The 122,995-nt window shown below is 41.0% G+C and overlaps 6 protein-coding genes across 7 annotated transcripts; 3 read left to right on the top strand and 3 right to left on the bottom strand.

The window, feature by feature from the left end:
* Positions 1 to 10,185: 10,185 nt before the first annotated feature.
* Positions 10,186 to 35,620, bottom strand: myom2b (myomesin 2b). 2 transcript variants are annotated; one of them, XM_012840343.3, is made up of 37 exons: positions 35,524 to 35,620; positions 35,158 to 35,221; positions 33,771 to 33,876; positions 32,629 to 32,683; positions 32,097 to 32,251; positions 31,374 to 31,460; positions 29,483 to 29,571; positions 29,047 to 29,097; positions 28,599 to 28,763; positions 27,917 to 28,078; positions 27,584 to 27,725; positions 26,992 to 27,191; positions 26,811 to 26,864; positions 25,831 to 25,958; positions 25,430 to 25,613; positions 25,087 to 25,261; positions 24,374 to 24,495; positions 23,049 to 23,236; positions 22,820 to 22,946; positions 22,370 to 22,548; positions 22,100 to 22,214; positions 21,209 to 21,371; positions 20,978 to 21,084; positions 20,697 to 20,741; positions 20,225 to 20,361; positions 19,735 to 19,879; positions 19,549 to 19,611; positions 19,292 to 19,359; positions 18,869 to 18,982; positions 17,998 to 18,085; positions 17,836 to 17,874; positions 15,660 to 15,765; positions 14,066 to 14,229; positions 12,842 to 12,878; positions 12,631 to 12,653; positions 12,369 to 12,424; positions 10,186 to 11,116 (listed from the first exon to the last, which is right to left on the bottom strand). In XM_012840343.3, the coding sequence occupies exons 3-37, from the start codon at positions 33,854 to 33,856 to the stop codon at positions 10,688 to 10,690; spliced, it is 4,248 nt and encodes a 1,415-aa protein (XP_012695797.2). In that variant the 5' UTR covers positions 33,857 to 33,876; positions 35,158 to 35,221; positions 35,524 to 35,620; the 3' UTR covers positions 10,186 to 10,687. The 2 variants fall into 2 exon arrangements, with proteins under 2 accessions (XP_012695797.2, XP_031434542.1); XM_031578682.1 differs by lacking the exons at positions 33,771 to 33,876; positions 35,524 to 35,620 and having other exon boundaries at positions 35,158 to 35,227.
* Positions 35,621 to 36,296: 676 nt separating this feature from the next.
* Positions 36,297 to 42,234, top strand: rnaset2 (ribonuclease T2). The gene is made up of 10 exons (XM_012840426.3): positions 36,297 to 36,444; positions 37,070 to 37,145; positions 37,366 to 37,420; positions 37,786 to 37,835; positions 37,958 to 38,015; positions 38,129 to 38,193; positions 38,468 to 38,581; positions 38,742 to 38,787; positions 39,978 to 40,055; positions 40,353 to 42,234. Exons 2-10 carry the CDS (start codon positions 37,078 to 37,080, stop codon positions 40,551 to 40,553), a joined length of 735 nt encoding a protein of 244 aa, XP_012695880.1. The 5' UTR covers positions 36,297 to 36,444; positions 37,070 to 37,077; the 3' UTR covers positions 40,554 to 42,234.
* A 5,549-nt stretch (positions 42,235 to 47,783) lies between these two features.
* rps6ka2 (ribosomal protein S6 kinase, polypeptide 2) lies at positions 47,784 to 76,352 on the top strand. Its single transcript, XM_012840473.3, has 21 exons — positions 47,784 to 48,564; positions 56,177 to 56,293; positions 56,478 to 56,559; positions 58,765 to 58,845; positions 59,431 to 59,510; positions 63,485 to 63,591; positions 64,949 to 64,986; positions 65,168 to 65,310; positions 66,914 to 66,984; positions 67,219 to 67,307; positions 67,937 to 68,001; positions 68,594 to 68,696; positions 69,621 to 69,751; positions 71,076 to 71,201; positions 71,443 to 71,532; positions 72,244 to 72,402; positions 73,379 to 73,540; positions 73,951 to 74,027; positions 74,722 to 74,839; positions 75,105 to 75,242; positions 76,057 to 76,352. The coding sequence occupies exons 1-21, from the start codon at positions 48,466 to 48,468 to the stop codon at positions 76,180 to 76,182; spliced, it is 2,202 nt and encodes a 733-aa protein (XP_012695927.1). The 5' UTR covers positions 47,784 to 48,465; the 3' UTR covers positions 76,183 to 76,352.
* A 3,406-nt stretch (positions 76,353 to 79,758) lies between these two features.
* mpc1 (mitochondrial pyruvate carrier 1) lies at positions 79,759 to 83,541 on the top strand. Its single transcript, XM_012840382.3, has 5 exons — positions 79,759 to 79,970; positions 80,456 to 80,459; positions 80,636 to 80,732; positions 80,930 to 81,062; positions 83,047 to 83,541. Exons 1-5 carry the CDS (start codon positions 79,900 to 79,902, stop codon positions 83,069 to 83,071), a joined length of 330 nt encoding a protein of 109 aa, XP_012695836.1. The 5' UTR covers positions 79,759 to 79,899; the 3' UTR covers positions 83,072 to 83,541.
* Positions 83,445 to 94,975, bottom strand: chs1 (chitin synthase 1). The gene is made up of 19 exons (XM_031579353.2): positions 94,809 to 94,975; positions 93,443 to 93,578; positions 92,184 to 92,369; positions 90,843 to 91,909; positions 90,629 to 90,724; positions 90,368 to 90,532; positions 90,114 to 90,261; positions 89,896 to 89,961; positions 89,401 to 89,635; positions 89,067 to 89,267; positions 88,516 to 88,800; positions 87,712 to 87,891; positions 86,520 to 87,012; positions 86,245 to 86,366; positions 85,722 to 86,065; positions 85,347 to 85,457; positions 85,039 to 85,259; positions 84,616 to 84,682; positions 83,445 to 84,333 (listed from the first exon to the last, which is right to left on the bottom strand). The coding sequence occupies exons 1-19, from the start codon at positions 94,853 to 94,855 to the stop codon at positions 84,259 to 84,261; spliced, it is 4,245 nt and encodes a 1,414-aa protein (XP_031435213.1). The 5' UTR covers positions 94,856 to 94,975; the 3' UTR covers positions 83,445 to 84,258.
* An 8,641-nt stretch (positions 94,976 to 103,616) lies between these two features.
* LOC105911526 (beta-1,3-galactosyl-O-glycosyl-glycoprotein beta-1,6-N-acetylglucosaminyltransferase 3-like) lies at positions 103,617 to 106,749 on the bottom strand. The gene has a single exon (XM_031579155.2). The coding sequence runs from the start codon at positions 106,480 to 106,482 to the stop codon at positions 105,052 to 105,054; it is 1,431 nt and encodes a 476-aa protein (XP_031435015.1). The 5' UTR covers positions 106,483 to 106,749; the 3' UTR covers positions 103,617 to 105,051.
* Between the last annotated feature and the right edge of the window lie 16,246 nt (positions 106,750 to 122,995).

Here is a 122,995-nt window from a genome sequence, read left to right as displayed (position 1 = left end):
GCCGTCGCCGTTGAGAGTGCTTGTCAGCTGACATTTTCTGTGTGGTCTAACCAGGCCTCACTACAGTGACTGTGATTCACACTTGTAATTTTGTGACCTTTTGCTTTGTTTCATTATCAGTGAGATGAATGTTGTGATTTGGAAGTAAAGCATCACAAGATGCCCTTAAAAGGGCTCATAGCATGTAAATAAACTCACATCCGCACAACCGCAAACAGTTAACAAGCTAGTATTTTCTTCATCAAAATATGAACAGCGTTATAGTGCTTGCATAGAGACATTTTATGGTGCGTTTCCACTATGGAGTAAAACCCCGGTGTCTCAGGAAAAGCCTCCAACCTTTTTTGTTTCCATCTCTGAGGCCGGACTGGCACATGGCCCAAATGGGCCGGGCCGAATCGAGGCTGAACTAGGGACTTTTTGAATGGAATAAAACTTTATACGACAATAAAACTGGAGACATTTAAAAACAGACTGGTAATGTTACTTCAGTTTTTTACATTTAAAAAGCACAGTTTCTAACAATTTCGTGACATGTTTGAATCTAGCGTTGTTGATGTTCTCCGTTTGCGAACGTCCCCAATATCACAAATCCTAATGGAATCCGAAGACCGAGGCTAATCACCAGTGCCCGAGGACTGAGGCTATTCACCAGTGTTTGAGCCTGAAGAATAGCCTCGGTCTGGCCCCAGTCTAACATGGAAGAAGGCCATTATACTGCCCAATAGTGGAGGCTTCATTGGTAAGACTGAGAGGCCAGTGGGTGGGTGAACAGGGACAGGTGTGGCCATACGCATTTTCAAGGTCACACATGATAAATACATCACATGATGCAGACCCTGACTTGCTCTGCTTTGGCTTACATTGCTTTCATTGCTGTCCATTTCTGAGGCCGATTCCTGCAGACCGGACACCTTTCTGAGATGTGGGTGTTGTGTACCAGTGTAAGCACCTTGGTGTAGGAATAATCATGAGAAATATCAACAGGAGCTGAGCCTGGCAGTCAAGGTGGCGCCTGCAGATGGTGCATCTCGGGCACCTGGAGCGGATGCCTTTGTTTCTTCCAGGGCGACACAGTCAGATTGGAAGTGCAGAAACCATGGGAGAGTGTTGATAATGGGCCCCGGGTCAGGCCAGACATGAAGTCAGCACGTCGCTCAGGTCAGCCGCAAGCGCCGCTAGAAATCACCTGAGGTGGCGGCCCCGGACATCAGAGCTGGAGGCGGTGTCAGCTCTGACTGGCTCTCCCCTGAAGGCTCTGCCCGCTCGTTATTCCATCAGATGTTGCCAGCCCGACAGAGGGAAAATCGGCTGTTTACTCTGACGTTGGCAGGGGGCACGTGGAGTGGGGTGACCGTGGCATCGTTGCACTGGAGGTGGATTAAAGTTGTAATCAGTCTTAAGCTGTGCTGGAACCTTTCGATGACATGACATGCATAATGAGTTTGGGGCTGTTGTGCTACTGAAGTTTGATCAAGTGACTTGAATTGTGACCTTTGCACTGCACGGTTTTGCACTTCGATATTTGTTTCTGTTCAACATTCAACATTTACATTGGTATATACATTATTCAGATGTCAGATCAGATAGATTTATCACTCATACTCTCATTTAAGGAGTACATAGAATAGGAATGGGGAATGTTCAGCATATATGTGCACTTGTATGTATTGTATGTATGTCTTGCCTAATGCATTCAGTAGGTAGGCACTGTCTGTAGATGCAGTCATAGACAAACGTTTAAGACCAGTCTTGAGAAAAAGTGATTGCATTAGAAAAGAAATTGAAATAAGTCTTAAACGTTTGCCCACAACTTTATGTTTCAAAGGCATTTGTATTGTGAAAATGTATATGTATGCATGCATGCATTGCTGGATGTGTAAGTAGAACACAAACATGATAAAAAGCGAATTGGGAGTTAATGAGCTTAGTACTGTAAAGTACTGTTACATACTAGATTTAAAGGTTCAATTATCTGCGTGTTGTTGACAGAAATTATTTCAAGACACTAAAAATCCCTTACTGATCCCCTGGTCATTGATGTCATTGTACATTGCCCTTCCTTTTAAATCCTAATGAATACTTCATCCACGCTTTTATATGTCATATGCAGCATTTCTGGAAGGACATTTTCCAGCTCACTCCAACACTCTTTTGTGCATTTCAACTAATACCAACAAAAAGCCATTGCTCAGATCACAACATGGTGCCTCAAATATAATGCCACACACAGAGAAGTTTTCCTCAAATTATGTCAGCCCTGTTTGAAATGTGGCATATTATACAAAGCAGAAGGATTCCAGATGGCGGGACACATTTTGTTTTCCAGGGCTGTGTCTGTGTCTCTCTCTCTCTCTCTCTGTGTGTGTGTGTGTGTGTGTGTGTGTGTGTGTAACGAGATTCAATTTTACACTTACTCTCAGTTCATGAAGTCCTGGACATTCAATGTGCCCTGAAACACTGTCCTTAGCATGTTGGTGTGTAAGTGTTCTCCATGTTGTTATTGTTGAAATCATTCATTCCATACAGCAGACTAATTTACTCTCTTTCCCTTCATCCCACTGGCTCTTCTGTGCTTGATAACTGTACCAGAACCACACGGGGGATCCGATTCCCTGGAACATATAAGAAATTTAAGCCACAGCACCACTGTTGATTCATTTCAACTGGATTTAAATGCAATTTGAAAGCCACCAAGCACTAAACCACAGGAAAAAGAGTAGATATATATACTGAGGTCATCCTCACCGAGCTCAGCTCAGTTAGGTACTTAGAATAAAAAAGGAGGTTTTATGTGGATGGATATTAATAAAGAAAGGAAACTTCAAAAGTTCATGATCAGAAGGTCAGTCGTCTGCTGGTATGAGGAATATTAAAATCAAACTGAGCGGTTGCCTGCATTCCTTTCACATTTCTGTAGTGTAGACCATAGCAACGGCTTTGTGTAAGGGTTTTTTCTTTAGTATTTTGGATACATTTTATGCCATGTGGCTCTGTGGCAGATGTTGAGAACAGCATTTTTTTTATTTAGAGGCACTCTAGCAGATGTCATAAAATTACATTAATACATGTTTAAAATGGCATTACATAAATATTTGATTGCAAAGAGAATTCTGTGTATGTCATTAAGCCTGGGGTGTTGCAATGCCATTTGCATTATTTACAACTTTGGTATAATATCTAGTTTGACATGCATTAGATCTATTTGACTTAAATGCAAATCATGATATACCTCTAAAGAGCTTTGTCTTTCCATGCATTGAGAAAGAGCTATAGTGTATGGCCGGAGGATAAATCAGATTTCATCAGTGTTTCCATTGCTGGGGTCCTCACATGTGAACTTAAAAATGGACTAGATCTTTCAAACCCTCACCCCAAAGTCGTGCATTCGAACCAATCACTTTATCACGTTGTGGCTCACCATGTCATCATGTCATTATGTCATAATGTAGTCACATGAATAGAAGTGTTTTCAAATGAACGCTTTGAAAGAAATTAGTAGGTGTGGAAAAAATACCACACTAGCAGCACAATAGCAATCATGATTGCACATACAACACTATCGTTTTACACCTGTAGGCTTAGAGATTCCTTTTAAAAAGCTAGTCATATGCTGCCATGTGTACTGGGGTCAGGACCAACTATATCTACCTACTCAAATACCTACTCAACAATGCAAAAATGGTGACCTCAAAATGAGTATTAAAAGATTCCAAATAGTAGAGCAGATATCTATTAGACAGCTAATCAATTCAAGGATAAATTGTCAGGATAAACAAAGATAATTTTCGTCTGATGGTGTCAGTATTGTTAGTCTGATGGTATCAGTGTTGTTCAGATATTTTCCCACTAAACAGACTTTATTGCAGCAATGCCACCTTTTGACTAGATGGCCGAGGGGGTCAGTCTCCAACATCAAAACTTTGACGTAACTGATAAAAACCTTTCTTACCATTTTCTAAAATATCCACCAACTAACACTGTTTCTAACTGCTATCTAGTGCGATCCTCTCTTCCTTTCTCCACACAAGTAAAGGGTACACTGTTCATAAGTATGAGCAGTACATTACCAGCAGGGCCCAGACACATGGGCGGGGAGGGAGATCAGCCTCTTGACCCTCCTCTGAGGAAAGTTTGTTTTTCTTTTAGTTTACAGTGAACAGTTTTTAGAAGGTGGTGGAACGAAAGTGTATCTGTCGAACAAACAATGGGGAGTCCAGAGCAGAGTTTTCAAATACAGGTTTACGGACGAGACAGCCACTGTTGTGTCTGAGTTGCCTTGGAAGTGAACTTGACCCTTCACTGAGGAACACTTTCATTCACTTCTTATGTGCCTACTGTTTTTTTTTTTTGCCATCACTCTCAAAATAAATAGGTTAGATTACAGGTTGGGAGGAAAATGGCTTGGTTTTTTTTAAAGAAATGATATGATTTACAGGAGACTGAGTATTTTCAGTCAGGGAATAGTACATTAACAAAACATTTGCCACCTGTTGCTGAGCGTACCGACAGTAGTGATGCTACAGAAGGTATTTTCACAAATGTTTAGTTTCATTGATGAGAAGCTGCAGGTGGTGTTAGATGTAATGATGGACTTCCCCGCTAACCTCTCAGGTACAAACACATGATTTTAGCATTCCATCAAATACAGATACAAATAATAAATTGCACCTCTGATGCATATGTATTATCAGTAATGTATGAAGACACATATGTGACAGTCATGACGTATGCTGCAGAGATGAGACAGTAAGAGTGTGTTAGTGTCTAGTGTTTGTTTATCGCTTCTTGACTTCGTCAAGACAGTACTGCAAAGGGCACTGACATGAAAGTCATTTCATTATGCTGAAAGGAACAACACAAACAATTTTTTAGTCATATAGATTAATATTTGTATTAGTCTCCTCGCAACTGTTTGAGACCTTCTTTCTGCCTAAACACCTTTGTTGGACACAAACATTCAACACCATACTATTACTGCAATGCAATATTAATAGATGCAATATTCTTGGAATTAAAAAGATGTGTGGAATGTGTTTTAGGAAACTCAAAATTCGATTTGATTAGATGTGATGGTTATACACTAAACAGGTCCTGAGACTGCAACTGTGATTATCCAGATAATATTATAATATTGCTTAGGGAAATCCCTTATCAATATCCAATACGATAATAAGGCTTAGGGAAATCCCTTATCAATATATAATATGATGCATGATACAGTATTGACAGAAGTGACCTCCAGTGTTGAGATTAAGTTAAGCTTGACAAGCATAAGATGGGAAAGCAACTTTGCAGGTTTAACCCTAACCCTAACCCACACACACACACACACACACACACACACACACACACACACACACACACACACACACACACACACACACACACACACACACATACACACACACACACACACACACACTCACACACGCATACAGACGGATTGTCATTTGGAGGCTTGCTCCAGAATTATTATAGAAATTAGGTGCAAATCCAATGCAGAAAGTTATTGCACCTCCAAGCTCATACAGAGACCAAAATTTCTGCAAATAGCCAATCACATAAGCAAATAAGGAAAGCAAATGAGAAGATTAGCCTGTTGCTCCCAGCTTAATTGGAGATAGCTGAGATTCCCTCGCTGCAAGGCCTGGTGTGCTGCTGCAAACCCAAATCTCTCTGCCAATGTCCCTCTCCTGCACCATATTGCCATGGCACATGCTACACTACATCAGATGATTAGTCACGTGTGTCCCTGTCCTTAGGTCAAAGTGACTCTTCTGTAGAAGTCTGCGAGTGGAATTGCTGGAGAGCCAATGGCTCGTTAAGCAAAAACTCTTGTAGCTATGAGAGTAAGTAGTTTGCCAGGCTTCCACGCTCCTCACTCACTCTTCTCGTCTCACCTCAGACAAGGCTGCAGACTCAACGTCACACCGGTGATTGTCTCACATCGGCGGATGGATGTGTCACATGGGCTGATAAAGCTAAGCTTCCAATCCAGAGCAGACTTGGTATAATCCAAAATAAACAATGCACTCAATTTACTGCGTTGATGGATGTTTAGTGATCACCAGTAGAGTTCCCCAGAAGTGTCAGCCACAAGATGTTAATTGGATAGTGGACATGAGAGGTTTCATGGGCTTGTGTTTGTTTTGAAAAATTGAAATGAGTTGGGGTCAAAATGAATGTCTCTTCTTTCATTTACATCCTTTCAAAGTTGCTACATCTTATTGTGCAGCCTACAGCACATACATATTGTGGTGATTATTAAGTTGGATGATTAAATTATACAAATGTATGAGGTATCATCCCCGTCAGAGCATTTCGGTGGCCATCATAGTCACTGAAACAATGCTGCCATCTGGGTTGAGTTTGATAACCTACTTAGCATCGATGTGTAAAAGCTACTATAAACATCAACAGAGGTTTAACCATACCATCTGTCTTAGCCTTTATGTAGGGGAGAGAGGGGTAAGGGAAGCCAAGGGAACACAAGACAGGAATAAGACAAATGCATACAACACAAGTTCAGGATGCTTGCCATCAAGTGAAACCTTAACAGTGTGCCTAACTCAAATAGACAACAAAATATGTGGTTCCAAAAAAAGAGTGGTCTTGTGGCTCAACTTGCCCCATGTTAGGGGTGAGTTGATCAAGCTGACAGGGTAAATTGAGCCATCTGAGAAACAGCTTTATTTTTAACAGATTTGAAAATATAATTCTAAATATAATTATTAATAATTGAATCCCCCATTCTTCTGATTTCATTGGTGTTTTTGCTAAATAAATATTACAACTAGTTTGTCTACTGTTCTGAAACCTAAAGATGGTTTGTCAAATCTCTAGGATTAAGAAATAGACATGGAAGCCTTGAATTGAAAAAAACTTGTGGAACATTCACAGACTATTTGTTTTTCCCTTTCAGTGTAGACTCTGAACAGTATGTTTGGCAGAAAAGAAAACTTTTAAAGCATATTTAACGCCAGCATGTCACATAATGCTCTGAATAGCCATATAATTGCAAACTTTGTAGCCAGTGAAAACAAAAACATGTTACATATATGTACAGGAAATGGCAAAATAAGAGTAATGCTACTATGTCATCCACAAGGAGGTAAACAAAAACTAGAGCTACAAGCACATGTTTATGGAACCCCTATATGGTTTTTTTCTGTAATTATGTGGCATGACAGTTTTTATACTACATCTAAAATAAGAAATATAATGTTAGTTATTAATTGTTAGGATGTAACACTTATTTTAACACCAAGTACTGTATTTGACTTAACTTAATGTAAACATCAGGGGGTAAGAATGAACCATGAACTTACCTCCAAGGCTCTGGCTCATTTAGCCCCACAGCCACATCATTTTGGGAAAAGTGCTTCGTCTAGCAACCCAGAGCTACACGGGGCGACAGTGGTACATGAGGTAGAGAAGTCGTTTAGTAATCAGAAGGTTGCTAGTTCGATTCCCTGTCGAAGCGTCCTTGAGCAAGACACTGAACCCCTAATTGCTCCTGATGTGCAGTGTGCCATCAGTGTAAATGTAAAAATGTAAAATGTGTATACATTGTAAGTCGCTTTGGATAAAAGCGTCTGCTAAATGTAAATGTATACTTTTGCTAATTCACTCACATGTTTTTACACACTGCCAATTTTTCAACATATCTGATATAACTTTTTTAGTATATGGTTGCCCAGGCACAGGTGGTGGGTTAACTTGTTCAAGCAATAGCTCATTTTACCCCAGTCTTCCCTACACCTCACTTGCAGTCATCCCCATGTATCACTTAAAAAATTGTGTAGAGACACTTGTTTGTTTATATTTTACTGGAATATACAGATGTGGCATGAATAAATCAAACACATTGCAATAAAATACATTTAATGAAAGGTCAAAGGCTCTACCAAACCAAACTTTTGTCTCCACGTTATGCCATGTTTGTCAGTTGGCTAGCATCCTCTTACACTCTTAATGCATCACAATTAGATTATCTCTTGAGTATCTGCTTCTGAATCTTACATGTGAGATTCTCCTATGAGTGTGTGTTGGCTTTATTCTTTTGTCTGGTTGGAGGGAGAACTCCTGCATCTTCAAAGGGGTATCAGCCCTTCTCATATTATCTCAAAGTGAAGATGCCTTATGCACCCAGCGTTGATAACAATGGAAAAGTTTTTACTTCAAAGTAATCTCCAATTCTGTTTTCCCCCTGCCCTGTCTATGCCCATAAACTGAGCTGAATGGCATGCTCTCTCCGTCTGCATGGCTTTGAAATAAGGTGGGTTTGGGGATGGGTTTGATGGAGACAAATTTGACGTGCAGTTTCCAGATTTTTCCTCACTGTCCTGTTTCAGTTTTATGACAAATTACTGGACTTACATTTGACAAGGACTTGGTTGATTCAGCTCTTACATTTCCATAGCAGCCCAGACATCTTAATGCCATTTGATTCAATACAATGACAAGTGAAATTATACACAGCCACTCATATGGGTGTGAGTGGGCTGTTGTTTATTTATTTATTTTCTTCAATGTGTAGTTTAGTGATTCCCCTTCCCACAGCAAATCAATGCGGGAAAGTAAGACCAATGATTCAGTGTGTTGACTATTTATTCCGTGTGTGGGTGACAATTTCGTCATGAGTCACCAGTGCCACCATGTGGTCAGGGGTGGTACTGAGACTTGGGCCACAAACAGCGTCGCCAACGCTCTTCACTCGCCATCCCGAACATGTGCATCCACACAGCGGAGCAATGCGTTTTAATTGCCTTGATATGGCTGCAATGCAGTTAGGAGACAGAGACACTCACACATTTTGGAATTTCCCAAGGGGAGAAAAGGGTAAAACATTCAACATTTCCTATATAGAGACTTGCCACAGGATTCGTTTCGAGTTGCCATGGAAACAAACTCTGAACAAAATCATTTAGAATGATTAAGTGTGCACTGATTTCATTTGTTACATTTTAATTGATCTAAAATCAAAACGAGCACAGTTTGCTAAATTTAGTGGTGCGCTGCCACTGAAATGTATTACAAGGCATTTCAGAATATTCAACTGAAACATCGAAGGCAGATAGACTTGAGTAGTATCACAGGCAAAATTAGCCATAGGGTAGGCTGCTTTGTATTGTTGTGTTGTTTGTGTAGGAGCCAAAGTATTTTTTGTTGATAAAAATGGAAACGCTTATGAACTTAATGATGATTAAGGAACAAATCAACATTTCTTAAATGTTGTCCTTTAAGTGAAGTTCTTTATTTGACACTCACACACACACACACACACACACACACACACACACACACACACACACACACATACACATACTAGTTTGCATTTGACCTATCCTATACTAGCAGTGAGCACACATACATTAGGAGCAGTGAGGATACACTCAATAGGAGCTGGAGCAGTGGGCAGCAGCAGTGCCACATCCGGGGAACAGTATGGGGTTAGGTGCCTTGGAGGTGAGGGTGTTGTTCATTCGCTCCCACCTTCCGCCAGGGGACTGAACCGCCGAACTTTCGGTTACAAGTCTGCTTCTCTAACTTTTTTGGACCACAGACTAGATAATAGTGCAGCTTCAGATATCTATGTAATTAGCTTATTTTAGGTCTAGAATAATCTTATTTTTATTCTTTTACAAAAAAACACTGACTTTACCTTTAATCACAAAGCAGAAAGACCTTTAGATATAAAGTGTTGTGTGCACAAGTATTTGGTCAATTCACTGCACTGCCAAAATAATGAAGTAATGAGATCATAAAGACAACGCGTTTCCGATGGAAAAGCGACATTGCATTCGTATCAAGCCTTCTGGGGAGATGTAATTACAGCGTATTGACATGCAGCAATGAGGTATGGACCACTGGTCAGATGTTGGCAGCATGCATGGCTCTAGGTGTTCCATATACATGAAATGATTTGTGGACTTCAAAATAAGAGCAGGCAAAGAGGCTGTGAAAAGTGCTGATGCAATTCAGACAGGGCCGTAGCTACTTTAATCGCTTTCATATTTTACACTGCATCACATTTAGAGTCTGTGTGCATTTATGTGTTTATGAGCAAGTGAGGGTTGTGTAAGTACAAGTGTGTGTGTATGTGTATGTGTGTGTGTGTGTGTGGGAAAGAGAGAGAGAGAGAGCCAGCCAACAGTAAACAGCTCAGAGAAGACACAGCCGAAGTGATTTCTACTTCTTTTATTAACACAAAAGCAGGAAACACGGGGCAGCAAGGGTGTAACGAGATTTATCTGGAGTGGCGACGGCGATGGAAGTGCTTGCCACTAGGGGCTAAGTGGGGGTCCGGGCTTATCCATCCGTGGTGAGAGTAAACGCTTCAGAATTCTACCGGCTAATTGAAAGTGCAGCTTTTTAAAAACAGAGATTTAATAAACTGAACATCAAAGCTGGTCATTTTTCACCGGGGCACCTCCGAGAGAAGTGGGAACCAAATTCATCAGAGCCCTGCTCAGCTCTTTTCGAGAAGCCAGATGACAAACTGTTGCTCTCTTCAGTGTGGTGGCAAGCGCACTAAATATAACACGACCCCTCTCTCCCCCTCCTACCCGCTCATTATACAATGACTCACACTACAAATGTATCACCTCTATGCATCAGTATTTCTTTTTATTTCTACATAGTTTGGGATTTTAATTATTTTTATTCTGTGTGTATTCTGTGTTTACTTTCTCCTTGGTGTGCCGCGACCGGGGGTAGGGGACTTGGGGGAGATGGGTGGGGTAGGGGACTTGGCAGAGTGTGGGGGAGGGGTGGGGGTGGGGGCGGCAGGCTTGGCGCTGGGGAGTACGATGGGGAGAATGGGGGGCAGAATCCTCCTGGGCATGGACACTGGCTTGATGTCCGGAATCTTGTCACCGTGCTTGTAGACGCTCACGATGACGTCCACGGTCTCACCGCCGTACTTGTTCTTCACGGTCATGGTGTACTTCCCAGAGTCCTCCATGGACACACCCTTTATGGTGAGGCTGGCGAACTTGCCGGACTCGAGGGAGATGCTGTATTGGTCGTCGGGCTCCACTTCCTGGTCGTTCTTAGACCAGCTGACCTGCGCCTTGGGGTCACCGCACACTAAGCAGGTCAAGCTGAGGGTCTGGAAACAGCAAGAACGAAAGAAATATGAGAATGTAACCTTCCCTAGCCACTCAATTCACCTATTTCAGATTAACAAGAAATGTCACAAAAGTGGAAAATGAAAGAGTGGAAGTGTGGAAAAGTGTGGAACTGTTGCAGTGGCGTAACGTAGTTACGACGGGCCCAGGTGCAGGCTATTATGACGGGCCCTAGTCAGTGGCGTAAGGCAGTGGTTCCCAAACATTTTACAGTCCCGTACCCCATGTTTGTAACCACCGCCACGCCCCCTCCCCCTGCGCAGTGTTATTATTTTGCTGAATATGGGTATACATCAATATATTTGGCAATGCAACTTGGCTATTCAGACTATTTAGACTGACATACATTTGTCTGCGGGCCCCAGCTACGGGCCCCCAAGACCCACGGGCCCAGGTGCAGCCGCACCTGCTGCACCCCCTATAGTTACGCCCCTGAACTGTTGGTCAGAATGGTTCTGATATATGCTTGTACATTGCTAGCATTCTAATCTCGCTTACTCATTCTTCCAACTGTGCAACACAGCACTAAAGCTGATCCTTAATTAGAATGAAATATTACTGTTTCATTTTCTTTTCAGTGTGCATAAATTTAACTCCACTCGTAGCTTCAGAAACGCTGCATAAATCCACAAGGGTAATACTAAAAATGTAATATCTCAAGGCTCTTGGCCATGTGAGTCCTATACACCACTGTGTTCCTAAATCAGCAAGTTGCTGAGATTAAAACTGAATAAGAAATATTGACCTGCTAATGTGGCTTTAATTTAAAAAAAAATGCTGTTCTGACACATAATCACAAATGCCTGCTTAGACATTTGCCTGACAGGTTTCCTATAACAGTCTGACAAAGAGTGTCCAGCTGCTGAATACCCCCCCGCCCCCCTCCCTCCCCACACACACACACACACACACACACACACACACACACACACACACACACACACACACACACACACACAGCAGTGTGATGAGTGACTTGTGCAATTGTGGGGGATGACGACGGCATGATAAAGCCGACCTTGGCTCACTGATAAATCATTGCAGAGCCTGCCTGTTTCCCCTCACCTTGAACCCAGGGTGTTTTTCCTTGTCTTTGAATTATTCACCTTGGTGCCGGCCCCCCCACCCCACCCCAGCCAAGCCCAGCCTGGCCCCAGCAACCACAAATAATTGTGTTGTGGACCAACTGGCTGAAGCCACGTGTCCCTTTCGCGATAAATCAATACATCTCACCTTCTTCTCCATGATGGTGACCACGTCTGGGAGACCACCAATCACCTTACCGCGGTCTGAAATTACAAACACACACACACACACACACACACAAACATAGAGACACACACTTTATTTTTATTTATTTTTATTTTATTTATTTTTTTAGGCCCATTTGTTTCCAGATTGATTCATTAATTTATCTATCTATTTTTGCTTAACTAAGTCTGCGGGAAGCTACTGCTAATAAAGCCAGCTACTGCCGTAAGCCTTTCATACTCACTCTTTTCTGCATACGCCTCGGCTCTGGAAAGCGAGAGAAGAATGGAATTGTTAGTGGAGTCATTAGCACAGAGTAATATTTTACCCACAGTCTGACTAGCTGTGCACATGCTCTGCATTGCAAAAAAAAACCTCAGTGAGGAGCCTCATCAAAGGACTGAGCACTGAGCCGTACACAGTTCACACAACAGAGGAAGAAATGCTGCTCTTACTTGAGTCTCTGGAATTCTGCATAGGCGTTATCATAGACTGCAGAGAGAGAGAAAGAGGGGGAGAGAGAGAGAGAGGGGGAGAGAAACACAGATTAAAGTGAAGTGTTGATGGAAAGGAATAAAATTTGTTTTCTGCTTCGATACTCTGAGCCAGTTCTCCTGGAAGTAACAGGGGTGGGGGCAGAAAAAAATAAAATAAAATTCTCATTATTTTAATGGCATTGTTTTTCTGCCGTTGCCTGGAATAGCACTTCCTCATTACTGTCAACCATCCCACCAATCGCATGACCTGTCAGAGGCCAGCCCTTGATTATGTTTGTCATCAAACAGTCTGTTGACTGACTCCAGCCTGAGCTGGGATGGCCCCTTTGATATGCCCTCGCTGCCTCCGCCTCCACCCTCCACCACCCCCCCAAACCCCCCACCGCTAGTCCATCCCAGGATTTACCTAAATATGCTTCTTCCACGTTGTGTCTGTGTGTGTGTGAGAGAGTGTGTGTGTGTGTGTGTGTGTGTGTGTGTGTGTACGCAGCTGCAGTGATGGCCTTTTCCTTTCACTTACAAAAAGATAGGAGCTAGAGATCGGAACAGAACCCCGGGCCAGGCCGGGCTGGAGGCTACAGCGACGCCAGTGCTGCGGATTTGGCCATGTCACCGTTGATCCAGTCTCAGGGAGGTTCTCATTGGCTCATGGGTGTGTCCACAAAACACCGCTGGATTTTGTGGAATTCAATAAGCCTAAACCTGGGACTGGTACACTATCACTATTGAATAAACATTCCTTTGTGGAGATTTATCTATATTGTGTTGTGTCGTGCAATACTGTTATTTTTTCTATTATGTCTATGACTAAGGGTATTTTCGGGAGAACAGCACAGTAAAGAAGAAATAATCTGGTCTCCTTATGAGACTGCTTATATTAAAAAGTGTCCGTCACACGATAAGGCTAACAGTAAAATGTCTCATAGAAGACTGGACGAGCAAAACAAACGCTTTTCATGGATCACACTCCTTCAGGGATTATTATTCATTAAACAAACATTCATGGGGGGGGGGGATTCTCAAACCACCACCCACACTAACTGCTGTATAAACCACACATATTCCCACACTATGCTATGTTCCATTGTCAGAATTCAGGATAGCATATTTGCACATATGATAGCATATCAATGTAATAATTACCTGTATGTATGCATGTATGTGTATGAATACAGAACTCACCTAGTCCAGAGAAGTCAATGGTGCGAGTGTAGGTCTTCTCAGCGTCCGTAATGTGAAAGTTATAAACACCCTTGTCCTTGTCGACAGGCTCCACAATCTCAATAGTAGCCATGTTTGGGGTGCCACCGATTCTCAGTCTCTCTGAAGCGGTGAGTTTGGTGTCCCTAAAAACAATACATTGGAATATAGGAACAGCTTTAACACTCAGCAGAAACGCGCACACACACACACACACACACACACACACACACACACACACACACACACACACACACACACACACACACACACACACACACACACACACACACACACACACACACACACACACACACCATTTACACTGGGGATCCCACCACTTTTTCCAGTCACCAATGTCTTCCCCACCACTTTTGACAACTGAAAATAAACTCTCACTACAGTGAATAGAAAAAGTGCATAATCACCAGTTAACAGATGGAAATTGAATTGATACACAAAAATGTAAGTAAAGTGTTACAATGTAGCTATTCTTTGACGACCCCCAGTCGGAAGCTATCATCTTCGCTCCAGTGCATTATGCTAGCCGTCCATCTAAAACGCATGCTTTTCTACTGAATTTCAGAAGTGTTACCTTGCCATCAAACATTCAGGTCGTCTATGCTCAGTCTGTAGTCTTAGTAAACTTCAGATTATTCATCCATATTCATAAAAGATTATATAATGTGAATAGCTGTGTGTTATGAGTAAGATAGTTTGAGCTGTTTACCACTCCTCTGGTTATAATTTGTAACAATTGCAGCAGCATATGAATTCAAGCCAGGTATACAGTGGTGCCGTTGTGGCACTGACAACAAGCTCCCTCTGAATGCTTATAAGGAGAGGGAAGACTTGAAGCAGCCACTTCAAAATGAGATTGAAGACCCACGCATGTGTTGACAAAACTGGCTCCCACTTCACGCGGAGATATAAAGAACGGCTCTACTCCGAGACCCAGGGCGAAATGTTTATCCTTCATGCCGGTATTCTGCTGGGTACTAGATCCGCCTTCAGGCATAGCATTAGGTAACCTCGAAATCAGATAAATCTGCATTGTATTGACAGCAGAACATGAAGGGGGAAAACAGAAGCGCACATACATACGCAATCTCCTGTCACCACTATTGTTTTTTTTCATCATGTCTTTCATGCCTCGCACAAAAGGCCCACGGTTTTAGATCGACTCAGAAGTCATGTTTAAAGGCACGGTGGAAGTTGTGCCTTTAGGGACGCAAACCAACCGCCTTGTAGCTTTGTCATTCATCTGGATTTCCATATTTTCATCTCACTGACACACTCTTCGGAGCACAGAATAAAAACAATGTATATCCCAGTATACAGTATATCCCTATATATTTCTGATATTTGTCCATTTACATCTCCTCATCCTGTTCTCGATCAATGACAACACTTTGGCCATGTCTCCCTGGCAAAGGAAAGCTTTTCTTAGTGAGATTTCTTGGATAAATTCCGGTACAAAATGAAGAATAAATAAATAAATCTGAAGTTAAAACCGGATGCTTTTCTCAGTGGAACTTCCTAGACAAATATAGGTGAAACGAAAAAAGACTCGTACTTCTGCAGCCACTGGACTTTCATCTCCTCTGTGTAATACTTCATGTGGCACTGAAGCATGATTCCCTCAGTGGTGCTGTGGACTGCCACCTCGGCCGCAGCAGATCCTGGGGAGACGGGGGGGGAAAAAAACGGGGAGAGACACCCTTTCAAGCTCATCTGGGCTGACAATTAGTCTCTCTGTGTAATGATGTATCAACAGAGGGGGTGGGTGTGTGGGGGGTGGGGAGGCGGTGGAGAAAGGGAGCTTCGTAATGAGACTAACTGGTGATTGCTTTCACGAATAGGTTGCAGCTCCTGGGATGGCCTGTTGTAGATGAGAATCCTCGTCGTGGTGACAGGGACAAATTAGTTACTCACTCAATGGTTCATAAAGGTGACCTGTGTTGTTCCCTTAAGAATGGAATATTCTTTTAATGAGCTGCTCAGCTTCATCTGACCAATTTGTGGTAAAGAAAAGGTTCTCCAGGAAATCTTTACAGAGCAGCGAGAGAGCCAAGCAATAGCCTAATGCTATCTCCTAGGTTTCTGCATATTGTGCATATTCGTGAGGATTACATCACTACATTTGCATAATATGACAGAGGACACTAGTATAGCCTTAGCTTCACATATCATATTGTGCAGCCTAAGATAATAACCCTGCCTCTGTTTGTGTAGTATTTCATGATACTCTTCACATATCATATTGTGCAGCCTAAGATAATAACCCTGCCTCTGTTTGTGTAGTATTTCATGATACAGTGGCATGGAAATGTTTGGGCACAGGGTTCAAATCTGGTCAAAATTGCTGTTACTGTGAATAACTAAGCAAGTAAAAGATGACCCGATTTCCAAAAGTTAAAGATGACACATTTCTTTCATATTTTAGGCAAGATTACTTTTTTTCTTCCATCTTTTACAGCGTCAAAATAACAAAAAAAAGGAAAAGGGCCCGATGCAAACGTTTGACAGTTTTCATTTAATTCTGCACCTCCAAACATTTTACTTTGCTGATTTTTTACTTCATCAGTTCACAGGACTTCCAACATGCATCAGGCTTGTCTAGATGCTCCTGAATTCTGTGGTGAGGAAAGGTTTTCTTCTGATGACTCTTCCATGAAGGTGATATTTGTGCAGGTGTTGCTCCACAGTAGAACAGTGCACCACCACTCCAGAGTCTGCTGAATCATCCGGAAGGCCTTTTGCAGTCAGACAGGGGTTTTGATTTGCCCTCTATCAATCTAACGAGAACGCTTTCTTGGTCTTTCAGACCTCAACTTGACCTCCACAGTTCCTGTTAACTGCCATTTCTTAATTACATTATGAACTGAGAAAAACGGCTACCTGAAAATGCTTTTCTATCTTCTTATCACCTTCTCCTGCTATGAGGGCATCAATTTTATCGCAAGGCAGCTGCCTAGAGGAGCCTATGGCTGATTGTTGGGACAAGTTCAGTCATAATCAGAATATCTATAAAGCTTTGAAAACATGCCATAGCCCTAACAAGCTAATTAAGGTCTGAGACCTTAGTAAAAGTTATCTGAGAGCTCATATCTCTTGGGGTGCCCAAACGTTTGCATGGTGCTCCTTTCCTTTTTTTCCCACTCTAAAATAGTTTAAGACAAAAATAATGTTCAAACGTATGTTTCATCTTTAACTTTATTACTTTTGGTGATGAGTTCATCTTCTATTCACTTAACTATTCAAAGTAACAGATATTTTGACCAGGGATGCCCAAACCTTTGCATGCCACTGTACATTAGGATGTGTTGATATATGACACAGATTTGCTCAGACATACCGACATAAAGAAAATCTAAGGGTTTCATTCTTCATATGTGGCCAGAATCATGTATTGGATTGTTAGGGGGCGGACGCTGGAGGATTTGAGGATTGTCAGGCTTTACACCTCTGGGTACCACTTGAAATATGGCCACAAGTATATGTGCGTCATACTGGTAAACCTGCAATTTTATCATTGTTATTCCCTGCCGTGAGTTGCGAAAGTCAATACACTTTCTAATGGCTACCATGAAAACAAACTCGTCAATCCACACAAGCTGAGTATCAATAATAGTGTCATATAAAATCCTTTTTAAAGGATAAATGTGTCATATTGCAATGTGACGCACTGCATGTATGATGAGTACACATAAGAGACATAAAAAAAACACAATAGCAAACGTAGCACTTACCAGCCAGACGAGTCAGGTCATTGATGATCTTATCAAAAACTGCAAAAAAAAAACACAGATATGGCCAGTTTAAGAGACATCAAAGTTAATTCAAATAGCACACTACTGCACAATGTCCATAAAAAGAGATGCTTAGTTAAATCAAAGGGCATGCAGACTTACCTTCACCGGAGACGTTAATATGGGACTCGTCTTTTCCTCTGTCGTCACTGATGGTGGCCATGTAAACACCAACAGCTTTCTTGGAGAACTACAAAGTCATATTAAAACACACACACACACACACACACACGTTCCAAAATCAGTGATGCCTGTGGTGAAACAGTGAAAGGTAGTAGTTGGCCACCATCACTAAAGCATCGGCGCTCAAGACTGATTTGCTACATCACAACATGGTCTTGTGAGCAAATCTGAGTGATTTGACCAAATGTTTTGGAATTTTATGCACTAGATACGCTACATCAAATATAGGTGCATTATGAAAATTCCACTGGCTGAACAAATGATGCAAACCACTGAATTGAATGCTTTCAGTTGACTGCATAAAAGAGCCTGAGATTGCTTATAACACCATGATCACAAATAACAACAGCTTATTGTCCAGGATGACAAATACAGTGAAATACATGTTTTTTTCAGCTCAACTGAATAGCCCACAGTTCTACCTGTTGCTTTCACAAATGATTTGCTTTTGAACTATCTCGACATTTTTCTCCCAGATGCCATCTGCCAAATATTTGCATGTGTGTTTGGGGTATACAAATGTACACACACACACACGGACATACAGCTGAATGACCATGAAAATTAGGCAGGAATAGTGGAAACGCAAGCGTCGCACTCGATCTCATGGGCACTGACTGTCGCTGTTTGTTTCAGAACTGCAAAGGGGAAACTGACAACCTGGCTGTGTGTGCTATGTGCAAGTTAGAGCACTACACCCCCCAACAACGTTCACTTCCTCTCCCCTCCCCAACCCACAAGTGGGCTCTTCACGCCTCAGAGGCACTCGAGAGAGAGGAGGAACAGTTACCAGGGCAAGGGGGAGCTTGCACACTCCAGATGTTAGGTCCGCTGGCACGTCGGGGACGACTTCGGCGCCGTCCCTAAACCAGTGGAAGACAGACTCCTTCTTCAGATTAGCCACCTGCATAAGGGGACACAGACAGAGGGAGAGGAGGATGAGGAGGAGCCGTGAACCAGAGACAAACGCGCCCGAGCAACGTGGCAACGGCAGCGTCGACACGAACGCCATCTGTCACACTGTTGCTGTGACGGCTCTCTGTGCGGGGAGAACAATGATGATCCCTGTGACGAAGATGAATTGCGCTGAGAGCATTAGTCATTTAGATAGGCATCAGTGATAACTGAGGCCATTATTTTCACTCAGTCTTTCGGCAAATCTAACGGGTGGGGTGGGGGCTTGTGTGGCGGCGGCGGTGAGTGCTTGACTTGCCTTGCAAACAAGGGAGACGGAGCAGTCGTCGCCGACGTGAACAGAGAGGAACTCGCCGAAATGGGGACCTGGGGAGAATTACAGATCACATTCCAGGCCTTTGTTCTGGAGCCAACTAACACCATGAGCACACAGGAAAGCTGGGAAATTAACTTACTGAGGTTGCAGTTTTTCTTTAAAAATAAGCATAAATTACAAAGATTATGTAACTATTACTGCACCGTATTTTCTCACAAATGGTTGAATTTCCATCATACCTTCCTTGACTCTGATGTACTCCCTTCTCTGATAGTCAGCCTCAGCCAAGGCTGCCTTGAAGGCTGGAATCATCAAAAATAACAAGAGGAACACCATCAGTCAGAGTGACACTCCACAGGGCGATATGCCCCATGTTAACATCCCAGATTAGCACTGGGTAACCCTGAAACAGGCGGACATCTCACCATCTCCGATGAGCACCAGGGATGACTGTGCTTTGGCCTTTCCGTCCTGGATAATAACAGTGAAGGTGCCCTCGATTTCCTCCGTGAAGTGGTCCAACACCATCTCAATCATGCCGGTAGAGGCATCATGGCTCATCTTGGTTTGCTGAGAGTGCAGTGAGCAGAAAATGTAACCACCCAGTATTTCATTTTGATTTCATTTTTTATTCTCCTTTTCTAAACTAGAACTAAACTAAATAAATAAAAAACACTTATTGCTCTGGTGAAATACATTTGCTCTTTGGGGACTGCTCCCCTTTCTGTTTTTTATTTTTATTTTTAAATATGTCGCTCCGAGCCTGCTTTCATCTCGTCGTGACAGCTTCAATACACTGTCACTGTAACAATGGAGGGTGTGCTGGGCAAGGCAGATGGACTGTATTTCCAACGTTGACAGCAGAAAATAACGGCCCTATCGCTGTGCGAAAGAAATGCCTTTTCTTATTTTTACCTCACAGTTGGCAAGCTCCTTGTTGTTGGCAAAGAACTTGTAGGTCACGGCGGTGGAGATGCTCTCGGCCTGCACTGAGAAGCGCACGCGACCCCTCTCTAGGATCTTGTATGCCATCTCTACCTTCATAGGAATAACTGACGAGGGGAAAGAGAGAGCAAGGTGACTTGGCTGCACATCACCACGGCTCACTGAAATTTCAATTGAGAAGTCTAAATAAATATTTTGCGAGCCCAGGGGATCAACTGACAAGAGCAGAGAGGTAGTTTGTGCGGAAGATGCCAGAATATTTGAGAGGTTGCATCGCAACATATACCTCTTCTTTCTGTTCAGATGACTGGCTATAATGGCCCCCTGAGCACTATATATATATACATATATATATATATTTTGGGTTTTGAGGAAACTAACCTTTACAGATTAGTGTCATGCACATGCACTGGTATTGGACATCAATATGGAGAGTGCTTACTTGGGTTGCGGATGTCGTAGCTCAGGGCCAGCATTTTCTGCATCTCTGCAATGGAGCATGGCATTAATAAACGATAATAAAATAAACATTTTACTGTGTGTAATAATTTTATGATTATAGTCATTTGCTGTTGCCATCTAGTAAAGCATCTAATATGTGTGTGTGTGTGTGTGTGCTTTCGTGTGTCTGTGAGTGTGTTTCCATGAGACTGCATCAGCCCACACAAAGTATAATAGTATTAATAAATAACAATCTGGTCATAATATATTTACAGGCCTCACCTTCGGTAGATATTTTGTAGCTGGCTGAGGAGCCATCTGTGTGGGTAGCAACGACTGAGAATGTTCCAACATCCTCTTTGTCTGGGTTCTTGAAAAGCAGTGTTGAGCTAGAGAACGAGGGGGGGGGAGGTGTTGCTCAGGTAAATTTGACACAATATCAAAACATGAGTGTAAGTGCTTCTTGGGAATCACACAGGACATGCATAGTCACAGGCGGCGGGCTTTTCTTACGTGCTGCCTTGTGTCTTCACAACGATTCCCTTGGAGAACTCAGTGATCTCCTTGTAGGACTTCTTCCATATAAACTGAGTCTTCTCAGTCATCTGGCAGCTCTCGAATGACAAAGAAATGTCGCCTGTGTTCTCGTCCACACCACACTTAATCTCGTGCGCGCCTTTGAAACGAGAAGGAGACGTGTAAGAGGTTGATTGACGTCTAAGCTAAAAACGACTGAAGGAAAAAAAGATGGAGCACGTTTGTACATAGGGCATTTGCATGTGGTAGATTTGGCTCAGATCTCTTTATTTCAGTTTTGGCACACAGCAACAGCACAACTCCTGGCCTGCTCATGTCTGGTATTGTTTAATTCCCATACACGCTGACAAGTGCCTCACCACGCAACTCTACACTGCACCCTGCTGGCCAAAAGTGTCAGGGACATCACAGCTCCAAAAAACCCATTTGACACCTTCTGATGAGTCAGAGGCTTTTTTCCCTTTTCCCACACCCAAATGTTCCTTATCGACTCCGCCACAGACAACTCCTCCCTGGGACTGTTCAAATCACTCGCTGCTGGTGTGTCTTACCCCTCCACCGCAGCCCAGCTCTCCACACAGAGATTATCCTATTTTCATACTGAGGAAACTCATGAGCTAAATGAATATATATATATATATATATATATATATATATATATATATATATATTCATTTAGCTCAAGTTTCCTCAGTATATATATATATATATATACACACACACACACTCCTCTATATATTTCTCTGAAACACAGAGCGGTGTTTCTGTGTCAGGAGGGATTCTTTCTCTCATCCCTCTCTTGTGCTTTCATGTTCTTTAATATCTACCTGGGCTTGAAATGAGCATCCCGCTGGCACCCAGGCTTACCTGGCAGCGCCTTGGCAATCACTGGGTCGGAGGGGCCTGACGGTGCGCCGAGGCCCTCACCATTCTCTGCACGCACCCTGAACACGTAGGCCTCGCCAGCCTCTAAGCCAGTCACCTGAACAGAAGAAGGCACAGGTAAGCACAGTGTGGACCAGACAGCAGGAAACACACACGGAGCCAGTAGCGAAGGAAGATAATGAGGCTGGTGTCTGCTTTGTCGTCTTCTATTGCAATCGCAGGCTTTTGCACGGATCCTCTGGAGGACGTTACCTTGGTGTAACGGTGATTGACGGCTTTGGTGTTGGCGGCATTCCATGTGCTGGAGCCAGCCTTGGCAAACTCCACAACGTAGCCGGCGACGGCACTGGCACCGGTGTACACCGGAGCCTTCCACTCCACGACCAGAGAGGTGTCCCTGATCTCACAGAAGGTCAGGTCGTAAGCAGGGCCTGTCATTCAAAACAACACTGCACTAAGACCCAAGGAAAAACAGGATGTCACATTCATTTAGCAAACAACGCATAGCTAAGAGACTTTGCCGTATCACTGATCCTTAAGGTGCTTGTTAGGTAGTTGATTGAGAATGCATGTCATGGGCAAGCTTGCCAGTCAACACAATATTTCATTATGCAGAGGGCTTGAGTGCAATCGTGATGACAGAAAAACAACCAAGTAGCTTGGGAATGTTAGCAGCTGAAGGTATTTTGCAATTTGCCTTACCTGGCTCGGGCATCTTCCAGGCCTTACACTGGAAGGTGGCACTGGGTTCGGAGGCCTGGCCAAGTCCAGCAAGACTCAAACCGTAAATCTTGAATTTGTAAGACGCGTCTTCAGACAGATTCTCAACCTATAAAAGGAGCACCAGTGCATTTAAGAGGGATTTATTCATGTGGTACAGTATGCTGCAATAAGTATATAAGGTGGTGTCAGACGTTATGTCCAGGCCTACCTTGTAAATTCTCTCTTTGATAGGGGGGATGTTCACTTCCTTCCAGACGTTCTTGGCCATGTTGCTCTTATCGATGTAGTACTCGCTAACTTTCGAGCCACCCGACTTCAAAGGACGCTTCCAATTCAGAACCATGGAGGTTCCATCACAGCTCAGCAGAGAGATGTCGTAAGGAGCGGATGGTGTTTCTGCGATGGAAAGCGAAATACAATACACTATACGTCCAGGGAAAAGTCAGACAGCTCTGCTCTTGACAAGCCCCTTCTTTTTTGACAATGATTTTTCCATTCTGCTTCACATCAGGATCCACATTTATGACAATCGGAGAGGTTTATCTCCCTCATTACGTGGGAGCCTTTTACCAGTTTTGTTTAGAAGAGGAAAACATCCGTACTATAGTTTACAAATCGATTTTGCAACCTTCCAGCGGCTGACAGATAAAGATTTTATCGGGTTGATCTCCAATTTGTGATCATCCCTATTTAAATTTTCAATAGACTTGTTTGCGCTTTAAGCACCTGACCAAATTGATGGGAGTTTCATTCTTCTTGCACTGCATATTAATACTGATCTAGCTCCCAGTGTTTGCTTTTAATTTATATCCATGGCTGTTTGAACAGTTGTTTAAACACTCAGCATCGAAGCTTGAAAAATGCGTGGTTTGCCAAGTAATGGCCAATCTAATCTATGAGACAGCTTGACTCATGAGTGACGAGTCTTTAATCTTCGTCATGTATAGTAAATTATTCATTTTAGCACAAAGAAAAGTGGGTGGCGTAGGCCTGTGAGGAGCAGTTGGTGTTCCTATCATGGCATTGTGAAATATTATACTGATTTATGAGTTGAGAAGTCAGATTATTACAGGTCACAAATTTAGAGTTTTCTAATATTTTTGGTTGATACATGTTTGGAAATGGCCCTACTAAAAACAATAATAAATATATATATGCTCAAGTATGTGTGTGTGAGTCCATGCGTTTAGGCATATATGTGTGTGCAAGAATGTGTGCATGTGTGTATAAGTGTGCTTGTGTGTATAATATGTGCTTGAGTGTAAGTGCAAGTGTGTATAATATGTGCTTGAGTGTGTGTATCTCTGTGCGTGTGTGTGTGTGTGTGTGTGTGTGTGCGCATGCGTATGTCTATGAGTGTGTGTGGTTGAGTATTGTGGTGGTGCAGCGGCAGCCGATTATTTTCAATTTCCATGTTGGCATCTGCCTCGCCTCTCAGAAAATCAAACATAATTCGACAGCCCGCATTTGCAAACATTGTCTCTAATATACCCCCCCAACATACACACACACACACACACACACAATACTCACTGAGAGCAGCGCGCACAGAGATGGGGGCTGACTCCTGGGATTCATCACTAAGACCCAGCTCATTGATGGCTTGAACACGGAACACATACGTCTCACCGGTAGTCAGGCCGTTAACCACAAACCTAAACAAGCAGAGGGAGGGAGCAGGCATCCACGATGAGAGGGAGGTTATGAGGTCCTTTTTTATCCATGGGAGGAAAGTGTGTGCGTGTGTGTGTGTGTGTGTGTGTGTGTGTTTTGGCAGCTTAGGTCATGTACACAGGCTGGCGTTATGCAGACTTTTAATTGGGAGGTTACATAAAAAGGCCAAACCCCAGAGTATTGCTAAATATCAGCAATTATAGGAAGCATGTTACTTCGGAATAGACACTGTTTCTTTTACTCTTGAACTGTACCGTAAACACCATAATGGATTATCGAACTGCTTAAATTGTTCCGAAAATTTTATTCCTGATTAAACTTGACCTGTAATGTGGAATCAAAGAAAGTATATAAAGTGTGTGTGTGTGTAATGCATGAAAGTCTACTGGAAGGTAATCAGCACAGTCAGGTCAGGATTTTCATCACTAAAGCATTTTATAAAATGATTATGTCCAGTGAAACTGAGAAGGACACATTCTAATATCATGACATTCAGATTGAGGTTTTTAATGAAAGCACACAAATAAAAATGAATAAACAATACAGACAAATAAGAAACAACACGGACATACTTGGTTTTCTTGTTTGGCTTATGATTGGCTGAACCCCAGTCCTTGGATCCCTTGACGCATGAGTCGATGTAATAACCAATGAGATTATTGGGCTCCTTCGGTGGGGCCCACTGAATGACAACAGAGGTGTCAGTTTCCCTGGTGGCGACCACCTGACCCGGAGCGGAGGGCACACCTTTTGGATCAAACCGCCGTGCATTAGAGACAGAGAAAAAATGGGCTCATTGTTTTTAATTAACTACAAAGCCAATGACATCCTGGGCCATGGCGGCCCACCCTTTTTTATTAAAATGAGGTCAGGGAGGATTTTTGGCAGTAATCAATTCAGCCCGTGTCCTCTTACCCTTGAGCTCCTTGGTCTGGATGGGCTTGGTGGGTTCGGAGGCCTCGCTGGTGCCGTACATGTTTGCGGCGAGCACTCGGAACTGGTACTCCTTGCCCTCAGCCAAGTCAAACACGGCATAGCGGGGGGATCTCACTGGCACTTGAGTGTTCACCCTCTGCCAAGCGCCGCTTCCAGCCATAGTCTGAAGAAAAGAAGTTAAAAATAAACCCCAAAATCAAATCACATTGAAATGAATAGGGATTGACATACAGTCACAAAGACCTACAGTTACAAACAAGCCTCTTGATGATAACCGTGACTGTAACTGTTCCCTTGACAAAGATCATGTCATTATTATGCACATACTGCGAAAGATGCAATATGGTGCCCTATACCCCCAGGATGAAGCGAAGACAAACCTTCTCGATGTAGTACCACATGGGTGCACGCTCATGATAGGCAGGTGGACTCCAGCTGAGCACGACATATGTTCGGTCGGCCTCAGAGGGATGGATGTTGGTGGGTACCCCGGGTGCTTTTCCCTTAGCTAGAGATGGAGCACATCAAACCGAATTACTGTCCTCGTCCAAGCCGAGCACGCATCCATGCATTACCTCTAGGAAATGTCAGCGGCAATGTCACAGGTTCGGCACTTCCAAGTTACACTAATGGCATCCGATGGTTACTGCATGCACTGAGGTGTCTGTTTTGTGGCACATGCCGAAAGCTTTGAGGCAGGTTGATGTGTTCATTTTAATTTGGGTAAAAATGGAGGGTGTACCAGGTTTTTCACCATAGTGCATACGGTACATATGGTGACAGTACATGTTTAAATATAGATATTGCATGGAAACCACTTCCCGGATTAGACACATATAGTGTTCCTGTCAAAATACCAGTGAATGGGCTGGTGCTATGGTCTTTGCCAAGAGGCATGGAAATTAACTGAAGAAAATTAATTAAATGTGCCATGCGAACACACAAGTCTTCTGTGTCAAACATGAAATAAAAAAATGAATTTTGAATTGACGACATTTTCCTTTGAACCAGAGCTGAATAAAAAGCAAATATGGCTCAAACACTGAGGCACAAACCAAACTGAAATTAGGGTGAAATGTTACACCTCTGGAAAAAGAGATACCACAGATGGTTGTATGTTTCCTTCCTGATGGAATTCTCATCAAAATCTAATTAGCACCTCTCAGATGAGATCCAATTATAGACTGCATAATTATTGCTAATTATTGAATAGGAAAACATAAACAGAAAAATATGGAAAAGTGACTGTCGCTGAGGCTCAAATTGTAAAATATCTGATGTCGAGTACCTGTACTAATAAAACAGTAATGAGCTTAGACATAGAAACACATGATTCACTAATTTGTGGACAGTATACTACCTTCAAGGTCATCGTGGTAAGTCACAACATCAAGTTTGCCGCCCAACTTTGTGACTGAGGAAAAAAAAACACAAAGAAAAAACATGTTATAAATACTATTAGTTGCTGTAAACAACTTACTGTTGCATAGAGTAAAATGTATGCAAATGTATACAAAAGAAAGGTAATTCTCCTGTATTACCATGAAGTCTGTCAAACTCGGTTGGGTCTAGGGCAGCGATGGGGTCGGACATTCTGCAGGGCCTGCTGACGCCGTGAGAGTTGATGGCCCTGACCCGGAAGTAATACGAGTGTCCCTCGAACAGGCCAGACACTGGGTATTTACAGATCTTGATGGGAGAGTCATTACACTGTGTCCAGTTCTCGGTGCCAACCTCACATCTGCCAGAGGAAGCAGACAGGTCAGTATAAACAAGAGACCATCTGCCAGAGGCTGCCCATGCAACCCAAATGATTAAATTATTTTCCCAGCGATGCACTGAAGAGAGATTTAAAGTCTTGGGAAAGGTGAACTAAACTACATTTGTCACATAGTTTGTCTATTATGTAACCTGTCCACCGTTGATGATGGTGATGCATAGCCTTGTTTATCAGTTATCGCTGTCAGTAGGCTGTGTGTTGTTACATTAATCAGAGTTTAGTCTGCTAGTTGTTTTTGTTTTGATATCCTGTTAGGGGAAAATGTTCAACTCTCCCTAGACCTGAGGAGAAATATCTACAGTCTCCAGTCACTTTTCATATCACACTGAAAGAGGGCTTGTCAGTAGAATCACCGGTCTACAAAGTATCCGATGATGGGGCCTTCAGTGGTGGTGTTCGGAGGCTTCCATGACACAATAACATAATCTCTGTTGGCATCGTGGATCCTGATGTCCATAGGGGCACCAGGTGACTGAGGGACTGGGGGGGGGCCGTCTGAAAGAAGAAGGGGGAAAAAAAAAAAGAGAAGAGGATGCCTCGAGCTGAAAGCGACTGAGGCTCCACAGCAACCCAACCCATGGTGAGCCATTCTGAATTTTTTCCCTGTAATGGCTAGCGGGTAATAGAATTCTAAAAATGACGACAGCGGGGCCACCTAGAGAATCCATTACTCTCTGACAGATTACCTTCCACATAGAGGTAGGCGCTGTGCATGGCGTCGCCCCCCTTTGTCACCATGCGGAGGGTGTACAGGCCCTCATCATCCTTGTAGAGCTCGGGAAGGGTGAGCTTAGCAACACCTCCGCCGAACTCCATTTTCGCCCACTTTGATCCTTTCAAAAGGTGCTCTGGGGAGGGAGAGAAATCACATTTTGAGACTTTAGATAAAGCCGGAGAGTTTTTTTTCTTTCTTTTTTTTCTGAAAACAAGGTGTTCCTCCCGATTAGAAAATGATTTGGAGGCTGCAGCCTTTTTCTCTTTCGGAATATAATTTTTTCTTTCTTCAGAACAGAACAGATAGAGTAGGTGGTACTTGAAGCATCACTAACAGTGCTCTGTATTGTTGCATTTTACACTGAATTGAGCTAAGCCTCAAGGCTTAACTATGATCATAACCATTTGTCTGAATTCCCTACAGATCATGTTAGTTCTTAAATACAAGGAGTGGCTAGTAAGCTCAGAATTTAAGCAATGCCAAAAATCACTTACATCCACGATGTAAAGTATGTAAGCAAAATGTGCAGTATTTCATAAAATATTGTGTTTACTGTGACTCAGTGGCACTTCTTTGGCTGAATAACTGTCAGTATTATACTCACTGTGGACACAAACATTAAAACCAAAGCTGTAATTAAAATATGTCCTTACCATCTCTGTACCACAGTGCTTCAGGTTGGAGGTTGGCAAGATTGGGACTGACAGTCATTTTACAAGACAGGGTGATGCTGTCACCCTCTTTTGTAAAAGTCCCTTTGAAAGTCTCCAAGAAGGTAATGTTAATCTTTGTGTACTTGATCGCAGGCAAAATGGCAACTGTGAAAAGGGGAAAAAAATACTTTTCTTTACTTTCACATAACATTTTCCTCCTGGATACAAAATATGACATGGCATGACATGGACATTTTTACCTTTAGTCATGAATATTAAAGGCAATGTGTTGTATGTTCCATGCAAATGTGTTTTGTTCATTAGTGAGAATTTGAGGGACATCCTTGCGTGTGACAATAAAAAATAAAAAATAAAAATACCCAACCCATGTTGAGGAGAGCCGTGCACACACTGAATGCCAAACACAAGATTTATGTGCACAACTTACACTCGTAGGGCAGCCAGGCATAAGGACAAGATTGTTCCTCTTCCCTGTTTTCTTTAGAAAGCAAAGAGTTACCATAAAAACAAGCCAAAGGATACAGCATTTATTTAGTCATTTTCCACAACACTACTGTACCGCACACTATTTACACTATTCGACAACATCCATTATGATTTGCATTAAATGCTCATTGTTTAAGTTGACTAAGCATTTTGCTGATGAAGTTATCATCTAACCATAAAACATTATGACTATTATTTATGCCATATTAAGTATATAATGCGCTGATTGCAAATGACACGTCATTAGGGAGCTTTTCAAATGTATTACTTTTTAAAGAGGTGATTCAGTGTTATTGTTGTGGGATCTCTGAGAGCGATAATCCACCTCGTTAGACTGTGCTTCAAATGTCATCAAAAGTTTTCAGTGCTGGACTTACTCTTTACAATAATGGAGGCTTGAGTGGAGGCCTGACCATGAGAGTTGGTGGCAACAGCTGTATACATGGCAGTGTCATTAGTTCCACATCTGAGACAAAAAAAAATGCATTTTAATATGGGGCGCCAAGGGTAGAAGACCTTATTTCATTGACAGAACACATTCAAATGTAAATTTGCTTTCACGTAAGCAAAGGCTGCTTGAACTTTCATAAACTTTTAGAACTGACACTGATGCCTACCAAAGTTCAAGCAGCCTTTGCTTTCGTGGACAGAATGCATTCTGCAACCTGCCAACTCATGGAATGCATTGGACCACAGACCTTGCGTGCAAATCATAATTTCAGTAATATGGCCTGTGGAAGTAATTTTTTTTTTACTTTAGCAAAACACTGATGTCTATGAAAGTTCAAGCAGCCTTTGTTTTTGTCGACGAAATTCCCTCTGTAACTTGCTGACTCATCGAATGTGTAGGACCAAAGACCTTTTGTGTACATCATACTTTCCCTACTATTCTAGCAGAACTGTTATGTAGACAACGGCACAGAATTAGCATAGCAAAGTTAGTTGATGGGAGATTAATCTAAAGCTTTACCCAGAATACTGCAGAAAGTTCCGCTGCACATCGGGGTTCTGTTCGTACTGTTGGGATTTATTGTTCAAAAATGACCGGTGGACTATATTATATAAATATATATATAAATAATAATATTATATTATATTATCCCTTACATACTAAACTGTGTGATAGTTAAGTAATATGTATGATACCATATGGTAACACTGCTTGGCAGGAGGCTGTTTCAGTGATATTTGTGCTATTACTGGTCCATTTAAAGTTTTGTGACTTTTTTATTTGAGTTTGAAACTGCTCTTCAAAACAATATCATTACAGCGAGGATATATGGATCGATGAGTGCCCTCTTATCTAACCTTTGCAGAGCTCATTAAATCACACCACAGGTTAGCAGCGAGCAAATGTTTCCAGTCTGAGGGATAATGACATGAGCTCCATTAGGACGTTGCTTATACATTCAAAACATGTTGAACATGGGAACCTCTAAGATGTGAATGGCAACCATCCCAAATCTGTAAGGAGGGAGACGAACGAGAATGGCTGAAATGTGACCTTCAAGCCCACTGTACTATTTTAAAACTTCCTACATTCCGTCCAGACTGCCGTGATGCATAATGCGACAGTTTTCACAGAAAGTGAAAGGGCTTTGGAAACTTTAGGAAATAAACACTCAGTTGGCAGCCTTTTTGCCTGATACCTTTCATTCTCTGACAGGAAAAGGCAGACGCAGTGTGCAGAGCTGACTCTAGGCTGGGCCCGGTGCCGTCATTACTGACATGGTGTCAGCAGAGAGATATAGCTCCACTTTAAGGAGCTGCCGTGTCAAATGACACAGAGCTCAGCGCTTTGGAATGAACAGCTGACAGAACCTTAAGACGTCCTCGGTCCTCCGGTTCGCCTTGGACAAAATTGGAAAAGCTTACGGCGTGATGCCATTCACACAGCTACCTTTTGTGGACCCACACGTGTTATCGGTAAGCCTAGCACTGGTCGGGGTGTACCGCAAAGGATATAAGACACGGTCATTCACAGAGGAAGTTGTGACACTGTGACTTGGAAAGTACTGATCCACATGGTCCGATCAAAGTGGGGTTGTAGCTGCAGTAATAACTGCACAAATAGATTCTGAGCACTTTTTTGTCCTTTTGGAAAACTAGTAAATGCGAAAACTGGGATCAGTTTTTTTTATATAGATTTACAGATGGGGCAATTTACAGTCCACTGTACATGTACATAACATGTCATTCCTGCACTGACCTATAATAATGTTGAGTATGTTAATGCATACACAAAGGGGATTACACCAAATACATTACTTGCTGATCTGCAGGGTCTGAATTCCAGCATTGTTCACCACCACGTATTTTCCTGATGAGTTGTCAAGAAGGACATTGTCTTTAAACCTATCAAAAGGACAATGAACAGTACACAGTGTACATTAGTTTCAGTTTATTTGTTCGATCTACGTGTTACTCACAGTTTACTTCTCCCTGTTGTAGCTCCAATTTTCCAAGACTACATTTGTGAAATGAAATCTGATCTCTAGGTCTATCTCAGAGGTTTGGCCTTTGGAGGCTTGTAATTCAAGCCTGCTTAACAAGGTTCCAATTCATACTCAAACAAGTGATCCAAACCAGACATGCAATATTACCACACAGCAAAATAAAATGATATGGATCCCAGTCAGTTGAATCTTCAACAAGGAGTTTTCTGAGTGATGTTAATGGTTATTCATTAATATTGGTCCCTTCAAAGAATGCTATACCATCATGAGCTTCTTTTTGCATTGTCCGTATGGAAACTTACAATGCCACGGTGACAACAGTTCACCCCAGTGACCTGAGCTTTGTTGACAGGGCATCAATATGTTTCTGTAATGCTAACATAATAAGTAGGACAGAAGTTACAAAACGTTCTTCTTCCCATGATTTGTTTGTAAAATAGAGCAACTCACATCTTGTTCAGTGTTGCACAGTGTTGCACAGCTTTAAAGTGCTTCCAGACAATTCAAGACAATTTAATGTATACCAAACACTCACCATTTGATAATGGGGGTTGGGTATCCCTGCACGGTGCAGAAGAGTTTTATTGGTGTGTTCTCGAACACCGTGTGGGATCTCAACCTAACCAGGAACTTGGGGCCCCTGATCATGGACCCCTCACGTATATGCGTCTCTGGCATCTTCTTGTACAGCTTTTGGAAAACAGAGAGCTGTTATGTTGACAGAAACAGCAACAATAATATTTTTTATCAAAAGGCAGCCCTACTGAGATAAATACACTAAATAAATAAATATGCACAGCTTCTGCTCTAACCTTGGACATAAACATATGAAAATGAAATGAAAACCAGGATTTTATTACCAAATTTGTATTTCCATTTATCTCTCAAACATTATGATGTTTCCAAAAATGTACCCAAGTGCAAAACACCTTCAGGCTGACAAGAAGAGTATTTAAAATGACTATAAGTTTGTATAATCTTGCAATCCTCCTCCACACACAGCCATATACGAACCAACAATGTTTTAACATGCACAACACAGCACAAAAGACAGATTAGGCCTTTACCACGTCCTGTAATTGCTTTGCGAAATGATGCCTGTACTCCACCAAATCTTCAGAGCTATAATCACAGATATACAAGTATGGGTTAAATTATGTATAAAACAGTATAAAAGGCATAACAATAACCTAAAAAAGAACTCCACAAGTCTACAATGATGGTAATAAATTTCACTCAGGAAACATTTAGTACACAAATTTACTTCACATTTGCAATCAAATGGAGCCCCTATCAAATCCAACTAAATTTAATGAGATTAAAGCAACACCATCAACCTAGTGATGCAGAAATCAATGAAGGCTAATACATTCAAATGTGGGATTTCAAACATCCATATTTGCTAATCTTTGCAATTAAATTCACTCTTCTGAAAACATTCGGTCAGGCAGTCAGCAGTAGTGTTATTCTTCATGGACACAACAGTAAGTATAACCTTGACACTAGGTGACCAGTGCATGCATTTCTTTGTGCTGATCTCAAAACACAATACAGCAATGTAAGCATGCTATGAAGCACTACCAACTCTCTCCTACTGTCCGCAGAGGTGGCTTTGTCTTATGAAACAACATCCGCTGTTCCCAAGCAGCACAAAGCCACTGATTGTTATGAGCATGCAAATGTAATTTAAATGATGCTACAGCCTTTTGACGTACACTAGGTTATGGCATTAGTATTATGATTAACCAAAGTGTCATGTTTTGGAAGTATGCAAAGAAGCTTTGACCTGTGATGTAAGTAGGCCTACAGCGTATGGATGGTTAAGGGCATATGAATTAATACAGTGAGAATTTCTTGTGTGTTACTGGCACAGAGTAGTTCACACAGAATATTATGTTATTGATAAGGCAAGATAACTAAGTTGTTTAAGCTTTTGACATAGCAGAGATTATGATTGAGGTACCTTAGACATGGAGGGTTGGAGTGTACGGCTCTAAAACCCATTTGGTCACCATGAGTAAATATTAAGCTATGCAACGCATCTAGTAAAAAGCATAGCATTGAGAAACGAATGCGTCAGTATTATGCTACTATTTGCACTATTCTATGCAATGACACAAGATAAAAGCCATATATTAATTGGCTAAAACAAACTGTCAAAGACAGGTTGTTTAGTGAGGTCTCGAAGACTTCACAGCCATTTTCTTACCTTGAGTACTCTTTGACAACATATTTAGACTGACTACTGCTGTAGCCATGACTCAAGTGCTTGTGGGCAGCAACTTTTGCAGCCATATTTGACAACTTCAAGGGACCTAAGAATCAAATCAGGAATACAAATATGCACCATCTCTGCATTCTAAATTGAAATGTGACTTTTCCGCTTTTTTGAAATAATGGAAAACTTGGCAATGCTTGTGGTAGTTTTGTCCTGCTGTTGTAAACCAGTGATGCATTTAGGACCCTGTGTTCATAGGCTGCAATTTCCAAAAGCCTTAAGGGCTAGAGGGTCTGAATTAATGGTGCGCTACAAGAAATGGCTGTAGATTATATTTGCTAGCCAGAGGGAAAGTAGATTCAGTCTTGGTTTAAAATTAGAGGGTGGGGGTTGGTAGGGGACCAGTTGGTGATGGTGTGTGAGAGGAAAGTGGGGTGGGGGTCAAGAATGGCTTCTGTACCATCTGTACAGGTCTTTCTCGGCTCATATGCTGTACAAAGTACCATTGATAAGCTCCAAAAACAACTCCATCATTTCATTTCTGTGACCGTTATGAGGTTGGGTGTTCCATTCCAGGTTGGTGAAAATAAATAGCTGTAACAGCTTACAACATTGGAAGAATTTATCAGGTATACAACTTTGTATTATATATTAGATTCAGTATTTTGGCATTTACTGTAATTTAATGTGAAAACAACGCACACAACAAGAACATACACATGCACAATGTCCTCAAGAAATAGTCAAAACCAAATTGCATTTCTTAAAGAAAAATCTCTGAAAAGCATTCCACCATAATAAACACAATCACAGTCATCCTCTGTCCCTTCATGTATGTGGGGAAAATACACATTTCATGCATAGGAATCATTTGCCAGTACGTGCTCAGGCACCAGAAATATCAACACCTACATACTTGAACTCATAAAATACACCAGCTTCACTTAGTAGGCTACCATACAGTATGAAGACTTATTGTCATTACACCCACATTCACAAAATGACTCAATCTAATTTGAGTAGGATGCCTACTGTTTCTTTTCAGTAAAATACAATTAAATCATTTTTTTTTATCCATTAAAATAAAGACCTAGCACAGTCCATCTGTGTTCAACTCCAGCCTTTCACTCTTATCATCTGCACATATTATCCTATAAATAATTACAAATAAGGTAAATCTACTTTAAGGTATTTTCATAGTAGGCTAGCTGAATAGGCTATCAATCTACCATGACATAATAGCTTACAGGCCTGCAATGCAAACTATTTGTCCAAACGCAAAACTGAAAGCACCAAAAAGGACGTTATTGTTTTTAAATGCAGTTCTGAATTGCTCTACCAGAAAAAGAAAGCCCAATAACAGGCCAGGCTAACTTACCCTGGGAGATTACAAGACAGCAAAGCAGGGGTGGAACAGCCTCAACCCGCTTGGGAGTCACTCGCTGATGAAAACAAAATATTACCCACAGGGAATGCTGTCGCTGTCGCATCCCATTTAAGGATAGGCATAAGACTATATATAGCATTAACACCAACTTTCCCCCTCATTTTGTTCCTGAAGTGGTAACATTCAGCCATGATCACGGGGCATCAATTACTGATATTAGGCTATATAATTTTTCTCTTTTAATGTGTTTATCAAGTTTAATGTAAAATCAGATCGTTGCCTCGGGGTAACTGTTGCTGTGGCAAGGTGGTTGGACACTGGAGACCACTCAAGTTGAAGCTCGGCCATATCACCCACCTTTTGGAAAACCGATAAGTAGCCTACAGGGTGAAGTGAGGCGCACGTCTGGGGATACAGCAAAATTACAAAAACAATAAAGATTTTGAAACCTTTGTACTATATACAACACACACTTTGCAGAACTTCAACAATCAACAAAATAATTAAATGGTGACAAAACATTCAGTTTTGTTCAGGTAAGGTTCCTTCGAGTCGTAGACTTCTTGAGACAACGCAAATTCTATTTTTAACAGGGGATACAGTGGAGAGTGATATCTTACCCCGCTATACGGTTCTCAAGTTGGGCAGCGACTGCCGTCTTGGGTATATTCCAAGTAGGCCTGGTTTAGTGACAAACCTGGTTAAGATAACTAAGAGTAGGCTAAGTGGTAAACCTCCTTCTAAAGGAGCCTGATGGTTTAATTCTCTTAACAAAGCGAAGCCATTAGCGCTCTTCTTCTGGGGTTTCCCACTTACTCTGAGACAACTTACCCAGGTGTGCTACTAAACCACATAGGCTACCCCTGCTACACAGCCAACATAGCCCTAAGGACCATCACAGGTATGATTCAATAATTTGCCCCTAGATTGAGTGCCTATCTAGAATGCTTTGTATTTTTTGTTATTATTATTCTTGTTAAAAAACAGTTTCCTTCTGTATTCACTCCATAGCAGTCTTATGTAAAGGTATTAAATGTTGAAAGTAGGTAAGTTCTTTGTATAATACATTAAATTCGGGTGGAGCAAATGCAATAATTTTGCTCGTGACGTTTTTAAGTCACATGATGGCTGTCAAGCACGCGCACTCACTTGCAGTATAAACAATCTTGTTCCGACTTGTGGTGTAACTTGAAATTAGAACAAACAGAACGAAGGAACAAACCAGCTGGGGCTGCAAACAACAAGGCTACTCTGAAGCATGCTATCTGGAAAAAACAGGTGGAAAGCAAAATCTATCAGAAACTTTTTAAATTCTCCACTCTGAATCAAACTACAAGTTTAACAGCTGACTAGCAAGCGATTTGTGTACTGTTTCACCTTTAGCTAGGAAAGTCTTGCTCACTCAGTTTTAATCTCGAGGTAGCCTATATGCGGTATGCTAACATTTAGTTTCAGTATTCTGTACAGTTTTGAGCTAAATTATACTTCGCTTCGATACCCTTCGAGTAATTTGCGTAGCGTTGTTTTATTAAATAACAGAATCACGTTCACGCAGATTAGGCTAGCCAGCTAGCATTGTACCCAATGTGTAACTAACGTTAACGTTAAATCATAGCTTCCTTTAAAAGTGAGGTTAATAGTTCACGTTAGTGTCATTTGGTACGGTTATGTAGTTTAGTCTTTCATCATGACACGTTTATATGAATTTAGACAGATCAGCGTTGTGTCATGAGAATCAATTAGCAGTCAGATTGTTCATTTTAACTGTTGCAATAGAGAGGACAATTGTCTTACTGAATGCTGTATTGTTCTCAGACAGAGATACTTTTTAAGATTGAGCATGACGAGAGGTCTGCCACTTAGTATCAAAACGCTAACAATATTTATGTTCAACATTTTACAGGGTTTGAAATGAGAGCGTTTGAACTTGTGACACTTCTGTGCCTTGGTCTGGCGTCGTCCACCTACATCCCTTTGTGGTAAGTGAATTGTCTCAACTGAAGAAAATACTTAAGATATGTGTCACAGACTGTACAACACCCTTCTCTCACACTACAAGTACAGTACACAGACGTGTGACTGATCTGTTGTGTCTGCTGTTTCATTGTTATAAATGTCTCTGAAATAGGTTGACAGCTTCACACATAAGCAGTTCTTCCTATGGTTTACTAAACTGCCCGTTGTGTTTTTCTTTTCCAGGAAGCCATGGACCAAGCTTATTCTGACTCACCACTGGCCAGAAACATTCTGTACTGTACGTAGTTTCCTAATTTGTTTGTTTGTGTCCATTAGGTTTTCTGTTGTTGAGTTTTTTTTTTCTTTTCTTCGAAGTGTCTCAACTGTGACTCTAGTCTTCGTACCCAGATAGCATCTTACTGTGCTTTATAATAATACAATTTTAGATGTCTCATAATGGACTCTGTTATAAGCACTGTCACCTGTCAGGTGCTTAATCACTAACAGCTTACATTTTTAAACCTAAGAACCATGGCTTTGTTGTCCCTGTGTAAGTGGTAGACTTAAAAGTATATGCCAATCAAATTATTTTGGTATTGTCATTTAGTACTTATCTGTATGAATTGGACATGCATGACCAGTTGATAAACACTTAACTTTCAGATGGAACATTGCAAAGAACACTATAAATACTGGACTTTGCATGGCCTGTGGTAAGTAGATAAGCATGGTCACTATGGCTTGGCAATAATAATTATGTGCATTTACTTTACATTTACATTCACATTTGGTAATCCACTTGCTACATGTTTCTCTGTCTCACTTTGATGTAAAGGCCAAACATTGGCATAGCATGCAACTCATCATGGAAGTTCAACATGAGTGAAATACAGGTAATCACAATGACATGTTTTGTCAGTTTTTCTGGAGGGATTTCTTTACATTGCTCAAAGACATTGCTCAACATTTGTTTATCTTTGATTAATGTCCTTAATGACATTTTCAGGACCTAAAGCCAGACATGGATAAATACTGGCCAAATCTTCTACATCCAACTTCAGCTGAGTTTTGGTATGTACATATACATTTATATAATGTCGAAAAAGTTCCATGAACAGAATGAAATGATTAGATAACATTTTAATGATAAGCAGGACATTGGGCCAGATATCAGATGGAAGGCGTAAGGAATAACAGTAAACTGATGCTGATGCACTGCTGTGCACTGCCAATGCTGATGCTGATCAGTTCAGGGCTTCTGTTTTCTATTTCTGTTCATTATGGGTTTCAAACACCTTGAATACACTGTGTCAACAGCTGCTTGTCTCTGTGTATTTTCAATTAGGAAATATGAATGGCATAAACATGGAACATGCGCTGCAACAAGCGAGTCCCTGAACAGTCAGCATAAGTACTTCAGCAAAGCTCTTGAACTGTACAAAATGTTTGACCTCACTGGGTAAGTACACCAAATGAATGGATGAGTTGTGACTACAGAGCATTATTAGAATTGTCCTGCATGATAGAGACGTAGTGGTTTGAGGTACAAAACCAGCTCCAACTGTTTTCCTGTGTTTTGTTGTTTGTTTGTTTGTTTGTTTGTTTGTTTGTTTTCTCAGCGTCCTGACCAAAGCTGGTATTGTGCCCGCAGAGCAGAATTATCAGGTAAATGGTGGCTACAGCATAAGAAATAGCTACATCAAAAACAATCCCAGGATGTTATTACATTAATGTTTAAGTTAGAATCTAAACAAAAGCAAAATGTTGTCTTCCTCATTCAAGTGCTGCTTCGCAGCAAGAACTGTGAAAAAGGTTGAACAAATCAGTCTATTGGGGATCATGATGACTTTAACCGTTGAACGATATTAAAAAGGAAGGGGACTTGACTGTGATCAAGACTTTGGAAGAACCACAGTGTTGTTTTACAAACCGTGACTTCCTGCAGAGCACGAGACCACAGAGCAAAGCCTCGAGTCTTATCTCGCAACTCCAGAGCCATTGCATTGCCACAGTGCCCGTTCTCGTTCCTTTTCAGAAGGGATCAATGACCTGAATTGACTGGTTTGATGAGGGCATTCTGGCTCTCATCCTGCTTAGCAAATCAGAGGTCTAATACTGCTGCTGGATAAAACATGAAATTAAACTGTTGAGCGTGTTTGGTTGGCACATCCTGCACTAAATGTGTGTGTGTGTGTGTGTGTGTGTGTGTGAGAGAGAGTGTGTGTGTGAGTGTTATGGATTATGGAAATCCAGTGTGGATCCAGAGAGTGCTCTTTTTCTAAGGACTTGAAGCTCAATGTGAGCATTGAACATGCACTGTTGAATTTCTGCTTCACATCACCACAGTATCTGTGTTGGCACAACAGATGAAAGCATAGCCATTGAGAGTCTATGAATGGTTCCTCCAACACACAGTTATGAGTAGGCCAAGCCTAAAATCTGTTCTTAGATTCGGCATCCTAAAAGCACAACATAGTCTAGGTGTGCCTTTACATCCAAACCCATTCTAGCTTTCATTTCCTGCCAGTATTGTGGCATAGTTCAAAAGAGATATCTGCATTCTATGTTTTAAATGTGTTTATTTGTTGTGTTCCTGTAGGAGTTTTGTGTTAATGTGTGTGTGTGTGTGTGTGTGTGTGTGTGTGTGTGTGTGTGTGTGTGTGTGTGTGTGTGTGTGTGTGTGTGTGTGTGTGTGTGTGTGTGTGTGTGTGTGTGTGTGTGTGTGTGTGCATGTGTTTGTGTTTGTGTTTTTGAGCAAAGTAGTTGGCTGGTGCAGTTTCCTATCAAAATGTTTTTACTGGAAGTGGAATTGCTGTGTAAATCTGTATTTATATGTGCATGTTGACTCTCTTCAGACGGATGCCATTGAAGCTGCCATCGAAAAGGCTTTTGGTGCGAAACCAAAGATTCAGTGTGTTCATCCATCAGCAAAGGTACTAAGTCCTGAGATTGACTGAACTTTGTTTAATAACAAAATATATGGTCAAAAGCTATTTATCTATGTATTTATTTACTAATTTACCTACTTACTTATTTACTTGTAGAACTTCATTACTGCTTATGGTTAACACAGCCCTTGTGTTAACACACAATCTTAAAGTATACAGTATAAAAAAATGGTCAACATCTTACTCGCTAGCAGGTGTACTCATGTGCTTCATAATGCCACATCAACCTTAAAAATGAATGAATGATTATTATTATTATTATTTTTTTTTTTTTTTTAATAGGCTGAACAGGTTCAGCAATTGGGCCAGATCGAAATCTGCGTGAACAGCGACTTTAAGCCGATCGACTGCGAGAAGTCAGAGGATGACCTGTGGAGCCGAGTCAATGACGTTCTCCTGTATCGCTTCAGAGGGGTCAGGGGTTTCAGCGTCTGCGACCTGAACATGCCAGTGCACTATCCACTGCCAATGGAGAACTTCTAGTTGCAACATTTCCTGTTGTGGGTTTGTTTCCCCCCCCCCCCCCCCAATCAGACATGGTCATGCAAAACATGGTTCTAAAGTTCCTCTTTGAGGGTAAATATCTCAACAATGGTTTAGAGTTTGAGGTATGACTCAGACATGTGACGTACGTCATGAGTGTGACTGGAAATGTTGTTTTGATGGTAAAAACCACATGATTGTTTCCGTTTATGAAAATGCTGTGGTGGTCAGCAATCACAATCAGACTTTTCCCCCACTGTTTTATTCTCCCGTTGTTTCCCTCTCTCTGTCTTTCTCCCCTCCATCTTAACCTTTTCTCCGTTCCAAAACCTCAAACCTGTGTCTGGCAGCATTGAAACTCGTGCCAGTTTTAAACAGTAATGGGCAACTCTGAAAGAGCAGCTTTGTTTCTGCTGGACATCAAACAAATGTATCCTCTCTTCCCTTTTTCCTTTCACACTACCCTTTTTAAAGAAGGAAGAGGGGCACATGGTCACTTCAGGGGAGAAACAGCACTGCCCATATGCTTTGTATGTCTTTTGAGTAAATATGAGTGCGGTATGCAACAAACATCACTTCTCTTTTAACAGGGTTTTAGTTATTTGAGTCACGACAAGTAGGGTCTCTGATTATTGATATTTTTATCATGTGTAATGTTTCTAGGCCAGATACTTTGGCATTAGCCCTAGGGTTAGGCCCTGTTAGTCTGCAAGCCATTTTCACCAAGAAGGTGGTCTAGAAGAGGAATCTCCTACAATCAGAGGCATTATTTCCCATTCTTTGTCATTACCTTCTTATCTTCATGGCGGTAGATTTTTGTATCAGAATAAGAGTTCAACAGCATAGTGTCTTTTGGTCTACAGTTTGTCTCTTCTTCAGGCCTATGGAAGAGAGGGATGAACAGTTCTCTCTGGTCACTAACATTCTGCAGTATAACTCATTATTCCTTCGCCAAGAAACAAACCTTTCATGGGCATTGTGATGATGTTGAGTGGGGTTTTGTAAAAGTGTCTTTTTTGAGGGAACTAATATCTTTTCATTTTTTCTTCTGTTTGTAAATTGCATTCAGACATAACACATTTCCCTACAGAATTGTTTCTATTTTATAGCTTTAGCTAGTACTTAAGTTAATCATGTTGTACTGAGCTGCATTTGGTGAAGTTTTGGTGGCTGTGGTTTGGTTGGCTTGCTTTAGAGTGACAGTAGAATTTGCCAACTAAATGCTGTGATGGAACTCCAAACATGGTCAAGCAGAGTATTTTTTATTTTTTTCTCACCTGTGTTTACTTGTTGTTGCCTTTGTCCATTTAATTTCCCTTTTATTATTACTTTTTTATGAGTTTTATGAAATTCTGTTAATCTAATTTGCACAGCCATTCCTTGATCCTCTTGTCCTGCACATACGTGTTATAACCACAAGGGGGCAGCATTTATTTGCTGGGAGATTCTCTGCTGTAATGAAGAGGAGAGCACACCTGTGTTTGTACTATTGTTTGTATTGTTATGGAAATTGATCTGTAACAGTATTGAAATGGGATGTGGATTTTCATAAATCAACACTTTAAATGTGGGAATCAGGTTTTTGAGATAATTAGTGATACTACTGTTTTTTTGCAATTTTTATTGCAATGTCTTAATTATCATAATGATTTAACAACAAAATAAACATTTAACACCCCTTTCAATGTCCTCTAAATTCAGCAGAGACTGATAATTGTCCCCAACTTGACAGCTGCAGAAATCTACATTTTCCGGTTTTGAGATGTTAGTGTGAGCAACATTAGTCTGCCAATCTCATGGCTGGAGGCTGAAGCAGGAGGTGGCAAAAGGCCCTGATGGTGTATTCTGTGTTACATTTAAAAAGAGAGAGAGAGATAAGGGGGAAAACACTGCTACTGCTACAGCTCAGAATGATTTCCACCCTGCCGCTGTGTCCTTCATTCCTCATATTAACAATCTACCTCGTGCCAAAAAGATTTATGGACAGCTAAATTACATGGAACACTGCTATTTTTAGATTGAGCCATCCAGTGCTCAGTGTACCTAAAGAGTGTTAAGGATTACGTGAATCAATCCAGTACAGCATGGGGGTCATGTTCGTAAAATATAGTGCATGTACGTACTGTGCATTCGGCATATACCATACATATGTGTAGAAACAACAAGCACTGCACGGTTAGCTTCATGGCAGATCATTTGCTGATGGTCTAGTTTTGGTTTGGGTAATACCCCAATACTTATGTGATTTTTTTGCATTTTTTGTCTTGGCTGCAGAAATGACAACATACTGTGTACTGCACATGCTTTAGCAGTGATGTTGATCAGTTTTACATAAACTCTCATCAGAACACCTGCACAAGTAGGTAACAGAGTCCGCAATAAATTCTAATGAGATTATCAAACCACTGCTATGAATGAGGTGCAGTTGGAGTATGTGTGCTTCATGTTTTGTGGACCCACTTAATGCAACGCTATGCAACAATTTGCCACTTTATGACGTATGTCTTTATAAGCAGGTAGTTTTCATATCATGTCCATGTGAATTTTGCTGGTATATGTTCATGTGAAGGGTAGATAAACGTACCTGTCATTCCCACTCGTCATCCAGGATGTGCACTATGTAGTTCTGTGTTCTGGGATGGAACACCCCATGAAAATGTAAGAAAAGCTTTCACTGTACAACATTGCTAGGTACATTGCCAAAATAGACCAGTGCCAATCAGTGCCAACAAGGTTTTTGCATGCTAATTAACGCACTAGTTTTTGACCAAACCTCTTTACTGCTGCTGTAAAGTGCTAACTGAAGCGTTTCTATGGTTATCAAATGTGGGTTGATCTGCACTGACTGTGCGAATGCCCTGACTCTTAGCTATTACGACAGCAGGACAATGGCACTGCTGCCTCACTGCTTCTTAATCAGAGGCATGCTCCACTAGAAATACTCTCCTCTCTCTCTCTCTGTCTCTCTCCCTCTACCCCCCTCTCTCTCTGTCCTTTGCCTTTCTCTATATCCCCCCCCCCCCTCCCTTTTTGATGCCACTAGAATGTCTCATATCCTGAAGACAGGAGGGCCAGTATGGGATCTTTAGCTCCTGTGAAGCCCCGGTGGCCTTGAATCTCTCAATGGATAGTCCTTATTCAGTCGAGACACCGTATCTGCCACAACCTACAGGCTTTTAAAGGACGTGTATTGATGGGAGTAGGTCGTGGAGATAATACTTATGACTTTAGGCTATTGGCGGCTGCCCCTCGTAATTCTTCTCCATATTTGTAGTGGAGATTTAAAGTCCTCGGCTCCCTTTCTTCGCCCTTTGGAGAGGTCGACCATGAGTCAACGGTGTCCTTCGAGAGGGCTGGTGGGGAATGAACGACTTAGTCTGGAGACGGTCTGTGCAGACATGGACACTTTATCTGTGGATAGTGCTTTTGCCTCACTTACTGAAGATGAGAATCTACCCGAAACTGCTCAGGATATCCTTACGTCACCAATGGTAAGTGTGTGTGTGTGTGTGTGTGTGTGTGTGTGTGTGTGTGTTGATCATGAGATTTAGTCTGTAACACAAACAGGAAGTTTTAGCAGACAACACTCACCATGTTAGAACCCCATCTGTGGATGATGGGGGAACTAACAAGAATAAATAACACAACACGCTTCCCATTCAAAGAAGAAACCATCTTCTCAGAAGTGCGAAAAACAGCACTGAGACCTATTTCACTTGACTGCTCTGTTCCTCTGTTTTGTTTATTTTTTTTGTCATTTACTCTGTTCATTGAATTCAATACAGAGTAGTTTTGTAATACATGAATGCAGAATTATGTGTATTCCTGAAATGTGGGCTTTGACAAACCCACAATTGCCCTCAGGGAAATTCACAACCCAGTAAAGAGAGAGTTTCACAATGCGGATTTTAATGACAACTGAAGGGATTCTTCGGTAGTCATACACGCAAAGTTAAAACATTTCTCGAATTCTTCAGCACAACATTTTCTATCCTTAATGAACAAATCAAAGCAATGAATGTGAGCTTGATAGAGAGAGTCCCCACCACCACTCCATGCAGATCATGAGGCATGTGTTTTGATTTGAGTTTGCTAGTGTCATAATCACATGGTTGATGGCCTGCTTCACATCAGACTTCAGAGCAGAGTTAAGATAAGATGAATATGCAGTACGTGATTCTGACACTACAATGTGTTGAGGTTCCTCGAAACCCCAAATCAAAACTACTTTGCAAATCAGTAAGATAACCTTGACGAACTTAATGGCACGGCTAACACAGAGTGAAGAGAGCATACTCTCATAACTGTCTCAGAACTGCACCCTTCAATTTGTTTTCACTCCTAATTGGGCATCTGGAGAACTACAGGCCCATACAGATAAGCGCAGCTTTTTCAGAAGTCAGAAAAGTAATACAGGACGAGGTGTAGCCCTATCCATATCTCTTATGAGGAGGAAAAAACATTCAGCTAAATTATAAAAGTATGTCAAATTTAGTAAGTAAAATATATTCCACTCATGTTTTAGTTAGTGCAAGATACAGTTTATTCACCCGAATGAAGTGAGCTCGTAATTCACTCCTCCTTTATGTAGTGCAGAGAGGCTACATTTTTCAGAACGGGTTGCCTCAGGGCAGAGCAATGAGACCATAGCACTTAATTCATTTCCATTTTAGTGTAAACTTATTTCACCCAGAGGCAGATCTGTATGAATCATTAGGGGAATGATCGATGTGACACAGCACTTGGTATTAACCACTCTTTATATGCAGCAACACACTGGTATTCCATTTAGAGACAACTAGTACGGCCAGTCAATACAGAAGTTCTGTAGCTGGTAAATGGGGTTTGGGGATGGGCTGGCTCCATCAGGAACACTTACATAACGTCAGTCGCTAGATTGCTGTCAGTAGTGTTAATTGTGATAATTGGTTTTGCACTGTATGCAGAGTGCATAGTGCAGGGCCACTGCAGTGCGTTATGTAATAGGTTGCCTTTTGTCTTCGATTAGAAACTTACTTTGAATATTTCCATTTGACTGTAGATGTGGAAGTCACTACTTGTTTATATCAGTGCTCGCAATGAGAGTGGTAGAACACCTACTGTGGGTAATGCACCGAAAGCTTCATAATATGTGAAGATGACCCTGTAGGATTAAGGATTGGACAATAACAATGGGATTAAAGATGGTATTTAACCTTGGCCTTGGCATGTTTTCTGTGTCTAGCAGAAAGAAGTGTGCTGTAGCCTATTTTTTATTTTCATGTTACACTTAGTATTACATAACTATGCAAGCCAATTTTATACATCTCGTCATACGGTATTCATAAAGAAACAAAGAGAATAAACAACACCAAAGCCAAAAGGCAAACTAAACCCCATCTATATTGACCCTATGGAATTGGTGATGAGCTTGTCAGTTTCTAAATATGGTAACTTTTAACATGGTTCTCGGGCAGCTTTCTCTTTTCACTAATGGTACATGAACATCACATATATGTACTTGCTTTGGATGGCTGCCTCTTCCAGCAGCATGTGTCATAATACCAATTCACACTTTCCCACACAAATAGAAATGATTTGTAAATGTAAGTGCAGTATTAATCACAGCAAGTCGTGCTTTTAGTCAGATTTTCTTCATTTAAAAAATCAGTTGTGAACCAAACATTTGTGTTGCAAATATTACCAGAGGTTACAGTTTTGCTTGAGGTTTTTAGCCTGACATGTATCCTCCTGAAAACTGATGCCAAATAAAGTAGATCATAACGTATAGTTCACATTACATAACACAGTTAGTACAATTAGTGTAGTGTTGCATTTCGCCATCTACAGAATACTGAAAAGGCATGCACATATGATACATACAGTATATAATACTTGAGCCTCTGGACTTCCCGGCATGATTCAAGGCTGACTTAGATGGTCAGGCTGGGTCATCCCAGGTCAAGTAGTGCAAAAATGTTGTGTTCTAATATACAGTAACAACATATTAACAACATTTTCTTCCTGAGATTTGAAAACAAAAGGAGGCGATTCCTTTTTTTGGAAAAGATGTTGGCTTTGGTAGGGTAGAAGTTGCTGCGAAGTCATGCTGGTGGAACATAAACTTGATGTAATACCCCACTTTAACCACAGGGTGTCAGTACAAGCATGGAGGTGCCTGTCCCCCTCTCTCCGTGACTACATGCCAGTCTAAATGCTGGAGTCATCCAAGCAATCATCACAGAATGTCACTGGATTTGATACCGGATCTGAATCGATCGCTCTTACTGTGTGCGTGTGTGTGTGTGTGTGTGTGTGTGTGTGTGTGTGTGTGTGTGTGTGTGTGTGTGTGTGATCATGAGATTTAGTCTGTAACACAAACAGGAAGTTGTAGCAGACAACTCTCACCATGTTAGAACCCCATCTGTGGATGATGGGGGAACTAACAAGAATAAATAACACAACACGCTTCCCATTCAAAGGAGAAACCATCTTCTCAGAAGTGCGAAAAACAGCACTGAGACCTATTCCACTTGACTGCTCTGTTCCTCTGTTTTGTTTATTTTTTTTGTCATTTACTCTGTTCACTGATTTGCAAAGTAGTTTTGATTTGGGGTTTTGAGGAACCTCAACACATTGTAGTGTCAGAATCACGTACTGTGTGTGTGTGTGTGTGTGTGTGTGTGTGTGTGTGTGTGTGTGTGTGTGTGTGTTACATTATCATGAGGCAGGTGTGGGAAATAAGTGTTCCTTTTATGAGGGTGGCCTCATAGTAGGCTATCTGAGTGGGGGTGAGGCAATGAAGAACCTTAATTTAAATATTATTATTATATTATATATAGAGTTTTGGACACATGGCTGTTGTGTATTGCGATTCCTGATTAGAATGCAATCAATGGTGTTGCAGCGCCTCATAAAGAACCATTTTTCACGTCATAGCTTAAATATTTTGCTGCGTGGACGTAGGAAGAGAGTAGCGGTGCAGCAATTCCATCACTCAAATGTGGATCGCTCAAAGTGTATTGAGTGCTGAATGAATGAACTACAGTGAAATGTTTTAAGGTCAGTTACGACGACCCTGCAGAACACGTAGCCTACCTTCACATAAACTAAACAGTGTTCCATAGATTACACGCAAAGATGAGAGGTCTGGCCTGCTATGGCCACACGTGGTTGTCTTGGTTTCTTACTATCCTGCCAAACCTAAACCACTAATCACTAATCTCTTTGGACACTTTGCACTGGCACTAATCCGCTGTTTAAATAGCAGGTATTTGTATAGGCAACGGAACAATACGTTTGGTAGGCTACGACCACGTTCCTCAACACGTTATACAACGTTGCGCGCCGTTTCCTGGTGTTGTACATAGATATTACGCTCTATACTGTAATATGATAGAGACGACAGGTGTTCTAGCAGGTATTTTACCACGGTCAAGCCTCGTTGATATCCCCGTGAGTGTCGGGGAGCTGCAGTGGCGTCGCTGATTCGTTTAGGAAATATGTCGTGGTTTACGGTGGGAGTTCTCCACCACAGTTGCGGTGCAGCCCGGGCTTGATTGGATGCTGTCTGGACTCAAGCGTTTGGGAGGGAGTGGAGTGTGCTTTAGCTCACATTGCAACAGCAAGTGAAGCAGAGATCGTGTACGCAAAGGAGTGAGGTAGGTGCTGGGGACAGCGCCTGTCATACGGCTCCAGCGACACAGCAAATGAACGCACCGCTTCGAAGCAAGGACAGGTCAAATCACTCTACGGTCACCCATCTGCATGTTTTGTGTGGCGCATGTTCATCTCCCTCATAATTCAGAATTATGGATTAGAGGGGGGTGACTGAGAAGCAACAGTAAATCCGCCCATTGTTGTGCGCTGATCTGGATTTAGGCGCAGGACCAAGATACATTGCTATTAGAGGCTAGAGGACAGAACTGGGACAATGGACACGAGCATGCGGAAATTTACAGTTAGAAGATGGTTCTCTGTGTATCTTGGCAAGAAGTCGCGATCCAAGAGCTCCAGCCTATGCAAATTAGAGGTTGGTATCACTTTATGATTGTTTTGTTTATGCCACTTCTTGTGTCCAGCACCACCGGCGTTCTCACTCGTGTTTAAGTACGTGTCGTGTGGCCAGTGTTGCTGCACTGGAATAGCTATGCAGTGTGTGAAATCTGCAGGTTTGTGTTAAGTGCACTGTCCAGAGCACAGGCCACTCCATTACTCAGATAAACAACTGACAACGGTGCAAATTATGAGGCTACATTTTAAAACACTGGGGATTGTTTCATCAAAACATCCGTCAGCAAGGTGATGCAGCTGGAACTAGAAGAAGTCATGCATGTATTTTATGATACATAGTAATTGAAGGTTGAAGTGCAATTACTGTCAAGAAGGAATTAGTTGTTCTCATTTTTTTATTTACATTTTATTTCTGTAGATTTTTTGGTTTAAAAGTATCCCAAATACATGCTAAGGCAATCTTTCAATTCCTATCAACTTATGTTGACTATTCATCATTAACCTTCATGGCTTAGGTACTTTCATGTCTCCTTTCCCCTCTCGACCACAAGAGCTGTCAGGTTGATTCGTTTCTGAAGTGCACAGAGATTTTGACATTCACCTCTGTCATCTCTCCTGCTGACTCTGGTCAGCCAGATGTCCACAGGCTAAGATGAGATGGCAGACTTTCAGTGACTGCTACATCATGTATCCATTGTCAGTATTTGACACTCAGTGAGCACCATGAAGCTGTTTGTGTCCAGATGTGAAAGACAAATGATTCTGTCTCTTGTCCAGAGGTCTCAGAAGTATGTGCTGCAATGTACCTAACCACTTTTTGGTTTAATATGGCCCTACAAACACGTGCTTATAAAATAAATGAAAGCTCTCATTGTGGCATGCCCCCCCCCCCATGCTCTCCAGTGTATTCAAGAACAGAGTACTAGCATCATTTATATGGAAATTGGCATAAAATATAACAAGTTGGAGTTGCACCTGTGTAGATGCAGTTGTTCTTGTCGTTTCACTGCCTCTTGTACTTCATCAAAACACCCTAGTGCAGAAACGGAGACAATGGGAAAGTTGTATGCCATTGATCGTTCAATACTTTTTTGTCATTATTTAAATATTCAGAGCACATACGTATGTGAATAGAAACTATACATGGGAATAGAAAGCATTCATGCTGGAGTCTTAGAATGTTTCTCCCCATTGAGTCAGAATTTGGTTTGCCTTCATCTCTTGACTTGTCTCTTTTTAGCCACATATCATTCATGCTTCCAGGGAAAAGAGAATCATAAACATAAAATGCCTGTTGGAAAGGCTTTCCAGCACTGTAAATACATGAATCGTGTAACCTAAGCAAAATTCAGTCACCAAATGTATAGAAAGTGGCCATAGTGCAAGATTGCTGTGAAGTGTATCTATAGCTTAATTGTATTCTCAAAAGGTAGACCAGGGTGCTTGTGACACTGAGGTTATGCACTCCCTAAGAGCACAATCATTGGAACACTACCCACTAACACACTACACTACTTAAATGCAAACACTCCCTCTACTGTGAGTCACTTTGAATAAGTGTCTACTAAATATGTAAATTTGTATGGCACTGAATATCAGTAACCATTAGCACATAATCATGCATTGTCGTTGAAGTACATTAGTGTTTGAAGTCTTGCATTGTGCAGTCTAGGTGTTGTTGTGGCATATCGTTGTGTAAACCAGAGGGTTTTGTGAAGCGGAACCCATTACAGCCTTGGCTGAGATCAATAAGGAAGATAAAAGAGCCACTGTGGTAATTAGTCTGGCTGGTGGTCTATGTAGCCTCCAGAGGGTATGTGTAAATAAATAAATAAAATTAGCACATATCAAACCGGACAAGAAGGGGCTAATTTACTTTCTTCTGAAAATTGGTTCAGATGAAGTTTATAAAAATCAATGGCTTGAAAATGTCAACAGCTCTAAATAAACTCAACAAGGACAGGGCCTGAAGGGATCTTTATAGGTAGAGGAAACCAGTGTGGTTTATCAGCAGATTGTAACATTACTGAGAGAGAGAAAGAGAGAGAGAGAGAGAGAGAGAGAGAGAGAGAGAGAGGATGTGCAGGAGTCATGTCAGACAGATGGGATGAGATGAGGTTTGGTATGTGAGCACTTCACCAGATGTGCAGACCTTTACATTCCTGTCCGTGTTGGTGTGCAGCAGCACTATGTGATGGACACTAATTCCAACTCAACCTGAAGCATAATCACACAACCTGGATATCCAGTCTCTAGGTGGGGGGTCATGTGTCTTGGTGGACTCTGACGGTGCCTGTGTTGGTTCTGGTTCTCCCGTGGTGAGACTATTTACATGTAAAAGGTCTAAAATTACAGATGGGCTGATGATATGACACTGCTCATTTTGCTATTTGCAGTTTGGCCCGGTCCAAGATATCATTTGGAACATTTCTCCCTTTATCCTTAACAGCTGCTGACCTAAATCAAATTTAACACGATCCGAGCCAACATGCTGGTGGAGGGGAAATCATCTGTAGATGAGTGGCTGTATTAACAATGTTTTATCTCCTGTGTGTGTGCGTGTGCGTGTGCGTGTGTGTGTGTGTGTGTGAGTGCGTGTGTGTGTGTCTGTGTGTGCGTGTGTGTGTGTGTCTGTGTGTGTGTGTGTGTGTGTGTCTGTGTGTGCGTGTGTGTGTGTGTGTCTGTGTGTGTGTGTGCGTGTGTGTGTGTGTAGGTGTGTGTGTGTGTGTGTGTGTGTGTGTGTGTGTGTGTGTGTGTGTGTGTGTGTGTGTGTGTGTGTGTGTGTGTGTGTGTGTGTGTGTGTGTGTGTTTGTGCATATTCAGATACTAGAGCACTACAAATACATCTGAGGAAGAAACTGATGCGGAGACAGCGATAGCAAATTCCCCAACAGCCTCAGTCAGCAGGCTTTACTCAAAGCTTTATCTCATTACCATTACACGTACTGTCACCATTTTCCACAGATCCCATACCACAAAAGCTGGCCTATATCCTCTTATGCAATCTTTTCCCAGAAGGCTGGTGCACAGTAGACACGCTGAGGGTTAAATTACATTGTCATTGCACAGCATGTATCTATCACTAGGATACAATACACGTAAATAAATAATGTTTTCCAGAGTTATATTAAACAGGACACTTCACAGTACAGTTAAAAACCGAGGACTATAAAAGTCATGATGACACAAAACAAAAAACAAACAAATAATAACAAAAAACATTTCAGGGGGGAACTTGGGGGAACTTCTAAGTACACATAGATACTCTGATCCATTTGTCAGTGATAATATTTCTTGTTGAAGCATGGTGAAGTGCTGCCTGGAGATGATGGCATCCTCCCTGTCTGTCGCTCCTCCATATGGTTTCTGTCTGTTGCTGCTGTTTGTTCATGCATGCACACGCACATCTCTGCAGAGCTGTTATCTAAAATCATGTCAGTCTGCTGTGCTGTGCTGTGCTGTGCTGTGCTGTGGATGCAGATGTAAAGAAGACTTTAAAAGGCCACAGTGTAAAATCAACTCTGCTTGAGTGAAAACTGTTGAGATACTACTACTACTACCACACAGAGAGTGTTTGTTCCCCATGGTTCATAGCTCTTTGATTCTTTGAGATTCTACAGTTGCATAAAATGTAGTCAACTCAGCTGTCATTTCTCTCCCTTCTCAAAATTGATGACACTTATTGCGCAGGTACAGTACAGATGTTCCCATACACTCTGTTGGTAATGCATATGAGTTTATCTCAACCTAATGGCATTGTATACAATGCATTAAATGTGACGTGTATACTTATAGTCACATATTACATATTACTGATATTGCCTGGAGTGGAATCCCCTCAACCTATCCTCCCAAGATCCCATGTACACATTCTCTAAGAATGAAAGAGAACACACTGTCCTCGTATTCCACCCTCACGTTTCAGAACAACTACGGTACTTTATGACAGTGATGTCATTGGTATATGTCACAATGGGCCATTTGGTTTCAGCTTGGTTCTTTTTTCTGTCTTTCTGATTTTTTATTTTAAAAGTTTTTTCTTCTTCCTTCTCTAGGAAGCTTTGCATTTAGAGTTAAGTGTGTGAATCTGTAGAAAGCGTTGCATGTAGAGTTAAGTGTGTGAAGCTGAAAGCGTTGCATGTAGAGTTAAGTGTGTGAATCTAAAAGCGTTGCATGTATAGATAAGTGTGTGAATCTGATATTGAGGAAACTGTATTGCTGTATGCAGAAGGGTATTGGACGGAATATTGTTTTGAATTTTTGTTCAGGAACAGGCTGTCCAAATAAATAACACATATTTAGCATCATGAACATAGCAGGTTCCCTTTGTGTATGTGCTGTGCTTAGAACTGTGAGCTCAGATGTCAGGAAACAACCAGATTCATCTTTAAGAGCTCTGTGTTTCACTGCTCTGATGCAGACACTATGCAGAAATGCATGCACACAGATGGATGTGAAATTTTCAGGAATCTACATAATCCAGCACATTTTCCAGAATTCTTCCTGAATTTCTCTCCGAACAGTTGTACCACAGCTGAAGTACATAAATCCCAGAAGGTATGTCAATCACGCTGTCTTGGGGTCATGCTGTGACATTGTTGTACTGTGTTTGTGTGTGTGTGTGTGTGTGTGTGTGTGTGTGTGTGTGTGTGTGTGTGTGTGTGTGTGTGTGTGTGTGTGTGTGTGTGTGTGTGTGTGTGTGTGTGTGTGTGTGTGTGTGTGTGTGTGTGTGTGTGTGTGCATATTCAGATACTAGAGCACTACAAATACATCTGAGAAAGAAACTGAGCAAATATTCCCCAATAGTCTCAGTCAGTTAACCTGCTGCAGCAGGTATGAGACTCATGCGATCGCTGATCACTACTCATCGGTTCTGTAGCACTACTATGTCAGTGGTTAGATATACTCCCTCTAGTTGTTTGTTTTTCTTTCACTCCCATCAACCTGTGTTGCCAAGCCAGCAAAACAGCATGCAGCAACGCGTGCTCCTAAATCCCCCCTCTCTGGATTTTAACAGCATCCTCATCATTTTATCCTAAAAAAAAACCCAGCCACAGTGGATGCTCAGGGTTATGTAACGGTGTTGTACATATTTTGATTATTATTATTGAGGCGCGAGATAAGCCGGTTTAAGCGGCCCTTCAGCTGTGTCAGCTCGGCGGGGGCCTGGAGTCAATCGAGAGCGGTCAGCATTTCAGTCACACGCTGCGTCCTGCGTGCTCTCCTCTCTTCTCTCTCTCCCCTCCCGTGAGGCAGTGGTGAGGAAGAACATCAAAGTCATGTCCTGTCCTTTGTGGGGGATTCCAGACATAATCTGGCAACCATTACTCAATCCTAGAGGTGCTGCCTGTACACATGCACTCAGAGGTGGCACCCTGAGGTGAAAAATCTCAGCCTCAAAAATATACACTGCCTGGCATTTTTAGCACCCCTGCGTGCACATACCCAGGGGTCCTCTGACAAATCTCAACCTCACAAATATATACTGTGTATAAATATATACTGCTTATCATGCTATAGTGCCCCTGTGTTTCTGCCCCTGTCACCCTGGCCTCTGTCCAGTGCTGAGCTAATTTAATCTTTCAGGGTTAACCCCCCCCCCCCCCCCCCCCCACACACACACACACACACACACACACACACACACACACATGGCTATACACCCCTGCACATATTTGTATTTTAGGGCATCAGTAAATGTGTCCCAGAGGGCCCTGCCTGGTCTGCAGTGAAGGTCCTCATTCAGATCCAGTGGCTGCTGCAGCTGCACCTTTACTGGAGTGGGGGTTATGTCACAAACCAGTCCAGGGCACCGAGTCCCTTCACCAAAAGATTCACACCATCTTTAGCCAATGTCATCGTCTGAGGCGGAGCAGTTGAAGTGGCTGAAATGGGTGTTATGTCACTTCTTTAAAGATGATGTTGGATACAAATGTGACTGTGCATAAAGGTGCAGGAGGGTCAGGTTGAGTCTTGCTATGTCACCAGGGGAAATCAACAGGGTATGAAAAGGTTTCAAGGAATTTTGGGGTTTGTAGAGTTGTATTTATTTTTGTTGTTGGTTTGGACATAAGCAATGGTGGCGGTTATATTGGTCAGTGTTATTGAAGCCAAATTATAGAGATGAAAATGTGTGATCACATATCTGTGTATATCTTGTAACAGGCGCGTTTGAGGGTAAAGGAGATTTTTCCTTCATATCAGTCCCTCCTGGATTTTCCACAAGTTTAAGTAGGTTGAAGGATTTCCCGCAATTGCAATTGCAGGTTGCAAATTTCTGTTATTACCCCAATATTTCTGCATTATTTATGATTGATGTTATTTCATGGTGCAGTGTGCAGGATTTAGGGGGCTCTATTAGCAGAAATAGAATATAGTATTCATAATTATGTTTTCATTAACTGTAACTAGAAATCGTGTTTTCGTTAGCTTAGAATGAACCCTTCATATCTACATAGGCAGCAGGTCCTCTTTCAAAGAGCCCACCCTGTTGCGCCGTCATGTTTCTGCAATAGCTACCATACTACAGTAGCTGTCATGTTTCTGCGATAGCTACCATACTACAGTAGCTGTAGCCCACCCTGTTGCGCCGTCATGTTTCTGCGATAGCTACCATACTACAGTAGCTGTCATGTTTCTGCGATAGCTACCATACTACAGTAGCTGTAGCCCACCCTGTTGCGCCGTCATGTTTCTGCGATAGCTACCATACTACAGTAGCTGTAGCCCACCCTGTTGCGCCGTCATGTTTCTGCGATAGCTACCATACTACAGTAGCCGTCATGTTTCTGCGATAGCTACCATACTACAGTAGCCGTCACGTTTCTGCAATAGCTACCATACTACAGTAGCTGTCATGTTTCTGCGATAGCTACCATACTACAGTAGCTGTCATGTTTCTGCGATAGCTACCATACTACAGTAGCTGTCATGTTTCTACGATAGCCACCATACTACAGTAGCTGTAATGTTTCTACGATAGCTACCATACTACAGTAGCTGTCATGTTTCTGCGATAGCTACCATACTACAGTAGCTGTCATGTTTCTGCGATAGCTACCATACTACAGTAGCTGTAGCTGTCATGTTTCTGCGATAGCTACCATACTACAGTAGCCGTCATGTTTCTGCGATAGCTACCATACTACAGTAGCCGTCATGTTTCTGCGATAGCTACCATACTACAGTAGCTGTAGCTGTCATGTTTCTGCGATAGCTACCATACTACAGTAGCTGTAGTAGTTCCACACGCTGCACCTTTAACTCAAAATCTCCACCATTCTAACTGCACTTTTTGAGAATTCCCGTAGCAAATTCAGTTACTTTTGGCAATCACAACACACCTTCACAAGATCCCGGTGAGATCACAATTTGTAGGAATTCCCACAGAAAAAAATAAATAAACTCAAAACCACAGCACTTTCTGAGAATTCTTGCAGCTAATTCAGTCCCTTTTGGCCAAAACAATCACAAAAAATACTTGCCAGATCCTGGAGGGACAGTCATATATACATTTATAAGAATGCTTTGAATGTTTTTGACCTGACCTCAAATTGTATCATGTGTGAGTATTTGGTATATGTCTGTGACAATATAGTAATTACCACTGTGTTTATCTGTTTCTCTCGTAGGACGATGGAATCTTGAAAGAGTTTGACATTAGCAATCATGTGAAAGAGGGCTTTGAAAAGGCAGATCCTTCTCAGTTTGAATTGCTCAAGGTTTTGGGTCAAGGCTCTTACGGAAAGGTATATAATATATCAATCCATTTATTTTTACATTTCTATGTGTATGGCACACACAGGAAGCAGATAAAGAAGACCTTGACGTCATAAGGGAATTATTATTGAATATAATTTATGGTACATATTGTATTTTTGCACATTTGAACATGATCTGATGTATGTCAACTGTTATGTTGTCTCTCAACAGGTCTTTCTGGTACGGAAAATTGTAGGTTCAGATAAAGGGCAACTCTACGCCATGAAGGTTTTAAAGAAGGCCACTCTTAAAGGTACATTTAACATCATTTAACATGAAATATATTCAACTACATCTTTGTTGCCGTTTAAGCCTCACCTTAAATCTGTTCTTTTTTTTAAACTACGGTCACAATAGAAACTAAAACAAAAACTAAAAACAATCTCAGTTAATATTTTCAATCTCAGTTATCTCAGCAATCTCATGAATTTATCATTCATTTAATTAAAACTCAAAGCCTGTTCGACAGTTCTCACTCTTACTCATAACATGCAAGAGAAAATAGGGCTGATGGCTGATGGCAGGACTGCTAGCCTATAGACCCAACAGTAATTTTTTGACGAAATTTGATTAGTGAATGCAGATTAGTGAATGCAGATTAGTGAATTTGATTAATGAATGCAGATTAGTGAATTTGATTAATGAATGCTAAAATGCACAATGCAAACACTTTCTATACCTGGTAATTTGCTATGTTCTAAGTAGGAGGGTGAATCTTCCACATAAGACATACATGTGATTCATTCATGTTTTGGTAACACTTCATAATAACCATCATTAATAAACGGTAAATTGAGAGTGTATAATGTATGTATGAGAGCTGTAATATATGTTATTTTATCATTAGACTGTGCAGTATAAAATAATCAGCACATCATGAAATGAATGTTACTTGATGCTTTAGAAACTACTTATTAATCATTAACTAATTATTAAAATCATCAGTTGCAACTTTAAAAAAGCCATCCAAATAAAGTTTATGGACGGTTTAGAAACAAATTATTAGCCATTACGAAAGTGTTACAAATATCCGGTCCATCTACCTATGTAATGTTTTTAGATGTTTAATAAACAATTTCTTAAAGGTTTACAAACCATTTGGTAATCATTAACAAATACTCTATATAGTATATAAAATATTATAATGTGTGCAACAATAAACTAGTTAGCTAATGTAATGAGAATATTGTTATAGTGTTTTATCAGCTATAATAATTTTATAAACTAATACTTGCATATTACACAGAATAATGATAAAATAACAACTTAGTAAACATTATTAATTATCATTGTTAACAGTGAAAGTGTTCCCCTTTTGTCCTCTTCTCTACTCTTCTTTGGTAACACTGCGGTAATTGTCTGTAACTCATAGTGTGGCTGTAGACGAGGTTGATGGGACTGTTCAGATTAATTGTGTCATGGTGTATTTATTCAGCACTGAAAGGTCAGGAAGAGGAACCTGTGTGAGGTCACTTTATTCATTAGACCCATCTTACGGGGGCCAGGCAATGTATGGGGGCTCACAGTAACAAGCTGCAGTTTTTGTTTACAGAGCCTCTCTCTAAGCCGAGAACTGTTGTTTGTGCACAGAGAACAAGGTTTTGTCTCAGTGGCTTCCAAAGATTTGTCTATTATGCTCTGGGCAAATGGCATCGGCAATCAGTTGTTCTACCACAACAGTTCTTGTGAACTTCATGAAGTGTAGTGCCATTTGACCAGAATAACAAAGTTTACGTAATTGGTATATGTATGCAGACTATACTGGCATAAAGATCATTCTACCTCACTTTCTATACCATTCATCCTGTGTAACCATGGTTACTGGCTCGTGGCTTTTTGACACAGGAGATATTCACAGTAATCACCATAGTTCCAGTCCTCCATGCACTAGCAAGTGAAAATAACACCACCCGTGTCTCAGTAGCACCTCAGTCATCTATTCAAAAGAAGAGGAAAAAAAAAAAAAAAAAAAAAAATCTGCCATGCCTCAGCAAAGTGAAACTACTCCATGGGTTACATAAGTGAGACCATACCGCTGAGAATCTGAGAGATCTCTGAGAGTCATGCAGTGCGGATGGCAAACCAGTGCTATGGATTCTGCATTGCAGTGTCTACAGAATGTGGCTCTTTATGGCTGTTTTGCTGCATATGCGGATTAGGTTTGATGTTAGCTGGAATGGCATAAACCCTGTTTTGCTTCAGGTATCACTCATAATCCCACTCTTGGAAAAAATATTTCTGTGTGTGTGTGTGTGTGTTTGTTTGTTTGTGTGCGCATGTGTGCATTCCCTATTAACCCTTATACTCTGGGTACACTTATATACCTATGAAAGAGGTGCTGCCATTTACTCAGCATGAAATGAGAAATCATTTTAGATCATTGCTAAAAGGTTGCCTGGCTGGTCACTGCACTGTAATCCATATCTTGAGCTGATTTATTGCTTCTTCTCTCCCGCAGTGCGAGATCGTGTGCGATCAAAAATGGAGAGGGATATTTTAGCAGAGGTGAATCACCCGTTCATAGTCAAACTCCACTATGGTAAGCTGAATACACCATTCCTGACACGACACAAGAAATGCTTCCATAATGATAAAAAAACGCCAGTAGACACATTCATTTAATTCAATTAAGTTTCTAATTTTCCCAAACATATTCATTCTCTATTGAATAAAGATACTTTTATACCTGCAAGCACCTTCACTTGTCTGGAAGCCTGAACTTGTCTGTCATCTAAGGGAGACAGATGTGCTTGTCACATGCATGGAGTTAGAAACAGGATTGCCAGTCTTTTCAATTTCCCTATAAAATGGAGGTGCGTGTACACCTTCATTAAACTCTGCCGTGCATCATGGGCCTCTCAGGAGGTGGCAGCCTTATCACAGCACACTAGACTGAGATAGGACACGGTTTCATCAAAGTGCTTTTTTAATTGTGTTGTCATCGAGATGAGGAAGGGATGTGCGTTATTTGTCACGTGACCACAGTGGTGTGTCTCCCCTCCTCCACTTTCTTTCTCTGTCTCACTCATGGTCTCTCTCTCTCTCTCTCTCTCTCTCTCTCTCTCTCACTTGTCTCATTATTTCTCTCTCTCTTTCTCTTTCTCTCTCCCTCGCTCTCTTGCAGCCTTTCAAACAGAGGGGAAGCTGTACCTCATTCTTGACTTCCTCAGAGGTGGTGATCTTTTCACTCGGCTGTCCAAGGAGGTCAGAAACTTTCTTTCTTAAAATAAAGGTTCCCCCCTGTATGACGTCATCACATGTCACACCATGTCACCACATCACTTGAAGCCTTTAAAGTACTCGTTAACACATTTGTTTGATTGCAATTAGTGATGAATTAACAAAAATGCAACTCCACATCAAGTCTAATTGCTTGCCATAAATAGAAAGGACATTTATGTTTTAATCACAGGCACAGCTGATAATGAAATGTTATGCATTTCTGACTGATTAGAAGTCTCCATTTAGAAGTGTTAGAGGAATGTGTCATGAAATCCATTAGCAAACAGCTACCATAGTCACATAGTCACTGTTGAACTTACTGAACTTGCTGTGGTACTGATGACCTTTTCATTCACTCATTGGATTAAACAGTGTTTTAAATAAGGTGCTGAAAGCAGCTCTGCCTCATAAGAAAATAAATATGGCAGGAACTATACAGGTAATGGGATGGAGTGGGACAGTACTGGCCTAGAAATGTCCTGGGCATCTTGAAAATGACTTTGATTCAGGTGCAAGGGCAGTGTCACAAGTTATCAGCTAATCTAAAGAGGTGGGAAATACTAATATACTTGTGAAAAATGTTGGCTATAGCCCCACATCATGGGGGAAAATCTGACAATTGTATCTTTAGGTAACAATAATTCATTTAAATGTAGTATGTAATGTTCATACACATCTTACACCAACATACTAGGATCATGATGAATGTCATTTTAACACGTCAGTGCTGGAGAGAGATGTTGCCCTTTGTGGAAATGATACCTGATGGGTTTGTCAAGTTCATTCAGATAGGTCCCAGGTGCCATGAATGAGTAATATGTTTGTGTGACCAGGAGACGAACCTTGAATGCCAATCAGTAAGACACGTTTTGAATTAAATATAGATGTGGATTGCTTTTCTGAATGCTTCGGGAGCATTGGTCAGATAGTTTTGTAGTGTCCATGGTTAAGCAGCTTCTGTGCCGTGCCATGGCAAATGGCAATAGATTGTGTAATTATTCATGAATAAATTACACAATGTTTATTACTTGATTTGGCGTCACCCACCAATACGTACGCAGACATGGCCAGCTGCATGGCACCACCTGCTGATTGAAAATCAAAGACTCTGAATAGACTACACCACATATTCTTTACATTAACTCCAGGTGCATCCAATATGGCCGCCGGCCTGTGTTTAAGTCCCCGGGCTTATCAGGGGTGCATTTTCAAGCCTGCTGATTTATTTTCGAGTCTCTTCCCGCCGACGTTGATTAATGTGAATCATGCCTCGTGCTCGTTCGCTCGACTAAATTGTCCATTCGCTCCAGCGGGCCCAGGCTTGGCAGGGGTGCATCATCCCCCATCAGTCAGGTTGCACAATCTCCTCCTTTGATTAATTGCACTGGAGCCCCCCGCGGTTCCATCACCCCTATAAATACACCTGCATGGCGGGATAAAATCCCTGTCTGAAGGGCGGGAGGCAAATGGACTTTGCGTAATGTTATTTTCCACTCCATTTCTCCTCTAATACGATGGGTAATTTATTATTAGATTTGCGCAAGTGGTGCTTAAGAATGAGAATCTGCAAGATGTTGTGGATATGGAGCGGTGCCCACCAGAAGTCTGTAAGCTGTACTGTTTACTTATGCGTGACACTCGTGAGGTTGTGTGTGTCACGACTGAACTGTACAGTGCTAAATCAAATAAAACTGCAGTGGAATCTGAGAATTGTTTTAAACCTGATTCAATTTTCATAAACTGGACAGTCGCATGCTTGCAATTATGATTTGAATTAATGAACCATATTTAATAAATTAATTTTGCTCTTCAAATCATTCATATGTCGCTTCAGAAGCTTAATTGCTGCCAGAAAAATGTAATATTTCCTTGCCATCCCATTTCTCTGAGTGATTGGTTTGATTTATTTCCAACTGGCCTGTTTGGAAGCTATACGAAGTACACTGTGACTGAATGTGACATGACGCTTTCTCGAAAACTCCAGTTGCTAATAGAGAAAGACAAATAAAAACAACCCTGTGAGATGGATATTTCAACCACAGCATTTTTAGCTGTGCGTCACATGGATTGATGCTCTTGTAGGTGAAATTGGTACCAGCCTCACATGGGAGTACCAGACTATGTAGGTAACTTACCCTGTGAGCAGGAGCCGGGTGAATGTGGGTGCAATTGTGTGTAAATCGTGATACCGTCTTTGCGAGGGCCACCAAGACACACTGGTGCTGTCCTTGCAACAGCAACAATATGTTGGTAATCTCACCCGATTGGACAGGCATCAACCATTCAACACAAAGGCAGATCAATTAAGTTGAACACCTAGGGGGCGCCACACAAAGTGTAGTGTCCTCCACGGTGGTCAAAGTAAAGATAATCCACAAATCAGTCTCGTTAAATATATCAGTCTCATAAAATATATTATACTATCAATTTGGAACTCTGATTAATAATTAAATTAATAACTACAACCAAAGTTACCTCATTAATAGTATGGTTGAAGGTTATTGGAATTCTGAATAGAAGAGGTTGGCAACGTCCATTCTTGTGTAACATTAAATAAACCAGCGTATATAAATCAAAGTATTTATTTACACAATGATAAGACAATAACACACAATATGTAATCTAGCTAAATGTAACTAACCAATGAATTGAAGGAGTGTGGGGATGTGTGTGTGAGCTTGTGAGCTCGGGGTTGCGCTGTTAGGAGCGCGCCAGAAGGAATGTGTGTGTGTTCCTTTGTTTGATCATCGTAGTTCCGCGTGCATGTGTGTGCACGTACGCGAACATACATGTGATGTGAACAAGGGCGAGCCTATATGCAGCGCGAAGTTCGAGTATTCTCTTCGCGTGTGTGTGGCTATGTGAAGGCCAATGTATATGTAATCGTGCGCGATTTAGATGCCATGTTAGGAGAGGGAAATGGTTAGTGATGCATGCAAGACCTGATGTGTCTGATAAGCAATCCTAACGATAACCCAGATGGTGTGGCGAAGCCAACTACCAACTAACAATGAAAATATATAAACAGTTACGTTCAGTAAACGAAACATATGAAACACATGAACAATGGCATGTAAACAGTCTTATGCTTAGCCAGGTTGTGAATAGCTAGGATAGCTAAATGCCCAATCGAAGTTTACCAGTCCTTTGGGAAAAGGGTCGTGCTGGCGAGTCCGATGTTGAAACGGCAGAGAAGAGATGATGCCGTCCGTAAATGGAGAAAGTTGTCCTTGCTGTGATGTCTGTTTCCCTGCAGTTTAGGTCGGAGGATTTGATCGCTCAGAACGTTGCAGTCTGCCTTTTGTTCCCGTTGTGTAGAGTTAGCTAGCAGGTCTATTGTTAGCTGCTTTCCTCTGCAATTTAGCTAGCAGGTCTATTGTTAGCTGCTTTCGCTAAACTTACTTTGTCTCACTTAGCAGTCAGTTGACTGAGAGATCTTAGGCGTGTGTCGGCCGTAAGACAAAAGTGAGTTCTCTTTGTTGCGAGAGAACAAAGAGAGTTGCTCTTCACCGTGTGCAGGCGATGCCTGAGGTGAGAGGAGGTCAAAGAGGCTTGCTCCTCGTGGACGATACCCGGAGGGAGAGAGATGAAGAGGTCCTGGCCAGGTGGGCGCCGACAGAGAGAGGGTCACATCTGGGGAGATGCGGCTATTATCCACGCTCAGGTGGGCGTGGTTAAGAAATGCATCAGGTTACATTTTTATGACAGGTAAAGCTTGACGTAGTTTCCGGGGGAACCCATAGACAAGTTACTGATTGAAGTCAAACACAATGGACCATTCCAGGTGTACCTACACTCTACAATTCGTTTGCTTGTTTGTTTGTTTTATATCATTTGTTTCCTTTTGTTTTGTTTTGGTCTGTGGTTTTCTTTTATGTTATCATTACATCCTTCCAAATCTCACACAGAACCGCTCTCTCTTTCTCTTTCTGTGTCTGTGTCCATCCACCTTGCAGGTGATGTTTACTGAAGAGGATGTGAAGTTTTACCTGGCTGAGCTGGCCTTGGCACTGGACCATCTTCACAGCCTGGGCATCATCTATCGCGACCTCAAGCCCGAAAAGTAAGAGAGCGAGGTGCCCGGGCCTGCCACACCTCCCTGCCCCTCTAAGGGTGAAGCAGTTCAGGGTATCCACAGAAGTACAGGCTGAGTCAGCAGCAGATAGGTGGATGAGTCCCTAATCGCCATCTTCTGCATTACCGATGATCAGCTTACCTGTAACCTGATTCGTCATTATGCAATGCTAATGCGGGAGAGGCTCGTCCATTGCACAAGTTGCCGCATCCTTTTTGCAGTCAGAGACTTGGGAATTCTCAGTTTGGGGAATTAAAGAGCGCCTCTGAATGGGGAAGACATGGCTGAATGGGATTACACAGGTTTCTGTGAAACTCTGCATAATTTTTAGCTCATAATTCAGCAGTTCAGAGGAGGCGACTCAGCCGCAGAGATGCAGAGCTTCACGTTGCATGCACCTGCGAAAACATCCCAAGCCTGTGGTGTGATCAAAGCAGCATCTGTTCTTAGTCTCAGTGTGCACACCCCCATCTGGTTTGGCTTCAAATAGTTATCAGGAGTTTTTTTTCTCTCTCTCTTTCTTTTTCTTTTCATAACTGCTGCTCAAATTCTTTTTATATAACATGTACAGTATGCCCCCCCCCCCCTCAACCACCTCCCCACCTCACAGAATGCTTAAGCTGATATACCGGAGGTTCTCCTTTTTACCTGCTGTGTGTGGTTGCTAACAAAAGATGAAGGCTGAACCTACCAATATACCAAATTAACCCTCAGGGAGCCCCCTATGAGAAATAATGACGAGTTACTCAATGCGTTTACCAGTAGAGCTCTCTGGTGGCTTGTTCCTCCTCTCCTTGAAAGGGTAAATCGACATGAGGGTTTAGCCGGTGTGATGGTCTCAGTGGAGGGTTGTGTGTCTGGTGGCAGGCAGGCTATTCTGAGCTGTGTGGCGAATAATTAATGGCCGAGACTGGAGCGCGAGCTGGGGGCCGGGGGTTTGGCTCGGTGAGGGGCTTTGTTTATTATAAACAAACATTTGGGTGACACCCTGAGCCTCACCACACAATGCTGGGAGAGCTCGATTACAATGATTGGTTTTGCTGACGTATAATTCTGACTCCCATAGGGGATGGGAATGGGGTGTTTGCCATCTACTGTTAAAATATTTAAAATGAATAAGGTGCCAATCACATTCTTTAAAGTCATTTGTCTGATATTTGTCTGTGTGTTTCAAACTGCTATTTCAATCTGATTCCTGTCCAATAGCTACAAAAAAAATTACAGGTTGAAGGAAATTCAAATAGAGATGTTTGACCATATAGTAGTTCCCATATAGTGTCCTAGTATTCTACCCATCTGAGTTATGGCTATGTTGTCCTAATAGACACATGGTTTGCCTTCACAGCATCCTTCTTGATGAGGAGGGCCACATCAAGATAACTGGTAAGCAAGAGTTGGATTTATCATCACATTTATTCTATAAACCGTCACAATAAACTTTCACTGATTCTTGGGAGTCGGCACATCTAAGGATTAGTTCCTTTTAATAAACACAAACATACACTCGTACCCCCCCCCCCCACACACACACACACACGCTTATGCATTTCCCTCTTTGTTTCAGATTTTGGCTTGAGTAAAGAGGCCATAGAGAACGACAAGAGAGCATACTCCTTCTGCGGGACAATCGAGTACATGGCCCCTGAGGTGGTCAACAGAAGAGGCCACACACAGAGTGCAGACTGGTGGTCTTTTGGTGTCTTAATGGTAGGTACCGCCCTTTCATGCTTTTATCCAAAGCAACCTGCTTGGCAATACAAGCAAAAAGAGGAAAAAAGAAAGTAGAAAAGTGGCAGAAAAAAACATGCTGTAGTCTTGCTTCTTTCAAGTGTCATATTGACAAGAGGAGATTGTAAGATGAGCAGAGGAAAGTAAAGGAGGGATTTTTTTGGAAGTGATGACAATGGTGATGATGATAATAATAACATAACAACACAATAATAATAATAATAATAACGATGGTGGTGGTATTATTGGTAGTATGGCTATTTGGTGGTGTGACGGCTCTTTCCATTTATGACGCAGCTGTGCAATATATACTTAGATTGTATTGGTCTGCCTGTGCAATATATACTTAGATTGTATTGGACTGCCTGTGCAATATATACTTAGATTGTATTGGTCTGCCTGCGCAATATATACTTAGATTGTATTGGTCTGCCTGTGCAATATATACTTAGATTGTATTGGTCTGCCTGAAGTGAGTGAAGACACTCAGAATTTCAGCTGGTCTTAGATAGTTTGGACACCCAAAATATTTGTTACCGACGTTCACGACGGTCTTACAGAATTTGGTGCTTATGTGCAACATGTTTCATTTTCACAATGAACACAAGCCCTTTGCTGCGCTGTGCTGTGCTGTGCTGTGCTGTGCTGTGCTGTGCTGTGCTGTGCTGTGTGTGTGTGTGTGTGTGTGTGTGTGGGGGGGGGGGCATTATTTGATTCACCACATGTGTTTAGTAAATTGGGTTATGGAGTGCTGCAAATTGACTGCTACTACTACTATCACTCTTACTACTACTACTACTACTACTACAAACAACAACAACAACTTGAATGAATAACAGCTTAATTTATTTTGATTTGTATTATTTGGACACAAAATGAAATGTTTTTATTACCACTTTCCACGAAGCACTGCCATAAAATTCATCAGTCCTAAAATAAGCCCCCACACTCTGCAGTGCTTCATCCTCCCTCTACAATACTTAGGGTGCTGACTAATCCACTCATCCCTAGCGACATCAAAATTACCCACCAGGCCCTGGAAAAAGACAGGTTGACGTTTATCCCTCAGACTGATTTGTGGCTCGCCTCCCTGCAGCTTGGGTGCCATATCATTCATGGCACCCTCAGTGGCAGCCAGATGCGGGGCGGATCCGGCCCGGACGTGGTGCAGATCCGGCGGGTCCGTGCCAGATCTGGGCCAGATCCGGTGTCAGCTGCCATCTGGAAGAGCAGACGTCTCTTGTGAATAGAATTTCAACAAGGCAGAGCCATTTTCAGTTTTTTAGTTGGCTTCATTCATTGCGTTTGTTTGAGGTTTTGTTGTTTGTTTGTTTTCAGAACCCACCTAGTATATACACCCACGTATTTGGGTACATTCTGTTTGCAAAGATAATACATAAATCTCTAGAAAGAATCCCCAAAACAGAAACTAACATGTAGTAATAGACAAATGTTATTATGTAAAGCTACAGACTGATTGATAAAAAATATTAGCATTTCTGAAAAACTAATGTCTTGAATGAAATCTTAAGTGCATGTTATGTGTGGACTATAACATAGGACTGTTGCCCTCTGTTTTCAGTTTGAAATGCTGACAGGTTCACTCCCTTTCCAAGGCAAAGATCGGAAGGAGACCATGGCACTGATTCTAAAGTAAGATCTCTCATCTCTTCATTTATGCTCTTGCTCTTGGTCTTAATTGGGTGTGTGCTTATCTTTTTCCTGTTTTTCCTTCTTTGAAAAGGTGTTCAGTTCATTCTGATTCATCCCAGTTTATTTTAAATGTAGAACTACTTTTTTCTTGTATAATGACTAACAAATGTATTGTTTTGCACAGTATTAATGTACCTTTTTAACTCTCTTCTGCCTTCTTTTAATTGTCTTTAGGGCCAAATTGGGAATGCCACAGTTTTTAAGTCCTGAAGTGCAAAGCCTGTTACGGGCACTTTTTAAAAGAAATCCTTCCAACCGATTAGGTACAGTTTACAAATTAAATGTTTTTTTTTCACACATTTTTGGGTTGCTGCCAGTTCATTTGAACATGTCACAAGAGACTACACAAATGCTGCACAGTGTTGCAGTACACCTACATTGTTTTTAAAACCTGTATTTTAGTCGAGCAACAAGCATTCAGTCAGGGCGATCTTCAAAGTGCATGAATTCAGTTAACCCAGTCATTCCCAAGAGCCTGGTTGCTGTTTAGTGTTGTGGTTTAGTTACAGGGAAACCAATTCAGTCATAATTTATTAGACAGATCGAGATGTTGCTGAATAAAGGTAAGTATGAGTAGGCCTGGAGAAACCGTTCTCTTTTAATGTCGACAGACTTAAATAATTTATTACAAGGGGATGCATTTTGGACAACGTAGCAGAAAGGTGCAGTGTTGAGCAAGATTGAGGATTCACTCAGACAAGACAAGATCCTATCATAATGTTCAATATCATTGACACACCTATGTATATTACACATGATGAACTTATGGCTTACAGATGTTTTCACTACAGTAGACATGTTTTACATGTAAGACAGGACAACAAAGGCACAGTATGTTGTTCAGAGATGTTTAATGTATGCTGAGGACTTCCTTTGTGTGTTCTGTGTTAAGGTGCGGGACCAGATGGAGTGGAGGAGATCAAACGACATACATTTTTTGCAACCATTGACTGGAATGTGAGTTGCATATAGAGCACTTATCGATAGAAGACAGTAACAGTCTCCATCTGTCTGAGTAGTGCAATTTGCCCTGTAGGAGAGAGAGTACAAGGACTTCACAATGCATCCCCTCTACGCATACAAACACACACACACACACACACACACACACACACACACACACACACACACACACACACACACACACTGACACATACAGCCCTAACACTCTGGGACTCAGAGCACTCAATTCTGATAGATGTCAAGTCTATTCTGCCCATCAGGACAAACAAAGACTGCAACTGCACTGAATGGGGTTCTGTTTTTTCTGTTGTTTGCAAAGGCAATTTTCTGTGCTTGCCATTACCAAAATGCATTCCCTCTTTTCTCTTGACGGATATTTGTATTTCTCTGTGTTTCTTTTAAAGTCTTGTGTTGCCATATCAACTAGAGCTTTTAGATGTATTTATAGAAAGTTCTGGAGCGTATTTTTCTTGACAGCTTTAAAAACCATTAGCTGTTTGAAATGAAAAGTGGTTTCTATTTTTAAAAAAGTCCAATTTAAAAAGAAATTTTCTCTGCCTGCTTTTTTGTCTGCTTTCGGTGACAGAAATTATACAGACGAGAGATCAAGCCTCCCTTCAAACCAGCAGTGGGGAGGCCTGAGGACACCTTCCACTTTGATCCGGAGTTCACCTCCCGAACACCAACAGGTAGCTTTAATGCTTCATTGACTCTGTCTGCGATTCAGCTCGGGTTTGCAAATCAGCACAGATCAGTCTCCACTGACCTTGTAAAGAGCTCTGAGGTCTATAATTAGTTCCTAGAAATCGCAGGTATCTTGACTGTGAAGAAGGCTTTTATTTTTTACCTGGGAAGACTCATCTGAGATGGCCTCAGTGTTCTGTTTGGGTTCAATTTCCTGTCCTGTCCTATCATGTCCTCCCTCCCTGTCTCTCTCTCTGTCTCTCTCTCTCTCTCTCTGTCTCTCCCATGCTCGTCAGAACTGCTGGTTCATGATATTTAATGTCTAATAATGTCAGGTCAGCTTAAGAAACATGATTTGTGCAAAATCTTGTTTTAATATGGACATAAGCATGTTACATAAAGCAGAGCTTTTAGTGTTGCAGTGAATCCTGTCAAGATTATGATTTAATCCTGGTATTATACACCATGTAAGGTCCTCCACTGGGCATTCTGCTTGATTTCTGCAGTGTTCAGCCAGAGATGTTCAGTGGTTTGTCTCATTGCCACTGAAGACAGGTTTACGCCAATGTAATCTTTTAACATCGTCTCGGTAGTCTGATGTGTGAAATGTGTATATTTGTATATAGTTGTCTCATCCCAATTCAGATGTCAAATGAAGTCATTTGTCATGGCTTGTCTGACTACACAGGCTGGCAAGACTGGTGGGTAACACAAAACATGATTTCCATTAAAAAAAATTAATAAACGGGTTTATATGGGTTGAAAAAAGCCTATAAACCACAACAGTGTATTGTTGTAAAGACATAACTGAGACTGGATCAATTGTGTGTGTTTGTGTGTGTGTGTGTGTGTGTGTGTGTGGGGGGGGGGTGATATGTGCTGTGCTGTACTTTGTGTTCTAACTGCCTGTCGGTGTGTCTGTCTCACAGACTCACCCGGAGTACCCCCCAGTGCCAACGCCCATCAACTCTTTAGGGGCTTCAGCTTTGTTGCCACCAACCTCAGCCCGGAGCAATCGATAGTGGAGACGCGCCAGTCCGTGGTCAACCCTATCGTTCAGGTGAAACTGCTAATGTTATCCCACTCATGTCATGACAGTATATCATATTATACTGTTATGACCTCCCAGGGATAACACATAGGACATACTGTACAGTGACTACATATTTTATCAGGTCCTATACAAACTGGTACTTCAACTTGAATTATAGAATCTTGTACTTGTGTATTTGATTCTGTGATTACAACACACATTTGATATGACTATTGTATGATATATACCTATACCAATACTTGATTCTGCAGAGGGTACACTTAATTTGCAGTATATATGTAGGTATACTGATTTTTCAGTATACGCTTCAGCAATACATTGTTTTAAGCAGTCACGTGTCATTTAACAGTTAAAGAAAAGTATTCGCAAGCCAAAAGGCACTATTGAATGTTCATAGCATCTTTAATAAAAGATGCAGTGAAAAAAAAATCTTCAGTGGAGAAAATATGAGGAAGATCAGGGAAGAAGACATACAGAAACCTCCAATGTCTATTTTGTTTTGTGAGGGTGTATTCCAGTTCTGCATAAACCCATGAATGCGTCCCAGTGATCTTAATTGTAGGCCTGCCTTTGGTCTGCTGTGGTTTTGTAGCCTCAGACACTGCAGGACACTTCTGCAGAGGTCCCTCAGAGCATCCCTAGGCACAGGCAAAGAGAGCCGTATTACGCAACGTGAACTGATTCTGCCAGATGGTTCATACCTGAGTGAGCATTTCATCAAAGTGGCTCCGCGGAGATCCCAGCGCCCAGAGTCAATGCTATTGATTTGGGCAATGATTGACATGGGCGGGTGTTTCCCCCCCTGACACGCACACACACACTGAACAATCGGATCTGTCTGTGGATATTTCCATTGTATTGAACACAAGCCGCCTTTAGCCAATCTGACTGATATATATGCATGAGTGAGTGTGTGTGTGGAACAGTGTTCACTGCTGACACCTTAACAGTCAGCACTGGTCTGTCTGGATCACATTTAAGCTATTTAACACAAATTGAGCTGTCTTGGTTTAGCTATGTCAGTCTTTCTCCTTCTCTGCATGTATGTCAATCCATGAAGCTATGCTTGAATGGTTTCTTTACACAGCAAAGTTCTTTTAATTGATAAATTCAAGACTATACAAAGCTTCCATACCCATATTTCATATTTGTATGTTTAATTTTGAATTTGGAAGACTTTAAAAGGTCCTCGATAGGAAAAAATGCAATGCCATTCATGCACGTAATGTCTCTTCTGAGGATCAGAGTGTTAGAGGTCGCTATAAATATACTTTCCAACCAAGGCTCCCTTAGCACTAAAAGTGTTTTGTTTTGCTTGTTGTTTTCACAGCAACTCCATGGGAATAACATCCGCTTCACTGACGGCTATGAGCTTAAGGAGGATGTGGGCATCGGGGCATACTCTGTGTGCAAGCGCTGTGTCCACAGGATCACTAGCGTGGAGTATGCAGTCAAAGTAAGTTCAAAAGCACGCAGGTTCATTAGATACCAGCCTTATGGAGGGAAATATGCACTTTAATCACATTGAATTGAAATGACAGTGGTGGGCTCATTTTCGCCCATTCCGCTTTCTTGTGCCTGTAAAACTGATCTAGGCGCAGCGATCTAATCTTCTTAGTTGACAGGAATGCTTAGTTGTGTTTACTTGTGTTGGTTTGTCCAATTGTGTTTAAATTTTTTCTCTGTCTGTTTTCCAGATTATTGACAAGGCCAAGAAGGATCCATCGGAGGAGATAGAGATTCTCCTGAGATACGGGCAGCACCCCAACATCATCACCCTGAAAGATGTGAGCAATCTCGCAGTTCCACAGATGGCTGCCCCTGTCCTGTCTGTGGCCACTCAACTGATAAACAAGCAAGGTCGCAGACAGAGTAGAGATTTCCTTCGTCTCATTTAGTCGCTAGGCTAGCACGCTAGGATCTATCTGACAGCTGTGAAGCAGGAACAGCCTCAACAATATTTACTCTAGTGCAACATCAAGAACAATCTAAGTGTCTTTTCCACGGACACTTTTGAATCCGGGTTGATTTCCATCATCTCAGGACCTGAAGCTTCCTGAACCGTTCATGCTATTTTTAGGGAATTTTCTGGTCCTGCTAGTCAGCCCATCCAATCCCTCTCAGAGATAAGCATAGTGTATAGGGCACTTAGCGTACTTTGTGTTGCTTGTGCATGTAGTGTGTAGAAGCCCAGTGTCATTATGTACAACACCTTTGACCTTACTCAGCATTCTGAGGTAACTTTAACCACTTCAACTTTAGCCACTGGCCCTTTTTTTGTCATTGCCATACAAATATTGCCGTTCAATGTATTTACTACATTTAAGATATTTTAATTTAAATGCCATGCATGTCTGAGTGCTTATTTATTTGTAACTAGAGAGTTGAGTCATACTCATCAGGCATCAACTGCAGAGATATAGTCATGGAAATGTTATCAGAGGTCATAGAAGGTCAATGGGGTCCCCTCACTGAGTGTGTCCCTGTGATGCCTGCAGGTGTATGATGATGGGAAGTATGTGTATGTGGTGATGGAGCTGATGAGAGGAGGGGAACTGCTGGACAGGATCCTCCTTCAGAAGTGCTTCTCTGAGCGGGAGGCCTCAGCGGTTCTCTGCACCCTCACAAAGACCGTGGAGTATCTCCATTCCCAAGGGGTAAGTTCAGGAACCGGCCATGACTCATATTATTAGTTGTATACAACCTGTATTAGTTATATACACAAGATGTTGTCACATGACAACCAGCCCTCTCAGCATCACACACAAATAATCAACATCAACTATCAGCAATCTACTTACACACCAGGGTGCACCACAACAACCACGCTGATACCTCACTAGTCTCACATTACTGCCCTTGTCAGCTCCTCACAGGCGTTTTCAAGTGAGCACCTTCCTTTGTCAGTGTCATGTTGAATTAGGCCAGCAATAGTCAGCAAAGGTTGACTTTACTACCATTTAGAAATGTAGGAGCGCCTAGATCTGTAACTTCAGAATAAAATGGTGAAGATAAAAGGTTATGTTAGAGTTAGATGCTGTGTTGACTTCGGTGTTACTTTTTTTTTCTCTGAAGTCTGTGGGTGGATTGCAGTTATCTCAAATTAAATATAGCCCTTTTTGTTCTGTTGCTAAGGATACTCTGTTTCTTCTTGCCTGCGTTTAGTTCATCAAGCAATTCTCCAATTGCATCTCTGACAGATGTTAGCACACAATGTTTTAAATATATTTACAAATTACAGATACAGTGAGCAGGTTTTTCTCCTAACGATACCAAGGTAAATACCACAATTGGCATCACTTTCACAACATTACTAGCAAGAAAAAACATGTAAATAAATTGATTGACAGCTTATGTGTGTAAGACACTGCTAATCTCAGCCAGCCATGCCTATTACCCCATAAAGCAAAGACAAGGAATCCATGTTATAGTCTGAAAAGCTTATTTCCAGAGTGTGCTGGAGTGATGTTCATCAGTTAGCAACTCCATGTTATTACTGTCACACTAAAGATGACCTCATCCTGTCTCATGTGTCTGCAGTTAATTTAAAAGACACCGCCCTTGAAGCGTGTGATGTCACATCTATGCCACAGAGCATTATTACTTATTTAGCATTGTTGAATTTTATCTCAGGTCGTCCATCGTGACTTGAAGCCAAGCAATATCCTCTATGTGGACGAGACGGTGGATCCAGAGTCCATTCGAATCTGTGACTTTGGCTTTGCCAAGCAGCTAAGAGCTGAGAACGGCCTGCTCATGACGCCATGTTACACGGCTAACTTTGTAGCTCCAGAGGTAAGAGGCACATTGTCATGTTTATTTTTGTACTATCATTTGTTGTTATTTGTTAAGAGCTAGGCAATGTCTCTTCCTTTTTTTACCTCTGGCCCACTCTGTTCCCTATAGAGTGTTATTCACTCCCCTTCTCACATTGGCTCTCTGCATGCATTTCACCCACATATTATCCCAGAAGAACAGTACAGATAGCTGAGTGTTCAAGAGCCAGTCCCATTGACATTACACTTAGTAATATTGCAGACACCTTTAGGAGAAAACATCAAAAGCAGAGTGCCGGTGAAACCCATTCTTCAGGATGAGCAGGTTGACGTAGGGATTTTTTTAATTAGTCAAATGCATAAGAAAAGTTTGGTCTTGTACAGCCAGTTCCATGCTGCGATATCACCAAGTTCTAATGTCTTGTTTAGGTCCTGAAAAAGCAGGGATATGATGCAGCCTGTGACATCTGGAGTCTGGGAATTTTACTCTACACCATGTTGGCAGGGTGAGAAAACGTATTTACTTGAAAGTTAATCATTTTCCAACTTCAGTTTGCAGTATCTGGGCTAGCGATAAGGCAAGGGGGTACAATTTCATAGTAGGACATACAATTTCATTGTAGGAAATTCATTTTTTAAATCCCAGACATCTCTCTCTATAACTGCACATGATCCACAAAAACATCCATCCTATACTTTTGTCTAGAATATTTATGATTTCATATTTTTAACTGCCATATAGGCAGATAGTTAGTCAATCTAGTTTAATTATAGATACCTGTTAAAGAAGACAAAGTAATCTGGATGATTTGTACTATCAGACAAAAGCTTGGTCTCACCCAGTATTGTACACTTTCCTGACCAGTCATTTCTAGGACAAGGAAGAGGGATTGCCAGGGCAAAGTTAACAGCAGATGCACTGTAATTGTGCTTGGGACAAATCTATCAGCTGCAGACCTGACAATTTAATGTTCCTGGCTGAAGCTTTGGGTTTAAATCTCTACATAATCAGGGCATCTGGGGGTAAAAGGATTTTTTTCTTTGTGCCATTTTTGTAACCCCTTTCAAAGCCTTTGTCCTCATGGCCATTAGCAGTTGAGCTTTTTTTTAAATAGAAAAGCAATTGTACAGCTCAGGTAAACGTGGCCATTTCAGGTCTGTGTTGATGTAAGGCTCAGGAGCTCTATGTCGTTTCCCCAGATTCACCCCTTTTGCCAATGGCCCTGATGACACGTCAGAAGAAATCCTTGCCCGGATTGGCAGCGGTAAATACGCCCTTACGGGTGGCAACTGGGACTTGGTATCAGATGCTGCAAAGGTACTACCGAATCAACTGACACATATTTTACAGAATAACACGTTATCAAATGATTTACTCCTGAGACTGATATTTGGCCATTTTTGTTTAGGACTGTTTGTTATTCTATTCTAGAGACTATTCATTGGCATAACAAATGTATACTTATTGCCCAAAAATAGTATGCATCATTAAAAAATAATTAAGTAAGAAATCATCTGTCCTCTCTAAATATTTCTCACTCTCTCCCCTAACTCTCTCTCTCTCTCTCTGTGCCTGTTATCAGGACATTGTGTCCAAGATGCTACATGTGGACCCTCATCAGCGGCTGACAGCACCGCAGGTCCTCAGGCACCAGTGGATTGTGGATCGGGAGCAGCTCTCACAGAGCCAGCTCATCAGACAAGACGTGCAGCTGGTGAAGGTAACACCTCTGAGTCATCCTCAGATGTCAATCTCTCTCTCTCTCTCTCTCTCTCTTTCTCTCTCTCTCTCTTTCTCTCTTTCCTTTTCTTTGTATCCCTCCCTCTCCTTTAATCTCTTTCTCCTGCTCTCTCTCCTTCTGTTCTGCCTCTCTCTTTCTAATTATTTTTCTCTTTCTTCCTTCCCTCTCTCTCTCTGCCTGTCTGTTTACATCCACAGTCCACTGACAAGTAAAGAGTCTGCAAATGGACTAGTGTGGACTAGTGTGTGTGTGTGTGTGTGTGTGTGTGTGTGTGTGTGTGTGTGTGTGTGTGTGTGTGTGTGTGTGTGTGTGTGTGTGTGTGAGAAAGAGATAGAGAGAGAGAGAGAAATAGAGGGAGGGTGGGTGTGTGTACAAATGATTGGAATAAACCCTTTTCTGCATTCTCATTTGTTGGTTGGTAATGACAGGTGATGTGGGGATAAGAAAAATGGATTTTCTGTTAATCTAATGTAATGTAGACTGGGTACAGTACTGATATTTTGCATGTGCCCATAAAAGCCATTCATTTTACAGTGACAGATTTGGATCACATATAAACAGCAATGTAGTTACTTATCTTTGAGTGAATTGTATGGACTATAAGTATGCCACCATAGAGTAAGGCAGTTTAGTAGCTTATTACTGCCATCTTCTGTCCTTTTCAGGGAATTCACATTTAATGTGACATTCACGTTCTTTCAAATGTATAAATACTTATCCTAAACATGCATCATTATTAACGTGTGTCACTGATTATTAGATTATTTTAATGTTTTCTTTTCTTTTTTTCAAGGGTGCAATGGCTGCCACCTATTTTGCCCTTAATCGGTCGCCTCAAGCACCAAAGCTGGAGCCTGTGTTGTCATCTTGTTTGGCTCAGAGAAGAGGAATGAAGAGGCTCACATCCACACGGTTATAGTACAGCTGCACAAGAAGCACCAAAAAAATATATCATGATGACCAGCAACAGAGACTTGCCAAAGCAGCATATGGAGAATTACTGTGCGGAGAGTACTGTGTGAAGAGTACTGTGTGAAGAGTACTGTGTGGAGAGTACTGTGTGGAGTGTGGAGAGTACTGTGTGGAGAGTGTGGAGAGTGGAGAGTACTGTGTGAAGAGTGTGGAGAGTACTGTGTGGAGAGTACTGTGTGGAGAGTGGAGAGTACTGTGTGAAGAGTACTGTGTGGAGAGTACTGTGTGGAGAGTACTGTGTGAAGAGTACTGTGTGGAGAGTACTGTGTGGAGAGTGGAGAGTACTGTGTGAAGAGTACTGTGTGGAGAGTACTGTGTGGAGAGTACTGTGTGAAGAGTACTGTGTGGAGAGTACTGTGTGGAGTGTGGAGAGTACTGTGTGGAGAGTGGAGAGTACTGTGTGAAGAGTGTGGAGAGTACTGTGTGGAGAGTACTGTGTGGAGAGTGGAGAGTACTGTGTGAAGAGTACTGTGTGGAGAGTACTGTGTGGAGAGTACTGTGTGAAGAGTACTGTGTGAAGAGTACTGTGTGGAGAGTACTGTGTGAAGAGTACTGTGTGGAGAGTACTGTGTGAAGAGTGGAGAGTACTGTGTGAAGAGTACTGTGTGGAGAGTACTGTATGAAGAGTACTGTGTGGAGAGTACTGTATGAAGAGTACTGTGTGGAGAGTGGAGAGTACTGTGTGAAGAGTACTGTGTGAAGAGTGGAGAGTACTGTGTGAAGAGTACTGTGTGGAGAGTACTGTATGAAGAGTACTGTGTGGAGAGTACTGTATGAAGAGTACTGTGTGGAGAGTACTGTATGAAGAGTACTGTGTGGAGAGTACTGTATGAAGAGTACTGTGTGGAGAGTACTGTGTGGAGAGTACTGTGTGGAGAGTGGAGAGTACTGTGTGGAGAGTACTGTGTGGAGAGTACTGTGTGGAGAGAACCACATGGAAGATATTGACTACAGATGGAGGAGCACAGGTGTTTGACATTTGTGCTCTACACTTTCTGCTTGTTAGTAACTGGCCTACTAAAATGTGAATGAGATCAACTCTGTTCAATAAGCTGTTACATACGCCAAAATGTGTAATTTTGCTCATTTGTTACATCAGTATTGTACATTTCCCATTTCTGTTTGCATTCTTTTGTACTTTCAGCTCATATGAGATATAAAGGTGCCATTCAATCACTCTTACACAACCATTCAGTCACTGCAACCTAAACAGACTTGAACTTGAAGTGTTTGAAAAGCTGTGGAAGTTTAGAGCACATATAACATACATAACCTCCATAAAAGTCACAAGAATTTTCTGTGCTACTAGCGGTTCAGTGTCTGACCACAGCCTACCTGTGTAATACACGGCTAAGCTGTGAAAAAAACTGACTGTGAGATGTAGAACCAGTGGCCTGAGAGAGTTTTGAGTAGCACAAAGCAATCAGAGGACGAGACTGCCTTCAGGAGCATAGAGTGTAATGATGCAATTACAAATAGTTGCTCATCCTCCCACAGTCATTGTGAATTACCAATTTTATTCGCCATCACTCCTCTGTATTTTTGTGTGTTTTTTATTTATTTATAAGTGCAGTGTTGTGCAGCTGCAGTTTATTTGGAGGATCCTCTTGACTCTATTTTTACTTCCCTGTAGGTTGCTTCAGCATAGGCAGCTGGATAAAGGGAGGATTCTTTTTGTAATAAGGACCTGGAACACCTAATTATATGTACTTGTTGTGGTACCTTTTTCAGTTTATTGCCTTTTCTCTCAATTGAGTGTATCATTTTAAATATGCTACATGCTACATATGTAATTAGTTTGACTGTTGTATGTATTGTTTTTGTTCATCAAAGCATGGAAGTTAATTTCATTTGTTGTCATTAAATAACACTAAATAATGTAAGTACTGTAAATACATAATTTGTATGAAATGGTAATACCCTTTGGTCATTTATTTATTTATTTATTAAGCTGTTCGTAGCCTTTATGATTACAGTATGTACATCTCAGTACCAGTACCCTTGATACCATTTATCGAGGAGACTAAAATATACTATTTTGTAATTTGATAATCAAAGTGCACTTTATACATTGTCAAAGTCATGAACAAATGCTAACAAAAACAAAACGTGTTGGATTTTTATTTGGGGGAGGGCGTATTTTCCATTTGATTTTTTGGTCGAAACCACTTTTAGGTGAAACCACTAAAAAAACCATGTCTGAGGGGTTAAGAGAGATATGAATGTGAAAATGGGTCAGGCGTATGAAACAAAGACATGTATGAAGGTTAAGAGAGATATAAATGTGAATATGGGTTTGACCTATGAAACAAAGTGGAGCACTTTTCTTGAGGAAGCTACAGGAACTCGACCAGCAACAGCTTTGTTTTAGCATGTGGCTAAAGTACTCTGGCAATTCACCCAAGGACCTGTGTCATGTAAGAAATGTCATAATAAATATTCACTTGGAAATGCTTCGTTTGAGTGTTTGTGAGCATCACTACCATTATTGTGGTAAATATGGGCATAGTTACATTGGCAACGTAGAAAGGGCTACATCGCTTCTTAATAGAAATTATTTTACAGCTGTAGACTTGCAAATGCTTGGTTGGGTGGTCACATACTAGAGTTCCTAGTATCCATATGGACTTGGCATATCAGCAAACTTTCTTAGGATAAGTTGGTTTTAGATAAGACATATGCAATACCAAGTTATGGGGTGTATTTTGAATGGGTTTAAACTTTGTTTATAGTGGAAACCTTAGGACATCAGTGGAGGACCTCCTTGTTTGCTATGCCAACACGCTATCTGAAGGCCTTTAGACCCATGTTCTGTGACAGACTAATAGCATGTGTACAGGATAGACAGAGCTGGTCACACAGACCTATCTACTTTTCAGGAAAGGCGTGCATTTTTGTGGGATATGATAGCTAAGTAAACCTACTAGTGGGAAGACACAATGTAACATAGGGCAAAGCCCAGCAAAAGTCAGTTCAATTTCTGGGGTCAAAAATGACCCACCACTCTGTTTAACCACCTAAATTATATTTTTTTCAACATAAAATTAGATGATATCCAGATATTCACAAAGTTCCACAGATTGTTTCATCATGTAAAATAGATATAGGGTTTAAAATTCAATTCAATTCAAAGCTGCTTTATGTTTGGGGTTTAGTGAAGGCAGGTCTTTTTTTACCCAGGACAAAGGAATTATTGAATGTTAAGATGACACACGGGTTAAGTCATGTGATTCTCTAATGGCCATGAACATTAGAAGCTGACGTTATAAACATAACATAGGCCATGCTGAAAGTAAACAAGGTCATTGACTTTCCATATATGACAGAAATCAGAAACTTGGTATTGCTACTAATTTATATGTTTATAAGTCAGTCCTGATAGTGTGACAGTTATCAGAATTACTCATGGTTTCATTGATTTCTATCTAAATGTGAACGACTGAAAAAAACCCTATCAAATACTGTTTCTTTTTATCATGTTTTATTCGCTGCGTTCTGCGCATGTGCGTCTTTAGGACTTACTCACGTCATCTGTAGTGTCATGAGGAACTACTAGCAGGCTAGGATACTTCAGTGATCTCGGTGCATCTAGTCATAGCTCATAGAACATAGTGTTGTTCTGTTTATTGTAAATATCTAGAGTAACGTTATATCTATAATCACGATGGCTGGAGTTTTAGCACGTAAAGCCGTTGATCACCTGAAGAGCAAGGAGATGAGAGAGTATTTGATGAGGTAAAATATTTTTGTCTCAGTCAAGGTGATAGCTTGCTTTGCCAAAAAGTCGGCTATGGTAGCTAGCTAACTTGACCTCAGTAATATATGCGGATTTTCTCTAAAAGCTCGTTATTTTGGGTGTTACGGAAGGTTATCCTCTGTATATTCTCGTCACTGATGGCTGTTTTTCGCCTGTATCTAACGTTACGCTGAGATAGCGCAACAACATTGCATGAGGTTAACCTCACTGCCCATATTTGAAGGACAAAATGCTATCTTATGCTACAGTAGGAAGCTGGCTGGCTAACTAAGCTTGCTAGAATGTCACTGACCCATCAAAGCCTATTAAGCCTTGCCCTAAACGTGTCACAAACCTTTACCAAGCGTATGAGATACAGGTGTTTCAGATCTGTGTTTTTTTATATATATATGATCACTGGCTAATTTCAGTCTTTCTTTTCCAATGTGTCTGCATCCCTCTCTGCAAACCTCTATCACCAAAGCACGGTAAGTAGACACTCATTCAACACTAATTCTCTAACTTACATTAGTGGGTTTGTGTTACTTTGGTTTGAATAGGGTATCTTGGCCAGCTAAAGTTTCTGCTTGAATTTTGGATAGTGTTTTTGCTTTCCAGTGTAGATGCACCTGTTTGTTTGTTTACGTTCCTTCCTGTGATGCAGCATTTCTGGGGGCCAGTGGCTAACTGGGGTCTACCCATCGCTGCTATGGCCGACATGAAGAAAAGTCCTGAGATTATCAGCGGGAGGATGACGTTTGGTAAATCATATTTTTGAGTCTTCTTTCCCCATCGTTTGAGATTTTAAGTAACAAAAACACGCAGACCATGGCTTTGCAAGATGTAACGTTACTGATGACACGTATTTGTGTGTTTTTAGAAGGAAGAAAGACTGATCTAAACCAAGTTGCTACTCCAAGTTTTCTGATTAGTGAGCACCTTTTTGTGTGTGTTTCAGCTCTGACGTGCTATTCCCTCCTCTTCATGAGGTTTGCTTACAAAGTTCAGCCAAGGAACTGGCTACTGTTTGCCTGTCACTTAACCAACGAGACATGTCAACTGATACAAGGAGGACGGCTTATCAAGTACAAGTGAGTTTTCCACACTGCCCTTTAAATACATTTGGGATAATTAAAGTGCACGACTTTATAATAATGGCTCTCTGTGCTGTGGAGCCATGGTTTAGTAGCATTTAGTCACAACAAGGTCTGTGACCTTTGGACGTTGTTGAAAACTGCAGGAACAGACCCTGTAGAAATGACCTTGTGCATGACATGTCACAGTACAGCAAGTTTCAGCAATTCCTTGAATAAGTTCTGAACATTTATGAATACTAGTGTGATCCATTCAAGAGATTGTTCCAGGTTGTCATTTACCTACAACAGAGTTTTGAATGAAAGGAATGATTAAGCAAGGCAAGGCAGCACAGAACAAAAGAAACAGGGCAACATCAGTAAACTGAAAGACTTGTCAGTTCTTGTTTGTGATGCCCTAAGGTCCCTGTGATAGCACCCGTATGTTATCTGCAAATGTCAAGTCCTCTGCTTTTGTATCACCATCAGATTAGATAGTATAGGTAAGTGTTGCACATTACTTTTTTCAGAGTAGATAGTTTGGGATGTTGCATGTTAGTTTTTGTTTTCTTTACTCTTGTACACCTGTAAAATATGAGTTTGAAAAGAATAGCTTATGAAGTCTGCACCTCAGTGTGTGGGTTGGTAGTCCTAGTCCCAGGCTTTAAACCTGCAGTATTGAAAGCAGGATGTCAAACTAAGATGCTCCGTAGGTTTGCTCTTGAACTCGTAGCGTGTCATTTGGGGCATGCTGTAATCGAGAAGAGGTGCACCACACTGTGCTGATCCAAGTAGAGCAGAAATAGCTTGTCCATATCCTTGCATGTTCACACCAGTGATACACGGGTCCACACACAAGCGACCCAAACTTGCATGTGACAATCTCAGCAATATGTTTTACTGTGCTACTTATCATTACGTTCCATGGCAGCAATACTGCCGTCATATACGCCCACAACGTCACCAAATATTTCACTCACAACGTCCCCAAATACTTTACACACTTCACTTTTTTTCGTTGTGTGCCTTTGTACTCTTCCAAACTTAGCTTTTCCCGCGCCGTCTCCATATCCACTTATGCCTGTGCTGTATCTTTTCGCGATTGGTTCATTCAGCCAACGATGTTTTAGTAACTTATTATTACTTAAAATTGATATTAGTCTTAAAGTCACATTTGACTAATTTGTTAAAATTTTATTTGAATGGACCCATCCGCAAATTAGCCGAATATCCTCACAAATATTTGAGTTTAACTCATAATTACCGGTGTCCGCAGGCACCTGCTCATTTCGGATCACTGGTTCAAACATGCTCAGGTTTACTGACTGACCCTTTTATGGCATTATGAAGACAATAGTAGGGGTTCCTGGTGAATGACGTGGTGAATTCAGTACATTTTATTTTATTTTGTGTGCGTGACAGAGAGCAACAACAGAGTTTTATGATCTCAATGACTTGTCAAATCAGCAAGGTACAGTTGTTTATTACAGTCAGGTCAGGAAGGAAAATACAGGCTGGAAGGAATGTGAAGGTGTGTTGGATGAGATAAAACCGTAACCTTCAGCGTTCACCTATTCAGTCATCGTCATGTTAATCGGACCTTTGCAGAAAGATGTAGATTATTCCTGATGACCAATTCATATTATAATAGGCCAACAATGTAAGGTTTTCAGATCTCTATGTGGAATCGTCATCGCATGTGGACATTTCTGAGAAGTCTGTTGGCTTATATATCTAAATCTGTTATCGTTGCTGTGCTCAGACCAATTACAGAATAAACAGTATTAAGTTCTCACGCGTCCTTCTGTGAAGTTAAAAGTATGAGTAGCTCTATTCATTTTAGGACAACAATCTAGTCGACAGTGTGACCTAGTGGGAATGAGCAAAATGCCTATTAACATGTATAATAGCATTTCTGCATCTTAAGATAATATGCGTCTCTGTCTTTGTCACTCATAACTTCCCTCCCGTTCTTGTGTTTCTCTCTCTCCCTCCCCCACAGCATGGAAAAGAAGTTGGCCAAATAATGAACTGAAGAGGAACTCGCATTGCACAGAGGGTTCACGGCAGTGGGCTTTGACTCAGTTTTATTCTGATCATGTAGTAGCAGTTATTTAATGATGAACTAATCCTCCTAGACATCGGCTGTGTGGTCAGCTGTGGTGAGGATCACTGCTAGAAGGTCACATCTGTTCCATAGTTAGCAGCTGTCTAGGGGAAGCCCTAACTCCTTGAATCAATTTTGGGTTAATTGATTTGTTTTTTGTCCCAAGTATTACGCACAAATTATGAAATGTGTGGAATGTACATATGCTTCGTGTAACAACTTTTAAACAACTGTTACAAACACATTACTGTTTTTAAAAAGGGTCTCCCATCATAATAAATACACACAGTACATTCTTGTAAAAATCTTATTTTAATTTGGAGTAATTATTCTAAATGATAATGTGGCAGTCTATGAACAGACACAATAAACACTGTATCAAAAAGGAAAGGCGTGTGTGTCTTCATATTGATTACAGTTATTCTGTTAAGCAGACATCATATTGCTTTTACTGATAAATGCTTTGATACGCTTATCTTAGCTACTAATTCTTTTCACAATATAAACTCCACACTTGTAGTCTTTCCAGTAAATGTTACAACAAAAGTAAACTTTGACTACTATAAAAACTAAAGGCTTCCTAAGAAGAGGCCTAACTCAGATTTACAGCACCCGTACGGGAAGTAGTGCGTGTAAGTAATGAAAGGGTAAGTGTCTTGTGCCATTATGCAAGTCAACCAGGTAGAGGTTTTATGCTTTTATTTGTATGTGTAAATAAGTAAAGCGCCCAACCAAGTCCCCAGGCTGTAAATGTTTTAGAAGCTATTGCAGATACATATACACCTGCAACGATCATTGTCTGAACTCCTAAAAAGGTCATTCATGACTTATATATATCAGGTAAAAAAAAAAAAACTAAACACAAATACAAACAACATCTTAAAAATAAATATGTCAAGATTAGGATGGTGTCCATCAGGATATTGATGCCATTCATTTTCCTTATATTAAAGTACAGTACACTAAATAAGCAATACATTTAAAGCGATACCATCAGAATTAAATTACTTCTCATCTCAGTCTCTTCTTAAGGTGCAACACATAGAATAAAATGTATGTTACAAGTGTTAAAATGAGTAAACAAAGCAATGTTCGTGCAACATCTCATTACAATTCATTAAAAAAGTCATCACTGGAGAGTGCAATTTGGTTTTCCAGAGTCAGCTCCTCTTCTTCCTCCTCCTGCATTCAAAGTAGACAGTGAAACATAAGTTACTCCAGAATATGTATGTAATAGAGCAACATTATTGGTCCGTATAACTAATAAACCCATATGTTACTCATGAGGGCTTTGTAGGAAAATCTTTTGATATTGGTGTTTGCAGTGTAAACAGATTCACTGGGCAGGTGTCTTGACTCAGATTTGGCCAATATAAGAATGAACCAAATGTATCATGACATTGTAATCTTTGCTGACGGCTTTTTTGTCTTGTTCTGATGAAGTGGAAAGGAAACATTACTTACGTCATCCTTCACTTTGTAATCTTTCTCGCTACTTCGGTAGGAGACCACATGGATAAGCGTGTACACCCTGTAAAGAAGGAGAACATCCAATTACAATCACAGCATCTCATAGAAATTATAAATTGATAAGGTCAAAAGGTATTAAAATACTTATTTGGTAAATAAAGATCAGCAACTATTATTTTAATCTTGCTGATATCAACACAGTCTTTGTTAAAACAAATTAATATAAACTATTAAATACAATAGGCTCTGCTAAATATTTTAAAAGTACAAAGTACAAGTATATTTTTTATATTCATGTTACAGTGTAGCTCACATGAGGTTAGGGTGTTATTATGTAGTATTTCATATAAGTGACATAAATCAAATGTAATAAGGACACAGTGTACAGTGGGACCATACAGTATTTCAAACACATACCGGTGATAAAGCATGGCAAGGAACTGAACCAGCAGAAGAACGGCAAAGGACAGCAGGAACATCAGACTGAGGGGCTCCACTAACATGTATTCTCCTGTTGGTGAGTTGTTCCTGGGATCAAGCTTCGGGATCTTTATGCTTATGACTTCACTGCCGATGGCTTGCAGGAAGAACGTTGCGACGATCCACAAAAGGTTCAGCATAAAATACAGAAACACTGCCTTGAGGGGTGGAATGAAAGTGTGAATATAATGGATGATGTGAACGTACATTGTCCTAATCTGAGAATATTATTACTTTTTGCGAACCTTGTTACGCAGAGACTTCAATTCTCGAGTCACCTCCTCCAGATGTGCTTTGTCATCAACAATGGGGGCCAGATACCTCTCAAGCAGTTTGACCCAGAAATCTTTCTCATCCTAGAAAACACATGTTCATATTATAACCATGACAAAACAACACAAAGTTTGATGTCAGTAATTGTAAGTAGTACGTTACATTTCTTGTGAAACATAGTGTATGGTAGTAACGCCAAGGTCTTACACAGTTGGCCAAGAGCCTCAAGCAAGACATCCCCAATTGTTTGCCAAAAGATGGGGTTGAGAACTTGAATAGGGTATAGGATAGTCTACATACAGACCACAACTTAATTGTAAATGTCCAGAGAAAAACAACTGACAAACCTCGGGCAGTGCCACAACCTGGGGTGCAAGAAGAGTTTTTTCGATGGCTCGTTTTACCCTCTTGTCCAGCCTTTCCATACGGTTAGTCTTCAGGATCCTTCTTGCCCCCTCATTCAGGGCGTACTGCAGCTCCTCCAACTGACTCTCTGTTAGCACATCCTCTGGGCCCACCTTGCTATTCAGTTCGGTGTTCACCACATCTGTGAGGTTCATCACCAGGTCCTCGCACACGTCATCCTGGTTCTTGTTCCGCAAGGTGTAGCGGATCTGCTCCTGCAGGTTCCTCTTCAGGTTGGCATAGGTCAGCTTCTTCAAGAACTCTATCTTCACAGGGCCAATCCAGTCTAAGATTGAAGGAAAGGGACAGAAGATGAAATGGATACTTTTGGAAGATGTTAGAAAATCAAAGTTAATATGAAAAGGATCAATGATGCACAACTTGTAGGCCTCCTTTTTCAAATAGGGAAATTAAAGTTAGGAGAAGTAAGTGTGAAATAAATGGGTGAAGAGTTTAACTTCATACCACTTTCAGGTGCAGCCACGAAATCTTCTTGGTCATCCAAAATCGGATCATCTTTGTCTTCATCATCATCATATTCATCTTCATAAGGGGAATGTTTCCTTGTAGTGCTACTTATACTCTCACTAAAAAGTGAACAGAAGATCAGATGTCTCATTCACATATCGAAAACCAGGGTAAAAACAATGCAGTAAAGATCACTACTTAGCCATGGTTCAGAAAATCCACAGTATGTAGTCATTCACACGTCACCAGTTCAAAGTAAAGTGAGTGAATACCTTTTTTCAGATTCCAAATCGCTCAGGTCTTCCCCAACTCCGCTACTGCTTATCATTTTCAGCTCTGTTTCGAACAGGTTGTCGTTTTGTGGCCTGCTCGCTGTGTCGTTCACTTGTCCAGCCAGATTTGTTCTAAGCGCCACGGCTTGCTGCATCTGCTGAAGGACCAGGCTCTCCGTATCCTGAGTCACCTGGCAGTGCATGTCCCAACAGCACAGCTTGCAGGTGCGATCGCACAGCGTGCCTTTTGTTTTTGTCGTCTCCTTGGCCTTGCTGGACTCGCGGGTGCCCCAGGACACGATGTGCATGTTCACCAGGGAGTAGATGGTGAGTAGCAGGTAGCCGCTGGGTATGCAGATGAAGTACATGAGCCCGTAGATGATCATGGTGAACTCCTGAGGGTGGAGAATAGCCGTGACCAGATACATGATGGCCATGGACACCAGGAAAAGACCAGTCGGGGTGATGAATGTTCCCTGTTTCACCATATCACCTGGAAATTATGGAGAGCATCCATTTAAATAACACCAACAGTGGCAGTAGAACTAGTGGTGGTGGTTAGTTGAGTAGACTAAGAGTTTGCTGACAATGGAATAAAACGGATCAAAACAAAATAGAGCATTTACACAAAACTAAATAAAATGATAAAAAAGGAAATACAACTTTTTTAAATATGTAAGGAAATTAGTTGAATAGAATACATTGTTGAATAAATGATTATCTTACAGCAATAAATAAAACAGTAGCAGCACAACACAAGAAACTGGACAAAGTTTGTTATTCATCTGCATGCCTTGCTCATTTCTTACTATGCATTTAGTATTGGACTAAATCAGATGCTCATTTCTTACCATGCACTTTATTAGTATTGGATTAAATCAGATGATGAGATGGTTTTGCCTCTGTTTTTCTATTTGATTTTCTATTTGATTGTGATCTAATTGTTTTGCTTCTGTTTTCTATTTTCCTTTCTATTTTATTGTGATTTAATTGTACAGCACTTTGGTCAACGTGAGTTGTTTTTAAATGTGATTTATAAATACATTTGACTTTGACTTTTTTAGATCCAGAAAATAAAATGAATGGCATAAATATGCACCACAGTAAGAAACAGAGCTCTAACAAAATGAGCCATGTCCAGCACACAGCATCCAGACTTCAATTGCAGATGTGGTTGCGTCGTTATACGTACCAATGATAGAGAAGAACGATGCTGTCATCAGGAAGGCATACAGAACACTTAGAATTGCCGCAACTGTGATCTGGAAGTTTGGTTTGGCCACGAAGCAAATGATCATGTAGACGAATGGGGGTATGGATGCTATGGCGATAGCCTCGGTACCTGGGATTTGAAGCACAAACTGGAAAGCACCTTTGAAGAAAAAGAAAAGTTATGTTCAATATTTTATAGCTGTTTATTCACCCCAACTAAAATATCGACCCATCTGAAGAGGCAATCAAGATGTTCTCCATCCACAAGATAATCAATCAGAACAATAGCGTGCTTTGATTGAATCCATGACGGGGACATTATTTTATAGCACAATAATATAACAAACAGCATTCAGATAGCATCTGTAAGGCCTTATAAGGACAGAAGTCATAAGCATGACATCTGTGCTCAGTCTAAGATCGCCTGCAATGGAATGGACCTTCACATCAGATCAGATAAGGCATTATTTTTATGGCGGGCGCATTGAAAGTGGTTCTAAATTGCTGGGGTGTGGGGGTGCATGTTGAGCAAGGGTTATACTGTGTGTGTAAGTAATAAACATGCAATACATCGTGCCTACGATGTCTTCATTAAACTATTTTGTTAGATCACTGTCTTAGAGATTTGTGTTCTCTGTATCTTGGATCTTACACACCCATGAGTTTAGCTAGATATCATGTGCCCCCTGAAATCTAAATTTCAATCTCTCGTAAAACTCTCTACTGCCTTAACTTGTTGACCTGCAGCTTGCCATCCGACATGTACACTCCTACATGCACCCACCTGCTACCATCAAAGTGACAGAGGCCGGCCCGAGGATGGAGGCGCCCACTGTGAAAATCTGGTAGAAGATATAGATCATCGAGATGGAGGCGTTCTTCTTCACCGTCTCCCTTCCGCTGTGGAGCAGGTCCAAGGTGTTGGCCAGCGTAGAGGGCCCCCAGCGCCGCCTCTGGTTGTAGAACTCCTTGAACTCCTCAGGGGAGTTGGTGTAGGCGTCCGACGCAGCGTTGTACTCCACCCGCCAGCCCTGCTGCAGCAGCAGAGTGCACAGCCAGCGGTCCTCACCTGCAGAGAGCAAGCTGAGCTTTGAGTCGGTCTGTAGATCATCCTCTGATTCAAGTTATAACCTCTTTCATTTGTGGTTTTCCTCCCTTCAGCTATCTGACTCTAGAGCTAAAACTTAAGCATTCTTTTTACCAGAGAGTTTTCTATGTGTGCCTCCTGACTACATGTAAATGTTTCCGTTCACAGTTATGTAATGGATGTTCAAATACGTAGTGTTTTCTTGCATTAGTGGAACACCTACAAGATAATCTAATAGTAGAAATTACCTTGGTCATATTGGACATACTCTGAAGCTCTGGTTGCTTTGGTGGTGTATCTTTTTAGAACATTGTCATCCATCAGTGCAGATCCCCTGAATAAACTGAAGCACCCAGGACTACAAAGGACTGATCCAAAGACGTGTTCTGCAGTCTTCTGAAGCCAGTGACCGACTGCATATTCAAACTTCTGATACCACACCATTGGACCTGCAAAAGTTGGGCATGTTCTTAGTTTTTAGTTTTTACATCAGTGCAACCACAGCTGCCACGTATCACTGGCAGGGAAACAAGATGGATGGTACATACATACAGTACATTCTGGACAAGCGTGGCGTCTCACCCATTCCAGTTGGATGAATTCTCCCACAGGCAGCACCAACACTGTCATACATTCTGAGACGATCAACCAGCAAGACCATGGCTTCGGGTTGGAAGTCAGTATCTCCGTCCAGTGCCAAGATGAATGTGTTGTTGTCGGTGATGTGCCTCCTTTTACTGTCATTGTCAATATTTGGCAGGTGGTAGCTTTCCCCATCCAACGAGATGAGACTGGCGCGGCAGATATTATTCTGTCTCTGTTGGGATAAAAGTCCTCCTGTTACACTTTATGCCCAATTTCTTTTCAAAGAAGGTAAATAAAAAACATAGAACTAGAGCAACAAATTGATACAAGGTATATCGAGGTTGGCAGAATGTTCAGTTCACCTCTAATAATGTATAACTCATTTTGATTGTCATTCATTTCAAATGTGTGTGCATGTGTGTGAAAAGTTTCTGATTGGCTCTCATGATTTACATTTTCAAGGTAATAAGAATGTCAAAACAAGTATCCTACTATTATCTTTGGTGGGTTTTTCGAAATGTAGCCCTTCCATCCAAGAAGATAGTAAAGATACATTATCTGGAGGGTGGGAGAAAGTAAAATTACAGACAAACATAATATAATCTTGTCATTAAATGCAATAAAGACAAATTTGTATGAAATATTATTAATCATCTATTTATATAAATATAAGGACTTAAATCAGCTAGTAAATGATTGTGGAATCTGACCTGTGACCATCTTTTTTTGTTGCGGATCAGATTTTTATCTTTGAGGTGAACATACAACATGTTTCCCTCTGGCATGACAAAAACCAGTCGCCCACCATAGGGAGTTTCAATAATTGACACTTCGTCTGGTTCTTTGTTGGTAAATACCCTGAAGGTGACAAGAAATATCTTTCACTAGATTTTGAAAGGCAGTTTCAGTGTCACTTTTGGCACATAAAATAAACAAACAATTATTTGTTGTAATCAGGTTTTACCTGTACACTTCCATGACAACATGGATGAGATCATTTACATAGTCATTGACTAATCTTTTCCCTGTGTCCTCGTCTGTCATAAAGGCGTCATCAACGAATATGTGACACTCAAAGTCAAAGCAGTCGTTATGTTCCTCCTTTGGGTCTCCTCTGTATCTGTCCAACCTACAAGAAACATTGATTAGTTAGCTGTCACAGATCAGTGGTGTGCTTACTGAGGTCTGGTTTCTGGGCAGAAAACCAAGAAAGTAATTATCCTACCTGAACTTTGACGTGAGAATCTTGAGCATTTCATCATAGGTTTCATGCCACATAGTTGCACAGAGGTAAATCACGCAGTTCTCAATTTCGTCCTTACTGAAAATGCAGATGGGTGGAAATGTGAAATGGACATATCAGCCTTTGACAGGAAAAAAAAAATAGGAATGCACTCATATATTAGTATATACCATATACTACCTATCTAAGCTCTCACCTCTCCTGGAACCTTGCTCGCATAACCTTCATTTTGGTGTTAAGCAGCAAAGACTGGTCTATGAAGGCCGATTCGTACAGGCGACGAATGAATAACTGTGAGGTTCTTTCAATCCTCTGGACCTTGATTTTCCAGACATGTTGTGTTGCTGTGAGCAGTCCAAGCCACATACACACCCCTTCCAGAGCAAGCATGCCAAATGGCCAGGTTTCATAGTGGTTATTCAGGGAGGTCCGGCAAATACTCTTGGACACTTCAAACAGCACTTCAGTTTTATTTTGTCCTTCGACCACCTGTTTTGTCAGGAGTGTACAAAATTCTGTGAACCCAGAAACAGCGCCAACGTCTAGTGTTTCGGCTCGGGCCACAAAGATGATGAGGCCGAGAATAAGGGTGACAGGTCCGGTGAGGGAAACAGGAAGGGCGAAGCTCCATTTCACAGCATGGATCTTGCACGCCACCACTCCGAACCAGTGGCAGAGAGCTGAGCAAATGGCTTGCAGGGCAAAAAGACTGAGGCCCTGGTTTAACATCTCACTGGGGAGATTAGAGAAGTCTTCCCACACAATCGTTTCTGCTGCTATGAAACTGTAGTACAAGGCCCACACTCCCCCGATGACTACGATCCTCAACAGGCTGGAGATAACAAACACAAAGTCTCTGAAGCCCTCTAACTCTTTGAGCATTCGTTTTCTGGGATCTTCTTCGAGAATTTTCCTGGCTTGAAATGGATTCTCCCACCAGTTCAGTGACACCAGGATAGACGCGAATATGCCAATAACAACATAATAGTAGCAGCTGTCTTTTTGTTCTGACACATAGGAGGTGACACGGACGTAGTAGTCCACGCCTAGGAGTGCGTAGCCGGTCAAGACGAGGAACAGCGAACATATGGGGAAGATGATTTTCCACTTCTCCTTTTGGAGGCGGAAGATGATCTGCAGCAGGGAGGAGACGGAGGTCACGCCGCCCGAGATGAATAGGTTGGTGAGGATGTCAAACTGGGGCATCACGATCAGCACCAGCACGGCTGTCCCAAAGGCCGCTAAGCTCTCTATCAGACAAATCTGGAAAATTAAACACACACACACACACACACACACACACACACACACACACGCAGACAGAAACATCCATATGAGTACACAGACAAAAACTCACACATACGTACAAACATACCCATCTAAAATGAAGAGACACTATCACAAAATGTAGTTTGTTGCCTAGCCATGTGTGAAAATGAAATGCGGATGCTTGCATATTCTATATGCACATATATGACTTATTCTATCACATATAGATCTGAGTTGTAATTTTCTACAGAAAGGCCATGTTACTTACAATCCCCATTGTCTTCATGTTTGGAGTGACAAAACTCTTGAAGGCGCATTTCCAAAGTGACTTCAGGAAGACCAGAAAGTTTGGCACCACCAAACAGACCATAAGTAAGAGCATGTAATACTGTTTTTCTTGGTCCTTTCCGTTTGCAGACGGACTTGTCAATGTGCACAGAATCAGTAGAGACCCCTGAAATTTCAAATCAAGAAACAATTGAAATTAAACTGACCAACAACTCAGCTCGCATATCAACTGACCACTGAAAGTGTTAGAGGGTACCGACCAAGGCACTACTATGGAGTGTGCAGAGCCATGTGGTTTAAAGCCACTATGCCATTTCCCTTGTCAAACAAGTAACACAATGCAGGAATTTACCACTTTGTAAGGTATTTGTTATCAGCTTCAAGTTCATTTTGAAGGTGTCCTGATTGGTCATGTGAAAGACAGATAAACACACCTGTTGTTCCCACTAGCCCCCTGTGCTATGCACTGTCGAATGGACCACAGAGTGTAAGAAAATGTAAATGTAACTAAAGCTTTCACAGAACTACATCGCCAAAAGACAGCAGTTAGCATGCTAGCAAGCTTTTATCAGTGCCAACTGTGCTGTTGTTGGTGTTTGCAAGTTTTCTGCATGCCTTTTATGTAGTTAGCAAACTAGTTGTAAACCAAAGGCTCATTACTGATGCTTTAAATAATATAACTACATCACTGGCTACCTTGGAATATACAAGATTGTCTTGGTAGATAGGAAAGTATTGGGGTATTCCTCCCCATTAAAAAAAATGTTTTGCATATTCTCATAACAAAAAATCTATTTAATTTAATTTAATTTAATTAAATTGTTCTAAATTCCTGATGAAACAGAATAACCCTGTAATGATTCTGAGTGACAGGCCTTCTCTGGGCAGAGTTATCAATGAGAATTGAAATGGCTGCCGCCTGGGTGCAAAGGCCATAATGCCATAATGTTTTTTCCCCATTTAATATGTCACCATGGAGATGGTAAACAATATCAAAACAATAAATCATCCCAGTGTCATCACTGTGTCTGCTGACAGTGTTTGATCAGGCAGATTCAGATAACACTTCTTGCCACACCTCTATGAAGAATTAATTTCACTGTATGTTGTGCTTTATAATCTTTTGCCAGTGAGACAGTAACTGTTTGTTAATTATAATCACAACACCCATTGGTGAATAATCTATGCAGCAACATAATGTAACAACATTTCTCTAACCATGTATCATTCACTGTTTACCTTGCTCAAGACTGCCGTTGTCAGGACCAAAAGGCCCACAATGATGGCCACTAGGTGCTGCCCCAACTTGAAACATGTTCTCTTCTGCTCCTTCTCAGCACCGATGGGATTCAGTTGGAAGGGATCCCACGTGTCCCTGCACAGAGGACGGGCGTGACATATATGTTCTCAGATGTTCAGGACAATAATTGTTAAATCTTCAACCATTCCGTCTTTTGATAGTTACAATTGTCGAAGGCCGAAGATACAAGTATAAGAAAAATCAGGTGACAGTAGTCCGTCCCCCATAATGCAAGAAAATGACTGGCCAGTTCCAGTTCCAACCGGAAATATTTTCTGGTACTAATTCTAATGTTTTCCGGACTCTGAATGAGGCTGGTGTGTAATAATCCAATAATAATATATTAAAATATCTGTTCGGAAAATGATTTGGTGAAAGGTTTTACTGTGTTTATGGTCTTTGTTTAGCTTTGTTTTGCTACTATCAAAAATATCGTAATCAGAATTCACACATTGTTGGAATTAAATAATCTAAAATCAAATCTGATTGTCAAAAATGAGGCCCTTTGACCAGTACATTTAGTGAACCTCCGGGAACCCTAACCGGGAGCAACAACAACAAAATCAACTGTATCTCTGCGTTGTTTTCTGTGTTGTGAGTTCTGTTGATTTTGTGGCACTTTAAATTGGGCGATTTTATTAAAAACTGACAAGACTCTTTATATCATACCCTCATCAATTTCACATAACCACGATGAGCTAACAAAAGTAAATCTGAAAATGTACTGTATGTCAAATTAGAGTGAATGAAACATACTTTCAGTGATACCATTGTTTTATATTTGTCATAACACTCTTGTTTAAGTCTCTGTGAAAATTTGTATTTGTTTTTAAGTTAGTTAGAGTAAGTCACTCTAACTACTTCAGTTTTTAAATGTGATTCTCCAAACTAAGAATACAAAACTCATCCACACACAAATATATGTTTTAGATAATTGACTCCTCAGGTTAAACTTTCACTACTTCGCTGTTTTTCTAGAGACAATACCATATTCACATCGTGATCACTTGGCACTGTAATGACTGTAACTGCGAGCCCAGCTACAGTGTGTCAAGAGTCTGAAACTTGATTACATTTGATTGGATAAAATATACCAGTTGTCCCCTTTTACACTCCATAGAACATATATTAAACATTATTTCCATTAACCATTACACATATATATGTGCCCTCACAGCCTGCCTCTAACTTTGGTCCCAAGGCCACATGAATTCAAAAACTTGACTCATGTTCCTTGGAACATTTCACAGGTGTAACTTGAAATATGAGTGGGAATTATACAGAATCAAAAAGACATGTTCCTACCTGTGTCTTCCCTCCCTCTTGTGTCCCCTGTGCCGAAGTTCCTCCATGTCGGTGAACACAGGCACAGTCCGCAAAACAAGCGACAAATAAACTTGTTTACTGTAAGTGTGGACTTAAATCTCAGCTGGGGATTTATCGCTGGAACTTCTGCCCTCCTTTGCATTTACTGCCTCACTCATAAATGGGTACAAGGATCAAACTCTGGAACACCCTTTTGATTAGCCTTTATCACCAGTTTATATAGGACATACGTGAAGGAAGAGGTGTGTTACTTGAGAATACTGTGGTGTTTTACTGAGGTGGTGGGAAATGAAGATTCAGTCTTGAGTTATGAGGTCCAATAAGGAAATGTGACATGGCATTCAATCCAGAGAAGAGCCAAGGTGAAAGGTTGTGTGTTTATAATTTCTAGTTGACACTGAAAGGACCTTTCAAGAACGTTTCAGATGTTTAAAGAGAATGGTTGACAACAGTGACCATTGTCTGATCAAAAAGGGGATGTAAATGTGAACGATAGTTGAAATGCATGTTATGATTTGATGCAATGTTTTGCGTAATTTAAGGAAAAGTAAGAAGGAGGCTTAAAGCTAAAAGTAGGATTAACCAACTGAAATGCCCTATGGATCTTTGTAAAAGTCGTTTGGTCTTTAAAAAATGAATTGCTTGAATTGTTTCCTGCAAGTGAGTCACATCAAATTCCACACAGATTTGTCCTATCCTATCAGTGGACCTTTGACCTTTGTGTACGGCACCAAAACACTGGGTAACTAACTGATACAGTAGGAAACAACACCCAAACTGAATGAGTCCGTTTTGATTGTGCTGCTAATCACACAAGAGTGATCATACAACTCTATCACAAAGTTTATTTTGCAGTGCATTTAATGTGTTTACCAGTGCATTTATATGATGGCTATCACCCACTACTGAATGATAAGGCTTATTAAGGTTGATGCAAAGCGTCCCCATGACAATAAGGTGCTCATCTTGTGCTGTCTTTGCTAAACTGTCTTCCAATTGGCAAAAAAAAACATGTACTGTATGTGTGTAATATGTGTGTGTGTGTGTGTTTGTGTGTGTGTGTGTGTGTGTGTGTGTGTGTGTGTGTGTGCGTGTGCGTTTGCGTGTGCGTGTGCGTGTGCGTGTGCGTGTGCGTGTGCGTGTGCGTGTGTAAATCTGTAAAGAGAGAGGAAGTACACTACCATGATTATATGTGTGTGTGTGTTCTAAGATAATTCATGATTACCAATGATTGAAAAAATGCTCGCTGTCATCAGGAAGGCATAGAATATGCTCATAATGGCGGCAACGGTGATCTGAGTGTTGGAGCTCAGCATGTAGCACAGAATAAGGTAGATGGCTGGGGGCACAATAGCTAGTACGAGACTCAGATTAACTGAAACACCAAAGACAAAGGAGAAGCTTCCTGGAAGAAAAGAATTGGCAATGATCTTCATTCATTTTATTATCATCTTTTCATTAGGATCTGACAAATGGCACATTGAATATTTAATTAATTCTGCATGCTTGAGGAATACCATATCAATTAATTCAATACAGTTCTATTTGCAAAGGGGATAAAGGGAACGAGGCTTAAGGATCCTCGAAGGGGGAAAATGTTAAAGAAATTGTATCTAACCATTATCACCTGTTAGTATTCATTTTATTTAACAATTATCGCCAGTCAGTATCAGCTAATAACATTCCTTTAAGTTGATACAGAATCAAGGACCTAATCCTTGAATGCATTAGGTGAAGAAGCCATCAAGTCTCCCCACCATTAAAAAGTGATTATCGTATGTGCTCCGGCTTGAGTCTATTTTAGTTTTCCCTTTCGTCTCATTCTCTCTGAAGGCAAGAGCCGATATAAAAGGAATCATATGACTAGAATAGGGCCAGAAGACAACAGTAGCCAAATGCCCAATGCCTTTTGGCCTTCATGATAAATTGCCAACACCGTTGAGAAATGGGATGAGCTTACTATCTGTATAAAGGTTGGTGCCAAGAGAGTTACTTTAGTCTGGTTAGATGCTCCCGGGACCACCTCAGCTTTGTTACACTTTAATAAAGTCTCATCAGTATTGCAATTTCTCCAGTCTAAGTCTCGATTATTTTATTCAAGTTTAAGTTTTTAAGGCATATACATATTCTACAGTACTAGGTTTGATTTATCCTACTGTGGTATCAGGAAGGGAATATGACTTGCAGCTCATCGACCTAAAATAATCCATCCAGGAATCCAGGCGTCAAGAGATCTTGACCTTGTTTGCTCTCCATCCACTTCAATTAACTTAAAAAAAACACTTATAATTGGCTGGCACTCATGATATTAACCCTTCGGGACCTGGGTTACATAGAATCTCATTCAAGTGATGCATTTGCAGTGATGGCAAAAATAAAGCGTTGTTCATCAAAGGAACACAATGGCCAAGAGGGCAAATAAGACCTGAATGAGGAAATTCAGATAGATGGGTGCTGATATGGTGTATCACATTTACATTTACATTTAGCAGACGCTTTTATCCAAAGCGACTTACATATGTGCGACTTACAATGTATACACATTTTACATTTACACTGATGGCACACTGCACATCAGGAGCAATTAGGGGGTTCAGTATCTTGCTCAAGGACACTTCGACAGGGAATCGAACTAGCAACCTTCTGATTTCTAAACGACTTCTCTACCACTGTACCACTGTCGTATCAAAGTCCTTACAGGCAAGTCTCTTCACTCTGCAGCCATCTTGGCAACGCCTCTGGGCAGCTATTTCGGCCAAACAAGATCAGGCTCCAAACTAAATGAATGGGGAGAGATCCATGACCACATAGGATGGTCAAACAGACATTAAAAGTACATCACACAAATCCACATTTTAAATCGAACATAAACGGCCTGAACATTGTTTCCCCAACCGTTGTCAACCCACTGACATGCTCACTGCGCATGCACCACATTTTGCAGCATTTAACATCTCTGGGTGTATGCTCTTGCAGAGTCTCAGTGCGTGCCACACTTTAAGTTGACCATTAGAGGGTGATCTTTGTTCACTTTGTTGAGACATGTTTTATCAGCAGGGTTGGGGGGTAACCGAGTTGTGTAACTAATTAAGCGTTATTTACAAAATAAAACGGAGAATTTTTTTTTTGTAATTTAAAGTTACTAATCAAAATGTTGATTACAAAGGGGTTATCTGAATACTTACTTTTCAGTAAATATGTTGCTTTGCATCTTTTCACAGTCTAGACAGGCTCCATTCATTTGAGTGCAAATACAATTTTGAGTGTTGTTTTTGATTGGTTCTCTTGTCTGAATTTGCACCACCTATTATTTGCCAATAATGTAACAAGTTATATTACTTTGATGAAGTTATAGTTACATTACATATTTTGTTTTTAACAAGTTAACTAGTAGTCTGTAACCTATTACATCTAAAAGTAACCTTCTCAACCATGTTTATCTGTTACTGGCCTTCTGAACCTGGACCAACACGTACCAGTCTGATGAGTTAGAAGAGTATTTTTATATCCCATTTCGTACTTACACTGCATGTTAAAACAATAAACTCAGTAGAATGCTTAACTACATGGACACATTTAGACTAGTTAACTTATTTTTGGAAAATAAAATGAAAACAAACAACTAAGACAGAGATTCGTAAATACTTTAGCTAGGTGAAATTTTCCGTCAAATGAGAACTCATATTTTAATCTCAACACCAATTCATTGTATTGCAATACAGAACAAAAGCTGTTACAAAAGCTGAAGGTCTGTTCAACTTCAAACCATCTTTTAGGATTCTTTGGTGGTTTTCAGGAATAGCTTCTCATCATAATATATAACCTTATTGTGAAAGAAATGTTTAGCCTTTCATGGAATGCAAAGTTGTTGTTTATTAAAAATAGGTTAATTAACTGTCACTGATCAAATGAGGATCAAATGAGGATCAAAATGTTCCTGGATGGAGAGGAGCTGATCTACTCCTGTGCTCTGCCACACCAGCTGAAGCAGCGAATCCAAAACCGCTGTAACCAAAACAAAAATCACATCATGAAGTCACATTTAAACCTAAAAAGACCAGAGACGAACAAAGGAAAAGGAAAAGCACAATCACTCAATGCTTTGGTCATGTTTGGTCACTTAAACAAACCTTCATGGCAGATTTATTTTTCTTTGTTTTTTCACTGACCAATTTGAACAGTGAAAACTCCAAAGTAATTGGCTCTACTGAAGTACACTAACCTTAGAGCTTCTCAGCATGACAGAGTCTATGGAATCACTGAAATGCCTACCTCCAGGAGTCTGGTCATAGCCGGGATAGGTCTGAAGTGGCTAAGAGGACCGTTGCAATGGCCTCCACGTACCGCAAGGCCTCAGTAAAGCGTCCTGCCCTGAACAGTCTCCAGGCATATAGGATCTTGAAGGTCTAAAGAATAAGATTATATTAGAGAATCATGAATATTTCATCATCATCATCATCATCAATCATTGTTTATTCATGGAAATTGACTGAGCACAGAGCTCTTTTACATCAATGCCCTTATTGAGGGTACAGAATACAAAGGAACAATAAATAAACAAACAGGCAAAATAAATAAACAAAACACTTTATACAATGTTGCTAGGTACCATACTAAGTACAGTCATGGACAAAAATATTGGCACCCCTGCACTTCCTTTAGATAATGCACATTTTCTCCTAGAAAATTGTTGCAATGACAAATGCTTTGGTATTCACATGTGTATTTCTTTTGTTTGCATTGGAACAACACAAAAAATCTGAGAAAAAATGCCAAATCTGACTTGATTCCACAAAAAACTCCTAAAATGGACTGGACAAAATTATTGGCACCCTCAAAAAAAATTACTCAAATCAATCGCTTCCTGTAACCATGAATGAGTGTCTTACAACTCTCTACTGGCATTTTGGACCACTCTTCTTTTTCCAACTGCTCCAGGTCTCTCACATTTGAAGGGTACCTTCTCTCAACTGCTGTTTTGAGATCATGCCACAGGTGTGCTATGGGATTAAGATCTGGACTCATCTCGGCCACTTCAGAACTATCCAGTGTTTTGTCTCTACTCTGCTCTACTTTGGTCTCATCTGTCCACAGGACGTTCTCCCAGAATGATTTTGGCTTCCCCAGGAAGGTTTTGGCAAACTCCAGTCTGGCTTTTTTATGTCTCTGTGTCAGCAGTGGGGACCTCCTAGGTCTCCTACCATAGCATCCCATTTCATTCAAAAGGCGACGGATAGTGCGAGCTGACACTGTTGTACCCTGTGTCTGCAGGGCAGCTTGAATTTGTTTTGGAGTTGTTCTAGGTTTTTTATCCACCTTTCGAACAATCCTTTGTTGCATTCTGTCATCAATTTTTCTCTTCCTTACACATCCAGGGAGGTTAGTGAATATGCCATGGGCTGTAAACTTCTTGATGACACTGCGCACAGTGGACACAGGAACATTAAGATCTCCGACGATGGACTTGTAGCCTTGAGATTGTCCATGCTTTTCTACAATTTTGGTTCTCAAACCCCCAGACAATTCTTTGCTCTTCTTTCTTTTGTCCATGCTCAGTGTGGTATACACAGACCCACAACACAAAGGTTGAGTCAACTTTGCTCCATTTTAACTGGTTGCAAATGTGATTTATATGTTACCAGCATCTGTGACTTGCCACAGGTGAGTTTAAATACAAATTAAAGGAGCATTACATGCTTGAATTACAATTATTTCTTGCAATTTTGAAAGGGTGCCAATAATTTTGTCCGGCCCACTTTTGGAGATTTGTGTGGAATCATGTCAAATTTGGCTTTTCTTGTCTGCTTTTTGAGTTGTTCCAATGCAAAAAATAGAAATCAACATGTGAATACCAAAACATTTGTAATTGCAACAATTTTCTGGGAGAAGTGGTACATTATCTGACAGAAGTGCAGGGGTGCCAATATTTTTGTCCATGACTGTATATACTTGTGCCTGGATACATGTTCTGAAGAGTGTGGTCCTTTCAGTATTGATCATGTGATCTGAGCAGCTCAGCACTAACTGCTGTCAGAACTTACCAGGTCTCCGCGCATCTCATCTTCTTCTTCATCAGACTTGTGGGTGTTACAGTCCAGGTAATCACGCTAAAGGATCATAAAACAAATTTAAAATCACTGATAACACATCCACAATTCCACAAATAGTAAGCACAACCACATGGAATCACATGATAGACCTGTCCAAAAAAATAATGTTCTTTGACAAAACCATTGGACAATGCATTGGACCATACGCTTGTAACATAGTAGTCTGTCAGTTAATGAAAGGTTCATAATTACTCTTTTTTCTTACGATCACATTGGTGAAATGGTGTATCAATTCGATAGTGTTTTCAGTGTCTGCATAGGTACAGATTTCACAGTGACCCAGTAGCCACTGCATATGAAATATGTACATGTGCTGCAGATGTAAATGACCTCATGTGATACGGAGTCAACTTTGCTAATCTGCTCGAAGAACACGGCCAGCCATAAGGAGCGTAAGGCCCACACGGCCTGTTACTGTAAGTGCACTGTCTTCCCAAAACAACGTCAACAGAGATTAGATAGTGTTAGAGTGCTGTGACGGATAAAAGGTTAATCTTTCTCTTTTGTACTCTTTGTTCCATGACAAATTATACATTGTGTGTGTGCATGTGTTTACATGTGTGTGTGTGTGTGTGTGTGTGTGTTTACATGTGTGTGTGTGTGTGTGTGTGTGTGTGTGTGTGTGTGTGTGTGTAGGGGGAGTATTTGCATGAGAGCTTCTGTGGCTGGAGTATTGTATGGTTATATTGTATTGTATGGCTGGAGTATTGTATGGTTATATTGTATTGTATGGCAGGGAGTGAGTATGGTTATGAGAGTGTCATCTGTGTATTGTGTGTCACTCTTCCCCTGAGGACCGTCACGTCACCTGCTCGCTTGGCAACCCGACCTGTTAGTGCAGTTTATCAGGTTAGGCCTGCCTCACTCCTGGCCCGGCATCACTATGGCTGTTTGTGATACTGGAATGGCTCTATCAGAAGGCATCACTATGGCTGTGTGTGATACTGGAATGGCTCTATCAGAAGGCATCACTATGGCTGTGTGTGATACTGGAATGGCTCTATCAGAAGGCATCACTATGGCTGTGTGTGATACTGGAATGGCTCTATCAGAAGCACTCTGTGGGCCAGGAGCAGACTCACGGGCAGGCAATGACGGAGAGCGGTAAGGGTCAAGGGGTCATGGTAGGGTAGATTTAGTGTATTAGTTCATGTGTATATATGTTGGGGTGAATCACATATTTTCACATGGACACGCAAACAAAAGCAGTGTAACACATTATTGCACAGTACTGTCTATACACATCATGTATGCACAAAGTGTCTCACACACAGTCTCTCTCTCACACACACACGCACACACGCAAACATGATGTGTGAATGTCATCATGAGGTTGAATTTTAATTATTCAAACACTGCCTCACAAGAAGCTCTTGCAAATACAAAAAAAGCCTTTCAATGCTGGTCAAAATTGCAGTGTGGTGTGAGTGACAAGTGGCAAAAATATAGTTTCCTCTACTTTGCCTGTCAACCTTGGGCTAGTTGAAATCAGAATCAGATCAGAATCAGAATCAGAATCAGGTTTTATTGGCCAAGTACGTTTGCACAAACAAGGAATTTGACTTGGTAAAGTGACTCTCAGCGTGCTTACACAAAATATACATTACAAGTACAACACAATACAATACAAAACAAACAGTGCAACAGTGCAACGGTCTAAGAAGTTTAAGAAAGTATATACAACGGTCTTATACATATATATTCTTCTTATACAAGGCGGAATGGCTATATACAGTAGCTGTGCAACAGTAGGCTGTTTAGTAGTGAGACGGCGAGGCGAGTTTGTGTCCGGGGTGTGAGGGGTCTGCAGTGATTTTTCCTGCTCGTTTCCTGACTCCTGAAATATTCTGAAATAGCAATGAAAGTATTTTGTGGTAGTACAATAGATTCCAGTTACATCCCTTTGATTTATGGTGGAAAGATAGATTCCAGCTACATCAGTTTGATTCCCTCACTCGGGTAACTCCAAGTGGTACAGTGGTTGGCTGCTGCTCTGGGTGAGTACACACTCGGTGCAGCCCCTTGTTTGTGTGTCATCTCATGACCTTGCTACTGACAGCTGATATTCCAACAATGTGGCTAATAAGGAACACTATGGCAAGAGACTGGCCTCCTTTACATTCTTCATGTTGATGCACGATCAGGCTCATTTTACAGCCTCATACTGTTTCTGGCCTTTTGAATTTGAAGCATAAAATCCATAATAGCACGAATGTTTCTTCTAACAGCTCAAACCAGCACAAACCAGCACAAACAATTGAGATCATTTTGGTGAGATTTGGACGTGGACGGGGGTGGGTGCTGGTGACGTTACGCGTGTGAAAAATAAAACGGTTAGCCTATAACTTTAAAACCATAATAGCACAAATACAGTATATCTTTAAGAGCACAAACATAGCACAAGCGATTGAGACTATTTTGATGAGATTTTGACGTGGACGGGGGGCTTAGTGACGTCACAGGCCAGAAAATCTTATTTTGAATAACTCAAAACCCTTAATAGCACAAACGATCGTTTCTACGGCACAAACGAACAGCAGTGCTATTTTGAATGACACGGGGGGCCAGCTTCACTCAGGGGTTTTAAGCACGTTTTATCCATACACATCAGCTTCTTATGAAACATTATTTGTTTCTTGTTTCTTTAGAAGGCTGTTTGTCTCTAACATCCCCTTTCAGTTAGCGAATAAGAGTCTGTGTGTTGTATTTATGAATGCATTTATAAATGCCCTAGTGTAATTTCCCAGGTGTAAATCGCAAAATGTGTAGCCTATATAAGCTCATACCTCTGTATCAGTGTCTGAATGCTTGTGCGTATTGTTTCACTAATTGTATTGTTTGGAGTTTACTTTATTCACCGAACGCAGCAGAGCAAAACAGCACACTTCCAATCCACATCTCTTCTCCCCAAAAGTAAACCTTACCCCTGGGTACATCCCCCTGGAAACCAATATCTCATGACCCAGCAGACTAGGTAACTGGTATTGGTGCATGAAAACAAAATGTTTTTATTTATGCGTTTATTTGAAAATGGACAGTGTACATTAATAAACATTTCCAAAAAAATGTAAATGCACCGGAATTAGCTAGGTTAGCTAGTTTTCATCCGTTGTCCAGTGGCAGGACATGACAGGGAGAGACAGAAAGAAATAATAATAAAAAAAAGATAAACAACAGTTTGACATAAAAGTGCAGTTAAGATAACAAATTGTAAAAACCAGACAGACATACAAGGTAAACAACAGTTTGACAAAACAGTGCAGTTAAGATAACACATTGTAAAAACCAGACAGACATACAAGGTGTTAGACATAAAAGGAAGTTACGGTGTGAGTAATGCAGTGGCCTAATTATGGTTATTTTGTATCCATTTCTAAAGTTGGTTTTTGAACACTGAAAAACTGGCGCACTCTCTTACATCAATAGGGAGGGTATTCCAGTATTTAGAGGCGCGTACTCAGAAGACTGTCCGTCCAAACGTACTGTGTCTATACTGTATAACACAGTCTCCCCTGGTGGCTGCCCTAGTTGCCCAGCCATTGCCATCCTTCAGCTTTATAAATTCATTCAATGGTGGAGGTGCCAGCCCATGTAATATTTAAAAAATGAGACAGGCATCCGAAAACTGTAAGAAACTGTCAAATTTGAATAAGTTATACTTTGTTGTTATGTGGCAATGGTGATAGCTGTTTCATGGCAATGGTATCTCTAGTTTCTGGGCTAGAGTTTTTAAGGTCTGCTTGTAGAGGGTCTCTATTGATGATTTCAGAGTTGTTGTACTTGCTTTTGACCAGCTTGTGTAACAGTACGAGATGTGAGAAAAGATCATGGCATGCATAAAAAGTTTGGCTGCCTCTGTAGTTAAGTATGGCCTTACATGTCTAAAATTAGCCAAGTTAAATTTAATGGTATTGGCCACCTAAAAATAACAATAAGTTCTACATTAATTTGTTTATCTTAATTAACCCAAAGCCATAAAATATGAGGTTACAATACCATTTGTTTATTACTCTATATTGCATATCGCAATATTGTCCACAATAATCGCAATATCACTTTTTCACCACATCATGCAGCCCTAATAAATTCACATAAATAATTCTGGTAAAACTTTAAGGTAGGTACCTTTTCATTATGTGAGATTTTTCAGCAAACTGAAGTGATTGACCGGTTAAAGTTTTATAGCGCAAGTAATGTTCCAGGCACTTAAGTGCAATTTCATCGACCTCTGGGTCAAATTTGTTGGCAAAAAGATGCTGATGCCTGAGAATCCAGTTGAGATCACCGACACCATACACACACACTGCTCTTCTGTATCCTCCATTGCATGGGGGATAAGATGCCCCCCTCCTTACATTTCCTTCATGATAAACCCACTTCACCAGACGGGCTATGGAGTTCATGTCCGTCATGTCGTATTTGTTGTTGGGAGGACTGGACCCTGGCATACCTGGCATGCGCTGAAGAGATGCCCAAAGGTGCTCATCTGGACTGTATGTGTCCTTCTCCCACTTCATCAAAGCTTTAGCCTCTGGGCTTTTAAACAAGTGCTCCACAAACTCTCTCGACAGCACAAAGTAAGCATTTCCAGAGAACATTGGGGTACTGATGGGAGGGGGGCTCTTCCTAATGCCAGTCCGAATGACATCAGACTCAGTGACATTATGGTGGTACTCCCAGCGAGCTTTCTTGTGCCCAGGAGTTGCCTCAGACTCTAAGCTGTTCCGTCCATTTAGCATATTTAGTGTTCGAACCATCTCTGTGTTGGTTTTGATGGGGAAGTCAGTTCCACAGGTATTGATAAGGTACTTCCACTCAACAGTCGAGTCCATCAGATCATTCATGCAGTTCAGGTCAGCTTGGACTCGAGACCAAGAGGCATAAACAACCCTCTCCAGTTTGCTTGCCACAAACACATTTGGAAAACAAGAAACAATGGCTTCCACAGCCTTCGTGAAATTTTCTGGAGACTTCTTGTCCACATGCACACAGTACACATTCTGTGGTGTGTACACAGCTCTGAGTAGCCTCTCAAACATCTCGATCTTCTCATGGATCACCATGGAATAGGCAATAGGAAAGTCCCTCTCTTCTTCACTGAGAGCTACGGTTAGAAATCCCCTGTCTTTGATATAAGCACTGCAATCCTTTGTTGAACTGAGATAGAAAGACTCTGGCAAAGGTGCGCGTTTTCTCTTCTTCAGAAGTCTGCCGAGGTCCTCGTCATTGAGTCCTTCCACATCCCCTCGGATTATGGCTGAACATGTCAGTAATTCTCCCAGGTCACTGGTAAGTAAAGCACCTGCCTCTGGCGTGTGATCAGTGTTGTAGCACATATTCTTTGAGCTGCTCCATAAAAAAAGGGAAAAAGTAGTCAAGGCGAATATGAATACATTTTTCAGCACCTCTAGTTTAAAGGAGCAAACCTCCCTTAGACGCATCTTGCTTAGTGTCTCCTTGACTCCACACACACAAACTAACAAGCTGACAGTCTTGAAATCAGACACCTCTAGGAGGAAATTGGACAACAATGTATGGTTCATGATCTATCCAATGTAGGCATGACTGGGTGTAAATATGGGAGTGAAGGATGGGTTGGACTTTGTGCTTCGGAGAACTACCTTTAGTGACTGTAAATATACGCAAGGAGACACTGGCATTCATACACAAGCATTTAAATTGTTTACTTAGAATACTTAATGTGAAGATGCAGTCATTCACAGAGTGTACAAGTATATGACACAAATGCTTTATAAGCCAATTAAATAAAAACCAGCCTTAAAAAAAGGGAATATTTTCCTTTCTTTGTGTTTGTGTGTTCATTTAGTAATATTAATGTTTCCTCCACAACAACTTTGTCGCGAAGAATTTGCATTTTATTGCATAAGTGATAAAGCCAATGCAAATGCACCTTAGGAAAGATGTCACCCCTGTGCCAGTGACATGGCTGCCATATTGTTTTCATAACAGTCTCCCACTCTGTGTGTATGTGTGTGTACGTGCGTTTCCAGATTATGCCTCTAAAAACATTCCAGAACTGCATTGTTCCATTTGATTGACTTTCCCACACCCCCGCTGTTGTTCTTATCTCTACCACCTGTCTCTGGTTTCCTCCATGTGCTTTTCCATGCAAGGGTTCAACTAAGGGCTGGAAAATGGATTTAAGAGTACTCTGTGTGGTATTGCCTTAAAACATTATTTCTTTGTAATGTTTGGGTTCATTTGAATGGTCTCAGTCCTGCAGCTGATTAGATTAGTTTTAACATGAAACATAAACACCACAGTCCGGGTGATTAATTATTATACCAGTTGTAGGACTAAATGAAGGGGAAGATAGTCAAAGGACTTTAAGTCCAGAGACTCCCGCACTCTATGTGTGTAGCCACCATCCTCTGAGCAGCCAGGTATATTCATATTCTCTGAATGTTTGGATGTTTCATATGTTTTCTCTTAGGTATTTGTATCTTTAGATTATTCACTTTAGCCTAGTTTGAATATGTAATTCATAACTTGTACCTGACAAATACATTGTGATGCTCTGATCCACTGGGGCCTCTCAAGAAATTCTTAACAAGAGACATCTGGCTAGGATTGGTTTTAAGTCTTGAGGTACCTGGCTAATCACCTGGGTTAGACACACTGCAGTAGAACTTGAATGGTTATACTGAGATCGCACAGCAGCCTGGCACTCGGTCCCTGAACCGGTTCAGTCTAACATGCTGATAACCCCCATAGCAGCACAGTAACCTCTGAGCTATTCTCCAGAACTAGTAACAAGTTGTGTCTGTGGAATATGCCAAAATATAGAAAACGGCCGTGGAAATGTCCTGAGCGAAACTATTCCTAGAAGAACACAGTTATTAAAAAGTAAGAGGGGTATTTGTCAAACTAATTGTAGGCATCCAAAGAAATGACCCTAGGTCAACCTACAGTGCCCTCCACAATTATTGGCACCCCTAGTGAATTTGAGCAAAACAGGCTATGAAAAATATGTCTTTGCTGTTTATCCTCTTGGTCTTTCACTCAAAATATTCACAAAAATCTTACCTTTTCATTGAAGTAAAATTATTGAAAGAAAAAAAAAACTGTTGACATTAAATAAATATTTTTCCCCAAAACATGTGTGCCACAATTATTGGCACCCCTTAATTAAATGTTTTGTTTCAGCCTCCCTTTGCCAAAATAACATCTCTGAGTCTTCTCCTATAATGCGTGATGAGGTTGGTGAACACATGGCATGGGATCTGAGACCATTCCTACATACAGTATCTCTCCAGATCCTTCAGATTCTGAGGTCAACGCTTGTAGACTCGGCTTCAGCTCATTCCACAGATTTTCTATGGGGTTTAAGTCGGAGGACTGTGAAGGCCATGGCAAAAACCTTTATTCTGCGGTCGGTGAACCATTTTTGTGTTGATTTTGAGGTGTGCTTTGGATCATTGTCCTGCTGGAAGGTCCAACCACGGCCCATTTTAAGCTTACTGGAGGGGGCTGTTAGGTTTTCATTTAATATCTACTGGTATGTGATGGAGTCCATGATACCATGTATCCTAACAAGATGTCCAGGGCCTTTGGAAGAAAAACAGCCTCACAACATCAAAGACCCGCCACCATACTTCACAGTGGGTATGAGGTGCTTTTCTGTATGGCTATCTGTCTGTCTACGCCAAACCCACCTTTGATGTTTGTTGCCAAAAAGCTTTATTTTGGTCTCATCTGACCATATAATTCGGTCCCATTGAAAGTCTGACTTACATTTGGCAAACTGTATGTAGCCTGTGCACCAGGCTAGGACTAGGTCCCTTAGTCTCTCTCTGCCCTGAGCGCTCTCTTCCTAGTGCCAATCACGTCACTAATTGGGGGGTGGAGTGGGCATCTGGTAGGCCATCTAAATGCTTTAGAGGCAGGCGTATATATAGACACCTGGGGGTCCTTACAAGGTATGTTGTCACTCTGCTGCCGGCACCGGTGTGAGGAAGCCATGCTGTGGGTGCGGTCTTGCTGTGAGTAGCACCCGTTGGGTATTGTGGCTGCCGTGGGGTACCTGCTACAAACGCAGTGTTCCTCACTGACTAACGTGAGCGGCAGACGTGTTTAACGGCAATGGGAATTGTTAGTTGCTGTTCTCTACACGTATGATTGTGGTGGTGATTATTGCTTAATTAGATTTTGGTTTGTTTTTCCTCTAGCCTGTTGATTGTAACGAGTATTGTAGTGAGAGTGCAGTTATTGTACATCACAGGCTAGAGTGGTTTCTTTATTCCTTTGTTTTGTCCCCCCTCCCTCTCGTGTAGCCAGCCTCGGTGGTGGTGGAGCCAGGGTAGCATACAGGGCCCTTTTGAGAAGGCAATCTCCCTAGTTCCCCCTCTTGCACTTAATGGGTAGCTTAGACGTGTGACAGGAAGTTGCTGTGAAGCATGAAGTCTTAAGTCCTTAAATAAAGTTTATCAGAGTGACATTTAGTTGCAGTGTGTCTATAGACAGTGATCACGTGTGATTGGGACCCTAACCCTTCTAGTTGTGGTTCTCATTGTCTTCTCTGGCTCCTGTGCCGTTAGCTTGGCGATTCCCCACTGTATTCCCTTGTTATTTATTTTACTGTTGACCAACCAAACCAACACTTTAATACCATGTATTAATAAAAAAGACTATTTTTATACTTTTCCAAGAACCTGTGTCTGTACGGATTATTGAGACAGAGTTCCCCTTGCTCTGGCCTTAGCACAGACAAATTGAGATCAAGGGGTGGCGTAGTCAGCTGTACACTAGGGGGCGCTACATGTAGGCGCTTTAGTTAGTTGTTGATTGACAGCAGAGGCTTTTTTCTGGCAACCCTCCAAAACAACTTGTGGTGATGTAGGTGGCATCTGATGGTAGTTTTGGAGACTTTATGACCCCAAGACTCAACTAATCTCTGCAATTCTCCAGCTGTGATCCTTGGAGATTTTTTTGCCAGTCGAACCATCCTCCTCACGGTGCGTGGGGTCAATGTACACACACGTCCTCTTCCAGGCTGATTCTTAACATCTCCTGTCCCTTTAAACTTCTTAATTATTTCCATGATAGTGGAAATGGGTATTTTCAACTGTTTAGAGATTATTTTGTGTCCATTTCTTGATTTGTGCAGCTCAACAACTTTTTGTCGCACATCGTCACTGTGTTCTTGGGTCTTTCCCATAGTGATGAATGACTAATGGAATTTGGCCTGTGTCACCTCATATTTCTACGCCAGTGGAAGAGGAAGTCATAGTTGACCTCTTAAGAGTTCCTAATCAAACAGGTGAACTTAAAAATGTAAAACATGACTGGAAATATACTTCAGTTAGATTTTAATTATAAGATTTTTCTAGGGGTGCCAATAATTGTGGCACACATGTTTTGGGGGGAAATATTTATTTAATGTCAACATTTTTTTTTTCTTTCAATAATTTTACTTCAATGAAAAGGTAAGATTTTTGTGAATATTTTGAGTGAAAGACCAAGAGGATAAACAGCAAAGACATATTTTTTTCATAGCCTGATTCACTCATATTCACTAGGGGTGCCAATAATTGTGGAGGGCACTGTATATAACAGGTAAAAAAACAGAACTAATGGATCAAAGATAATTATGACTGACAATATTTAATAATCCAATTCTGGTTGAACATACTATTAGATGGAATGAGCTGAGAGAGGTGTGAATGAGTGTTCTCACCTCTCCCCTTCTCTTGGTTTGTATCAGTGTCTTTGATAACCCTTGCCTTCATGTCTACAGGCCTCTGAGACAGTTGCTCACAACTGGATATCTTAACAAATTTCCCCTGTGACAAATGTTGCAGAGTCTTCCCGTCAGAGGTAGTAATCTGATACATATTCATGGAGGGATGGGGCTATGGGGTGACACCCCTTATACTCAGAGGATATAAGAACTGAAATGTTACAATGGCTAACTAGAAGTAGGGTTGGGTACCGAGAACCGGTACCAATATGGAACCGGTTCCAATACAACCGGTACCTACCCGGACCGAAATGCAACGCAGATTTCGGTGCTTCATTTCGGTGCTTGAGCCAATTGAAAACGGTTGCTAGGCAGATTCCGCGGGGCACATGTAAAACTGCCCCAGCTCCCAATGTAAACTTTGTCCTGTGTCACTCACGCTCATTGGTGTTTTCATAGCAACAGTCTTATGACGGTGAAGAGCAGGCAGCATTTCACAGAGCAAGCACAAACAGAACTAGCCATCAACCTTTTAACAGAGAAAATACCGAAAGGTAAACGGTCAAAAGTGTGGCTGTATTTCGCACAAAAATATTCAAACATCGCGACGTGCAGCAAATGCAACAAAACAATTGCGTGAAAAAGAGGGGAGAGAAGGCAAGAGTCAACGGCAGATCAGCAACTGAAGACTGAAAAATATGATGACAGCTACACTTAGCCTACGGTAGTCTCTTAAAGGGGCAGTACACATTTTCTCGTACTCAGTGTGGTCAAGTAACAAGATTAACTATAAACAAGATAGAAAAGATAGGTATAAACAAATCATAAAATAATGAAATTTCATGAAATAAATGCAAACAAAATAATATATTTTTGACTCCAAAGGCAAATATGCTCATTGTTTTGCAAAAGAAGTTTGAAGCTGTTTTTTGTATTTATTTATATTTATTTATTTAAGTATACTATAAACTGTTGTTTACAGTTAATATAATGTTCATAGTTTGAAGTTAAAAAGTTTGAAGCTGTAGTTTGAAGCCAAGTGTTTTGTATGTATTTATATTTATAATATACTTTAAACAGTTAATATATTGTTCAATTTGAAGAAAAAAAATGTATTGAACAAAAGAATTGCTGAAATATTGAAGCTGTAGTGTGTGTACAGAGTGCGTGTGTGTGTTTTGTATTTATTTAAGTATAGTCTAAACTTTTGTTAACAGTTCATATATTATTTAAGTTTTAAGTTAAAAAGTGTTTTGTATTTATTTATATATAATCTACTTTAAACAGTTCATATATTTGGCAATAAAGCCTTTCTTAAATGTCGTCTTAAATTTTTTTTTTTTTATAAAAGTATCGGTTCCGGCACCGTTTAGGCACCGGTATCGTTTTAAAAGTATCGGTTATGTACCGGTATCGGATAAAAACCAAACGATACCCATCCCTAACTAGAAGTGACATAGGTGGCGCTTTTGAGTGAAACCTCTTTCTCTCTCCCATGACGCGCATCACTGTACATTAACATTAAACCGGTTTTCTTGACTGATAATATCTCAGATTGTGTCTCCACCAATCTTTTGGTACTAAAACAATTAGCATCACAGGTAGCAATATAGCATTAAAAGAACAGGGACTAAGGCTGAGTTCCTGAATTGAGTGGAGTCACATTAATTAAGTTTACCAAGACAGGGTCCTTTAATAAATATTGTATTTCAGCAAAGCGCAGAAAGACAAACATGCGGAAACCTTCTGCGACTCCCAGTTCCGTTGTTGGCCTGCAAAAGTGGTTCCTTACACAATCAATAATAATAATGACACCAGCAATAATAATAGCAACAATAAAAGCTGTAGTTATAACTATATAGTTGTCCCCTACTCTAGGGAGTGCAGGGGTATTGTTTTAAATCAAAAGGTGATCTCCGCAAAGATGAGTCTTTACTTTTAGAACAACTTTGAAAATGGCAATCAGTATTTGCACTGTGGCAAATGAGAAATAAGCAAGACATCTGGATGTTCTACTTAACAAATAGAACCAGGCTACTTTTTGGCTTTAATGCATTCAGAAAATACCCAAGACTATTCCTAACACAACCAGTAGTTTTAGGATAAATTAGCTCATCAAACAAGTCAAATTGGTATCCCTGTCAAAGACTTGTCCCAGAGTGGGCGAAAGTATGCTAGCTTTCACATCAGCAGAAAACTAGCCACTCACAATAAAGGCAGTCACATGAAGTGCATGTGTGTATGTGTGTGTGTGTGTGTGTGTGTGTGTGTGTGTGTGTGAGAGAGAGAGAGAGAGATTAATTCACCTTTTCAGCTTGCCACACATCCTAATGCATCAGCACCATCTTCATGCACACAAAAGGCAAACAACTACAGAAATGTAAGCCCCACAGTTGTCTTCCAAATAAAAAAAATACCTCAGATGTGACCTCTCTCCCATGCAAAGAATAACACTACAGTATCCTTGCTAAGGATCCACAAAGCTGGAGACGTGTCTCGCTTTGTATTAAAAATAGATGAAAGCAAAGTCTGGGGAACCAAAAAGAAGACTGTATAAAACAAGTAAGGCTTTTTGTTGTTTTCCACATGGAAAGGATATGTAAAAAAAAAACATACAGTGGGGAAAATAAGTATTTGAACCCCTGCTGATTTCGCAAGTTTGGCCACTTGCAAAGAAATGTGTGATCTATAATTGTAATGGTAGGTGTATTTTAACAGTGAGAAATAGAATATCAACAAACAAATCCAGAAAACTGCATTTTATAACATTTATAACTTTATTTGTATTTGATGCAGAAAATAAGTATTTGAACCCCCAAGCAAACAGCAAGAATTCTGGCTCCCAATGACCAGTTATGTGCCCAAGAAGCACACAGATTAGTCCTTATTAGGCCTAACAAGGTACACCTGATCTCAACTGGTGACGTGTATAAAAGAAACCTGTCCAAAGAATCATACTTCACACCTTCAACCTCACCACCATGGGCAAGACCAAAGAGTTGACCAAGGACATCAGAGATAAGATTGTAGACCTGCACAAGGCTGGAATGGGTTACAAAATCATCGGCAAGCAGCTTGGTGAGAAGCAGACAACTATTGGTGCGATTATTCGTAAATGGAAGCAACACCAAACAACTGTCAATCGCTCTAGGTCTGGGGCTCCATGCAAGATATCCCCTCGTGCGGTATCGGTGATCATCCGAAAGGTGCAGAATAACCCCAGAACTACACAGGGGGAGCTTGTGAATGATCTCAAGGCAGCTGGGACCACAGTCACCAAGAAAACCATTGGCAACACACTATGCCGTAATGGTTTGAAGTACTGCAGAACTCGCAAGGTCCCCCTGCTCAAGGAAGCACATGTACAGAGCCGTCTGAAGTTTGCCAATGAACACTTGAATGATTCTAAGGAGGATTGGGAGACAGGATGTGGTCAGATGAGACCAAAATCAAGCTCTTTGGCATCAACTCGACTTGCCGCGTTTGGAGGGGGAAGAATGCTGAATATGACACCATCCCCACCGTCAAGCATGGAGGTGGAAACATTATGCTTTGGGGCTGTTTCTCTGCCAAGGGTACAGGACGACTCCACTGCATCGAGGGGACTATGGATGGGGCCATGTAATGTGGAATATTGGGCTTGAACCTCATTCCCTCCCATTGAAAACGCAACCTTAAAGATTTGGAGAGGATCTGTAAAGAGGAGTGGACCAAAATCCCTCCTGAGATGTGTGTAAACCTGGTGACCAACTACAAGAAAAGTCTGACGTCTGTGCTTGCCAACAAGGGTTATTCCACCAAGTACTAAGTCATGTTTTGCTAGGGGTTCAAATACTTATTTTCTGCATCAAATGCAAATTAAGTCATAAATGTTATAAAATGCAGTTTTCTGGATTTGTTTGTTGATATTTTGTTTCTCACTGTTAAAATACACCTACTATTACAATTATAGATCACACATTTCTTTGCAAGTGGCCAAACTTGCGAAATCGGCAGGGGTTCAAATACTTATTTTCCCCACTGTATAGGATTCACACTTGTCATGAACAATACTTGATGATATGAATGCATGAATGCATGATAAATCTGTGGTAAAGAGCTTGCATGTACTTTACACCGGTCATAAATAAAATACCTGCCTTCCACCAGTTAAAGCAACATTATGTCACAGTTTTACCTGAAACGGAAACTTCTAAATCATTTTGGTGGTACACTGACATGGAATACAGAGAATGGCGTCTGTTCCACTGCCACAGCACGCCTGGTATTGCACTTTGGTCAACAGGGCACGACACTTCTCACAAGAACTAGGTCATGCTTTACGGCACCACGTCACACAACAACAATTAGACACTTCTGTTAGTTGTAAGAAGAACCTAGAGCAATATTCTCTGTATGGACATCATGGTAGAGGCGGCGAAGAAACCGAGGAAGACATTGTCAGAAGAAGTGAGGAAGAGAAAACGAGAGAGTAACCAAGCAAGAGACCAAACAAGAGTCAGTCCCGGACTGGCTTTCCCTCGTTGGTGAGAGCTAAAAGAGACAAAAGGATGCATAGCAGATGCCAAGCTGGCCTCTGGTGTTGTCTTTGCTGGTTCCATATCCTTCAGCTTGTCAACAAATACACGTGTACCACTGTCCATTAGGGGGTCTCAAAGCCTGATTCGTATTCACGACGGTGGTGTAAAAGTGAACTATACTCCACAATTTTAGGGGGAGATCAGTAGCAAAAAATACCAATTCTCACATAATGGGGCTTTAAGGTCATAATCCTGGTGACTAGGTGACCATTCATTCATTGAATGCAATAACACAACTCACCATTCAAAAATCTGATACTGACATAGGATTTCCAGCACAAATTCAGATCAGGACCACAAGCTTATCATTCATTTAGATCATGAAATACATTCTCTATGCTTAAGAGTGATACATTAAGTATGTGTTCATATCAGATCACATTGATATTAGTAGTGCAAACTTGTTACTAAGTACAACTGAAAATATAATGGATACATAAGTAAAAATATTAATTCATTAGAATTCGTTAACCAAATGTACTCCCTAAAGTAACCCTGCTGACCAATAACCAGGAACCCTAGAATCAGTGAGTTTTCAGAAGGTACCTCTAGGTACCCAGGGAGGAAGCAGATCTGACATTACAGGGTTGCTCTAGATTTTAGAGGTCCAAAATGGCAAAGGAGAAATCACTTTTAGTTTTCACTGGACTCTGGAACTGCCTGCAGACCCAGATGAAGTGATCTCACAGGATCAAAGGGATGTAGAAGCTCTGATATATAATCTGATGCCAAGTCATGGAGTGCTTGACAGATAATCCCCCAAACCATGAAATTCATGCAAAAACATACTGGAAGCTTGTGGACAGAGACTAAAATTGGTGAAATATGCTCAAACCTGTGTTAAAAGCGTGGCTGCGGAATTCTCCACCACCTGAAGTTGAGCAAATCAGTGACAGCCGACAGCATGACAGCCGTCCAAATGTGTAGAAATAAAAACATGATTAATAAAAGAATCTTATCATCCTGTCCATTCTCCTTACGTCCCTGTGTTCATCATTTTTTGTGGGTCTTCATGTGCATGGTCAAAGCGTATTTATACCGTAAGGCTTTCCCACACTCTGGACAGTTGTATGGCCGCTCGCCTGTGTGGATACGCTGGTGTTTCTCTAGTATCTCCCGGCGGTGGAAACTGTTTCCACACTCAGTACATACAAAAGGCCTGATGTTGGCGTGGACCCTAATGTGCTGATTCATGTCATTGGCATCGATGAAGCGTTTCTCACACAGGTGGCAAGCATATGGCCTTTCGCGTGTGTGCCGGCGCATGTGGTATCTAAGTTTATAGGCCTGGGAAAAGGTCTTGTCACACTGGCTGCAGGGGAATCTCTGCATTTTGGGTGGCATTTTGGGTGGCTTTTTTTGACCTGTGTGGACCCTTGTGTGGTCTTTTAGCCTGTCGGAGCGAGCAAACGCTTTCCCACAGGTGGGACAGATGTATGGCTTCTCCCCGGTGTGTATCCGCATGTGAACCCGCAAACCGCTGGAGTTGGCGAAGATTTTACCACAAAGCGAGCAGACATGCTGGGTCAAGTGTTTCGGTTTTGTCTTTGCTTCACAGGTTTTACGTTTTCTGCCTTTACAAGTTTCTTTCTCACTGTGTTGTAGTTGTTTCACATGTCTCTTTTGCACTTGGCTTCTATACCTCAAGAGATGGCAAACGCGGCCTTCCTGACTTAATCCTTCAAGCTCTTTAAGCACCAACACCTCAAAATCGTTGTGATCTTCTTTTGCTTGTGGTGTTGGATACAGCAGACTTTCTTCTGAGTGTTCTGGAATATCATGGTTGTTTACTTGCTCATTCTCAGGTTTGACCAAACAGTCTTTGAACGGGTCCACAATCCTCTCAGCAACCTCAAAAGAAATATGTTCATCAGTCAACAGTTCAGACTTAATCTCTGATTTGAGGTCCAAAAGATCAAACTTCATCTTCTGATCATCTCGACTTATTTCAGTTTCTCTCCAGGGGAACTCAAGTGAGAGAAAATATGGATCTAAGTCTGGCTCTGGTTTGACACTGACTGGAACCACAATACATTCAGCTGCCTTAGGATCAGAACATGCTGTGATGTTACATTCACTTTCACACCCAAGTTTTGGTTGTGGTGATGGGGTTAAGGCGCTATGGCTATATGGCTGCTTCATCATTTCCACTTTTTGTATGTCCACATACAGCATGAACCACTCTTCTATGTTGGGTTTGTAACATTTATATTCATGTCCATGGATTACAGTGTGCGATCTTGGCAGTGGTGCATTCCTCCACACCCTGATGTTGGTTCAGCCTCAGTCTATGACTCTCTGGGCAGTCCTATGAAGAAAGCAAAGATTTGTTTGCTGTAGCTGGTTTGGTGTAGAGTCTACACACTGTAGACTATCAAGATTCATTCAAGAAATAATGTCACCGTAATTATGTCACTCCAAACCTTGGGCTGCTATTCCAATGACAGGCAGACAACTGAGTACGGCGATCTGACGCTTTTATTTCAGTCTTCCAGTCTTTGTCTTCCCAGTCAACCCGTGAGGTGGTCCATGGAGCATCTCTGCAAAACTCTCTGGGCCTCATTTACTAACAGGATTGCGCCCATTTCAGGCGTAAAATAGAGGGTAAAGACATAAAACTGTATTTCCAAAGGAGGCGCATCTGAGTAAAAGCGCAGATTACCGCTGCTGGGAAGTGGGTGTGGGAAAGTGGGTGTTCGTCGCAAACAGATGGGAGGAGATGCGTAAAGTGCGCCTAATTATGTATTAGTAACGAAACAAGAGGTGTTTTAGCATGACATATCAGCTGCTAAATGAAAACTATGTGCCTGCGAGAAATTTGAAAAATACGAACATCAGAAATGTTTTTTTTTTTTTTTTAAATGTTTATATTTGATATATCATTTAATAGGCATACAAACAAATAGAATTACAAACTGTCCCACCAGCTAGCTGTTCGAGAAAAGTTCGGCCAAGTCTTACCCAGAATCGCCGCTCATTGTATGGTTTAAAGTTAAACGGTATTTTCACTCATAGTTCAAGCACACCGAGTACAGTGCACACCTTCTGGAGTAACGCGTATCTATTCAGGAAAAGTACTTGTACTCGAAGTACACTAACTATACTACCGGTAAGTAAATTGCAGAGACAGAGCAGCATATTAATTTCACCTTCCATGTTTATTTTGACGTTATAGCCTCTCAAGCGCAAGCTACCCCCAGTGCCATGGCAACCTACAACTACAGTTTTCAAATGTATCTGCCTAGGGCAGCGTTTTTGAAAAGCATGGTTTTCAGTGTTGGAATACGCCGTTTAAAAGTAAGGGGTGTCATGTATTCCTACCAGACTATTTAACAGGATGCTATGGAGCAGTTAACCTGGCTATTAACTATCCTAGCTATCTCTAGCTTAGGGAACCATCTTAACAGTTTGCAGTTGCCTGTGTGTGATTAACTCATGTTAATATGTGTGAATATGAACTCGTGAACATAAACTCGTTAATATGAAGCTGCACAGGCCCCCTGAGGGGTAACCATAGTAACCCAGAAACTCAATGTTCGCTGAAAAGTTTCATTTCCCAAAATCACCAATTAAACCAATAAAAGACAGTCTTGAATTCAAAGTGATAACAACTTTTAGTGTGGACGGAAGGGCTAAATGGAGAAATATTTATGAGTTTCTATATTTACCCAGGTTAGTTTGCTGTAACCTCGTATACCAAAAGCTCTAATTCTAATGTTAACTCATCATCCATGGTGGAAGGAACACGCAGGCTCTTTCTTCCCCATTTTAGCTGCGCGCTAAATAACACTAATGAGCGGGGTTAGGCGCTGATTGCGCTGGTAAGGCGTCGACACATTCAGATGAGGTTCTTGTTTGATAAATACGATGCAAAATACCGTGCGCTATATACGGGTTGGCTAAGGCGCAGATTGCGCTGCGGTCGCAATGTTAGTAAATGAGGCCCTCTGTGTCTTGCTCTTTTATGCACTATTCGATTTCTGACGTGTTCTGACATTTCATTTTACAATCAAATAATGGACACTTATCTGCTCTGATTACGATCCCCAATCAGAGGAGGTGGTTATCCCCTTTAAGCCAATCAGAATATTCTTGTTTACTCATTGCTTGTGAATAACTGTGGCAAGCTGATGATGCACAGACCTCAAATTTAGGGTGTTTTCCAATATTCCAAAATAACTGTGGCAAAACCCCTTTCTCAGTATTTTTTTAAAAAGTGCTGAACAGCTCCTGTTTCTATCACGAAGGGGTCTCTCCACAGATTTACCTCTGTTCTGCACATAGGCCTATCTGACACTTGTTTTTTTGCAGAGTTGCTTCCATGTTCACCTCTCTCAGCATATAATAGTTCCTACAGTCACAAATATAAGATCAAACCAGTGTTCATTTTGGCAGCTATTTTAGATTTAGTCTTAGTCTTAGTCTTTAGATGAAAATGCATATTAGTTTTAGTCACTTTTAGTCATTTTTATCCTGCTTAGTTTTAGTCTAGTTTTCGTCGACGAAAACTCAGAACATTTTAGTCTAGTTTTAGTCGACGAAGTCTCATTACATTTTAGTCTAGTTTTAGTCACATTTAAAAGTCCATCTTATAGCCACATTAAACTCTCTTACTTCCCTTCTCAGGCCCGGGGACCCCTTGTGTTGTGTCTACAACTGCATAATAGTCAAGCTTGCAGTACTTAAACTGTGGATGCAATTAGTCTCTAAAATACAGATCTCCTAGTATATGCCTACAGCTGAATTCCAATGAATTCAACGTAAATAATAATTTTAAGGCAATACTTAATTAACAGTATTATCATTAAAATATAAGAGAATATCAAGTCTAGATTTTGAAGATTCAAATGATGTGATAACACAATACAACTACTATGCCTACCTGGCCTTAGTTAAATCAACCACATATCCTCCATTTGAATTGCTGTGCAATCTGATAACCAACATATTTAGCTAGACAGATAGTTTGAGAGTTGAAAGTAATGCCAATGATAATAACAATTGCATAAATAGACAAGGATATGTAAACCAATCACGTATTAATTTATTTTTTCTTGATTAATGTCATGCGTGGCCTGTCCTATAGTCCATTCTGCAACGCGTTTACTAGCTAGTTATCGATAGCTAGTATAACTTAGCTAGCAATCGATAGCTAGTATAACTTAGCTATGCTACCTCATAGTTAGCTAACGTTAGCTAGCTAAACGTTTTGGAACTCATTTGCCAAGCCAAACGGGAGGTTTCAATCGAAAATGACTAGCTAGTTGTACAAGCTGACACAACATATACACTCGACTGCCCTTTTGAAGTTAACTTAACGTTGGCTAATATATTCTAATAACTAGTTAACATTAGCTAATTATCATTGACAGTTACTAGCTCATTTACCTTGGCATAAATGGCAGGGTTGTCTTGTGCGCTTTCAGGTGCCTCTTGTTGTGTTCTTCCCACCTATTTTGAAGCCACAAGGTTTCTCTCCGGTTATTGCGGTGCATTGTGTTTTATTTTCTGTCAAGTTATAATTAAAGACTGTCCAGATATCTATTCTTATTTTTCTTCCAGTACCGAGTGCTTGAACTTCAGCCATCATAACGTCTGTTAGGGCGTCACTTGCATGTCGGGGCATCTCAGGGAGTGGAGGAGGGATAGATACAGGACCGGGCAACATTCAACCAATGATGTGCATACAAGTTTAGAAAAAAAAAACAATTGTGACTTAGTCAACCACCAACATTTTCGTCTCGTCTCGTCTCGTCAACGAAAGTTAAAATAGATTTAGTCATAGTTTTTATTTATGAAGATCCGTTTTCGTCACGTCTTAGTCTCGTCTTAGTCCCGGGAAAAAGGTCGTTAACGAATATTTTTCGTCATAGTTTTCGTCAACGAAATTAACACTGGATCAAACCTTGTATCCTCCGACATCTAACGGCTAAGATCTCATGTATCATGGCGTAGACCATGTTAGGTTTCCCCAAGAGTACACTTTTGCTTTTCTTTTCTAAGTTAACGTTACAGAAGCAAAACAAAGATGTTAAAAACGTATCTATCTTGTTAACGTAGCCAACTTACCTCACGCACAGGTTTTCTGTCAGTTCGGAACCACCTGTTTGACAGAGGAAAATATACGCTATGGTTTGTCTGTTTTAAAGCATAGATAGCTGCTGCTGCTGCTACTACAAGCTACTGACTATTTAGCAGCTCAACTTTAACCAATATATTGATATTGATTTGATATTAACCAACTTTTAAATGGCCAGTGTAACTTTTCGAAATATTCACGCTCTCACACGTTACCTGCAGTGAACAACGTAACTTTCTTGACAGCCCCTGTGCTTGAAAATCTATGAACAAAAAAATATGTTTAAGCAAAGAATAACGTCTAGTGTTTTCTATATTTCAAACACTTCACGTTACATTAGATCAGTGGTTTCGAGTTGAAGATACCCAAGCGGAAGTTTATGTGGCAGGGACATACCATATTTTCAAAGTAAAAGTCGTCCATCTTTTGTAATTCTATCAGTGCTGATAAGTGGTCGATTTCAAGTTAGATTGTCTTGCTATCTCATTCCTTCAGTCACTCACTCACTCTTATACAAAATGTACCACAACAATTCTACTACTATTTCTACCAATAATAATAATAAGAAGAAATCGTGTTCAATCGAAATATATGCTACACCAGACTTGATTATTGCTGTCCAATTTCAGTTATCACAGGCTAATAAATCTAAGCATCTCTACATTTTTAAAAGGTTCAGTCCTTAAATTATAATCCATTACATGTTGAACTCAGATACATCCTAATCATGTTTCTCTATCTCTCTGACCAGTAGGCGGAGAAGCCCCTGATGAATTCATTACAGGTGATAACATAATTCAGAAGATAAGTTGTGCTGACTGAAATACCTAGTGCTGTGGCAAATATTCTAGTCTTGGGCCGATATGATAATCAGAAGGTTCTTCGCCACAACATTACTAGAAATTCTTCAAAATTGAGTGCTGGAGTCTCAGAATTCATTGGTGCAAAATGGTTTATTATTATATGCCAGTAAAACACCAACAGCAAAACCAGAGCACATCCTAGGATTGTACTGATTAATGTACTGGATAAAAACCGCCTGTTGCAATGTACATATTTATCAACTACTGATAAAAAGTGGGGAAATGTTTTAGAAATTATGCAAATTGCACGTGTCATTGTGTAAAGCACGTAATGTGAATCATTGAAGAGAACTAGGGTGATTGTTTTTCCTTTTTCCTTGAGAATGCAATGTGCTGGAACAGTGATACTCCCTGTTCTTCTTATCTCTGTAACTCTGATAAATAGACACTGCCTGCAAGAGAATTCATCCGATTTTCACAGACTGCTTGCTGTTCACTCTGTGTGTCTCTGATCCTTCTGCAGACCAATAAACTTTATACTTGTCTCTAATTATGAGACGGATCTCATTAGACTGGTTATTATCAGATTTCCATCACACTCTTTACACTGTTTGTTCTCTCTGTAATACACAGCAAGGCTCCTCATCAAGTAAGCCATCCATGGGCCCTTCCTATAGACTGTACTCATTTTATTTTATGGGAAGGGTCTCCGGATCCGGAAACAACCGTACCATATTTGGGCACATTCTGCACCTGTTTCTGAGCTAATTGTGTATTTTGTGAGAGTCAACCCTATAACCCACTAGTGTACTTTCCCAGGGAATTCCGAATCTTCTCCAGGCCTGTTCACGATTATCTCCTGATCCATTTCATAGTGTATCTTTAGAAGTTTAT

This window comes from Clupea harengus, chromosome 13, assembly GCF_900700415.2.
Source record: "Clupea harengus chromosome 13, Ch_v2.0.2, whole genome shotgun sequence".
Taxonomy (NCBI): Eukaryota; Metazoa; Chordata; class Actinopteri; order Clupeiformes; family Clupeidae; genus Clupea; species Clupea harengus.
The sequence above is the reverse complement of the archived record's forward strand: the minus strand, read 5'-3'. Positions and strand labels throughout refer to the sequence as shown.

Coding starts and splice junctions, on each gene's coding strand:
- myom2b (XM_012840343.3), bottom strand. CDS start 33,856: ATGGCTGCAAAAGTTGCTGCCCACAAGCACTTGAGTCATGGCTACAGC. Junction 32,684..33,770: donor GTTGTCAAAGAGTACTCAAG/GTAAGAAAATGG, acceptor CTGTGATTATAG/CTCTGAAGATTTGGTGGAGT. Junction 28,079..28,598: donor AGCACTGTGGTACAGAGATG/GTAAGGACATAT, acceptor CTCCCTCCCCAG/AGCACCTTTTGAAAGGATCA.
- mpc1 (XM_012840382.3), top strand. CDS start 79,900: ATGGCTGGAGTTTTAGCACGTAAAGCCGTTGATCACCTGAAGAGCAAG. Junction 80,733..80,929: donor CAGCGGGAGGATGACGTTTG/GTAAATCATATT, acceptor TGTGTGTTTCAG/CTCTGACGTGCTATTCCCTC. Junction 81,063..83,046: donor GGACGGCTTATCAAGTACAA/GTGAGTTTTCCA, acceptor CCTCCCCCACAG/CATGGAAAAGAAGTTGGCCA.
- rnaset2 (XM_012840426.3), top strand. CDS start 37,078: ATGAGAGCGTTTGAACTTGTGACACTTCTGTGCCTTGGTCTGGCGTCG. Junction 37,836..37,957: donor TGGACTTTGCATGGCCTGTG/GTAAGTAGATAA, acceptor TTTGATGTAAAG/GCCAAACATTGGCATAGCAT. Junction 38,194..38,467: donor CCAACTTCAGCTGAGTTTTG/GTATGTACATAT, acceptor ATTTTCAATTAG/GAAATATGAATGGCATAAAC.
- chs1 (XM_031579353.2), bottom strand. CDS start 94,855: ATGGAGGAACTTCGGCACAGGGGACACAAGAGGGAGGGAAGACACAG. Junction 93,579..94,808: donor AAGAGGGAGGGAAGACACAG/GTAGGAACATGT, acceptor TCCTCTGTGCAG/GGACACGTGGGATCCCTTCC. Junction 84,683..85,038: donor CTTGCCATGCTTTATCACCG/GTATGTGTTTGA, acceptor CCTTCTTTACAG/GGTGTACACGCTTATCCATG.
- LOC105911526 (XM_031579155.2), bottom strand. CDS start 106,482: ATGAACCATACATTGTTGTCCAATTTCCTCCTAGAGGTGTCTGATTTC.
- rps6ka2 (XM_012840473.3), top strand. CDS start 48,466: ATGGACACGAGCATGCGGAAATTTACAGTTAGAAGATGGTTCTCTGTG. Junction 48,565..56,176: donor CCAGCCTATGCAAATTAGAG/GTTGGTATCACT, acceptor TTTCTCTCGTAG/GACGATGGAATCTTGAAAGA. Junction 56,294..56,477: donor GTCAAGGCTCTTACGGAAAG/GTATATAATATA, acceptor GTCTCTCAACAG/GTCTTTCTGGTACGGAAAAT.